The sequence below is a fragment of the Phyllostomus hastatus genome, unplaced genomic scaffold (genome assembly GCF_019186645.2).
Source record: "Phyllostomus hastatus isolate PE091 unplaced genomic scaffold, TTU_PhHast_1.1 phas_contig_34, whole genome shotgun sequence".
Classification (NCBI taxonomy): Eukaryota; Metazoa; Chordata; class Mammalia; order Chiroptera; family Phyllostomidae; genus Phyllostomus; species Phyllostomus hastatus.
The window spans coordinates 59,985,126-60,109,545 of NW_025333857.1; the positions used below are offsets into that span (position 1 = coordinate 59,985,126).

At 45.3% G+C, this 124,420-nt stretch overlaps 5 protein-coding genes, 1 long non-coding RNA gene and 3 pseudogenes across 7 annotated transcripts; 4 read left to right on the top strand and 5 right to left on the bottom strand.

The window, feature by feature from the left end:
* Window positions 1-24,406: 24,406 nt before the first annotated feature.
* Window positions 24,407-28,395, bottom strand: LOC123819970 (lipocalin Can f 6.0101-like). Its single transcript, XM_045840602.1, has 7 exons — window positions 28,300-28,395; window positions 27,808-27,944; window positions 26,960-27,033; window positions 26,166-26,276; window positions 25,752-25,853; window positions 25,526-25,571; window positions 24,407-24,569 (listed from the first exon to the last, which is right to left on the bottom strand). The coding sequence occupies exons 1-6, from the start codon at window positions 28,393-28,395 to the stop codon at window positions 25,552-25,554; spliced, it is 540 nt and encodes a 179-aa protein (XP_045696558.1). The 3' UTR covers window positions 24,407-24,569; window positions 25,526-25,551.
* A 1,074-nt stretch (window positions 28,396-29,469) lies between these two features.
* Window positions 29,470-30,765, top strand: LOC123819623 (annotated as a pseudogene).
* A 10,953-nt stretch (window positions 30,766-41,718) lies between these two features.
* LOC123819624 (major allergen Equ c 1-like) lies at window positions 41,719-44,575 on the bottom strand. Its single transcript, XM_045840011.1, has 6 exons — window positions 44,480-44,575; window positions 43,988-44,124; window positions 43,126-43,199; window positions 42,327-42,437; window positions 41,913-42,014; window positions 41,719-41,738 (listed from the first exon to the last, which is right to left on the bottom strand). The coding sequence occupies exons 1-6, from the start codon at window positions 44,573-44,575 to the stop codon at window positions 41,719-41,721; spliced, it is 540 nt and encodes a 179-aa protein (XP_045695967.1).
* Window positions 44,576-45,040: 465 nt separating this feature from the next.
* LOC123819625 lies at window positions 45,041-47,019 on the top strand (annotated as a pseudogene).
* A 16,564-nt stretch (window positions 47,020-63,583) lies between these two features.
* Window positions 63,584-67,125, top strand: LOC123819972. Its single transcript, XR_006785872.1, has 3 exons — window positions 63,584-63,695; window positions 64,018-64,180; window positions 66,687-67,125. It is a non-coding gene; the product is annotated as an uncharacterized LOC123819972 (long non-coding RNA).
* Window positions 65,503-69,357, bottom strand: LOC123819971 (major allergen Equ c 1-like). Its single transcript, XM_045840603.1, has 7 exons — window positions 69,262-69,357; window positions 68,773-68,909; window positions 67,958-68,031; window positions 67,166-67,276; window positions 66,737-66,838; window positions 66,515-66,560; window positions 65,503-65,565 (listed from the first exon to the last, which is right to left on the bottom strand). Exons 1-6 carry the CDS (start codon window positions 69,355-69,357, stop codon window positions 66,541-66,543), a joined length of 540 nt encoding a protein of 179 aa, XP_045696559.1. The 3' UTR covers window positions 65,503-65,565; window positions 66,515-66,540.
* A 1,517-nt stretch (window positions 69,358-70,874) lies between these two features.
* LOC123819626 lies at window positions 70,875-71,729 on the top strand (annotated as a pseudogene).
* Window positions 71,730-81,497: 9,768 nt separating this feature from the next.
* Window positions 81,498-85,539, bottom strand: LOC123820216 (lipocalin Can f 6.0101-like). Its single transcript, XM_045840951.1, has 7 exons — window positions 85,444-85,539; window positions 84,952-85,088; window positions 84,116-84,189; window positions 83,321-83,431; window positions 82,892-82,993; window positions 82,667-82,712; window positions 81,498-81,717 (listed from the first exon to the last, which is right to left on the bottom strand). Exons 1-7 carry the CDS (start codon window positions 85,537-85,539, stop codon window positions 81,708-81,710), a joined length of 576 nt encoding a protein of 191 aa, XP_045696907.1. The 3' UTR covers window positions 81,498-81,707.
* An 11,318-nt stretch (window positions 85,540-96,857) lies between these two features.
* On the bottom strand, window positions 96,858-107,961 carry LOC123819943 (salivary lipocalin-like). 2 transcript variants are annotated; one of them, XM_045840546.1, is made up of 8 exons: window positions 107,612-107,961; window positions 100,885-100,980; window positions 100,394-100,530; window positions 99,557-99,627; window positions 98,719-98,829; window positions 98,272-98,373; window positions 98,065-98,110; window positions 96,858-97,112 (listed from the first exon to the last, which is right to left on the bottom strand). In XM_045840546.1, the coding sequence occupies exons 2-8, from the start codon at window positions 100,978-100,980 to the stop codon at window positions 97,103-97,105; spliced, it is 573 nt and encodes a 190-aa protein (XP_045696502.1). In that variant the 5' UTR covers window positions 107,612-107,961; the 3' UTR covers window positions 96,858-97,102. The 2 variants fall into 2 exon arrangements, with proteins under 2 accessions (XP_045696502.1, XP_045696504.1); XM_045840548.1 differs by lacking the exon at window positions 107,612-107,961 and adding an exon at window positions 104,450-104,596.
* Between the last annotated feature and the right edge of the window lie 16,459 nt (window positions 107,962-124,420).

Here is a 124,420-nt window from a genome sequence, read left to right on the forward strand (position 1 = left end):
GACCTGAGATGGAACCCACAGCCTTCTGGTGTATGGGACGATGCTGTAATCAACTGAGCCACCCAGCCAGGGCCAAGCCCTGATTTACTGAAAGCTTTGCAGCCACTGAGGCTGGATGTAGAGCTTGGAACTATAGCCTGTATTTCCATATTTCCTGTCTCATCACCTTCTGGCAGCCCCTAATATAATACATATCCAAGGAAACGTTTTTGGCAAAGGAGCCCTAGGGATTATGTTAATCTCAGCTCACCAGCCCTCCTCCTTTCTCCTTGGCCCGGTGTAGTGCACACACGTCTGTGCTTCTCATTCTCTCCTCAGAAGCTAAGTCTACCGCCAGGAGCTGATGGACAATGGACACTTGTTCCCCAGTTTAGGAAGTGGGGTCTCCGAGCTACCCTCCTCACCCGACACAAGATCAGCTGCCTCAAGTGAAAGTCTCCACAGTATTTTAAAAACTTAAGAAGTGAAAGTAGACTTCCGGCCAAGATGGAGGCATAGGTGGACACACTATGCCTCCTCTCACAACCAAGATTAAGGACAAGAAAAATTTAGAAACAAAAAAAACAACCAGAACAGACAGAAAATTGAACTGTACGAAAGTCCCAACATCCATTCATCCAGACATGTAAGAGGGGTGTAGTCGGTGGCCAGCTAGCAGACCCCAGTGACAGACTCTGGGTGCAGGGAGGCAACGAGCAGACACACTGAGGTGCGCAAGGCAGCTGGCTGTCCACAGTCACACAGTCGCATGCAGATAAACCAGGTGAAAACGAGCAGCGAGACAGACTGTGCAACCCAGGGCTGGGAAATAAAACCTAAAAGCACTGATTGAAAACACCTGTTGAGGTTGAGGTGCTAGGAGAGACTCCCACCCTCACAGGAAATTTCGTTGGAGAGACCCACAGTGTCGTAAAATGTACACAAGCCCACCCTCTCGGGAACCAGCACCAGAAGGGCCCAATTTGCTTGGGGGAAGTGGCAGAGGGGATTGAAATCCAACAAAGAGCAGAGCAAGCACCATTGTTCCCTCTCTGACCCTGCCCCCACATACAGCATCACAACCCAGTGACTGGGTTGACCCACCTTGGCAAACATCTAAGGCTCTGCCCTCACAGGGTAACAGGCGCAACCAGATCCGCCCTCGCCCCCCAAAAATATGGCTCAAATGGAAGAACAAATGAAAGCCTTAGAGCCAATACCTTTAAGTGACTAAGAGATAGCCAACCTATCAGATGCACAGTTCAAAGCACTGGTGATCAGAATGCTCACAGAATTGGTTGATTTTGATCGCAAATTCAATGAAAAAATGAAGGCTTCACTAAATGAAATGAAGAAAAATGGACAGGGAACCAACAGTGATGGAAAGAAAACTGGGTCTCAAATCAATGGAGTGGACCAGAAGGAAGAAAAAAACATTCAATCAGAAAAGAATGAAGAAAATAAGAATTCAAAAAAATGAGGAGAGGCTTAGGAACCTCCAGGACGTGTTGAAACATTCCAACATCCGAATTATAGGGGTACCAGAAGGAGAAGAGGAAGAGCAACAAGTGGAAAATTTATTTAAACAAATAATAAAGGGGAATTTCCCCAATCTGGCAAAGCAAATAGATTTCCAGGAAGTCCAGGAAGCTCAGAAAGTCCCAAAGAAGTTGGACCCAAGGAGGAACACACAAAGGCACATCATAATTACATTAACCAAGATTAAAACGAGGGAGAGAATTCTAGAAGCAGCCAAGAGATAAGGGGACAGTCACCTACAAAGGAGTTCCTGTCAGACTGTCAGCTGATTTCTCAAAAGGGACCTTGCAGGCAAGAAGGGGCTGGAAAGAAGTATTCCAAGTCATGAAAGGCAAGGACCTACATCCAAGATTGCTCTATCCAGCAAAGCTTTCATTTAGAATGGAAGGGCAGATAAGGTGCTTCTCAGATAAGGTCAAGTTAAAGGAGTTCATCATCACCAAGCCCTTATTATATGAAATGTTAAAGGGACTTATATAAGAAAAAGAAGATAAAAAACATGTATAGTAAAATGACAGCAAACTCACAATTATTAACAACCATATCTAAAACAAAAACAAAAACAAACTAAGCAAACAACTAGAACAGGAACAGAACCACAGAAATGGAGATCACATGGAGGGATAGCAACAGGGGAGTGGGCGGAGGAGAGAGGGCGAAAAGGCACAGAGAATAAATAGCATAGATGGTAGGTAGAAAATAGACAGGTGGAGGGCAAGAATAGCATGGGAAATGTAGAAGCTAAAGAACTTATGACACATGGACATGAACTAAAGGGAGAGAATGTGGGTGGGAGGGGGTGGGTAGGGTGGAGGGGAATGAAGGGGGGGAAATGGGACAACTGTAATAGCATAATCAATAAAATATATTTTTTAAGAAAAGGAAGTGAAAGTAAAAGTTCTGTTCCTTGGGGAAAAAAGAAGAAGAAGTTCAAGTTCCCGAGTATTTGAGCATTGTCTCAAAAAACCACACTGTAATTGAGGGGAGAAAGGAGGGGAAAAAAGGGTAATATTTCTGCTATCACCCTGACTCAGTACTTACCTATCTGCATGGTCATTTCATCAGTCAAATTGTGCTTTATGAATCAGAAAAAGTAGATCTTGGAGAGATGTGGCCGGTACAGGCCAGGAAACACTTCTGTAATGAGTTAAATCAAGTTAGGCACATAATCACCTTCTGATTCCAGGGAATGAATGTGTTAGCAACACACAACCCCTGTGGGAAAGGCCTCACCTAGCCCAGCGGGAGGGCGTAAACAGTCAAGGCTATTTCCCACATATAAATATTACCAAATATGTAGCACCAGACAGGGTTGGAGACAAATAACATCAGCTTCCTCTTCCAGAAATCAAGTTACTGTTTTGAAGATTTAGGCTGAGTCATGATATTATCTGGGCTAGAGTTTACTCCATGTCACTTGCCTTTCCTGAGGAAGGAGAAGAGAGCCATCTCCCCTTCCAGCCGGCTTTGGGACATCTGTTCCATGGATTTTGACTCCAATCTGGCTCTCTCTGCCTCCTAGCATTTTCCAGATGTTTTTTGTTGGTTCCAGTTCACAGATGGCATCTCTTTTATCTGCCTCTGGCTCAACAGAGTTATTCTTATTTATATTCCTTCTGCATTCATTAATATTGAGAGAGAAAGAAGAGGTAATGCATATATCCTCTCACCATCGTAAGATAAAAACCATATTTTGTCCAGGCTCTTGTTGACTAGTGATACTGTGTGGCTCATTTGAATAAACCTGTATGTATGATTATAATACCTCACTCCTGAATCCAGAAATTAAATGTAAAATATGAAATTAGTATGGTCTATTGCACAGATATTTAGTGCATGTAAAATTGTGTTCTTTTGGCTAATCACTTAAAAAATATGGTACAGCCAATTGGTAGTTACAAAATAGTCATGGGGGTGTGAAGTACAGCATAGGGAATAAGTCAATAATATTGTAGTAATTGTCTATGGTGCCAGGTGGGGACTAGAATTACCAGGGGGACACTTTGTAAATTATATAATTGTCTAATGACTATGCTGAATACCTGGAACAAATATAAAATAATATTGAATGTCAACTGTAATTGAAAAATAAAATAAAATAACTTTTAAAAACATGATACAAAATATAGTCTATTGATTGTGGGGCAACAATTCTTCTCATGATTTTCTGTAAACATTGTTAGATGGCCACATAAAAATATACAGAATAGCCAATATCTTTCATGCCAATTTTTTTCTAATAATAAACAAATGTTAATGCCATTTCTAAGCTAGAAGTGTTGTAAATAAGATAATATTATTTTCTAGGACAGCCAGTCAAGATGGAGGCATAGGTAGATACATTTTGTCTCCTTGCAAAAGCACAGAAAGTATTACAACCAGATCTCAAAAACAAATAACACCTAGAACCATCAGAAAATGGAGCTGTATGGAAGCCTGACAATAACGGATTTAGAGATGCCACATCACTGGGCAGGTAGGAGAGGTGGAGTTGCAGAGATGGGCAGAGAGGAGGTATGGCACAGAGAGGCAGCAGTGGAACGGATGGTCCCACATTCACATGTGGTGGATAAAAGTCTGGAGGGATATCTTGGGAGTGAGCAGTCCCAGCCCCAGGCCAGATGGCACAGCCCAGGGTTCCAGCAATGGGAAGATGAATCCATTACCTCTGGCTGTAAAAACCAGTGAGGGTTCGGGCGGTGGAAGAAACTGCCGAGTTTTTGCCACTTAAAGTGCCCCCAGGGACTTAAAATGTCCTCAAACCCACCCACTCTGGGTTTCATTACCAGGGCAGCAGCTGGAAGGGTGTCAGTTGCACATGGGAAGTAGGTGAAGGGATTGGAAGTAGGACAAGTGCCAGGCAAACCTCCAGAAGAAGGCAGCAGCATTGTCCCCTCTGTGAGCCCTCCCTGCCCACAGGCCACAGTGGTGAAGTGGGTTGCCCAGCAATTACCTAATCAATTACCTAAGGCTCTGCCCAACACAATTTACAGGTCCCTCTTCTACACAGGCCACTCTACTAAGACAGGGAGTAAAAGCAGCTGTACCCAATACATAGAAACAAACACAAAGAGGCTGCCAAATTGAGGAGACAAAGAAATATGGCCCAAATGAATGAATAGAACAAAACCCCAGAAAAAGAACTAAATGGAGATAGCCAACCTATCAGATGCAAAGTTCAAAACATTGATGATCAGGATGCTCAGAGAACTCACTGAGTGTGGCAAAAACATAAAGGAAGAAATGAAGGTTGCACTAAGTGATGTAAAGAAAAATTCACAGGGAAGCAACAGTGAAGGGAAGGAAGCCAGAATTCAGACCAATGATTTGGAACATATGGAAGAAATAAATAGTCAACCAGAACAGAATGAAGAAATGAGAACTCAAAAAATGAGGAGAGGCTTAGAAACCTCTGGGACATCTCCAAACATGCCTACATCTGGATCATAGGGATGCCAGAAGGAGAAGAAGAGCAAGAAATTGAAAACTTATTAGAAAAAATAGTGAAAGAAAACTTCCCTAATTTGGTGAAGGAAATAGCCATGCAAGTCCAGGAAGCACAGAGTCCCAAACAAATTGGACCCAAAGAGCACCACGCCAAGACACATCATAATTAAAATGCCAAAGGTAAAAGATAAAGAGAGAATCTTAAAAGCAGCAAGAGAAAAGCAGAGAGTTACCTACAAAGGAGTGCCCATTAGACTACCAGCTGATTTCTCAAAAGAAACTTTTCAGGCAAGAAGGGACTGGCAAGAAGTATTCCAAGTGATGAAAGGCAAGGACCTACAACCTAGATTATTCTATCCATAAAAGCTATAATTTAGAATTGAAAGGCAGATAAAGTTCTTCCCAGACAAGTTAAATCTAAAGGAGTTCATCATCACCAAGCCACTATTATATAAAATGTTCAAGAGAATTATTTAAGAAAAAGAAGAAGATCAAAACTATGAACATTAAAAAGGCAACAAGTTCACAACTATCAACAACTGAATCTAAAAAAAACAAGCCAAGCAAACAACTAGAACAGAAACAGAATCATAGATATGGAGATCATTTGGAGGGTTATCAGTTGGGGAGAAGGAGTGGGGAGAAATTGGGGAAGGGTACAGGGAATAAGAAGCATAAATGGTAGATACAAAATAAACAGGGGGAGGTTAAGAACAGTGTCGCCAATGTGAAGCCAAAGAACTTATATGCACAACCATGGACATGAACTAAGGTGTGGGGGGACCGCTGGAAGGAATGGGGGTACCAGGTGGTGGGTGGCAAAGGGGGAAAAACTGGGACAACTGTAATAGCACTATCAATAAAATATATATTTTTAAGAGGAATATTATTTTCTGAGTATCAAATTGTAAAAATAAATGTAAAAATACAGATATGTTCTGAAAAATATAATCCAACAGGGAGACATAACCACTAGTTAACATTCCAGCACTTTGTCCTGAAATTTAAACCTTTATTTTCATTTACTACAGCAAGGGCATTTTTCCATATCATGAAACCACTATTTGAAATTCTTGATTAAATATGGGATAAAATCTAAAATGCTCGAGAGTTCACGGAGCTGACATTATAAACTCATTTCATTTAAACTTATATATATGTATATACATATATATAAAATATTTGTAAATATTTATATATATATACAAGTATCTTAGTTCTTGTTTGATAATATGCTGACACCTAATGAAGTTATAACAGACATGTGTATCAGTCACAATGGGCTTGGTTGCACTGTGGTGAGAAGTCATCCTTACATCTCAGTGGCTTAAAACGACCAAGGTTTACTTCCCTCTCGGGCACACATCTCTCATGGGTTGGGAGAGAGGCTCTGCTCACTGGAACCTCTCAGGGCCCCACAATGACAGGACCATCACCAACTCAAACACTGCTGGTCACCTCTTCAAGAGAGCTCGGAAGACTGTCATACTGACAAACGCGTGGCCTAGAAAGTGACATCCACCACTTCTGCTCAAAACGTATTGGCCAATTGGACTTCATCCAAATCAGAAACTTTTGTGCTGCAAAGGACACCATAAAGAAGAAAAGACAACCCACAGAATGAAAGAAAATATTTGCAAATTGTGTATCTAATAAGGGACTTGTATGAACAATATATAAAGAACACTTATAATTCAATAATAAAACATTAGATGACCCAATTTAAAAATGGGCAAAGGGTATGAGTAGACATTTGTCCATAGAGCATGTACAAATGGCCAATCAGCGCATGAAAACCACAATAAGATACCGCTTCACACCCATTAGGATGGCTAGAGTAAAAAAAAAGACAGGGCCTGGCTGGAGTGGCTCAGTGGATTGAGCAGCAGCCTGAGAACCAAAGGGTCACTGGTTTGATTCCCAGTCAGGGCACATGCCTGGGTTGCAGGCTGGGTCCTTAGTGGGGAGTGAGCAAGAGGCAACCACACACTGATATTCTTCTCTCTTTCTCCCTCCCCTCCCTCTCTCTAAAAAGACATAAAATCTTTTTTTCTGAATTTTAATTTTTTTTAAAGATTTAAATTTATTTATTTTTAGAGAGGGAAGGGAGGGAGAAAGAGAGAGAGAGAAACATCAATGTGTGGTTGCTGGGGGCCGTGGCCTGCAACCCAGGCATGTGCCCTGACTGGGAATCAAACCTGCGATGCTTTGGTTTGCAGCCCGTGCTCAATCCACTGAGCTACGCCAGCCAGGGGAAAAATAAATAAAATCTTAAAAAAAAAGAGACAGTAACATTGACGTGTACACAGCTGGTGGAATATAAAATGGTGCAGCCACTTCAGTAAATCTCTGGCAATTCCTCAAATGTTTGAACTCAGAGTTGCCATAGGATCCAGCAATTCTACTGCTGGGTATGTGCCCCTAAAACTGAAAATATATGCAAAAGCTCGAACATTAATTTTCACAGTAGTGTTATTCATAATGCCCCAAATTGGAAACAACCCAAAAGCCCATCCCCTGGCAAATGGGTGAACCAGATGTGCTGTATCCATACAAGGGAATACTGTTCCACCACAAACATCAGTGAGGAGCCGATACATGCTACAACATGGATGGACCTTGGAAACATGCCGTGTGAAAGAAAGAAGTCAGGCACAAAAACACCCTGTATCCTGTGATTCCATTTCTACAGAATGTCCAGATTAGCAAATCCATAGGGACAGAAAATAGGTTTGTTGCCAGGGATGCAGGGAGGGGCAATGGGGAAAGCCTGCTGGTGGGTTCTTAGCAGCCCCAGAAGAAAGAGCTGGGACCACTTTTGCTTTGATATAAGGAGGGAATTTCTAACAGTCAGAGCTTTCCAAACTGACCTCAGTACAAGCCACTAGCTTCTCTCCTCTGCTCTCCTGCAATCATCTCCCAGTTTCCCCCCCACATCTCTAAGGCCCCTTCCCTACATTAGCCACACTGCAGCCAAAGTGATTCTTCTAAAGCACAGATACGGTCATGCCATTTCTCAGCTTAAAACCCTTCAATGACTTCCAGTTGTTCTTGGAATGAAGTTCAAGATCAGTATTACAGCCTTCAGGCTTGCCAGGCCCGGCCCTCCCTGCCTCGCCAGCCTCGTCTTGCTTGACACAGCCCCTTGCTCACACGGATCCAGCCACACTGGTCTTCATCATTCACCCACTCAACTGCCCCATGGGTCCCAGCACACGCTTTTGTTTCTGCTTATGACATTCCATTTCCATCTTACCCAATCAACACCAACTCTGCCTTCGGATGTTTACTCGACCGTCCCTCTCTCAAGTAAGCTGTCCTTGAACTTCCTGTCTTGGTCTACTAGATGTTCTCATAGCATTATGTACCTCTCACCTGCAGTTCTTTCCACTGTTATAACTTAATGGTATTTGTATAAATGTTTAATCAATGCCTGAAAGGTCCATGAGTGTGCAGATTGTTAGGTTTTTTTTTCTTTCTTTTTATCCCCACCTGAATTCTCAGCATGGAGCGCAGTGTCTGATATACAGCAAGTGCTCGATAAATGCTTCTCAAATGAATGCATGAACAGCTGACTGAGCTCTTGAAGTAGTAATTATACTCCTTCCAACAGGAAATGTTTTAAGTTGAGGATATGCAAACCCAACGCTTCTTTTAGAATCTCAGTCTATAATCTCAGGACCCTTATGATAAAGGTTTGATTAGCTAAGAAAGTAGCAGTGAGTTTGCTGAATTGTGGTAGTCAATCTCTGAGCCACTGCCACAACACATAGTTGAAAACTGCCGGAGCGCCACCTAGTGAGCAGAGGAAATGCTCCTTTTCCCCGTTCAGCATTGTTCATTCGTTCTACCAATCTCACTGTTCAACTCCAGGGGGCACCATTCACATAGGCTATAACTCAGTGGTGCCTGGTACAGCTGTGCAACGCAGCACCTCTGGCCACCAAGTGTGATTATTGGGAAGGATATTAGACGGAGGGAAAGAAGCTAGAATTGCAAGGGGAGCACAAGGAAAAGAATCCATGGAAAGGAATTGGCTGAAGAACTGGGATGCAGAGGGCAGTGATGAGTCGAGGTCTCACAGGAACAGGGAGGGGCTGGCCTCTCTGCAGTCTGGGGAAGGTCACGGGAAAAAGGCAAGATGGGTCAGATGAGGATGAGATACTATGTGAGAAGAAGGCATCCACTCTGACTGCTCTCCAGTCTCCGACGGCCCAGAAGCTGCCCCTAGGAATCTAAGCAAAGGAGGGGAGGGAAAAGAAAAACCACTTCCCTTAAGTCTGCAGTGGCCTTAACCCTAGAGGAAGGGAGAAGACCTGTCTTCTTGATAATGAACATCAACATGTTGATTAATAAATTAAAATGGACCTTGTCATTTCAGAACGAAGACTATTTTGTGACTTAAAGCAACCCCGACATATACAGGTGGGTCTGATAAAGTGATCCGCTGCTACAGACAGAAGGGGAGAGATTTAGTTCTGGTGCCCATCCCCTTGCACACGCTTGATCTCATTTTCCCTGGTTAGCAGCCCTGCTTGTTCCTCCCTGTTTTTTGAGATCCTGGACCACGGGGCTCCCCCCGATCAACCACGAGAGTCCCCCAAGCCTTATCTGTTTTCAACGTGAACAATGTCCCACGAGAACCCACTTTACTTGGGAGGAGTACTTACCTAAAGTAGAAAATACACATTTATTAACATTTAAGTCCCCCCTCCAATACAAGACCATATAAAAATTTCTCTGCATTTCAATTGGTTGAGATGTTGTTTACATAACTAAAATGGCATATAATTTAGCATCTCACAATGTGTCGTGTTATACACCATGAATTCCATTACATACAAGTGCTTATTTTCTAATAAAATATTTAAAAAGAATAATTTCTCTATTCACACTTTAATAGGCTAATTAGTATAAAAGGTTTTTTAAATTAGAAAACATGACCTGAATATCAACAGCAAAGCTTCTCAAGTTCAGCATTTCTATGCAAGCATTCCTCATCTTTCTTACTTGGTCATATTTGACCCAAACCTTTAAGGATTCTGCCGCTTAGTAAATAAAGGGCAGAGACATAGTAATTACTGCATAACACTATGGTATAATGATAGTGCTCTCAGAGCAATGATTTTATAATCTGCACTACCTATCCTAGACTGTCCCTGCCAGCGCATGTCTACGTGATAAGCAGGAGAGAAAAGGCAGCTGTCTCTCTTTGAGAAAAACCACTGAATGACTCATCTTTCTCTCACCAACAGGGGCAGTTTGGGGGAATCTCAGCACAGACAGGCATTCCAAATCAACGATGCTAAATAATTTCTTGTTTTTTTAATGATATATTTTATTTATTATGCTATTACAGTTGTCCCATTTTTACCCCTTTATTCCCCCCCTGCCCTGCACAGCCCATCCCACCCACATCCCACACCCCACCACCCCTGCTTTAGTTCATGTCCATGGGTCATACATATAAGTTCTTTGGCTTCTACATCTCCTATACTGTTCTTAACATCCCCTTGTCTATTTTCTACCTACCATTTATGCTACTTATTCTCTGTACCTTTTCCCCCTCTCTTCTCTTCCCACTCCCCTGCTGATAACTCTCCATGCAATCTCTATTTCTGTGGTTCTGTTCCTGTTCTAGTTGTTTGTTTAGTTTGTTTTTGTTTTAGGTGTGGCTGTTAATAACTGTGAGTTTGTTGTCATTTTACTGTTCATGTTTTTTATCTTCTTTTTCTTAGATAAGTCCCGTTAACATTTCATATAATAAAGGCTTGGTGATGATGAACTCCTTTAACTTGAATTAATCTGAGAAGCACTTTATCTGCCCTTCCATTCTAAATGAAAGCTTAGCTGGATAGAGCAATCTTGGATGTAGGTCCTTGCTTTTCATGACTTGGAATACTTCTTTCCAGCCCCTTCTTGCCTGGAAGGTCTCTTTTGAGAAATCAGCTGACAGTCTTATGGGAGCTCCTTTGTAGGTGATTGTCCTCTTATCTCTTGCTGCTTCTAGAATTCTCTCCTTCATTTTAATCTTGGGTAATGTAATTATGATGTGCCTTGGTGTGTTCCTCCTTGGGTCCAACTTCTTTGGGGCTTTCTGAGCTTCCTGGACTTCCTGGAAGTCTCTTTCCTTTGCCAGATTGAGAAAGTTCTCCTTAATTATTTGTTCAAATAAGTTTTTGATTTGTTGCTCTTCCTCTTCTCCTTCTGGTAACCCTATGGTTCGGATGTTGGAACGTTTCAAGATGTCCTGGAGGTTCCTAAGCCTCTCCTCAATTTTTTGAATTCTTGTTTCTTCATTCTTTTCTGGTTAGATGTTCCTTTTTTCCTTCTGGTCCACACCATTGATCTGAGTGCCAGTTTCCTTCCCATCACCATTGGTTCCCTATGCATTTCCCTTTACTTCTCTTATCTTAGCTTTCATTTTTTCATCTAATTTATGACCAAATTCAACTAATTCTGTGAGCCTCCTGATCACCAGTGCTTTGAACTGCACATCTGAAGGTTGGCTATCTCTTCATCACTTAGTTGTATTTCTTCTAGAGCTTTGATCTGTTTTTCCATTTGGGCCATTTTTTTTTGTCTTGGCACATCTGAGCCATGAAAGGTTAAGTGCCTAAGGCAGGTTCTGCTGAAAGGACTGATGTGCCTGAACTGACTTGGAACATGCAGGTAAAAATGCTGGAGTAACTCATCCCAGTATAAAAAGTCTACCTGCAGCCACACAACTATGTTTTTTTAGAAGAAAGTATGTTCTCAGTGGAAGGGATGGATCACAGCTCTTTTCTTTCCAAGTTTTCCTCCTGTTGCATTCCTCTAATTTCTTGTTTTGTAAAATAACAGAGTTGGCCTAGGTTGGCTGCAGTCCTTTGTGTGAAACGTATTTGCATATTGTGGTTGATTTAAATTACAAGCTGTACTGCTACTTTTTAAAAACAAAAGCAAGTTTTTGCTACATGTTACGCCAAAAGGTGGTTTGATGCTCGAGTGTTGGGGTCCACCCTGCCTGGTTTCAGGAAGCTGTAACCCCCTGTGGCTAAGGCTGAGTGAGAGACCTCTGAAACCAGGAGACCTAAGGAAACAAAACTTATTTCCCTGGCATGAGTGCTGCCTGCTGTATGTCTGGCTCCCATCGCTTGGTCGGTTAGTCAATAATGGGTAACAATTCTCCAAAGAGGATGAATCTAAGACAGACACGATCACGTGAGAAGGCCTTCAGGGAAGAGACTCAGGGGGCTGTGGAAGTGAAGAGGTGATCGACATCACCCCTACCCCCTCGGCTTTGACAAAGCCTGAGTCCTTGTTCTTAGATGTGAGAAATCCAAGTCTCCCAGCTGCCTTTGTCTCCTCCGCCTCACTCAGGCCTGCGGAAACAGCAGGGGCGGTGCAGTCCAGACCAGAGTTGACAGACCCCCGGAGTAATAAGACCTGGGGCATAGAATATGCAAGATCCTGTGAGACCTGCTTGCTGAGGATGCTCTTGAATATGAAGGCACAGGCAGGAAATGAAACTAGCCTTGTAGCTCTTAAGGTGATAAAACCCCAAACTCGGCGTGAGCCCTTTCAGCTCTTTGAAAGATACCTACTTGTTTGATCTTCCCTGCCAGACTATAATCCAAAAACTGTATCCGTACCCCTACCCAATACTGCCTAATAAAAAGCCTACTTAGGCGGTGGCTTGGCATGCTCTCCACTAGAGAGGGTGGCCATGCCATTCCTATTCCTCCACAGAACTCGGTAGTCCGTGTGTATTTATCTTGTATCATGAGCAGGTGCAGCATTAGTGGTCACTGCGGGCCCATGGCTACAACACTGGAGTCATGACCCTTTCTAATGTTGCTTATAAGTGAAGTGAAGTAAATCCCCATGTTTAAACACCCGATTGGAAGACAATGATTAAGTTGTAGAATCATATAATAAATTGTTACTGCAGAGTTACCTAAAGAAGACAGAAAATCCAAGTATGTCCCTGTGTTCCTGAGGCCCTGAGTTTCCTGCAACCTGGAGATTAGGGCTAAGATTTCATGAATGTGTCGCAGGTGATGCCACGCACTGGGAAGGAGACGCGATCTCAGGCGGTCCCGCTAGGGTGGTGCTTAGTTTAGTCGGCTGGTTAATATGGTGACCACAAGGTGTCGCTATTGTATGTTTTTCATTCTGCAATTATAAAGTGATCCGTGCAGCTGCTTGAAAAATATTTTCACTGACAAATAGCCTGGTTTAGGGCTCTGAGAACCCCCATATTTTAATGGGTTTTGGGCTGTCTTTGTCACCTTGATGTAATTCATCTGTAAGTGAATCAAACATGTAGAAATTAAAAGGCACAGCATTGCGTTAGACACCTGACTTGCGGGTGGTGACGTGACGTTGGTCTGGTTAATCCCTTGCAGCCGCCGCTCCCGTTGGGCTTCCTCGGCAACCTTTTATTTCTTAAGATCATGGTAGTTTGTTACAAACCAAAGCTGGTCAAATGTCCGTGCGTGTGACTTTCTTAATAGAATGTGGCATGTCATGATGGAAAACACCATAAATCAGGCAATGGTTTTAGTGAGAGGGAAGTGATTAAAATAGCAGGAAATTAAAATAAAAAAAAAAACGACTGAAAAGGCTTAATAGCCCTGTTACCTCCAGTGACTTAAAGGAGATGGGAAAAGAAAACCCTCAAATCCTTTCTACCAGTTCCCAGAGCCTTATGAAGTGTTTCAACTTGAAGTAAAAAAAAAAAAAAACTTGTTCACTGATGTTTGTCATGGGTGGTGCAGGGGAAAGGCCCCCGGAGACCACCAGCAGCTGGTGAGACTGTTTCCCTACAGCGTCACAGCAGAGCCGGTTGTTATACTTGGAATTGCTGCCAGTGTGACGGGTAAGGACCACTGCCTCTCAGTATCATTTTAATTTGCGTTTCTCTCCTGCGTGAGGTAGAGCACCTCTTCATATTTAAGGGCCATTTGCATTTATTCTTCTGTGATCTGTTTATATATTTCCTTTCCCTATCATGTCATTGATTTCCTTCTCAAATTTTCAGAGCCCTTTATAATATTAGTGACACTAACACTCCGTGGTATGTAACTAAGATTTTTTTCTCAGTTGGTCACTGACCCCTTGATTTTTTTTATACTGTATCTTTTGCCATGCAAAAGTTTTCTGGCTTTTGTGTAGTCAATTTAATCAATACTTTTTATAAGTATATTTCAATCATAATTAGGAAAGTTCCCCTCACTGCCAGAATGTAAAAGAATTCACTTGGATTTCCCTCCGGTTCTTCTCTGTTTTCCTTTACAGATAGCTCTCTGAGCTGTTCACAGTTTATCCTAGCATTACCTGTTTTCTGTGCGTATAATTTCTTATGAAAACCCTACTTATCTTTAAAAGTCTGTCTGCTCCACACCGCCTGGATATGCTTCCTTGCTTTATGTGAAATTTCCATGTGCATTTGGTTATGTCTCTGGATTTTCTGTTTTTCATATTCCCGTTTTGGGACGGGTCTACCCGGACTCCAAGGCAACAAGTGATATTCAGGAGCACAGCTGTCCTGCTGCAGGGGCACCTCAGCGCCGCCGCGGCGGCTGGGCTGCTGGAAACTAAGCAGGCGGGCCTTGCTTAGATGCAGAGCCACTCGCCCCCTTGTCATGCCCAGGCCCCTCCCTTCCCCTCTGCCTGCACACCAACCACTTTAAGGAAAAAGCCGAGTATGCTAGGGAACCTCAGGCAGGGGCAAGACAAAGGGTCTGTCAGATATAGGCACCCAAGTCACCACCTTACTTGGCCTTGTGCAGAAAAGGGTGCCTGGGTGGAGCTCAAGGTTGTAGTGAGAGAGAGAGAAACTGACGTGATGTTGTAGATGACGTCCTTTGGGCTGACTTCATACACTGCTTTTGTTGCGTCTACACCTGACAGGATAGCGGGAATATGCTTGCATTTCCCCTCCCAGAAAGGACTAGCTCCATCAGGGAAGAGCTGCGTACAGAGAAAAGTCAGTGAGACAAGCCCCACTGCCCTCTGCCACCGGTAGGTGGGTCAGGAGTCAGCGTGACAGCCTCCCCCTCCGATGTCCAAAGTTTTCACTGTATAGATGTCTTGTTGGTGGCCACGTCTGAAGCCTCGGTCTCCATCGCCCTAACTACGGTGTCCACACACCTTTGCCAGCCGGCGTGGCCGATGAACCTGAAAACACTCGGGGGCCAGATGCCAGATGGAGTCTCTTAGGTCTACATGGGCGGACTCAGGACAGTCAATCTCTCTGGCAGTCAAGGAAAACACTGTCTTTGCCCCACCCCCTGCCCCCCAACAGGAGCCTCAACACCTTGGGCCCTGGAGACAGGAGGAGTCTCTGGCGGATATTCGCCAATTGGAGCTTCTGGGGAAGGGAGACAAACTGCCTGGGGGCGCCTGCAGGGTTTTGGACCTGTGGCCCCTCTCACGTGATTCCAGGCAGACTCCTGCTGGAAAGCATCTCTTAGCTTGCTGAGCTCCTCTTGAAGCGGAGTGCTTGACCCATGAAGGGCTGTGACTTTATTTTCAAAGTCCTATTATGGACTTCAAGACTAACATGATATATTCAAGAACACTGCTGTCCTGGCCCCAGGGGCATTTTGGCTTTAGTGGGAAAAGTAGCTGTACTTCTTCCACGAAAACTTTTTCCCTCCCACCCACATCCCTACCCCACTCCCCAAAAAACCCTGGAGCAAAGCCACTGGCCCTGTGGTGCCCTCCATCGGGCCTTCCTGCGCCTGGCACGACGAGGGGTTGGGTAAGAAGACGCCGGGCAGCGTCTATTGGGCTGGTTGTAACAGCCTCAGAGTCAGCCCTGCTGGAAGCAGACGTGGGTGCCCCACTCAGTGGGCAGAGCTCAGACTCGAGGGCTGTTGCCAATGGCCTAACTGCTTGATCTTCCACTTGGAAGAGCATAGACTGCCAGGTCAAAGGTGGCACTGAAGCCATTGAAACGAACTGAGCTTGCTGATTGGACTGTCTGAACCATTCAGTTAGATGCCTGTGGCACCGGCTGGTTCCGAGACCGGCCGGAATCAAGCTGCTGACTGAATTGAATGTCTCTGATGTTCAGCTACAGGTTCAGGCCACATTTGTGACGCCTGCCAAAAGTCAACCCTTCCATTTCATGGTGAGGGCGGCCACCTCACGAGGGTGCTTCCCCTCCCCCTCCCTAGCAGATCCACTCTGTCACCTCTCAGACCCCTGTCCGAGGCTGTCAGGGCTGCCTCCCCGCTGATACTTCTTCAGGTGCCTGATTGGCTTATGTTGATGACACCAAAAGAGGGGACTCCCACCTATATTCTTCAGTTTCATAAAAATGCCCTATCTCCCACCTGTTTTTTCTGGATGAAAGGTCTGGGTGTGAGTAGGAATGATTGGATAAAAGGTCAAGTTCTCCTGAAACGGGACATGAGGTTTTGTGGAGGTGAAGAAAGAGCAACGAAGCAGCACCAGGGCGTTGGGGGAGAGGGACGTTAGCAACCTCTCCGTCCTCCAGAACCGTCCTGGAGCCTTCCAACAGAAGGAAAACCCAGAGCACGTTTCTCCCAAATGTCTGCAAAAAGTTTACCCGGCTGTCGACTCAGCCGTCCTCTGCCAGAAGGCTCTGACCAGAAGACTGTGAGGCACAGGGCTGTGGCCCACCTGGTGCCGGGGACTGCGTGGGCTGGCTGGCCTCAGGCAGACCCTCCAAGTAGACAGAGCTGGGCACTTGAAGGCTTACCAGCAGCCGGGAGGCTGTGTCGGAACCACCAGCAACCTGTGCTTTCTGACCGATGTTGACCCCACTTTGGGGGCCCCCAGAATTGTAAGCTTTTTTTCCAGGACATTCTCCTTTGGGACTGTAGTGCTTACGGTTTAGCTTTCTCCCAAAACACAGTGGCTCGCACCTTAAGAGGTGGTCATAAGAGACCTAGAAGTGCTTAAGGAAACACCACCTTGGTCTTGGGTGGTTATGGATGAAGGAATCACCCTCGACTTCCCTCTTGTGGGTCAAGGTAGGGCCGTGCCATTGCTATTGTATCTTTCTCCACCCAGATTAAAGCTTCAAGTTAGTACAGAAACTTAGGAGAAATCCCCTTGGCTTTCTAAGGTAGATACTTATGATTTGTAGGATTTGTTCAGCAGGAGCTCTAGGGGGCGTAGCCAAGGTCAATATTGCAAGTTGGTCCAACTCTGCTTCTTAGAGTACACACTGCGTAGATCTGGTCTCAACTCCTGTTGGCGGTGATGGTCAGAGTGGCCGACTGAAGGGCGCATTCATAGCGGAAGATTTCTAGAAGCCAAGACCAAATAGACATGACGGAGTGGGCATTGTCTGGTGGGGGACCCTGTTCCGTACCATTCCTGCCTGCCTTGTGGCACGTTATGTCCTGGACTGTGTCTCCACAGATGTGTGCTTGGCAGACAACCTGGGAGCACAGAGAGGATGCCCCCGTCTGGAGAAGAGAGCGTGTCTGATTCTTGACCAGGACGGCAGAGGTGCTGGCTCAGCTCTGCCACTCAGACGTCCCACGGGCCTATGAGCCTGCACCTGTCTACGTCTGATCTCCCAATCTTCGTTTCTAAGCCTGTAACTCCTACAGTGTTCCTTTCGACTAATGTCAACTCCACGTTTCCTCTTGCTTGGGTCAGAAACCCAAGATGTCATTCTTTCCCCTCTTCTCATGCTACATACTCCATGCATCATGAAAGCATGTGGGCTGTCTAGAAACTCACCACTTCTCGCTGCCTCTCCCCCTCCTGTCCTGGTACCAGGCTGGACCATCTGGGCTTGCTGCAGAGGGGTGCTGAAGTGCCTTTCTGACCCATCCTCGCAGAGATTCCCTTTGCCCGCCTCCCTCCCTCCTGAGCCGGCACCTCTCCTGAGTGCAGCCCTGGGGATCTGAGCTCTTCTTGCCTTTCCTTCCCCTGCAGGGGCTCACGTCCAACTTTCTCTGGTTCGCTGACTCAGCCCTTGTGGAGTCCCCTGCCAGCTGCCCAGTGTGTGCCCTTCCTCTCCTGCTGTTGCTTCCTCTTTCATTCTTTTCGTCTTTGACGGATTCTGCGGACACCTCCCTCTTTTTATCCCCCAAACCTTTCCATTCATTTGAGTGGTGTTTCGGGAGGGGGCACAGTAATCATATGCCTAATACACCATGTTTCCTTGGAGGCCTAGCAGTGATTTCTTAAATAGAATCAGCCTTACAGACCACGTACTTCACTGTGCTATTTCCTTAACACATTCTCCAGATACCTTAAAGATAGATATACTCATAAGCTATGCCTTTAAGAACTAAGGACATTGCTAGAACCTTAAGCCTAAAACTAATGTGAAATAGTTCTGGAGAGTGGTCTGAGGATGTTGGAGTATTTTGAAGATGGAGGTAATGTTTCTAATGCAATGAATGTGTAAGAATCACCTGGGTACAGAACCCTACCAGTCAGTTTGTGCTTTGTTCTGTTGACCCATGTCCTGCCCAAGAACAGTGTGTGCTCTGTGCCTTTATTCTCCAAATTTTAACTTGTATTATGTTCTGGTGTTTGATATGACTTCCTACTGTACGTGGTACACTGGAGTCACACACACACGCAACTAGGATCTTTCCTTCCCTTCGAAAGTTCACTGTAATGTAGTTCTGTGTGTGAATGGGAAATGTATCTTTTTTTAAAGGTTTTAAAAGAGATTTTTATTTATTTATTTATTTTTAGAGAGGGAAGGGTGAGGGGGAGAGAGAGAGAGAAAGAGAGACATCAATGTTGCCGGGGGTCATGGCCTGCAACTCAGGCATGTACCCTGACTGGGAATCCAACCTACGACACTTTGGTTCGCAGTCCGCACTCAATCCACTGAGCTATGCCTGCCAGGGGAAATGTATCCTTTTAATACAGTTCCTTGTATCTCATCTTAGATTCTCCAAGTTGTACGAGGCAAGCGCAATAAAGGGAGAGACCGATTTTGGCTGAGAACAGGGCGATAACACTAGGATTCACGACGGCTGAACTGCTCATTTAACAAGAAGCGGGGAAATGCGGTCAGATCGGTCCTCCGAAGGTGCAGAGGAAGCTCCGTGGAAGGGGAGCTGGCTCGTTGCTCCTCTTTCCAAACGGTCCGTTGGCCGCTCAGCACGGAATAGCAAGCGCTGCTGGGCGTCTTTACCGTGACTGAATAAAAGGTAAAGAGATTAAAGAGAAATAAAAACAAAACAAGGGGGCAATGTTATTATACAGAGAGGAAGTTAAAGAAGGTTGATATTGTTAAAGCATTGAGAGGACAGCCGGGAACTTAATTACTTGAAGCTTGAACAGGAAAATAAGGAAACAGGAAATAAGAGTAGGAAAACTTGACCTGCATTTAGTCTAAGCCATTCTCTGGAACTCCTCTGAACCCCTCGGCCAAAGTGCAGTCCTCCTTCCACCACCCCAAGTACAGAGCACTGTTTGGGGTGACTCCAGGCAGCCTCTCTCTGCACTCCAGTTCTGGAGACTCCACGTTACAGATAAGTGGTGAGACCAACGCATCCCATCCTTACAAGGATGTGTTTCAACTTTGGCTGCACTTTTGAACCTGAGAGCTTTAAAAAATCCTGGAGCCCACGACTTGGGCACATTCCACTCCCATGTCGCTGGTCAAACAAGTCCCCAGGCTTTCCTGTGCAGATCAGGGAAGCCCACTGATGAAGCCAATGCCCGTGGTGAGCCTGCGTCAGAGGGGCTAAGCACCGTTTCAGGTGTTGACTGATGAGGGAACAAAATCAACTCCTTGGCTTCATTGCACTTCCCTTCTGGGAAGTGGGTCCGGGCTGTGAACAAATAAACGTGACAGGCCAAAGAAGGTGGGGAAAGAGCACTGCCTAATGCTTGGGGTTCAGTGGAGTCCTCTGTGTGAGGCTGACAGGGGAACTCAAGAGTTAAAGGTTTTAGCGGACTTAAGGCTTAAGTGATTAATGCTTAAGTGATTCCTGCAGGTGGAAAGCTGTTGTTCCAGGAACTGGAATGCAGGACCTATGTGACTTCAGGAGGACCACGAGCAATTCCACCTCCCGGCCCCAGGGGGTCCACCAGCGCAGGAGGCGGTATCTGAGTTGCTGACCAATAGATGAAGAAGCACTAGGAAAATGGCAGCCACACTGCAACTCTTACCTGACTCACCTTTTCTCCAAGCCCGTTACCTGCCCTTTCTTCTCCTTATAACGAGGTTGGCCTGAGATGAGATGTTAAGACAGATTTTGAGGGTACAGAGCCTGCCGTCTTCTCAGGTTGCTGGCCTCTGAATAAAGCACCCATAAAGATGCAATCCTTGTCTCTAGTTATTGGTTCTCGTAGTAAAGGTGGCACAAACTCCGGCATTTCTGGTTTCAAGGTGACACAGGGACTGGAATGTCATGAGGGTTCAGGACATGCACATACCTGGGTCTGAGTATTTCACACAGAGTCCAGAGACAGCAGTGTCACGGGGGTCGGAGGAACACTGTGTGCATACCAACGCAGGTGTAACAGACCCGTGGGAAACCGAGAGCGGCTGTGGGGAGCCGGGCAGTCGGGCTGTCGCTGTCAGTGCTGCTGACCAGGTCTTCTCCCGGGGCAGCGCTCTCCTCAGCTGGCTGGCATACCCAGCCTCTGTCTTTCTTTGCCAAGGGGTCAGCCAGCAACTGTCTATTTTTCTAGGAGCCAATCAGAGCCTTCGTAAAGGGTTTTCGAGCAGCAGAACAGTGTTTCTGGAAAGCTCAGGAAAGTTGATGGGCCTGCTTCCAGGGGCGGACAGTTTCAACACAACTGTGTCCTGGGACCAGAGGCTGAACTGGCAGAGTGTCCAAAGCTGGGAAGGGAGATATGGAGTCTCCCTTGTCAATCTTGAAATGCCAGATGACCTCGGGGTGTCCTGGGTTGATATTTACACTGGAAGTTTATTTGACATTTACCTATGTTTCCTCCGTTCAGCTTGAAGTCATTCCAGGGGAGCTGTAAGCAGACAATTTAAAAACATCTCCTTAATCCCACAGTTAGAAAATTTAATGCCCATTTTATGGAAGGTGCTCTGAGGGGCTCAGTGAGAGAATCGCATGTATGTGGGAGACAGTGCAGCACAAATCACCAGAGCAAAAAGCAGTCAGGGCAAGGGCCATGGTACAGGAAAGGGGCCAGCAAACACTATCTCTAAAGAAATGGTTGGGAAATATTTTATGTCTTGCAGGACAAGAGGCAAAATCAAAGTTACTACATAGGTATTAACAAAATAATAGAGAAAATACATGTCCACATTTTTTGATGAAATTCAAAATTGAATATTCATTACAATATTTTGGAAATATGGATCTATTAGTAAGAGGGATGGTATCTTCTTTTTGAAACTTGCTTTACTGGAGATGAAAATACCGTTCTTGATATTGCACCAACAGCAAATGCCTTGGCTTACAGGCAATACAAAAATAGGCAGTGGACTAGATTTGGCTGATGATCCACAGTTCTATACCAACTGGTGTAGAAAACATGGTTTCAATATCTAAGAACCCTTGGAGGTTCTGGCTCAAATTACAAGGAGAGGAGAAAAAAAAAGAGAGGAGCATAAATATTGCAAGAGATACTTTGACACTGTTTACAATAATATGACTATATACCTATAAAACCAACAGAATCCACAAAGTACTGGAACTCATTTCATTACAATGATCAAAATTCATTGAGGTTGCTAGACATATCAACTTACAAAAATCACTAGCATTTCTCTATACCAGAAAAAAATAATGATAACAATTCCTGGTTAAAAAAAACAAATGGCCTTTTCATGAGGATGGTGCCCAAAGCGAGGAAGGAAGGCCCTGACACTCACGAATCGAAAGCAAAGGCTGTAAAGGCAAAGAAAGCAGTGCTGAAAGTCATCCACGACACGCAAAAAAAAAACAAAAACAAAAAAAAAAACCAGGCCAGTGCGTCAAACACCTTTTGATGGCCAAAGACACTGTGGCTCCAGTGGTGGCCTCAGTATTCACCCCATGGAAATGCAGGCTTGACCACTCTGGCATTATCGTGTTCCCTTGTCCACCGAGGGAGCCATGAAGAAGACAGAAGACAATGGCACACTTGTGTTCATTGTGGGTGTCAAGGTCAACAAGCACCAGGCCAAACAGGCTGTGAGGAAGCTCTATAAGACTGACATGGCCAAGGCCGACACCCTGCTCAGGCCTGATGGAGAGAAGAAGGCATGTGTTCACCTGCCTTCCCCGTGTGATCATTTGGAAGTTGCCAATAAAATTGGGGTCCTCTAAACTGAGTCCGGCTGGCTAATTCTAAACTTAAATATTCTACACTGTGAAACAAACAAACTGGTGAAAGTACATAGGAATTAACAGCCAAGAATATCCAAGAAAACTACCAAGGAGAAAATTTTAAAACTCTCAGAAAGGACACAGAAGGTGACCTGAGTACCCTGACAGACACGGGGCTCATTGGTTTTGGTCCAGCGACCGAGGGTCAGATGTCTGACCTCCAGAACTACAGGACAATAAACTGGCTGTTTTGGCCTCTAAGTTCCTGGTGACTGGTTCCAGCTCAAACAGGAAACTAATGCAGGACCCGTGTCTCCCGTCCAGCTGGAGGCCGAGACCAGAGCTTCCTCACTGTATTTCTGATGCACAGGCAGAGTGAGCTCTCGGACGCATGAGCATGTGTGACTTAATAAGTAATCCCATTGACACTACTCTGCCTTTGGGATTTATCCTGTGTGCTCTTTGCAACAGGTTTGCTCCTCTTTCCTTAACCAACTCAGTATATTTCCAGTCCTAAGATGTGTTCATGGACATGAAGGTGATAGTAGGGTGATACAGAACTAGAAAAAAAAAAGACGTATCATTTAAATGTCATGGTGGAAAAGGCCCAATGGGACTTGACTGTGATCTTGGCCCTCTAGTCCCTGAGCAAAGTGCACCAAGAAGCAGTAGCGTCACTCCCACTGAAGGCTGATTTTGCCATAGCTTTCATTGGATTCCTGGTTTTATTTGATATCCTAGAAAATGAAAATACAGGTTTGAAAATAAGTGTCTTTCTCCATGTTTGTCCTTAGATGAAATAATCACACATCAGGGTTGACAGGAACAAGACAGTGGAATACAAGGTGCCAGCTCTCGTGTCTCCATGGAAACACCTATTTTAACAGCCACTGTGGGTGACAATACCTTACCATTTATGGGAGTCCAGGATACAACTGAGAGGCCCCGCCAACCAGGTGAGGCAAAAACAATCCAAGGCACTGATGCACAGAAGAAGGTAAGAAGGACAGACTCCTCTCACCAGAGTCACCCCTCCCAAGGCAGCACAGCACAGCACTGGTACCTCTGGGAGCCTGTTAGAAAGCAGAGACTCAGGCGCCACCAAGACCTGCTAACTCAGAGCTGGCATTTCATCACGGTCCCAGGTGATTTGTGTGCATGTTCTGAGAAGCACTGCATGATCACACACACAGGAATCCATAGATGATGTTTCTGGTTGTTCTCTGTGTTATTTACCATTTATATGAATGGTGTCATGCTGCATGTATCTGTTCTTCAACAAGCACTTTCTGAGATCACACCATGCTAACATGGACCTACTGCATTCTTGTTAACTTGTTGAGGAAAATTTGCATTTATGTTACTGATAATGAAATCTGTAATAAAATCAACCATCACTGGTGTGGACATAGCACAATCTACTACAAATGGCCCTCGGGCTGGGGACGTGGGGGTCATGCTTCCCAATGGAAATCAATCATCTTTTATGGCTGTAGGACTAAGTGTTACATACCCAGGAGAAAACAATGTTTTCCAAGTCCTGTGTCTTTGATATAACTGAGAACACTCAAGGTAGCCTGGCCTGGCAAGAACACTGTTTTATGAACAGGGCATCAGTACAGAATGGGAAGGGTCCTTCACCCTAATTTGAATTGAAGTTTATATTTTTAATACACCTAGGGACACTAGCATCTCACATAAGACGAGCATAACAGATACCAGTGGTGGTGAGGGAGTTTTCCGGCCTCTACTCCCTCCCAACGTGGGGGTGTAGAGAAGCCACATGAGGAGGCCGGGCCCTGACACCTGACTCTCGTGGCCACCCTTGGAGTATCTATCTGCCAGTGACGCCCTGGAAAGGAGAATTCCAGGATGGGGTAAGCTCTCGGGCAGCTCCTAGTTTGCTTTATCGGGTCACTAAGAAACAGGACAATCAAAGAGCAGACAGCACTCACAGAGATGCAGAATGACTGCAGAGGTGGGAGAATCCTGAAACCCAGGGAGATTCTCAGAGGCCAGAGGAGCATTATGGGAACAGGGCCAAGGAGCCCCTCGTGGGCCTCCTGCCAGCTCTCAGTCTCTCATGTACACACAGACAGTCACACAACTAACTGCAAGATACGTGATTTATTGACCAGGTAGAAGAAAGTGTTATTCATGGTAGAGTTCTCCCAGGTATGGCAGAGGGAGTTGGAAATATAGAGAAAACATTTGGTTCTTGGTGAGTTGATGAGTCTTTTCTAGACACGTTGAGAAGATGCTGAAGATTCAGAGATAATGCCTTCCTGGAGTACAGTCCTGGAAATCAGGTCACAGAACTTGTCACAGGATGACATGGGGACCGTGGAAGGAAGCACTCACTGGGCACTAAATAAGCACATGAGAAACAGCACCCAGAAACTCATTAGCACTTCCTGGGTTGAACTGAGGACAGACAGAGTTTCCACTGCAGAGAAAAGTGGTGAAGATGTAGCCAACAGCCTGCTGTCTAACCCAGGCTACTTGCAGAACAGGGGGAAGGGGGACATTGGGACAATGATTTTTCTTTTTCGGTGACTGTTCCCATCTTACCCTTCCCTAAACTGAGTCTGTGAAAAACAGAGAGGACTCAGTGGAGGACCCCAGGCTGGTTTCTGCCATCCTCAGCATTAAAGGTGTTGCACAAGTTTTGATAAGTCAAGAAAGAATGGCAACAACCATAGTTACCATTATTAAGTGCTGCCTTTATGCAAGCCATACTTGCTAAGACTTTCCCAAATGTTACCTGAATAAAGCCCCACAATACAGCTGAGGGAGGAAACACGGGAGGAAATTGAGGACCTATTTTCCAGGGGTAGGACAAGGGGAAGGTCAGACAGCTCACTTCCAGGTCAGAAGGTCAGGATGTGCAGAGATCAAAGGAAGATGATATTCCCAGAAATGGGAGGGTGAGACCAAGGGTGAGTGAAACCTTGGAAGATGGACAAATCCCAGAGGTGTATTGAATTTGGCACCGGCACCCTGGTACTCTTGCCCTGTTTCACATTTGAAGTGTTAATGATTTTAGGACATAATCAGCTCCTGAGGCCTGCTCAGCAGCAGGATATCCACACAGTGACCCTGTGAGGGGCACATCGTTGTTTGTTCCTTTCAATACTGAGGCCATTTGCTCTAAAGCTCATGAAGGGGTGGCTCCTGAACCAGAACTCCCAACTCCAAATTTCAAGCTCACCCCACAAGCTTCCTCACCAAATGTGTGTGTTGCAACCTTTGGGCATCAAGCCTTGTCGGTTTTGGAGGGCAGGGACCCCTGGACTACCCCAGCACCACCAGACAGCACCCACCTGGAGGCCTGGGCTCTGTGGCTCCATCAGTCCTGGGAACAGGGGTCTGCAGAGGCAGAACAGAGCACAGTCAACCAGCAGCCCCTTATTTCCCAGAGAGAAACTGAATGAGTTTCTAGGGTAGGACAGAGGGGCCCCTTTGGAGGTGTTACCTTCTCTTGCTGTTCTCCAATCACTAGTATAGGGAGTTAGCTAGCAAGAGGAAACCAGAGAGAGCTAAACTTACCAGCATTGGTCAAGTCCTGCACGTTTTCCTCTGGAATTCCATGGTATTTGCAAAGTTCCTCAAACCTTTTCTTGATTTGAGGATTCACATCTGGGTTGCGGCCTGTGGGAAGAGGGACAGTAATGCCTGCGACTTTGTGTTGGTCATGGAGGCCCTTGGGACAGGGGGACAGATGATGGGGATGGATGGCACTGACTGGTGTTTAGGCAGAAGTGAGGCAGGGGATGTTGCCTGTCTTGAGTTTGACTTTTTTAGGATGGTGAGAGATTTCATCACCTTTCCTTCACCACATAGCCAGGGGGTACCCATGGTCAGCACCTTTCTTTGGTAGTGAGAAATGGCCCAGCAGAAGATCTGGGGAAACTTTTATCTGCAGCCCACTCCAAGGTGAATATCAGCATGAAAATACTCTACCGTAGAGCTCCATTCCTTGGGTTATTTTCTCATTATGGTAATTCAAGAAATAAAAAATAACATAGTCATTGTAGTCTGCTTCAACTATGTGAAACTCGTTGTATCCCTCATCTGTGGAGGAAACAGAACACAGGTCAGAACTTCTTAGGTCCATGGTAAGCAAGTGAAACTCTTTACCTATTTTCCTTCGTAAACAAATTCCAGTGCAAATCCTGGAAGAGGTAAAGGTGATATCTAAGCATTCCACTTGCCCCATGGGTGTCATCTGGTGACTTCCAAAGGTGGAAATGGAAACCTGTGGTACCTGGATTCCTAGTGGTAGGAAATTCTGCCACAGCTGCAACTGACCTTCTATTATCTGCCCTGAAGGTCACCAACCTCCCTCGGCCATGTCTGCTGATTGTGTGACTCTGTCCTGTCTAGGAGCCTGGCTGTTATTACATACTGGCATCCTAGCTGCGCAAGGTTTTGTGGCAAAGGTCACCAGAAGCCATCACAGTGGGCGTGGAATCAAAAGCTTTCCAGCAATTTAAATTTTTCTGGGCCAGTTTTCTTTTGTTGTTGGTGGCACACATGACCACACTACCATCTTATTCTCATGGCCTATGTGCCAGGACATGGCTTTTACAAACAAGGTTGCCCAAATATTAGAGAACTTGGCTATTACATGGCTCATGTGTAGAACCTAAAGAGCATGAGTCAGAACGGGATCTCAATGCTAAAGACATTGGCATTTAGTAAACTTCTTGCAGCTGGAAGTAGAATTTACAAAGACATTGTAAATGTATACTTACAGAAAACACTATATATACCTTCCTCTTCTGTTTCTTCAGAAACGAAAGTCAGTTCAGCACATTCTCCGTTGCTCCTGTGAAACAGAATGAGCTGAGTGGTGCCCGTGAGATACTGAGGGGCTGGCTCCCTCCCACTCCACCTGTAACCTGAGTGTCCCATTTTGTGAAGTATTGAAAAACCTTTGGTAAAACTTTGAAAGAGCTTTTATTTTCCTTGTTTCACTTTATTTGCTCCTTTAAGAATGAGTCAACTACTGACATCACTGTTCCTCCACTTCCCACTCTCACTACTGCTGCGGCTACCTGTCTAGATACTTGGCCGAGGGCTCAGCTGTGCCAGTGTCTCAGATGAATGCTGTACAAGCATTGCCTCACTCAGCCCTCACAGATAAAAGGAAAAAACCCACAGGAAAGAGTTATGATCATCTTCTTTATCCAAGGGATAATTGGGGTGGAAAGAATGAAAATTTCTAGGTCCTACAACTAGTAAGAGATGGTTTCATGAGCCAGGCTCTCCATCCTCACCCTACCCTCTTACCTAAACTACTCTGTCCCACTCATTAGGACTCAGATCTCTACTGCCCCTACCTTCTCTACTGTCATTTAAACCTATTCCGGTCAGCAGTTCTTACCTCTGAATCTAGAGAATCTTCAGGTTGATCAGGTCGAGGATCAGTATGTGATAAGGGACTCTGATTTGGACACAGGCCCACAATATAAGTGATCACAAGAATGTGCGTGTTTGTGTCTTTGTGTGTGTGTGTGTGTGTGTGTGTGTGTGTGTGTGTGTGTATAAAGCTCCAAGACCATATTTAGTTTCTTTCCCCAACGAAAAATGCCATACTTACTTTTTATGATATTTCAGTAACAGAGAAGAGTTATCCAAGGCCTGGATGGATTCCACAAACATTCTCATGCTACCGAGTTCTTCTATATCTTCCTTCACGTCCGAGGCCAAGAGAATGGTATGCCACTCCCCAGAAATCTGCAAAAAATCAGTAAAATGTTTCGGAGAGACAAGAAGAGACAGGACCCTGCATGAACCCTGTCTCCTTGAGCTCTGGCCCCTGGGCCAGGCTTCACAGTGGTGATGTGAAGATGGCATTAGAACTCAGGTCCATGGACACCCCACATAGGGCTCTTTCCACTGTCCCTGCAGTGAGAATGGAGGTCCCCAAGGGTTGTAATCTTTCCACATGCTACAACTGCTCTTGGTCCAAGGTCAGAAACCACCCCCTTTGTCTACCATCAAAACCTCTCACCCTCTGGGAGGGTCACTTGGCTTCACAATCCCCCAAAATGCCCCAAAGTCTAAACTCCCTAGGCTTCCCCGACTCTACCTTTGACATGTCAAAGTTGCTTGTCACGACATCATGCTTCTCTTCATGGTGGGCACAGACCAGGGTCAGCCCCACAGACAGCAGCAGCAGCTTCATCTTGGGAGGAACAACACTGACTCAGTGAGGGTCACTGTGAGTGAGTCTTTTTGTGACGGTGGTTCTGCGATCCGGCGCCTCTGCCTTTATATTCCTTCTGAGCCCAGTTTTCTGTCAGCAGGGCCCCACCAACCACTCCCACTCCCTGATGCTCTGTATTCAGTGATTGGAGGCCAAGACTGTTCCTGGGCATCTCATCACTTCCAGATCTACTTAGTGATCTGATTACACAAAACACACATTCAAAAGAAAAAAAGAGATAGTGGATGCCATAAAAAGAGGCCATTTGGAACCACATTTAACCGTGAAGTCAGAAAGCCAATTATGTGTGGCGAGAATGGAGTATTACTGGGAAATGGGGTGTGTGGACTACCCAGGTTCCACCACTCACGTGCTGGGAGGCAGTGGGTGAGTCACTCCATCATAATCAGCCTCAGAAACAAACAAACTGTGTGTACCAAGATGACAGTACCTGTCAAGAGTCATTCTAATAGTGCCAATAAGAATAGGGCTGGGGAAAATAATGTATGGAAAGGACAGTATTGAGCACATTTTAACTCTTTTTCCTGGTTGTCTGATTCAACCACAATGAAGGAACAAACGTTTAGTCACTACATGCACTTCCCCATATGCCGTTGGTCTCTGGGAGAAGTGGAGAGATGGAAGACGTCGTCCATACACACACTTTGTTCCACAAGCTGATGCAGGAACCCAGCTGGGATGGGGACCAAGTCTGGACCACTGTGGGTCAGGAAAGGGGGTGCTGCCTGGGAGGGGGCGTCACATGGCAAGTGCTTACAAACACAGGCTTTGGATTCACACGGACCTGGGCTTCCTTCCTATCACTGTCCCTTGTATGCCATGAGGACAAATGAACCTCTCAGAGCCTTAGTGTCCCCTTATGGGGTCAATCCTGCCTGTCTATAGATGGCTGTAGGGACTCAATGGGACAGTGTGTGTAGAAACCTCAGACTAATGTCTGGCACTGCTGGGCTGGTGGGGTCAGAGAACTATTCCTGGAAGGGTGGGTCTTGGGGACAGGCAGGGGTCTTGAACTATAGGCAGGGTGTGCAGATGTGGAGAGCAGGTGAGGAGGAGTTCCAGGTGAGAAGAGTGTTGTGACTGAGGCTCCTATGCCCACAGCTGAGGCTTCTGAAAAGCTATGGGTCACTTCTTCCTTGTGCTAATGGTCCATTTCTGTGCCCTCAAATCAGAAAGAGGCCTGTGTCACAGGAAGAGCTGGACACAGGGCGGTGAACCCAGAAATTGTGGCGTCCCATCTGTGACCTGCTTTCAAAAGTCCCCAACCTCTTGTGTGATCCTGCCTAGTTCTCACTCAATGGATGCCCAGTCACTGGTATTTTGAGGTTTGTATAACCTGAGACACCATGAACAGGCTGGAAATGATCCTGCCTCTGAGCCAATGGAACTGTGCTTGACAAATAGTGGCAAAGGCTGTGCACTGCATTGGGTCTTGTTGACTGTCTCCAAGAACAGATGACAGCCTATTAGCAACCAGGTATGCAAGATGAACTGGGCTATGATGCTGGGGAGAGAGGGCCATGTGATGCTGTTGCCCACACCGTCTCTGTCCTATCACATCCCTCCTGGTGACTCTTTGCCCATATCAGAACACCATATTGCAACTTTCTGCTTCAAGGAGCTCCCACTGTGTGCTCAACAAAAAAATGAGTAATAGGCCAGTAGCGCCAGGACAATGAGACCCGGAAAGACAAGTACGACTCCCTATTCAAACTGGTGCTCATCGGGGATGGGGGTGTAGGGAAGAGCAACCTGCTGGACCCCTTCACCCAAAACGTGTTTGACCTCGACAACAAAAGCACTATTGGCATGGAATTTGCCACCTGTGGCATCCAGGTAAATGGCAAGACCACCAAGGCCCAGATAGTGGGACACAGCTGGCCAGAAGCGCAACTGCACCATCACCTCTACATACTACCAGGATGCAGTGGGTGAACTGCTGGTACACGGCATCGCCAAGCACCTGACATATGAGAATGTGGAGTACTGGCTAAAGGTGCTGGGGTACCATGCTGACAGCAACATCGTCATCATGCTAGTGGACAACAAGAGTGACCTGTGCCATCTGTGGGCCGTGTCCACCGACAAGATCCATTCTTTAATAGAGAACAACATGTCCTTCATCCAGACCTCAGCCTTGGAGTCCACCACTGTAGAGGAAGCTTTCAGGAATGTTCTCACAATGATCTACCACATCGTGTCACACAAGCAGATTGCAGACCACGCGGCCCACAGCCAGTGCCCTGGAAACAACGTGGTGGGCATCAGTGTGACGCCTCTACTGATGGACAGAAACCTAACCTGCTACAGTCCTGCCAGAACCTGTGAATGCCCTGGGCCTTGTCCAAGGGTGCGGGCACATCCTCACCCTTCACCCGCCCCTCACCCTGATGTTTCCCCTGATCTGACCCTCTCTGTCCTTCTGACTGACTGCCACCATCCCACTGAGCTCTGCAGACTCACCTCGGGCTTAGGAACAAGAGGAGTCAAGCAGCACCTCCTGTCCTTTTCCCCCCCTGTAGAAAGACTTGAAGCCCAGCTGCTGCATCTGTTTTTGGGAGGTCCCAGTCTGCCTCAGGGAAGGCCTGGCAGGGTGGCAGGATGGACAGGACCAGCCAGAGGCAAGATGATGTGTTCACTGAGCAGGCTTCTTCAGCTTCCCACTGCAGACTCTAAGGAGTGATGTCCTCCCTCCCTCTCTGGCCACTTGTCCTAGGTGGCCCTGGCCCCCACCTACATCCTCACTGTGGGCTGAAGACTGAAAAGCAAGTGAACAGGGAGGGAGGCTCAGGCAGACAGAAACAGACTCTTGGCACCTCACTCCACACACACAGGGAGGAGTAGCATATGCCTTTGACCTCGGCTTTTCCACAGCATACTTGAATTCAGCTCTGCTCCTGCCTATAGATTTATGCTGGTAGAAGACCCCACTTTCCTTTCTGCACATAGAACATTCCCCACCCATTGCCATGCCCTTCCCACTGCCTTGTCTCCTTGTGCGGTCAAGAATCTGTTTGCAAGTGATCCAATGTCTCAGTATTTTGTGTACATGAAAAAAGAGAGAAGAGAACAGGAGAGATGAAGGCATGTACCACAGAATGTTCTCCCACCCAGTATTCATTCTTAATGCACAAATATTTATTGAAAAATTGTATTTCTCAATGTAAGGTTTTTTGCAGTTGCTTGGGAAAAAACTTATGTTTACATTCAACAAAAGCAATGCAACATTTTCAAACATCTTTGTGGAAAATTTGAGTTACATTCCAAACACAACAGCAGGACTTCAGATTCATCCCTGAGATTCTAAGAAAACCATGACAGGCTTGTGGAACACAAAGCAACCAGGCTGGTGATGGGTGATGAAGAAGCAACGCGTGAAGCTTTCTGTGGAAATCATGACAGTGTACTGTGTTCATGAAGGCACTTAACGTGTTCTCTTTGGTTTCTAGGAAACTGGCGGGAAGTTTGGGATTTCTATAACACACTGTAATTGTTCGTACTTAAACTACGAAGCGTTGGGGAGGAAATGGAGGCTCTGGAAGTCTCCCTCACTGCTGATTGAAATGTAAAATGGCACCGTCACTCCAGAAAAGTTGCTCACCTCCTTACAAGAGTTAAACGTAGACCTACTATGTGACCCAATCATTCTACTCCTGAGTATAACCCAAGAGAAATGTAAATGTATACCCATGCAGAGAATTGTATGTGAGTATACAAAGGCACTTGATTTGCAATAGCTGAAAACCAGGGCCAAGAAAATGTGCATCAACAGAAATGGGTAAATAATTGGTGGTATGCCCATCCACAGGAACAGGATCCAACAAGAAGAAAGGAACAGGCTATTGATAAACACAACATGAAAGCATCTCAGAATAATTATGCTGAGTGCAAATAGCCAGACCAACAAGGAAGTACATGCTGATTACTGCATTTCTATAATGTGCGGAAAATGCAATCTCTAGGCACAGAAAGTGGATTGGTGGTTGCCTGCAGCTTTGGGTGGCACAATGGGGAGAAGGCAGAGATCACAAAGGCACAGAGGAAACTACAGAGAATGGTGGGAAAACTCACTGTCCAGACTAAGGTGATGGTTTCATGGGTATCTCCCTGTACAAACTTATCCAATTTTATACCTTACTTTTCTTAAAGACTTATTTATTTATTTATTTGGGAAAGGGGAAGGGACAGGGAATTGAACCAGAAACCTTTAGACCCATGGACTAACCCCCAACCCACTGAGCAACAGTTGTCAGGGTGAGTTGTATACTTTAAATATGTGTAGTTGAATGTTGATTGTACCTCAGTAAAGCTACTATTAACGATAGGAAATAACTTTGCAATTAGCATTTGCACATGGAACCTCTGATTTTTATGAACGAGATTTTTCATTTCTGACATTAGTCAGGGAAATGCCTCTCTTTGGGAGACATAGCTAATGACTTCCCAGCCCTGCACTGACAAGGGCCCCACAGAGAAGGTTGGGATAGGCCCCTGGTCTATTACAAGTGGTGCTACTTCCTTAGTTTCTAAAGGCAGTGAAGTCAATTGGGTCTAAGTGAGGACTCAAAAGCATCCATATACATCGAGCTTGATCCTAGATGACCACGAGATCGTGGTTCAGATTCTAGACTTACCCAGATGGTCCCTGAATTGTGATACCCAAAATCTTGTGGTTCCCAGACACGTTTTGGGGACTACCTCTAACAAACCACCACTCGCTGCAGGTCCTGCAACATAGGGCCCCTCTGGGCCCTAATGCTAACCTTTGCAATTCTGGAGAATGTCCAGAGACACGTGCGTGCTAAAAGCATTTCCATGGGGATGCCCATGGGAGCTTCATACTTCCCCGTTTACCCTTTGCCACCTTCGGCTCCCTATTCTTTCATACTCTGTGCCTACCTCACCTCTTTTGCCAGCAGAGAGTTTGGGGAAGCCAGCACAAGTCCCAGGCTTTCTGAAAGAGGCATCCCAATGTGGCCCATGGTCTCTTAGTGCCACCTCAGTCTCAGCCTCAGGACACCTGTCTCCTTCTTACAGCACCTCGAAGAAGGCAGTTGCCATGTGCATGCTTGGCCATCAAGAGACTACAGGCCTCCCACAGATGTCCTCAGAGCGTGAATTCAGTCTCCAGGTAATGCCAACCCCAGATACCCATCCGAATACATTGGAGAGAAACCTGAGCCCAGGGCATTGGAAAGGTCACTTGTGAGGGGACCTAAGCCATTCCCTGGAGTCTCTCTGAGTACCTGGGCCAATCTGTGATCATCCACGTGCAACCACCCACATCCACAGCACTGTTTGGGGCAGCTACAGACACCCATTGCAGTGGCTCCAGTTTCTTCATTCTCCTTTAGAGAGAAGTAGAGAAAACAATCCATCCCATCCTTACATGGATGTGTTTCAACTTTGCCTGCATGTTTGAACCACCTGAGAGCTTTAAAAACTCCTGGTGCACATGACATGGGCACCTTCCATTCCCATGTCACTGGTCAAACATGTCCCAGGCTTTCCTGTACAGGTCAGGGAAACCCTATGACCTGCACAGGATGTTTGATGAAGCCAATGCCCATGGTGAGCCTGCGTCAGTGGAGCTAAGCACCGTTTCACAGGTGTTTGCCTTTGGTGCAATAAAATCAACTCCTTGGCTTCATTGTACTTACCTTCAGGGTAGTGGGTCTAGGTTGTAAAGAAATAAATGTGAGAGGCCAAAGAAGGTGGGGAAAGGTCACTGCCTAACATCCGGGCTTCAGAGGAGTCCTATGTGTGAGGTGACACACAGGGTCTGAATGTCATGAGATTGTGGGACATGCAGATACTTGGGTCTGAGTATCTCACACAGAGTCCAGAAATGGCAGTGTTCACAGGGGTCGGAGGAACAATGTGTGTATTACAAGGCAGGTGTAACAGACAGATGGGAAACTAAAGGCAGCTGTGGAGAGCTGGGGAGCTGGGCCGTCACTGTCAGTGCTGCTGACCAGGTCTTCTCCTGGGGCAGCGCTCTCCTCAGCACACTGGCATGCCCATCCTCTGTCTTTCTTTCCCAAGGGGTCAGCCAGCAACTGAATATTCTTCAAGGAGCCCATCAGAATCATCATAAAGGTTTTGTGAACAACAGAACAATGTTTCAGAAGAGCTAACAATCTTTCAAGAACAATTTGGTATCTTCTGGTGGGCAGAGACCTATTTAACTCAGCACAAGATTTTACAGACACATGGCAGGTGCATAAAACTTGTACACTCTGACTTCTGCCCAAGATGGAGGTATAGGTGCATACACTTTGCCTCATCACAGAACAAAAAAGAATGACAACAACAAATTTAAAAAGAAAATACAGCCAGAACTGCCAGAAAATCAAACTGAATGGAAGTCCTACAATCAAAGAGTTATAGAACAAGCATTCATCCAGAGTGGTAGGAGGGACAGACACAGGTAGCCAGGCAGAGAGGACTTGTGACATGGTGGCTGCTCTCAGACCAGTAGGAGTAGAGGCTGGTGGAGCAGGCAATCCCACATTTGTGTGCACTAAACTGGCAGGAAAACTGGGGAGGAAGACAGACACCGAAACCCAGAGTTCCAGCACAGGGAAATAAAGCTTCAAAGCATCTCACTGAAAAGCCTGTGGGGGTTGTCGTTGGGAGAGACACTCCCAGCCTGACAGGAGAGTTTATTGGAGAGACCCACAAGGTCCTAGACCATAAACAAACCCAGCCACCCGGGAATCAGCACCACGAGAACCCAGTGTGCTTGTGGGTAGACAGAGAAATGACTGAAAGCTGGCTGATAGCTAAGCATTCCCCATTGTTCCCTCTTGGGCCCCTCCCACACATACAGCACCACAGCACAGTGCCCTGTTTTTCCATGCCCTAGACAGAACCTCAGGCTCCCTGCCTTATTATGTAAGAGGTGCACTGAGACAAAAATATATGGGCCAAATGAAAGGACAGATCAAAGCTCCAGAAAATGTACAACTAAGTGATAAAGAGATAGCCAACCTATCTGATGCACAATTCAAACCACTTGCTAATCAGGATGCTCACAGAAATGGTTGAGTGTGATTGCAAAATAGAGAGAAAAAAAAGGCTATGAAAAGTGAAATAGAGGGGACCAAGTGTGAAGAGAAGGAAACCGAGACTCAAATCAATGGTTTGGACCAGAAGGAAAAAATAAACATTCAACCAGAACAGAATGAAGAAACAAGAATTCAAGAAAACGAGGAGAGGCTTAGGAACATTCAGTACAAGTTAAACATTCCAACACCCAAATCATAGTGGTGCCAGAAGGAGAAGAGGCACAGCAAGAAATTGAAAACTTACTTGAAAAAATAATGAAGGAGAACTTCTGCAATGTGGCAAAGGAAATAGACTTCCAGGAAGTCCAGGAAGTCAAGGAGTCCCAAAAACTTGGAAGCAAGGTTGCACACACAAAGGCACATCATGGTTACATTAGCCAAGGTTAAAGAGAAGAGGAGAGTCTTCAAAGCAGCAAGAAAAAGGAGACAGTTACCTACAAAGGAGTTCCCATAAGACTATTAGGTGATTTCTCAAAAGAAACCTTCCAGGCAAGAAGGGGCTGAAAGAAGTATTCAACAGTCATGAAAGGTGAGGTCCTACATCTAAGATGACTCTGTCCAGCAAAGGACATCATGTACAATGGAAGGACAGATAAAGTGCTTCCCAGATAAGCTGAAGTTAAAGGATTTCATCATCACCAAGTCTTTATTATATGACATGTTAAAGGGACTTTTCTAAGTAAAAGAAGAAGATCAAAAGTACGAACAGCAAAATGACAACAAACACAACTATCAACAATCAAATTGAAAAAAAAAAACTAAGCAAACAACTGGATCAGGAACAGAATCACAGAAATGTAGATCACATGGAGAGTTATCAGCAGGTAAAGGGAGAGAGGAATGGGGAAAAGGTACAGAGAATAAATAGCATAAATGGTGTGTAGAAAACAGACAGGGGAGGTTAAGAATAATATAGGAAATGGAGAAGTCTAAGAACTTACATGTAGGACCCATGGACATGAACTAAGGAGGGTCAGGAATGCGAGTAGCAGGGCATGTGCAGGGTGGAGGGGAAGGTATGGAATGACGTGAGACAAAAATAATAGCCTAATCAATAAGATGTATATATTTTTAAAAAGCCCTACAGCTGGTATCTTCTTGATGGGTCTGAATCCAGGAGCAGATGGTTTCAACTCAAGTGCGTCCTGGAACTAGAGGCTCAGCTGGCAGAGAGTCTGAAGCTGGGAAGGGAGATGTGGAGTCTCCCTTGTCAATCTTGAAATGCCAGATGACCTCAAGGTGTCCTGGGTTGACATTTACACTGGAAGATAATTTGACATTTATCTAGGCTTCCTCCATTCACTTGAAGTCATTCAAGGGGAGCAGTAACAGGGCAACTTAAAAACATTCCCTGAGCCCTGACCAGTGTGGCTCACTTGCTTGGGTGTTGTCCTGCCAAGCAAAAGGTCACTGGTTTGATTCCAGGTCAGGGCACAGGCCTGGGTTGCAGGTTCCTTTCCCAGTCAGGATGAACCAGAGAGAACCGTTCCATGTTTCTCTCTCACATCGATGTGTCTCTCCCTCACATTCTTCCTCCCTTCTGCCTTCTCAAAACATACATAAATAAATTCTTTTAAAATAATATCTCCTGAATCTCACAATTAGATACTTTCATGTTCACTTCATGGAAGGCCCCCTGTGGGACTCAATCTGACAAACTCGTGTATTTGGGGGACAGTGCTGCACAAGTCACCAGAGCAAAGAGTGGTCAGAGGAAAGGTGACGGTACAGAGAAGGGGCCAGTAAAGTTCTTCTCTGTTGGGCTGGGTGGGAAATACCAGCATTTTATGTCTTGCAGGACAAGAGGCAAAGTTAGGGTGTTATGTAGGTACTGACACAATAATAGAAAAAGAATATTTCCACATTTTTGGATAAAATTCAAATAGAACATTGACTACAATTTTTTTTGAAATACAGATATATTACTAAGAGGAACAGATTCCTTTTTTGAATAAAATTCTTGAAAATTTATTCTACTGGGGTGAAAAATAGCGTTTCTCATATTATATTGATTGCAAATATCTCAGATCACATGCAATACAAAATAGTCAGTGGGATGAGCCTTAGTTCTGTACTAATTTCAGGTACCGAAAGTATGGTTTCAATATTTAAGCATCCCTGGAGGTTCTGGCTAAAGTTACAAGAAGAAGAGAAAAAAAGACAGAGAGAAGCCTAAGCATTGGAGCAGGTACTTTCCCACTCTTTGCAATACTATGATTGTATACCTATAAAACCAAGACTCCACAAAGTATTGGACCAAATTTAATTATAATTATTGAGAAATTCTTCAATTTTGCTAAAGTATTCAAATTATAAAAATCAATAGCATTTCTCTATACCAGCAAAAACTCATGATAATAACTAATCATTAAATAAAAAAACAGCCTTTTCATGAAGATGGTGCCCACACGGAAAAAGGAAGCTCCTGCCCCCTCCAACACCAAAGCCAAAGCCAAAGCCAAAGCCAAAGCCACAGCCAAAGACAAAGCAAAGGCTTTGGAGGCAAAGAAAGCAGAGTTGAAAGGCGTAAAAAGCAACACAACAAAGATCCGTGTGCCAACGACATTTCCACAGTCAAACACTGTGCCTCAGGAGGCAGCCTTCATGTCTGGACAAGGAAACCCAAGCTTGACCACTCTGCCATTGTCCTGTCCCCCTGTCCACTGAGGGAGCCATGAACAAGACACACTTGTGTTCACTGTGGGTGTCAAGGCCAACAAGCACCAGGCCAAACAGACTGTGAGGAAGCTCTACGACATTGACCTGGCCATGGCTAACACCCTGCTCAGGCCTGATGGAGAAAAGAAGGCATGTGTTCACCTGCCTTCCCTATGTGATCATTTGGAAGTTGCCAATAAAATTGGGGTCCTCTGAACTGAGTCCAGCTGACTAATTCTAAACTTAAATATTCTACACTGTGAAACAAACTGGTGACAGTACACAGCAATTAACAACCAAGAATACACTAGAAAACTACCAAGGAGAAAATTTTAAAACTCTGAGAAAGGACATAGATGATGTGAGTACCCTGACAGACACTGGACTCATTGGTTTTGGTCCTGGGACCCAGGGTCAAATGTCTGACCTCCAGAACTGCAGGACAATAAAATGGCTGTTTTGGTCTCTGAGTTCCTGGTGACTTGTTCCAGCTCAATCAGGAAACTAATGCAGGGCCCATGTCTCCCGTCCAGCTGGAGGCTAAGACCAGAGCTTCCACACTGCATTTCGGATGCTCAGGCAGAGTGAGCACTTGGACGCAACGAGCATGTGTGACCTAGAGAGTAATCCCATTCCCACTGTCCTGCCTTTGGGAGTTCTCCTGTGTGCTCTTTGCAACAGGGTTGTTTCTCTTTCCTTAACCAATTCAGTGTACTTCCAACCCTAAGAACGCATTGATGGACAGCGGTATGATAGGTTGACACAGAACTAAAAAAAAAAAAGAAGGATCATTTAAATGTCATGGTGGAAAAGACCCAATGGGACTTGACCTTGACCTTGACCCTCCAATCCCTGAGCAAAGTGCATCAAGATGCAGTAGCGTCACTCCCATTGAAAGCTGATTTTGCCATAGCTTTCATTCAATTCCTGGTTGTATTCGAAATCCTAGGAAATCAAAATACAGGTTTGAAAGTCAGTGTCTTTCTCCATGTGTGCCTTTACATGAAATAATAACCAATCTGGGTGACAAGAACAAGACAGTGAAATAGGAGGTGCCAGCCCTCATGTCTGCATGGAAACACCTATTTCAAAAACCACTTGTGGGTGACAATACCTTACCATTTACGGGACTCTGGGATATAGCTGAGGTCCCACAACCCATGGTCCTCCGTAATTCAATAAATCCAAGACATTGATGCAAGGAAGAAGGTGAGAAGGACAGATTCCCTTCACCAGAGTCACCCCTCCCAAGGCAGCACAGCACTGGCACCTCTGGGAGCCTGTTAGAAAGCAGAGACTGAGGCACCACCAAGACCTGCTAACTCAGAGCTGGCAGTTCATCACGGTCCCAGGTGATTTGTGTGCATGTTCTGAGAAGCACTGCATGATCGCACACACGGGAATCCATAAATGATGTTTCTGGTTGTTCTCTGTGTTATTTACCGTTTATGTGAATGGTGTCATGCTGCATGTATCTGTTCTTCAACAAGCACTTTCTGAGATCACACCATGCTAATATGGATCTACTACATTATTGTTAACTTGTTGAGGAAAATTCCCATTTATGTTGCTGCTCATGAAATCTATTAGGAAATGGACTATCAGTGGCATAGACATAGTGAAATCATGTACAAATGGCCCTTGGGCTGTCGGGGGAAGTAGTCCTTCCCAAGGAATATCAATCACCATTTATGGCTGTAAGACTAAGTGTTATATACCCAGGAGAAAACAATGTTTTTCAAGTCCTGAGCCTCAATGACAGTGAGAAAACTCAAGGTAGCCTAGCCTGACAAGAGCACTGTTTTATGAACAGGGCATCAGTACAGAATGGGAAGGGTTCTTCACCCTAATTTGAATTGAAGTTTATATTCTTAATACACCTAGGGACACTAGCATCTCACATAAGACATGCACAGCAGATACCAGTGGTGGTGAGGGAGGTTTTCCGGCCTCTACTCCCTCCCAATGGGGGGGTGTAGAGAAGGCAAGTGAGGAGGCCGGGCCCTGACACCTGACTCTCCTGGCACCCTAAGAGCATCTATTTGCCAGTGCCACCCTGAGAAGGAGAATTCCAGGATGGGGCAAAAAATGGGCAGCTCCTAGTTTGCTTTATCAGATCACTAAGAAACAGGCCAATCAAAGGGCAGACAGAGCTCACAGGGATGCAGAATGACTGCAGAGGTGAGAGAATCCTGAAACCCAGGGAAATTCTGAGGGGCCAGAGGAGCATTATGGGCACAGGGCCATGGAGCCCCTCGTGGGCCTGCTGCCAGCTCTCAGTCTCTCACCTACACACAGACAATCACACAACTAACTGCAAGATACGTGATTTATTGACCAGGTAGAAGAAAGTGTTGTTCATGGTAGAGTTCTCCCAGGTATGGCATAGGAGCTTAGAAATTTGGAGAAAACCTTTGGTTCTTGGTGAGTTGATGAGTCTTTTCTAGACATGTTGAGAAGATGCTGAAGATTCAGAGATAATGCCTTCCTGGAGGACAGTGCTGGAAATCAGGTCACAGAACTTCTCACAGGCTGACATGGGGACCATGGAAGGAAGCACTCACTGGGCACTAAATAAGCACATGAGAGAGAGCACCCAGAAACTCATTAGCACTTCCAGGATTGAACTGAGGACAGACAGAGTTTCCAATACAGAGAAAAGTGGTGAAGATGTAGCTGACAGCCTGCTGTCTAACCCAGGCTACTTGCCAGAACAGGGGGAAGGGGGGCATTGGGCAATGATTTTCCTTTTTCGGTGACTGTTCCCATCTTACCCTTCCCTAAACTGAGTCTGTGAAAAACAGAGAGGACTCAGTGGAGGACCCCAGGCTGGTTTCTGCCATCCTCAGCATTAAAGGTGTTGCACAAGTTTTGATAAGTCAAGAAAGAATGGCAACAACCATAGTTACCATTATTAAATGCTGACTTTATGCAAGCCATACTTGCTAAGGCTTTCCCAAATGTTACCTGAATAAAGCCCCACAATACAGCCGAGGGTGGAAAAATGGGAGGAAATGAAGGGCCTATTTTCCAGGGGTAGGACAAGGGGAAGGTCAGAGAGCTCACTTCCAGGGCAGAAGGTCAGGATGTGCAGAGATCAAAGGAAGATGGTATTCCCAGAAATGGGAGGGTGAGACCAAGGGTGAGTGAAACCTTGGAAGATGGACAAATCCCAGAGGTGTATTGAAGTTTGGCACCCACACCCTGGTACTCTTGCCCTGTTTCACATTTGAAGTGTTAATGATTTTAGGACATTATCAGCTCCTGAGGCCTGCTCAGCAGCAGGAAATCCACACAGTGACCCTGTGAGGGGCACATCGTTGTTTGTTCCTTTCAATACTGAGGCCATTTGCTCTAAAGGTCATGAGGGGTGGCTCCTGAACCAGAACTCCCAACTCCAAATTTCAAGCTCATCCCACAAGCTTCCTCACCAAATGTGTGTATTTGCAACCTTTGGACATCAAGTCCTGTTGGTTTTGGGGGGCAGGGACCCCTGGACTACCCCAGCCCCATCATTCAGCACCCACCTGGAGGCCTGGGTTCTGTGGTTCCATCAGTCCTGGGAACAGTGGTCTGCAGAAGCAGAACAGAGCATAGTCAACCAGCAGCCCCTTATTTCCCAGAGAGAAACCGAATGAGTTTCTAGGGCAGGACAGAGGGGCCCCTTTGGAGGTGTTAACTTCTCTTGCTTTTCTCCAATCAGGAACACCGGGAGTTAGGAAGAGGAAAGCAGAGAGATAAATTTACCTGCATTAGTCACATCCAGCACATTTTCCTTTGGAATTCCATGGTTTTCACAAAGTTCCTCAAACCTTTTCTTGATTTGAGGACTCACATCTGGGTTGCGGGCTGTGGGAAGAGTGACAGTAATGGCTGTGACTTTGTGTTGGTCATGGAGGCCCTTGGGACAGGGGGACAGATGATGGGGATGGATGGCACTGACTGGTGTTTAGGCAGAAATGAGGGGGAGGCTGTTGCTTGTCTTGATTTTGACTTTTTTAGGATGGTGAGAGATTTCATCACCTTTCCATCACCACGTAGCTGGGGGGGACCCATGGTCAGCACCTTTCTTTGGGGGTGAGTAATGGCCCAGCAGAAGATCCGGGGAAACTTTTATCTGCAGCCCACTCCAAGGTGAATATCAGCATGAAAATACTCTACCGTGGAGCTCTATCCCTTGGATTATTTCCTCATTATGGTAATTCAAGTAATAAAGAATAAAATAGTCATTGTAATCTGCTTCAACTATGTGAAACTCGTTGTATCCATCATCTGTGAAGGAAACAGAACACAGATCAGAACTTCTTAGGCCCATGGGAACCAAGTGAAACTCTTTACCTATTTTCCTTCACAAAACAAATTCCAGTGCAAATCCTGGAAGAGGTAAAGGTGATATCTAAGCATTCTACTTGCCCCCTTGGGCATGATCTGGTTAACTTCCAAGGGTGGAAATGGAAACCCGTGGTACCTGGATTCCTAGTGGTAGGAAATTCTGCCACAGCTGCAACTGACCTTCTATTATTTGCCCTGAAGGTCACCAACCTCCCTGGGCCATGTCTGCTGACTGTGTGTCTCTGTCCTGTCTAGGAGCCCCACTGGTATTACATACTGGCACCTTGTCTGGGCAAGGTTCTGTGGCATAGGCCACCAGAAGACCTCACGGTGGACGTGGAATGAGAAGTTCTTCAAACAATTTAATTTTCTGTGGTCCAGTTTTCTTTTGTTGCAGGTGGCACACATGACCACACTGCCATCTTATTCTCGTGGTCTATGTGCCAGGACATGGCTTTTACAACCAAGGTTGCCCAAATATTAGAGAACTTGGCTATTGCGTGGCTCATGTGTAGAACCTAAGGAGCATGAGTCAGAAAGGGATCTCAATCCTAAAGACACTGGCATTTAGTAAACTTCTTGCAGCTGTAAGTAGAATTTACAAAGACCTTTTAAAATGTATACTTACAGCTAGCACTACATACACCTTCTTCTTCTGTTTCATCACAACCGAAAGTCAGTTCAACACACTCTCCATTGATCCTGTGAAACAGAATGAGCTGAGTGGTGTCCGTGAGATACTGAGGGGCTGGCTCCCTTCCACTGCACCTGTACCCTGAGTGTCCCATTTTGTGAAGCATTGAAAAACCTTTGGTAAAACTTTGAAAGAGCTTTTATTTTCCTCTTTCACTTTATTTGCTGCTTTAAGAATGAGCCAACTACTGACATCACTGTTCCTCCACTTCCCACTCTCACTACTGCTGCGGCTACCTGTCTAGGTACTTGGCCGAGGGCTCAGCTGTGCCAGTGTCTCAGATAAATGCTGTACAAGCATTGCCTCACTCAGCTGTCACACACACACACACACACACACACACACACACACACACACACACCAACAAAGAATTATGATCATGTTTTCACCCAATGGATAATTGAGGAAGAAAGAGTGAAAATTTCTAGGTCGCACAACTAGTAAGAGATAGTTTCACGACAGAGCCAGGCTCTCCATCCCCATCCTATACCCTCTTACCTAAACTACTCTGTCACACTCCTTAGGACTCAGATCCCCACTGCCCCTACCTCTTGTACTGTCATTTAAACCCCTTCCGGTCAGCAGTTCTTACCTCTGAATCTAGAGAATCTTCAGGTTGATCAGGTCGAGGATCAGTATGTGATAAGGGACTCTGATTTTGGACACAGGCCCACAATACAAGTGTTCACAGGAATGTGCGTGTTTGAGTGTGTGTGTGTGTGTGTGTGTGTGTGTGTGTGTGTGAAACTCCAAGCCATATTCAGTTTCTTTCCCCAAGTAAAAATTCTATACTTACATTTTATGATATTTCAGTAACAGAGAAGAGTTATCCAAGGCCTGGATGGATTCCAGAAACATTCTAAAGCTACCTTGTTCTTCTACCTTTTCCTTCACGTCTGAGGCCAAGAGAATGGTATACCACTCCCCAGAAAGCTGCAAATAATCAGTAAAATGACTGGGAGAGAAAAGAACAGATGGGACCGTGCATGAAACCTGTCTCCTTGAACTCTATGCACTGGGCAAAGCCTCAGAGTGGTGATGTGAAGGTGGCATTAGAACTCAGGTCGATGGGCACCCCATGCACAACTCTTTCCACTGTCGCTGCAGTGAGAATGGAGGTCCTCAAGGGTTGTTATCTTTCCACATGCTACATCCGCTCTTGGTCCAAGGTCAGAAACCACCCCCTTTGTCTACCATCAAAACCTCTCATCCTCTGGGAGGGTCACCTGGCTTCACAATCCCCCTAAATGCCCCAAAGTCTAAACTCCCTAGGCTTCCCCAACTCTACCTTTGACATGTCGAAGTTGCTTGTCACGACGTCATGGTTCTCTTCATGGTGGGCATAGACCAGGGTCAGCCCCAGACACAGCAGCAGCAGCTTCATCTTGGGAGGAACAACACTGACTCAGTGAGGGTCACTGTGAGTGAGTCTTTTCGTGACGGTGGTTCTGCAATCCGGCGCCTCTGCCTTTATATTCCTTCTGAGCCCAGTTTTCTGTCCCCAGGGCCCCACCAACCCCTCCCACTCCCTGATGCTCTGTATTCAGTGATTGGAGGCCAAGACTGTTCCTGGGCATCTCATCTCTTCCAGATCTACTTAGTGATCTGATTACACAAAACACACACTCAAAACAAAAAAAAAGAGACAGAGGATGCCATAAAAGGATGCCATTTGGAACCAGATTTAACCGTGAAATCTGAAAGCCAATTATGTGTGGCGAGAATGGAGTATCATTGAGAAATGGGGTGTTTGGACAACCCAGCGTCTACCACTCATGTGCTGGGAGGCAGTGGGTGAGTCACTCCATCATAATCAGCCTCAGAAACAAAGAAACTATGTGTACCAAAGATGACAGTACGTGTCAAGAGTCATTCTAATAGTGCCAATAAGAATAGGGCTGGGGAAAATAATGTATGGAAAGGACAGTGTCTGCTATTGAGCACATTTTAACTTCTTTTCCTGGTTGTCTGTGTTCAACCACAATGAAGGAACGAATGTTTAGTCACTACATGCACCTTGCCATATGCCGTAGGTCTCTGGGAGAAGTGGAGAGATGGAAGACGTCATCCATACACACACTTTGTTCCACAAGCTGATGTGGAACCCAGCTGGGTGGGACCAAGTCTGGACCACTGTGGGTCAAGAAAGGGGGTGCTCCCTGGTAGGGGGCATCACGTAGAAAGTGCTTACAAACACAGGCTTTGAATTCACACACCCCTGAGCTTCATTCCTATCTCTGTCCCTTGTATGCCATGAGGACAAATTGAACCTCTCAGAGCCTTAGTGTCCCCTTATGGGGACAATCCTACCTGTCTATAGATGGCTGTAGGGACTCAATGGGACAATGTGTGTAGAAACCTCAGACTAATGTCTGGCACTGCTGGGATGGTGGGGTCAGAGAACTATTCCAGGAAAGATGGGTCTTGAGGACAGGCGGGTGTCTTGAGCTATAGGCAGGGTGTGCAGATGTGGAGAGCATGTGGGGGGGAGGGGCTTCCTGGTGAAAATAGTGTTGTCATTGTGGCTCCTCTGCCCACAGCTGAGGCTTCTTAAAAGCAATGTGTCACTAATCCCTTGTGCTAATGGTCCCTGTCTGCACCCCCCAAACCATAAAGAGCCCTGTGTCACAGGAGGAGGTGGACACAGGGCAGTGAACCTAGAAATTGTGGCATCCCATCTGTGGCCTCCTTTCAAAAGCCCCCCAGCCCCTTGTGTGATCCTGCCTAGTTCTCACTCAACAGATACCTGGTCACTGGTATTTTGTGGTAAGTATAGCCTGAGACACCATGGATTGGTTGGAGGTTGTCCTGCCTCTGAGATAGAGGAACTGAGCTTGACAAATGGTGGCAAAGGTTGTGCGCTGCATTGTGTTTTATTGATTGTCTCCAAGAACAGATGGCAGCCTATGAGCAACCAGGTCTCCAAGATGAACTGGGGTATGAGTCTGAGGAGAGAGGGCCATGTTCTGTTGTTGCCCACACCATCTCTGTCCCATCCCACCCCTTCTGGTGACTCTTTGCCCAAATCAGAGCACCATATTGCAACTTTTTGCTTCCAGGAGCTCCCACTGAGTGCTCAACGAAAACATGAGAAATGGGCCAGTAGCGCCAGGACAATGAGACCCGGAAAGACGAGTACGACTCCCTATTCAAAGTGGTGCTCATTGGGGACACGGGTGTAGGGAAGAGCAACCTGCTGGACCACTTCACCCACAATGAGTTCGACCTAGAGAGCACAAGAACTATTGGCATGGTGTTTGCCACCTGAGGCATCCAGGTGAATGGCAAGACCACCAAGGCCCTGATGTGGGACACAGCTGGCCAGAAGCGCAACTGCACCATCACCTCTACATACTACCGGGATGCAGTGGGTGAACTGCTGGTACACGGCATCGCCAAGCACCTGACATATGAGAATGTGGAGTACTGGCTGAAGGAGCTGGGGTACCATGCTGACAGCAACATTGTCAGCTGGTGGACAACAAGAGTGACCTGTGCCATCTGTGCGCCGTGTCCACTGACAAGATCCATTCTTTAACAGAGAACAACTTGTCCTTCATCCAGACCTCAGCCTTGGAGTCCACCACTGTAGAGGAAGATTTCAGGAATGTGCTCACAGAGATCTACCACATCGTATCACAGAAGCAGATTGCAGACCACGTGGCCCACAGCCAGTGCCCTGGAAACAACGTGGTGGGCATCAGCGTGCCATCCTGTACTGATGGACAGAAACCTAACCAGCTGCAGTGCTGCCAGAACCTGTCAGTTCCCTGGGCCTTGTCCAAGTGTGCAGGCACATCCTCACCCTTCAACCACCCCTCACCCTGATGTTTCCCCTGATCTGACCCTCTCTGTCTTTCTGACTGACTGCCACCATCCCACTAAGCTCTGCAGACTCACCTGGGGCTTAGGAACAAGAGGAGTCGAGCAGCACCTCCTGTCCTCCACCTCTCCCCCCAGAAAGTTTTGAAGCCCAGCTGCTGCATCTGTTTTTGGGAGGCCCCAGTCTGCCTCAGGGAAGGCCTGGCAGGGTGGCAGGATGGACAGGACCAGCCAGAGGCAAGATGATGTGTGCACTGAGCAGGCTTCTTCAGCTTCCCACAGCAGACTCCAAGGAGTGATTCCCTCCCTCCCTCTCTGGCCACTTGTCCTAGGTGGCCCTGGGCCTAACCTACATTCTCACTGTGGGCTGAAGACTGATAAGCAAGTGAACAGGGAGGGAGGATCAGGCAGACAGACACAGACTCTTGGCATCTCACTCCACACACACAGGCAGCACCAGCATTTGTCTTTGTCTTTGACCTCAGCTTTTCCACAGCATGCTTGAATTCAGTTCAGCTCCTGCCTATAGATTTATGCTGGGAGAAGACTCCCCTTTCCTTTCTGCACATAGAACATTCCCCACCCATTGCCATGCCCTTCCCACTGCGTTGTCTCCTTGTGCGGTCAGGAATCTGTTTGCAAGTAAAGCAATGTCTCAGTGTTTTGTGTACATGAAAAAAGAGAAGAGAACAGAAGAGATGAAGGCATGTACCACAGAATGTTCTCCCATCCAGTATTCATTCTCGATGCCCAAATATTTACTGAAGACTTGTATCTCTCTATTCACGCAGAAACTTTTTTACTGACGTGTCCCCTAGAGCAAGAGACATAAAGGGAAGAATAAATAAATGGGACCTCATCAAAATTAAAAGCTTCTGCACAGCTAAAGAAAACAGTATCAAACTAAAAAGATAACCAACTGTATGGAAAAACATATTTGCCAATGATACCTCAGACAAGGGTCTAATCTCCAAAATATATAAAGAACTTACATGACTACACTCTAAGAAGACAAGGAATCCAATTAAAAAATGGGCAAAGGACTTGAACAGACACTTCTCCAAGGAGGACATACAAAAAATCCAAAGACACATGAAATGATGTTCAATATCGCTACCTATTAGAGAGATGCAAATTAAAACCACAGTGAGATACCACTTCACACCAGTCAGAATGGCCATCATAAACAAAGCAACAAACAACAAGTGTTGGAGAGGTTGTGGAGAAAAGGGGTCCCTAGTGCACTGTTGGTGGGACTGCAGACTGGTACAACCACTGTGGAAAACAGTCTGGAACTTTCTCAGAAAACTAAAAATGGAACTGCCTTTTGACCCAGCAATTCCACTACTGGGACTTTATCCTAGGAACACTAAAACACCAATCCAAAAGAACCTATGCACCCCAATGTTCATAGCAGCACAATTTACAATAGCTAAGTGCTGGAAGCAACCTAGGTGCCCATCAGTAAATGAATGGATCAAAAATCTATGGTACATTTACGCAATGGAATTCTATGCAGCAGAAAGAAAGAAGGAGCTCCTACCCTTTGCAACAGCATGGATGGAGCTGGAAAGCATTATGCTAAGCGAAACAAGCCAGGCAGTGAAAGACAAATACCATATGATCTCACCTTTTACAGGAACCTAAACAACAAAACAAAGAAATAAGCAAAATATAACCAAAGACACTGAAATAGAGGACAGGCTGACAGTGATCACAGGGGAGAGGGGAGGGAATTTCAGGGGAGAATGAAAAGGGTTTACAAGAACAAATTTAAAGGACACATGGACAAAAACTAGGGGGAGGGCGGTAATGGGAGGGAAGAGGGGAGGGTTGGGTGGGTGGCCTGGACTGGGAGTAAAAGGGAGAAAACTGTACTTGAACAATGATTAAAATAAAAATTAAGAAAAGAAAAGTTGTATCTCTCAATATAAGGTTTTTGGCAGTTGTTTCGGAAAACACTTATGTTTACATTCAACAAAAGTAATGCAACATTTTCAAACATCTGTGTGGAAAATTTGAGTTACATTCCAAACACAACAGCGGGACTTCAAATCATCAGTCAAAGAGTTTGTGTCTCCAACATTCTAAGAAAACCATCACAGGCTTCTGGAACACAAAGCAACCAGGTTGGTGATGGGTGACAAAGAAGCAATGTGTGAAGCTTTCTGTGGAAATCATGACAGTTTACTGTTTTCCCACAGGCACTTAACGTGTTCTCTTTGGATTCTAGGAAACTGTCGGGAAGTTTGGGATTTCTAGAACGCATTATAATTTTTTGTACTTAAACTACGAAGCGTTGGAAAGGAAATGGAGGCTCTGGAAGTCTCCCTCACTGCTGATGGAAATGTAAAATGGTACCGTCACTCCAGAAAAGTTGCTCAGCTTCTTCCAAGAGTTAAACGTAGACCTACATGACCCAGCCATTCCACTCCTACCTATAACCCAAGAGAAATGTAAACATATACCCATGCAGGGACTTGTACGTGATGTTCAAAGGCACTTTATTTGCAATAGCTGAAAACTAGGACCAAGAAAATGTCCATCAACAGAAATGGGTAAATAATTGGTGGTATGCCCATCCATGGGAACAGGATCCAACAATAAGGAAAGAACAGGCTATTGATAAACACAACATGAAAGCATCTCAGAATAATCATGCTGAGTGCAAATAGCCAGACCAACAAGGAAGTACATGCTGATAACTGCATTTCTATAATGTCTGGAAAATGCAAACTCTAGACACAGAAAGTGGATTGGTGGTTGTGTGCAGCTTTGGGTGGCACAGTGGGAGGGAGGCAGAGATCACAAAGGCACAGAGGAAACTACAGAGAATGATGGGTAAACTCACTATCCTGACAGTGGTGATGGTTTCATGGGTATCTCCCTGTACAAACTTATCACATTTTATACCTTACTTTTAAAAAATATTTATTTATTTATTTATTTATTTATTTATTTATTTATTTATTTATTTATTTATCTTTACAGATAGGGGAAGGGACTAGGAGTTGAACCAACAAGCTCTTTGTCCTTGGAGAAACACCCACTCCACTGAGCCACACTGGTCAGGGTGAGTGGTATACGTAAAATATGTGCAATTGAATGTCGATTGTACCTCAGCAAAGCTACTGTTAACAATAGGAAATAACTTTGCTTTTAGCATTTTCACATGGAACCTCTGATTTTTATGAATGTGGTTTTTTATTTCTGACGTTAATCAGGGAAATGCCTCTCTTTGGGAGACAGAGCTAATGATTTCCCAGCTCTGCACTGACACAGGCCCCACAGAGGAGGTTGGGATAGCCCCTGGTCTATTACGGGTAGTGCTGCTTCATAAGTTCCTAAAGGCAGTGAAGTCAACTGGGTCTAAGTGAGAATTCCAAAAGGATCCACGCACATCAGTTGGATCCCAGTTGACCACCACACCCTGGTTCAGATTCTAGACTTACCCAGATGGTCCCTGAGTTGTGATACCCCAAATCATGTGGTTCCCAAACACGTTTGGGGGGCTACGTCTAACAAACCATCACTGGCTGTATATCCTGCCAACACAGGAGCCCTCCATGCCCTAACGCTAACCTTTGCAACTCCAGCGAATGTCCAGAGACTCCACAGGCTAAAAGCATCCCCTTGGGGAGGCCCATGGGAGCCTCATACTCCTGTGTTTCCCCACAGTCTCCTTGGGCTAACTTTTTCTTCATGTTCTGCACAGCCTCGCTTTTCTCACAAGCAGAGAGTATGGGCAAGCCAGCACAAGTCCCTGGCTTTCTGAAAGAGGCCTCCAGTGTGGCCCATGGTCTCTTAGTGCCAACTCAGTCTCGGCCTCAGGACACCAGTCTCCTTCTTACAGCACCAGGAAGAATGCAGTTGCCACGTGCATGTTCGGTCATCAAGAGACCACAGGTGTCCCAAAGATGTCCTCGGAGGGTGAATTCAGGCTCCAGGTAATGCCCAGGGCAGGTGCCCTCCCAAATACTTTGGAAATAAACCTGAGCCCAGGGCATGGGAGGGGTCACCTGGGAGCAGCCCTACGCCATTCCCTGGAGTCCCTCTGAGTACCTGGGCCAATCTGTGATCATCCACCTGCAACCACCCACATCCGCAGCGCTGTTTGGGGCAGCTACAGACACCCCATCGCCCTGGCTCCAGTTCCTTGATTCTCCTTTAGAGAGAAGTAGTGAAACCAACCCATCCCATCCTTACAAGGATGTGTCTGAACTTTGCCTGCACTTTTGAACCACCTGAGAGCTTTAAAAAATCCTGGTGCATGTGACATGGGCTCCTGCTGCTCCCATGTCACTGGTCAAACAAGTTCCAAGGCTTTCCTGATCAGGTCAGTGAATTCCACTGATGAATCAATGCCCACGGTGAGCCTGTGTCAGGGGGGCCAAGCACCATTTCATCTGTTGGCTACTGAGGGAACAAAATCAACTCCTTAAATTGCACTTATATTCTGGAAAGTAGGTTCAGGCTGTGAACAAATAAACGTGAGAGGCCAAAGAAGGTGGGGAAAGAGCACTGCCTAATGCTTGGGGTTCAGAGAAGTCCTCTGTGTGAGGTGAAAGACAGGGACCAGAATGTCTGAGGGGATGGGACATGCAGGTATTTGGGGGCTGAGTATTTCACACAGAGTCCAGAGAAGGCAGCGCTCATGGGTGTCTGAAGAACACTGTGCATAATGACGCAGGTTTAACAGACCCGTGGGAAACTGAAGGCAGCTGTGGGGAGCCAGGCAGCCTGACCGCCACTGTTAGTGCTGCTGACCAGGTCTTCTCACCAGGTAGGGTGCTCCTCAATGGCTGGCATGACATCCTCTGTCTTTCTTTACCAAGGAGTCAGCCAGCAACTGTGTATTCTTTGAGGAGCCAATCAGAGCCTTCATAAAGGATTTGTGAGCTGCAGAACAATTTTTCAGAAGAGCTAACTTTCAAGAACAATAGCTGGTATCTTCTGGTTTGCACAGACCCATTTAACACAGCACAACATTTTAGAGGCACATGGCTGGTCCCTAAAACATGGACACTCTGACTTCCAGCCAAGATGGAGGCATAGGTGGATACATTGTGCCTCCTACACAACCAAAAGAAGGAAACAACAAATTTAAAACCAAAAACCCACCAGAAGTGGCAGAAAATTGAACTGTATGGAAGTCCAACAACCAAGGACTTAAAGAAGAAACATTCATCCAGACATTAGGAGGAGCAGAGACAGGCCGCCAGGTGGATAGGACTCAAGGCAAAGCAGCGGCTGGCAGACCAGGCGAGGTGTCTGCTGGTGCAGTGAGTGGTCCACATCTGGGTGCAGATAAACTGGGAAGAATATCTGAGGAGTGAGACAGACCATGCAACCCAGGATTCCAGCTCAGGGAAATAAAGCCTCAAGGCCTCTGACTGAGAAAACCTTTGGGGGTTTCAGCGGCAGTGGGAGAAACTCCCAGCCTCACAGGGAAGTTCATTGGAGAGACCCACAGGGCCCTAAAATGTACACAGCCCCACCAACCCAGGAATCACCCCTAGAAGGACTCGATTTGCATCTGGGTAGTTTCCACAGACCCTGGCCCGAAGTGTCCATGGCGTTATGCATGAGATGAGACATTCACACAGACTACCGAGTCCTGTGGAGGAGAAGGGACGGCACCGCTACTCCCAAGGGGAGAGCGCCTCAGGGCGCCCGGGCCACTCTGTCAAGAGGAGAGCGTGCCGACCCTTGCCATGACAATATTTTATTGGCTTTCTAATAGCATACATCAAAGAAGGTTTTCATTCATTATGCTTAGGTTTACTTTAGGTAATTACTTTTTACTGATAGCAACTGGAAGGGATGTTACTGATTACTTCTTACAGATTAACAAAGAAAAAATGTTGCAAATGCAAGGGAATGATAAGAGTAACAGGTCTGGTTACACTTCAGTGCTTGGGAGAATTAGCACAGACTTCAGGACGTTACTTTAAAGATAGGCAGCAAGGGTTTGCTGCCTGAACTCAGGGTGAGAGTTCTAGCAAGAGCAAGTCACAAAGCAGCCTAGCTATAATGCAGGCCTGATTTCCCATGGGAGAACTTCTTCACGGACGTGGTCCTGCATGCCCACTGGCTCCCCACTGCTTTTCCACATGGGTGCTGAGCTACATTTATGTGTCTGGAGAAGTGGTCCTCTACATCTCCCCCCTTGTTTTTAGTTAGGACTGTATAGATCCCACAAAGCTTGCTACTCGCTGGTCTCTTATACAACCCTGGGAAAATAATTTGCAAATGCATGGAAATATACAAAGCATTGTTAGAATCAGTAAACAACCAGCGGCTCCAAAGACCCACATTCTCAGATTAAGTCCATCAAACCAATTTGGGGGGGCGGTTCAGCCAGCCAAAATGATCATGGAGGGTCTGAAAACCCTCCTGCTTGGTCAAACTTTGAATGTCCTGCAGCTGCTGTTGTAGCTCTAGCTTCAATTTATCAATTTTTCCCTTCAAGTTTGTAGAAAAAGTCCCTCTTAGGTGATGTTCAATATCGTTCCAAGAGTGCTAGCGGGAATTCCACTTCAGGGGGATGACACATAGCTTGGAGAAGTCTGGATCGGGAGAGTTCAATGGGGTAGAGGTGGGTCTCAGCCGGGGAAGCCTTTTCTGTGATATGGCTTCACCCTCTTCACTGGCAGCTCCAAAGGTCATTGTGGAGAGTAAACACAAGCATACCCTCTTCCCCAAGTTCATAGTTCAACTGGGCCTTTTCATCTTCCTTCCCCTAAAGGGTCTTTGTGCAAGACCAAGGGGTGGGGGACTGCAGGCCTGTTTTGCACAAAGTGTCTATGGGTGACTTTAAGTTATTATCACAATTCAGTAAATTGTACATATATATTGTCAACATGGTTAAATTCTTGGGGGATACCTGTTTTATGCCGAATTTCCCATTTTTCTAAGAAAGCTTGAGTGGCTTGTGCACTATATCCCAGGCCATTATTAGTCTTGATTTCTTGGGCATGGCCTAAATAGCTGAAGGCCTCGAGCCAATGAGCTCTAACATTCTTTGCGGATTTCCCAGTGAAGGGAGGTGCCTGTGGAGCACCTGAGGAAGTGTCTGCTTGGAAAGACAGGCCCCCTGCTGTTTCTGCAAGCTGCAGTGAGTTTGAGCAGTGACTTAATTACCCTATTGTTCTCAGGACCAGGTAGTTGCTAGGTCTAGGATTGACATCCATTTGCCAAATCATTCGAGGTTGCTACCCTCTTGGATTAATGCTGAGAGAAGGGTGATTTACATTCCCCAGAGTGAAGAGGTCTCTGCCCCAGATATTAAGTGAGGTGGAAAGGAGTAAGGCTGAATTTGTCCAACTTGCCCAAATAGACCAAAACGTTTAAGAGCCTACATACTTTTGTGGGGCTGAGAAATGTCCCCTATCTTAGGTATAGAAATGCAAATAAAATAGAAATCTCTTTCTTGAAATTAAGCATGCCAGAAGCTTCCCAAAGCGCGGGTGCTGTTGTCTCTTACCTTAGAGATGACTTGGGTAGAACTCCCCTTCATGACATGCTGTCTGTGCCACTTCTAAGTCTGCTGCTAGGCGCAAGGCAAGGCTCTGTGTGGAGCTGAGGCCCCAGGGATGGATCCAGTGGGTCAGGACCACACCTGGCCCTGGGCTTGGGGAAAGGTTGTTCCCGTTTGCACAGGGATGAGGGGCAGCGAGGCTGACCAACTCCACCTTCAGCTGCTGCTGGTCCTTGGCAGAATGACCAGGCCCCACCAGGGTGTGAGCTCACGCACTCTGGCACCCTGGCCGGACTCACCTGGTGTGGCTGGTACGACTGTGATGCTCGCTGTACTTGGGGTGATGCACAGGAAGGGTCGGTACAGCAGGCGTCTAGAATCTCCATCGTCACCATCCCATAGGCCCCTTGTCTTTTTGTCTTACCTTTCCTGGTTATGAGGACCTCTTTGTCCTGCTTTTTCCCATATTTCCAAGTCTAAAGATCCCTTATCTGGGAGACATCCAACAGCCTTAAAAAGCTGCTGAATTACTTTCCAACATTGCTCTTTTTCCTTAGAGAGCTTGTTCCCCATGGTGGAGGATTTGTAGAAACCTTTAAAGAAAATGTTTTAACAAATAAAAAAACCTTTTCTGAAATTCCTAAGGACGCAACTACAAGCGTGATGATTATAAAACCAGTTTCAGTTTCACTTTCACTCTGCCTGTACCTTTAAATCCTGCATCTTGTGAGTGAAAAGAATGTAGTGGTCAAAAATGTGCTGTTGGTGGAAGACAGTCAGGGAGGGGGAATTGGAAATTCTAGGTACCCTAACCCCTCTGATGGTTCTCAGGTCCTCCCCCAAGAGTTTAAGACAGTGAGGGGGGACTCAAAGGCTAGGTGATCAACTTTTATATTGTTGCGGAAAAGTCACTCACACACGGGGAAGATGATGAAGCACAAACTTTATTACGCGCGAGGGCTCAAGGGGGGTTCATTCCCAAATGCTGAGCTGAAAAAGCTGGGTTAGGAGTCCTTTTTATATACCAGTTACACAGGCAGAAAGCGGGGGGGGGGGGGACCCGCTGCTGAAAGCAAGCATTCAGAAGCAGGAGCAGGGTCAGTGGCCTTGAGATAACCAGCCATTGCCTTGGTGATGGCTCCTTACCTAATTGCAAGTGTTACAGAGTGCAGGTTTCTTTTCATGCCACATTTCCCCTTTTGATGCTATAAAGTGTTTTTATCCCTTTTAGCATCACTAATACCTGGCTATGAGGCTGAGGTCCTTGGGAGGGTTACAACTGCTGATCCTAGTGTTGGTACCACTGGAGGGCTAGCACTGTGGTGGCTGCCCTACGAGTCACTGTAACCCTAGGTGTTGGACTAAGACAGCCATGGTCCAGCTGTCTAAGTTCTGCCGGTAAGTAGGTGGCTGGATTGACTTGTTTCATGGTCTTAACATGCACCCTCGGGTTTCCTTGGAGGATGCCCTGGTATTGAGTCAGTCTGGGGTTCGACAGCCACTTATGCCCCTTGCAAGAGGGTTATGGCAGCAGTGACAGCCCTCAGACAAGGTGGCCAGCCGATGGCGTCATGGTCCAACAGGCTGGGTCAGGACCCAAGGGCTACCTTGTCTCTCTTGTGGGTATACAGATTAAAAGGCCGTCCCGGCTTTGACAGTCCAAGGGCAGGAACATTACTGAGGCATCCCTTGATATTTTGGAAGGCTTTCTCTTAATGTCAGGACCCTTCAAAACCTGGTAGTAGGGCCGAGTTCCACAGCAGCAGAGTGCAGGCTGGCTTTTCCTCAGGAGAACAAGCATTTTTCTCAGAAATCAGACAAGGTTCTGGAGGGTGTTGGCAACTCTGCCATTTCCTGTCCTCGCCCCTGATCACACCGTGAGCACTTCCGGTAGGCCTGACTGCTGAGCTCTGCACCTGGTGACATTCCCAGAGGCCCAAGGGAGTTTGCAGGCTACTGGGGCAGGTGAATCCAACGGAGCACCGTGAAGGGCCATGACAGAGGACTGCGCAGATGGCTGTAGGGACACTTCTGATACACAGGGCGTGCCCTCTGCAACTCAACGTGAAGAGCAGGAGTGTGTTCGGGTTGTGCTTCTGGTATTCTTTCCTTAATTCAGCCAGGTGCTTCAGCAGCGTGTGCATTTCCTCCCGGCACCGTTCCTGGGATGGGCTGCCAGGAGGAGGTTGTCCGTGTACTGCAGAATCGTCAGGTCCGTCCCCGCTTAGCGAGGAGTCTCCTGCTAGGGCTTCCCCAAATAGGGTTGGGGAGTTCTTAAACCCCTGGGGCAGTCTAGTCCAGGTCAACTGAGTCTTGACCGCTGTGTGAGGATCTTTTCATCCAAAGGCAAAAATGGGTTGGCTGGAAGGTGCCACAGGTATGCAGGAGAAGGCATCCTTCAGATCAAGGCAGGTAAACCACATTGCTGTTGGGGGAAGCTGGCTTAGGAGGGTGTACCGGTTCGGGACCACTGGGTGGCAGCTGTCGGCTGCTTCGTCGACAGACCACAGATCCTGGACAGGCTGGTACCCGCTCCCGTCTGGCTGCTATCATGGGCCTGGGCAGGTGCGGCCCCATGTTATGGAGCCAATCTTTTTCAAGCTCCCACTCAGGGGACCTGCCTCCCAGTCACATCCTGGGCAGGGGAGTCTTTCTTTATTTCCCTGACCCAGAGCATGGCCGCAGCCATTTAGCATATCCAAGTGACCAGCCGAAGGCGATAGGTATGTTAAATGACTATGCCATGGGTCAACTGTAAAGCTGTTGCTGTACAAAACAGCCCTGCATATTTTGCTCTGTGTGTCCCTCCCCAACTTACACCTGTGGGGGAAGGGGTGAAGACATCTTAAAATTTCCTGGACACTTTGAGTTATGGACCCCATCCCAAATGCCCATTTGGGGTCCCCCCTCTTGGCTGCACCTTGAACAATTTTTCATTTTAGATATATACCCACTTTAAATTCTTTTAAAGGACAATGGACGAAGGTCTCATCTTCTTGTAACTGCTTCCGGCTGGAAATGGACGTTGTTCTACCTACCCGTGGGTCTGGGGTGCCCTGAAAGGGGGTGCAGCACGGAGGGAGTCCTTCCTGTAAGGGGAAGGACCTTACAGAATCCTGGTCAGTTGGCTGTTACCAGGAAGTTGCAGGCTCGGTGTCCAAAGGCTGGCATTACTGGACCGTTGGCATCCTGGTTATATTCTGGATGTGACAGATTTGGAAAGAGTTGGAAGGCACAATTAAACCATAACCATTAAATGACAAAGGCAGGGGCTCGGGTATGGCTTATCTGGAGGAAGGTGTACAAGGCATGCTACACTTATCCAAAGCTTTTGTGGTCCATTATACTTTATTCAGGCTGAAGAGAATATATTATGATTTCCCTCCTTTCAGATATCTGAGCCTTTCCTGTTCAAGCCATTAAGACAGACAAGGGAATATCAGTTTTAAAGTGAAGCCCACTTAGTTCAGCCAAACCATTGAGCTCCAGGGGGCGATGATGAAAAATGGGCTCCTTAAGTGAGGCCTAGATTGCAACCAATCACTCAGGTAATGAAGTCATAGGCATACGTCCTATGAAAAGAGAAGAACACACAGGTTAATTTACACAATAGTCCCCAAACCAGTCTCTGTGACTGTGAGACTGTCTTTTGGGAAGGCATTCAGTTGCGAGGTCTTTCCTGCAATGACATTCAGCAATGGCAATTTGACAGGTCCTTTATACCTGTAAATTGTACATTTTTGATGATATTACAAAACCAGTTTTAACCTTCAAATGAAAACAAACTTTTAAGACAGCTGCGTTAGTCTGATTTTTAATACTGAGCACAGTGATTTTCCTTGAACCATAATTTTTCTCCTTAAGATCACCCTCACTGTTATTAAAGGGACTACTTTGAGTTCTGTTTTTTATTTTGACTGTTCGTTTGCATAAACACACCAAGAGCAGCCTGGATTACTTATGATCTTTAATTCTGCTTTGCTAGAACTCACACAGGGAACCTTCAGATTGACTTCAGTCCACTCCTCAGGGCACAGAAGCAGAGCCACACATCCGCCATCTGGCTTTGCCTGTACCAGTTGTTTCACTCAGATCCTTGAGGTTTTCATTGTGCCCACAGGTTCCTTTTTGGCCATCTTTCATGAAAGCAAACTTCGTTCCTTCCCTGGAAAGACTGCCATGAACTGCACAACCAGCCAAAGTACCAGGCTTTTTCCGTGGGCTTACGCTAGCTTCACAAGTCAATCCCAGTTCCTCAGAGCTTTCTGGTGATGACCAGAACCCATACATGCCTCCTTCAGGCGTGACATTTCAGTCAGTCTTGGTTAACAGAACCACTATTAACTACTGGTCTTATTGGTCTTATGCAAAGAAACCTTATGTTTTCACTTACTCCTTCAGAATGCCAAATTCTGGAGGGATCAGGTAAGGAGAAAAATACAAAGCCTGAGGGAAAATCTTTTTTCTTCTGATATCTACTGGGCTTCTTAAAACCTTTACTTCCACAGACTTTCTTCATTTATATATATATATATATATATATATATATATATATATATATATATATATATATATAAATTATTTACTTTTCTACAGAATGTGAAGTTTTAACCTTCCCTGGAATCTTTAATTTCCTTTTCAGAGCAGATACAGAGAAAAATCCAAAACACAGAGTTTCCAGAACAGTACACAGGCAGGAGCATTCTCTTGCACAGAGACATGCTCCTTCAGGCCCGGCCTTTTGGCAGAGACATGCTGCTTTGCCTCTGGCTGAAGCACTCATCAGCCCCAAATGACCCTTCCTGGGTCCCGAGTGGCAAAGGCATCCTCCCCAACCAGTTACAGGCAACCTTAAACAGATTTTAAGTACAGGGGGTTTTTGATCAGAAACAACACTGCTCTTTTCCCACAAAACCAGAAAACAAATAGTTGAGGTTGCCTTTACTCCAGGTTTACAACTTTATATTCTTTATACTTAATTTTACTCATTCAGATTTAACCATTATTCTTTTAATCCTGGTTCCTTTCCCACTCTGGGAAGGACAGCCGAAAGTCCCTGGCACTGCAGGTACCTTCCACTAAAATTCCCTAGATTTGCAGGGACATTCTGCAGTTTTTTGAAGCTCAGACCCTGCAAACACCCTACAGGTCCGATGTTTACCCTTAAACCTTAGTACATGTCCTTCAGAGCCATTCTTATCAGAGCCAGTTACACAGAGAACCAGACTGATGCAGTCTGGAGAGAGCCCTTAGCCTGGCACCTTGCCCAGTTCCAAGATGGAGGGGCTCTCATGTGACCCATTATCCAAGATGACGACAACCACGCACGCTCCACCCTTGGGGGGGGCACTCACGTGGCTCGTCCTCCATTTTACCCAAAATGGCGGCGCACCCACATACATGCAATATAGTACTGTGGCAGAACTCCCCCGCCCCAACCCATGATGAATTCTCCCAACTGACGCAGACAAACAAAGGAAAAGGGGATCTTTCTTTCACATTTACACACAGTCACACAGTTCTCCCCCGAGTAGGAGTTCAATGGCCTGGGTCTTGGCCCAGACTCCTGTATTTTCCAGGAGGGGGGTGATCAGCCCCCACCCCCCACCCCCCCCGTTCTCGGGTGCTGTCCTCGGGGCACTCTCCGATTCCTGATTGGTGCCTCCGACAGTTCGCAGTTCGTCTCTCCCCTCCGCCCGGGTGTTAGAGCGGTCGGGGACGCGGCATGGGGAGTCTCTGCCCCGGGAAGCCTGGAATCACCAGGGCACGTGCTCCTCCCTTGCGGCAGGGCTCCCCCACCGAGCCCCCCGGTCGTCTTCACAGGAGGCAAAATACCTGCTCGTGTGAGGGTTTCCCGGTCCGGGAACCAAAATGTTGTGGAAAAGTCACTCACACACGGGGAAGATGATGAAGCACAAACTTTATTACTCGCAAGGTCTCAAGGGGGGTTAATTTCCAAATGCTGAGCTGAAAAAGCTGGGTTAGGAGTCCTTTTTATATACCAGTTACACAGGAAGAAAGGGAGGGGGAACCAGCTGCTGAAAGCAAGCATTTAGAAGCAGGAGCAAGGTCAGTGGCCTTGAGATAACCAGTCTTTGCCTTGGTGACAGCTCCTTGCCTAATTGCGAGTGTTACAGAGTGCAGGTTTCTTTTCCTGCCACAATATCTCGCTTCCCTGGATGAACCAAGTGTTAGATTAAGTTGTTTTGGAGGTCCCTATAAGGCCCTGCATGTCTCGGGAATTGATCCCACACACCCAAGCAAGGTTCCAGCTCACGTGGGAACACTCGATTTCTCAAGCCGAGGGGAGGAAATGCCTCTTGTCTTTGGTGCTTGGCGAATGCCAAAAGGTCTTATACAAAGCCTGGGACTAACACTAAATTCTTCTGGAGAGTGATCTTCGGAGGCGAGTCGAAACCAAAACACTCATTCACTATCCGCTTTTCCTTATGCAGGCAGACCGAGAGAAAAGGCAAATCTAAAGGACTGCAAGAGGCGGCTGGTAAGAAACAATTTCCTGATATGCTTGTAGATAGCTCTGTAATTAGTTCCTATTTTTAAAGCTAACCAAAGGGAAAGTCTTTGCTCTTTCTCCCAAGCCTAGACCTAGTTGGGGGTTGTGCCTCAGGGATGGGCTTGTGAGTGTTTTTACAGTGTGCCTCTCCTTGCGTGGACTTTTGCTTGCGGGTGGTGGGAAACCTAGTGTTCTAATCCAGTCCATGTACCAGCTGCTCCTGTCATGGATGAATTCCAGCAGGGAGCACCCTTGTGGCTTTTAACTGCTCGACCCATGTCTGAGAGGTTGTGGAAAATGCTTGGGAGAGAGAGCAAGGCTCCTGTCCACTAAAGAATGCACAGTTGCAAAGCAGTTGAAAGAGAAGGTGACCTAGGAAGAAAACACTATTCCTCTGAAATCCAATGCACGCTACGACCTAACCGAAAAGCACTTGATGTTGTCAGCCTGTACCTGGGCCTCTTTCCAGGAGCACAGTTTCAACTGAAGTGTGTCCTGGGACCAGAGACTTAGCTGGCAGGGTGTCCAAAGCTGGGAAGGGAGATGTGGAGTCTCCTGTGTCAATCTTAAAATACCAGATGACCTCAGGGTGTCCTGGGTTGACATTTACACTGGAAGATAATTTGACATTTATCTAGGCTTCCACCAATCAACTTCAAGTCATTCAAGGGGAACAGTAACAGGGCAAGTTAAAAATATTCCCTGAGCCCTGACCAGTGTGGCTCACTTGCTTGGGTGTTGTCCTGCAAAACAAAAGGTCCACTGGTTTGACTCCAGGTCAGGGCACAGGCCTGAGTTGCAGGTTCCTTTCCCAGTCAGGATGAATCGGAAGGAACCAATCCATGTTTCTCTCTCACATCGATGTGTCTCTCCCTCAACTTCTCCCTCCTTTCTTCTTCCTCAAAACATAAATGAATAAAATCTTTGAAAATAATATCTCCTGAATCTCACAATTAGATCCTTTCATGTTCACTTTATGGAAGGCACCCTGGGGGGCTCAATTAGACAAACTCATGTATTTGGGGGACAGTGCAGCACAACTCACCACAGCAAAGAGTGGTCAGAGGAAAGGCCATGGTACAGAGAAGGGGCCAGTAAAGTTCTTCTCTGTAGGGCTGGGTGGGAAATACCAGCATTTTCCATCTTGCAGGACAGGCAGCAAAATTAGAGTATTATGTAGGTACTGACACAATAATAGAGAAAGAACATTTCCACATTTTTGGATAAAATTCAAACAGAACATTGACTACAAAATATTGGAAATACAGATGTATTACTAAGAGGAATGGATTCCTTTTTTGAATAAAATTGTTGTAAATTTACTCCGCTTGGGTGTAAAATAGTGTTCCTCATGTTGTATTGATTGCAAATGTCTCAGCTCACAGGCAATCCAAAAATAGTCAGTGGAATGGTCCTTAGTTCTGTACCAATTTCAGATACCAAAACTATGGTTTCAATATTTCAGCATCCCTGGAGGTTCTGGCTAAAGTTACAAGGAGAAGAGAAAAAAAGACAGAAGGAAGCCTAAGCATTAGAGCAGGTCCTTTCCCACTCTTTTCATTAATATCATCGTATATGTATAAAACCAAGAGTCCACAAAGTATTGGAACAAATTTAATTACAATTATTGAAAAATTTATCAACGTTGCTAAAGTATTGAAATTACAAAAATCAGTACCATTTCTGTATACCAACAAAGACTCATGATAATAACTAATTGTTAACTAAACAATCAGCCTTTTCATACAGATGGTGCTCACAAGGAAAAGGAAGCTCCTGCCCCCTCCAACACCAAAGCCAAAGCCAAAGCCAAATCCAAAACAAAGGTTTTGGAGGCAAAGAAAGCAGAGTTGAAAGGCGTAAAAAGCCACACACAACAAAGATCTGTGTGCCAATGACATTTCGACTGTCAAACACTGTGCCTCAGGAGGCAGCCTTAATGTCTGGCCCAGGAAACCCAAGCTTGACCACTCTGCCATCATCCTGTCCCCCTGTCCACTGAGGGAGCCATGAAGAAGACAGAAGACAACGGCACACTTGTGTTCACTGTGGGTGTCAAGGCCAACAAGGACCAGGCCAAACTGCCTGTGAGGAAGCTCTATGACAGTGACCTGGCCACGGCCAACACCCTGCTCAGGCCTGATGGAGAGAAGAAGGCATGTGTTCACCTGCCTTCCCCATGTGATCATTTGGAAGTTGCCAATGAAATTGGGGTTCCTCTGAACTGAGTCCAGCTGACTAATTCTAAACTTAAATATTCTACACTGTAAAACAAACAAACTGGTTAAAGTACATAGGAATTAACAACCAAGAATAAACAAGAAAACCACCAAGGAGAAAATTTTAAAACTCTGAGAAAACACAGATGTGAGTACACTGACAGACATGGGGCTCATTGGTTTTGGTCCAGGGACCAAGGGTCAGATGTCTGACCTCTAGAACTACAGGAAAATAAACTGGCTGTTTTGGCCTCTAAGTTCCTGGTGACTTGTTCCAGCTCAATCAGGAAACTAATGCAGGACCCGTGTCTCCTGTCCAGCTGGAGGCTGAGACCAGAGCTTCCTCACTGTATTTCTGATGCACAGGCAGAGTGAACTCTAGGATTCAACTGAGCATGTGTGACCCATTGAGTAATCTCATTGAGACTGTCCTGCCTTTGGGAGTTCTTCTGTGTGTTCTTTGCAACAGGTTTGTTTCTCTTTCCTTAACCAACTCAGTGTATTTTCAATCTTAGGAATGTGATGATGGACAGGAAGGTGATAGGGTGATACAGAACTAAAAAAAGGAAAAGACTTAGCTTTTAAATGTCATGGTAGAAAAGGCCCAATGGGACCTGACTGTGATGTTGGCCCTCCAGTCCCTGAGCAAAGTGCACCAAGAAGCAGCAGCGTTGCTCCCATTGAAGGCTGATTTTCCCATAACTTTCATTCAATTGCTGGTTTTATTCGATATCCTAGAAAATGAAAATACAGGTTTGAAATTCAATGTCCTTCTCCATGTTTGTCTTCAGGGGAAATAATCACCGATCTGGGTTGACAGGAACAAGACAGTGGCATAGGAGGTGCCAGCCCTCATGTCTACATGGAAACACCTATTTTAACAACCATTTGTGGGTGACAATACCTTACAGTTTATGGGAGTCCAGGATACAACTGAGAGGCCCCGCCAATCAGGTAAGGCAAGACAATCCAAGGCATTGATGCACAGAAGAAGGTGAGAAGGACAGTTTCCCTTCACCAGAGTCACCCCTCCCAAGGCAGCACAGCTCTGGCATCTCTGGGAGCCTGTTAGAAAGCAGAGTCTCAGGCGCCACCAAGACCTGCTAACTAGAGCTCACAGTTCATCAAGGTCCCAGGTGATTTGTGTGCACGTTATGAGAAGCACTGCATGATCACACACACAGGAATCCATAAATGATGTTTCTAGTTGTTGTCTGTGTTATTTACCATTTATGTGAATGGTGTCATGCTGCATGTATCTGTTCTTCAACAAGCAGTTTCTGAGATCACATCATGCTAATGTGGATCTAGTACATTCCCTTTAACTTGTGGACAGAAATTGGCATTCATGTTGCTGATAATGAAACCTGTCAGGAATTCAACCATCAGTGTCTTCGACATAGTGAAATCTGGTACAAATGACCCTTGGGCTAGGAGGGGGTGAATGTTCTTCCCAAGGGAAATCAATCACCATTTATTGCTTTACCACTAAATGTTACATACCCAGGAGAGAACAATGTTTTTCAAGTCCTGTGTCTTTGATATCAGTGAGAACACTCAAGGTAGCCTAGACTGGCAAGGGTACTGTTACATGAAGAAGGCACCTGTAGAGAATGGGAAGGGACCTTCACCCCAATTTCAATTAAACTTTGTATTCTTAATATACCTAGGGACACTAGAATTCCATGGAAGATGAGCACAGCAGATGCCAGCAGTGGTGAGGAAGGTTTTCCAACCCCACGCCCTCCGTGCCTGGGGGTGTGGAGAAGCCAAATGAGGAGGCTGGGTCCTGACACCTGGCACACAGGGTCACCCTCAGAGCATCTATCTGTCAGTGCCACCCTAAGAAGGAGAATTCCAGGATGGGGCAAACTGTGGGCAGCTCCTACTTTGCTTTATTGGGCCAATCGAAGAGCAGACAGCGCTCATAGGGATGCAGAATGACTGCAGAGGTGGGAGAATCCTGAAATCCAGGGAGATTCTCAGAGGCCAGAGGAGCATTATGGGAACAGGGCCAAGGAGCCCCTGGTGGGCCTGCTGTCAGCTCTCAGTCTCTCACCTACACACAGACAGTCACACAACTAACTCCACGATACGTGATTTATTGACCAGGTAGAAGAAAGTGTTATTCATGGTAGAGTTCTTCCAGGTATGGCATAGAGTCACAAATTTACAGAAAACCATCGATTCTTGGTGAGTTGATGAGTCTTTTCTAGACATGTTGAGAAGATGCTGAAGATTCAGAGATAATGCCTTCCTGGAGGACAGTGCTAGAAATCAGGTCACAGAACTTCTCACAGGATGATATGGGGACCATGGAAGGAAGCACTCACTGGCCACTAAATAAGCACATGAGAGAGAGCACCCAGAAACTCCTTAGCACTTCCTGGGTTGAACTGAGGACAGACAGAGTTTCCACTACAGAGAAAAGTGCTGAAGATGCAGCCGACAGCTTGCTGTCTAACCCAGGCTACTTGCCAGAACAGGGGAAAGGGGTTCATTGGACAATGATTTTTCTTTTTCGGTGACTGTTCCCATCTTACCCTTCACTAAACTGAGTCTGTGAAAAACAGAGAGGACTCAGTGGAGGACCCAGGCTGCTTTCTGCCATCCTCAACATTAAAGGGTTGCACAAGTTTTGATAAGTCAAGAAAGAATAGCAACAACCATAGTTACCATTATTAAATGCTGCCTTTATGCAAGACATACTTGCTAAGACTTTCCCAAATGTTGCCTGAATAAAGCCCCACAATACAGCTGAGGGAGGAAACACCGGAGGAAATTGAGGGCCTATTTTCCAGGGGTAGGACAAGGGGAAGGTCAGACAACTCACTTTCAGGTCAGAAGGTCAGGATGTGCAGAGATCAAAGGAACATGGTATTCCCGGAAATGGGAGGGTGAGACCAAGGGTGAGGCCTTGGAAGATGGACAAATCCCAGAGGTGTATTGAATTTGGCACCGGCACCCTGGTACTCTTCCCTGTTTCACATTTGAAGTGTTAATGATTTTAGGACATTATCAGCTCCTGAGGCCTGCTCAGCAGCAGGAAATCCACACAGTGACCCTGTGAGGGGCACATCGTTGTTTGTTCCTTTCAATCCTGAGGTCATTTGCTCTAAAGCTCATGAAGGGGTGGCTCCTGAACCAAAACTCCCAACTCCAAATTTCAAGCTCACCCCAGAAGCTTCCTCACCAAATGTGTGTGTTGCAACCTTTGGGCATCAAGCCTTGTCGGTTTTGAAGGGCAGGGACCCCTGGACTACCCCAGCACCACCAGACAGCACCCACCTGGAGGCCTGGGCTCTGTGGTTCCATCAGTCCTGGGAACAGGGGTCTGCAGAGGCAGAACAGAGCACAGTCAACCAGCAGCCCCTTATTTCCCAGAGAGAAACCAAATAATTGTCTAGGGTATGACAGAATGGCCCCATTGGAGTTGTTACCTTCTCTTGCTTTTCTCCAGTCAGTAACACGAGAACATATGAAGAAGGAACCAGAGAGAGCTAAACTTACCAGCATTGGTCAAGTCCCGCACATTTTCCTTCAGGATTCCATGGTCTTCGCAAAGTTTCTCAAACCTTTTCTTCAGTTCTAGACTCACATATGGTTTTCGTCCTATGGGAAGAGTGACAGTAATGGCTGTGACTTTGAGTTGGACCCTGATGGAGGCCCTTGGGAAAGGGGACAGATGATGGGGATGGATGGCACTGACTGGTGCTTAGGCAGAAGGGAGGGAGGGGCTGTCTCCTGTCTTGACTGTGACTATTTAGAATATCCTTCTGCATGATGAGAGATTTCATCACCTTCCCATCACTGCCTCGCCTGGGGGTTACCCACGGTCAGTACCTCTCTGCAGGAGAGGAGAAATGGCCCAGCAGAAGATTGGGGGAACTTTTATGTGTAGCCCACTCCAAGGTGAATATCAGCATGAAAATACTCTACCATTGAGCACCACCAGTTGGGATATTTTCTCATTATTGTAATTCAAGAAATACATTATATAATAGTCATCGTAGTCTGCTTCAGCTATTTGTAACCTATTGTATCCATCATCTGTGGAGGAAAGAGACCACAGGTCAGAAATTCTTAGGCTCATGGGAAGCAAGGGAAACTCTTACCTATATTCTTTCATGAAACAATTCAAGTGCAAATCCTGAAAGAGGTAAAGGTGATATCTAAGCATTCCACTTGTCCCCTGGGCATCATCTGGTGACTTCCAAGGGTGGAAATGGAAACCCATGGTACCTGGGTTCCACCTGGTAGGAAATTCTGCCACAGTTGCTACTGCCCTACTATTACTTCCCCTGAGGCTCGAGCACCTCCCTCAGCCATGTCTGCTGACTGTGTGTCTCTGTCCTGTCTAGGAGCCCCGCTGGTATTACATACTGGCACCCTGTCTAGGCAAGGTGCTGTGGCAATGGCCACCAGAAGCCCTCACAGTGGACGTGGAATCAGAAGCTCTCCAACAATTTAATTTTTGTGGTCCAGTTTTCTTTTGTTGCAGGTGGCACACATGACCACACTGCCATCTTATTCTCATGGTCTATGTGCCAGGCCCTGAGTTTTACAAACAAGAATCCCCAAATATTGGAGAACTTGGCTATTACGTGGCTCACGTGTAGAACCTAAAGAGCATGAGGCAGAACGTGATCTCGATGCTAAAGGCATTGGTACTTAGTAAACTTCTTACAGCTGGAAGTAGAATTTACAGAGACTTTTTAAATGTATACTTACAGAAGACACTATATACACCTTCCTCTTCTGTTTCATCACAAATGAAAGTCAGTTCAGCACACTCTCCATTGATCCTGTGAAACAGAATGAGCTGAGTGGTGCCCGTGAGATACTGAGGGGCTGGCTCCTTCCCTCTCCACCTGTACCCTGAGTGTCCCATTTTGTGAAGCATTGAAAACCCTTTGGTAAAACTTTGAAAGAGCTTTTATTTTCCTGTTTCACTTTATTTGCTACTTTAAGAATGAGTCAACTACTGACATCACTGTTCCTCCACTTCCCACTCTCACTCTCACTGCTGCGGCTACCTGTCTAGATAGTTGGCTGAGGGCCCCGCTGTGCCAGCATCACAGATAAATGCTGTACAAGCATTGCCTCACTCAGTTCTCACACAAAAATGGAAAAAACCCATATTAGAGAATTACGATCATCTTTTTACCCAAGGGATAATTGGGGTGGAAAGAGAAAAAATTTCTAGGTCTCACTATAGAAAAATTTCTAGTAAGAGTTTCACCAGAGACACATCCTACCCTCTTACCTAATCTACACTGTCGCACTGCTTATGACTCAGATCCCCTCTGCCCTCACCTCCTCTACTGCCATTTAAACCCATTCCTGTCAGCAGTTCTTACTTCTGAATCTAGAGAATCTTCAGGTTGATCAAGTGGAGGATCAGTGCCTGATAAGAGTTGCTGTTTTGAACACAGGCCCACAATGTAAGTGTGCAAAAGAATGTCCATGAGTGTGTGTGTGTGTGTGTGTGTGAAGCTCCAAAACCATACTCAGCTTCTTTCCCCAAGTAGAAATGTCCTACTTACTTCTTATGATATTTCAGTAACAGAGAAGAGTTATCCAAGGCCTGGGTGTATTCCATAAACATTCTCATGCTACCTTGTTCTTCTATCTTTTCCTTCATGTCTGAGGCCAAGAGAATGGTATACCACTCGCCAGAAAGCTGCAAATAATCAGTAAAATCATTGGGAGAGAAAGAAGAGACAGGACCCTGCATGAACCCTGTCTCCTTGAGCTCTGGCCCCTGGGCCAGGCCTCACAGTGGTGATGTGAAGGTGGCATTAGAACTCAGGTCCATGGACACCTCACGTAGGCCTCTTTCCACTGTCCCTGCAGTGAGAACGGAGGTCCCCAAGGTTTGTCATCTTTCCACATGCTATAACTGCTCTTGGTCCAAGGTCAGAACCACCCCCCTTGTCTTCCATCAAAACCTCTCACCCTCTGGGAGGGTCACCTGGCTTCACAATCCCCCAAAACCCCCAAGGTCTAAACTCCCTAGGCTTCCCCAACTCTACCTTTGACATGTCGAAATTGCTTGTCACGACGTCATGGTTCTCTTCATGGTGGGCACAGACCACTGTCAGCCCCAGACACAGCAGCAGCAGCTTCATCTTGGGAGGGACAACACTGACTCAGTGAAGGTCACTGAGAGTGAGTCTTTTCATGATGGTGGCTCTGTGATCCAGTGCCTCTGCTTTTATATTCCTTCTGAGCCCAGTTTTCTGTCCCCAGGGCCCCACCAACCCCTCCCACTCCCCCAATGATCTGCATTCATTGATGGCAGTCCAAGACTGCTCCTGGGCATCTCATCTCTTCCAGATCTACTCGGTGACCTGAAATTACTCAAAACACACACTCAAAACAAAAAAGAAGATAGTGGATGCCATGAAAGGCTGCCATTTGGAACCAGATTTAACCATGAAATCAGAAAGCCGATTATGTGTGGCAAGAATAGAGTATTACTAGGAAATGGGGTGTGTGGACAACCCACCTTCCACCACTCACGTGCTGGGGGCAGTGGGTGAGTCACTCCATTGTAACAAGCATCAGAAACAAACAAACTGTGTGTACCAAAGATGACAGCACCTGTCAGAATCATTCTAATAGTGCCAATTTGAAGAGGGCTGGGGAAAATAAGGTATGGAAAGTACAGTGTCTGGTACTGAGCACATTTTAACTCCTTTTGCTTGTTGTCTGAGTTCAACCACAATAAAGGAATGAATGTTCAGTCACTACATGCACTTCCCCATATGCCGTTGGCCTCTGGGAGAAGTGGAGAGATGGAAGACGTTGTCCATACACACACTTTGTTCCACAAGCGGATGCAGGAACCCAGCTGGGTGGGGCCAAGTCTGGACCACTGTGGGTCAGGAAAGGGGGTGCTGCCTGGGAGGGGGCGTCACATGGCAAGTGCTTACAAACACAGGCTTTGGATTCACACGGACCTGGGCTTCCTTCCTATCACTGTCCCTTGTATGCCATGAGGACAAATTGAACCTCTCAGAGCCTTGGTGTCCCCTTATGGGGTCAATCCTGCCTGTCTACAGATGGCTGTAGGGACTCAATGGGACAGTGTGTGTAGAAAACTCAGACTAATGTTTGGCACTGCTGGGCTGGTGGGGTCAGAGAACTATTCCTGGAAGGGTGGATCTTGGGGACAGGCAGGGGTCTTGAACTCCAGGCAGGGTGTGCAGATGTGGAGAGCATGTGGGGAGGAGTTCCTGGTGAAAAGAATCTTGTGATGAGGCTCCAGTGCCCATAGCTGAGGCTTCTTAAAAGCTATGGGTCACTAATGCCTTGTGCCAATGGTCCATTTCTGCACCCCCCAAACCAGAAAGAGGCCTGTGTCACAGGAGGAGCTGGACACAAGGCAGTGAACCTAGAAATTGTGGCATCCCATCTGTGGCCTGCTTTCAAAAGTCCTCCTAGCCCCTTGTGTGATCCTGCCTAGTTCTCGCTCAACAGATATCTGGTCATTGGTATGTTGAGGTCTGTATAACCTGAGACATCATGGATGGGCTAGAGTTTGTCCTGCCCTGAGACAGAGGAACTGAGCTTGACAAATGGTGGCAAAGGTTGTGCGCTGCATTGTGTTTTATTGATTGTCTCCAAGAACAGATGGCAGCCTATGGGCAACCAGGTCTGCAAGATGAACTGGGTTGTGATGCTGAGGGAAAGGCCATGTGCTGCTGTTGCCCACACCGTGTCTGTCCCATCCCACCCCTCCTGGTAACTCTTTGCCCATGTCAGAGCACCATATTGCAACTTTCTGCTTCAAGGAGCTCCCACTGTGTGCTCAACAAAAAAATGAGAAATGAGCCAGTAGCGCCAGGACAATGGGACGCGGAAAGACAAGTATGACTCCCTATTCAAAGTGGTGCTCATCAGGGACGTGGGTGTAGGGAAGACCAACTTGCTGGACCACTTCACCCACAATGAGTTCGACCTAGAGAGCAAAAGAACTATTGGCATGGAGTTTGCCACCTGCAGCATCCAGGTGAATGGCAAGACCATCAAGACCCATAAGTGGGATTCAGCTGGCCAGAAGCACAGCTGCACCATCACCACTGCATACTACTGGGGTGCAGAGGGTACGCTGCTGGTTCACAGCATCGCCAAGCACCTGACATGAGAATGTGGAGTACTGGCTGAAGGAGCTGGGGTACCAAGCCGATAGCAACATTGTCAGCTGGTGGACAACAAGAGTGACCTGTGCCATCTGTGTGCCGTGTCCACTGACAAGATCCATTCTTTAACAGAGAACAACTTGTCCTTCATCCAGACCTCAGCCTTGGAGTCCACCACTGTAGAGGAAGATTTCAGGAATTTTCTCACATAGATCTACCACATTGTGTCACAGAAGCAGATTCCAGACCACGCGGCCCACAGCTGGTGCCCTGGAAACAACGTGGTGGGCATCAGTGCGCCACCCTGTACTGATGGACAGAAACCTAACCAGCTACAGTCCTGCCAGAACCTGTGAGTGCCCCAGGCATGTCCAAGTGTGCAGGCACATCCTCACCCTTCAACCACCCCTCACCCTGATGTTTCCCCTGATCTGACCCTCTCTGTCTTTCTGGCTGACTGCCAACATCCCACTGAACTCTGCAGACTCACTTGGGGCTTAGGAACAAGAGGAGTTGAGCAGCACCTTCTGTCCCCCACCTCTCCACCCAGAAAGACTTGAAGCCCAGCTGCTGCATCTGTTTTTGGGGGGTCCCAGTCTGCCTCAGGGAAGGCCTGGCCAGGTGGTAGGATGGACAGGACCAGTCAGAGGCAAGATGATGTGTTCACTGAGCAGGCTTCTTCAGCTTCCCACAGCAGACTCCAAGGAGTGATTCTCTCCCTCGATCTCTGGCCACTTGTCCTAGGTGGCCCTGGCCCCCACCTACATCTTCACTGTGGGCTGAAGACTGAAAAGCAAGTGAACAGGGAGGGAGGCTCAGGCAGACAGAAACAGACTCTTGGCACCTCACTCCACACACACAGGGAGGAGCAGCATATGCCTTTGACCTCGGCTTTTCCACAGCATACTTGAATTCAGCTCAGCTCCTGCCTATATATTTATGGTGGGAGAATACCCCACTTTCCTTTCTGCACATAGAACATTCCCCACCCATTGCTATGCCCTTCCCACTGCCTTGTCTCCTTGTGTGGTCAGGAATCTGTTTGCAAGTGACCCAATGTCTCACTGTTTTGTGTACACGGAAAAAGAGAGAAGGGAACAGGAGAGATGAAGGCATGTACCACAGAATGTTCTCCCACCCAGTATTCATTCTTGATGCCCGAATATTTATTGAAGAGTTGTATTTCTCAATATAAGGTTTTTGGCAGTTGCTTAGGAAAAAACTTATGTTTACATTCAACAAAAGTAATGCAACATTTTGAAACATCTTTGTGGAAAACTTGAGTTACATTCCACACACAACAGCAGGACTTCAGAATCATCAGCCAAAGACTTTGTGTCTCCGACATTCTAAGAAAACCATCACAGGCTTGTGGAACACACAGCAACCAGGGTGGTGATGGGTGACAAAGAAGCAATGTGTGAAGCTTTCTGTGGAAATCATGACAGTGTACTGTTTTCACACAGGCACTTAACGTGTTCTCTTTGGATTCTAGGAAACTGTCGGGAAGTTTGGGATTTCTATAACACATTATAATTTTTCCCACTTAAACTACAAAGCGTTGGGGAGGAAATGGAGGCTCTGGAAGTCTCTCTCACTGCTGATGGAAATGTAAAATGGCACCGTCACTCCAGAAAAGTTGCTCACCTCCTTACAAGAGTTAAACATAGACCTACTATGTGACCCAGCCATTCTACTCCTGAGTATAACCCAAGAGAAATGTAAGTGTATACCCATGCAGAGAATTGTATGTGAGTGTACAAAGGCACTTGATTTGCAATAGCTGAAAACTAGGACCAAGAAAATGTCCATCAACAGAAATGGGTAAATAATTGGTGGTATGCCCATCCACAGGAACAGGATCCAACAAGAAGAAAGGAACAGGCTATTGATAAACACAACATGAAAGCATCTCAGAATAATTATGCTGAGTGCAAATAGCCAGACCAACAAGGAAGTACATGCTGATAACAGCATTTCTATAATGTGTGGAAAATGCAAACTCTAGACACAGAAAGTGGATTGGTGGTTGCCTGGGGCATTGGGTGGCACAATGGGGAGGAGGTAAAGATCACAAAGGCACAGAGAATGATGGGAAAACTCACTTTCCAGACTGAGGTGATGGTTTCATGGGTACCTCCCTGTACAAAATTATCTAATTTTATACCTTACTTTTCTTAAACATTTATTTATTTATTTATTTATTTATTTATTTGGGAGAGAGGAAGGGACTGGGAAATGAACCAGCAATCTTTAGACCCATGGACCAACCCCCAACCCACTGAGCAATAATGGTAAGGGTGAGTCTTATACTTTAAGTATGTGCAGTTGAAAGTCGATTGTACCTCAGCAAAGCTACTGTTAACAATAGGAAATAACTTTGCTCTTAGCATTTGCATGTGGAACCTCTAATTTTTATGAACGTGATTTTTCATTTCTGACATTAGTCAGGGAAATGCCTCTCTTTGGGAGACAGAGCTAATGATTTCCCAGCCCTGCACTGACACAGGCCCCACAGAGGAGGTTGGGATAGGCCCTGGGCCATTATAGGAGGTGCTGCTTCCTAAGTTTCTAAAGGAAATGACGTCGACTGGATCTAAGTGAGGACTCCAAAAGCATCCACACACATCCAGCTGGATCCTAGATGACCACGAGACCCTGGTTCAGATTCTAGACTTACCCAAATGGTCCCTGAGTTGTGATACCCAAAATCTTGTGGTTCACAGACACATTTTGGGGACTACCTCTAACAAACCACCACTAGCTGCAGGTCCTACAACACAGGGCCCCTCCAGGCCCTAATGCTAACCTTTGCAATTTCAGGGAATGTCCGGAGACACCTGCGTGCTAAAAGCATTTCCTTGGGGAAGCCCATGGGAGTCTCATACTTCCCCGTTTACCCTTTGCTGCCTTGGGCTCCCTTTTCTTTCATGCTTTGTGCGGATCTCACCTCTTTCCCCAGCAGACAGTGTGGGGAAGCCAGCACAAGTCCCAGGCTTTCTGAAAGAGGCCTCCCAATGTGGCCCATGGTCTCTTAGTGCCAACTCAGTCTGGGAACCAGGACACCTGGCTCCTTCTAACAGCACCCGGAAGAAGGCAGCTGCCATGCGCTTGCCTGGCCATCAAGAGACCACAGTCCTCCCACAGATGTCCTCAGAGCATGAATTCAGTCTCCAGGTAATGCCAACCCCAGTTACCCGTCCAAATACATTGCAGATAAACCTGAGCCCAGGGCATTGGAGAGGTCACTTGCGAGGGGACCTAAGCCATTCCCTGGAGTCTCTCTGAGTACCTGGGACAATCTGTGATCATCCCCCTGCAACCACCCACATCCACAGCACTGTTTGGGGCAGCTACAGACACCCCGTCATGATGCCTCCAGTTCCTTGATTCTCCTTTAGAGAGAAGTAGAGAAAGCAACCCATCCCATCCTTACATGGATGTGTTTCAACTTTGGCTGCACTTTTGAACCACCTGAGAGAGTTAAAAAATCCTGGTGCACATGAGATGGGCACCTTCCACTCCCTTGTCACTAGTCAAACAAGTACCCAGGTGTTTTTGTGCAGGTCAGGGAAGCCCAATGATGCAGCCAATGCCTGTGATGAGCCTGCGTCAGTGGGGCTAAGCACCGTTTCACAGGTGTTTGCCTTTGATGCAATAAAATCAACTCCTTGGCTTCATTGTACTTACCTTCAGGGTAGTGGGTCTAGGTTGTAAAGAAATTAATGTGAGAGGCCAGAGAAGGTGGGGAAAGATCACTGCCTAACATCTGGGCTTCAGAGGAGTCCTATGTGTGAGGTGACACACAGAGTCCGAATGTCATGAGGTTGTGGGACATGCAGATACTTGGGTCTGAGAATCTCACACAGAGTCCAGAAATGGCAGTGTTCACAGGGGTCTGAGGAACACTGGGTGTATTACAAGGCAGGTGTAACAGACAGGTGGGAAACCAAAGGCAGCTGTGGGGAGCTGGGGAGCTGGGCCGTCACTGTCAGTGCTGCTGACCAGGTCTTCTCCTGGGGCAGTGCTCTCCTCAGCACACTAGCATGCCCACCTCTGTCTTTCTTTACCAAGGGGTCATCCAGCAACTGTCTAGTCTTCAAGGAGCCCATCAGAATCATCATAAAGATTTTGTGAACAGCAGAACAATGTTTCAGAAGAGCTAACACTCTTTCAAGAACAATGCTGCTGTCTTCTTTTGGGCAGAGACCTATTTAACTCTGCACAAGATTTTACAGACACATGACAGGTGCATAAAACTTGTACACTCTGACTTCTGCCCAAGATGGAGGTATAGGTGCATACACTTTGCCTCGTCATACAATAAAAAAGAATGACAACAACAAATTTAAAAAGAAAAAACAACCAAAACTGCCAGAAAATCAAACTGTATGGAAGTCCTACAATCAAAGAGTTATAGAACAAGCATTCATCCAAGGTGGTAGGAGGGACAGACACAGGTAGCCAGGCAGAGAGAACTCGTGACATGTTGGCTGCTCTCAGACCAGTAGGACTAGAGGCTGGTGCAGCAGGCGCTCCCACATTTGTGTGCACATAAACTGAGAGGAACAACTGAGGAGGGAGACAGACCACAAAACCCAGAGTCCCAGCACAGGGGAATAAAGCTTCAAAGCATCTGACTGAAAAGCCTGTGGGGGTTGTGGCAGGGAGAGACACTCCCAGCCTGACAGGAGAGTTCATTGGAGAGACCCACAGGGTCCTAGACCATAAACAAACCCAGCCACCCGGGAATCAGCACCAGGAGAACCCAGTATGCTTGTGGGTAGACAGGGAAATGACTGAAAGCTGGCTGATAGCCAAGCAGTCCCCATTGTTCCCTCTTGGGCCCCTCCCACACATACAACACCACAGTACAGTGCCCTGGTTTGCCCTGCCCTAGAGAGAACCTCAGGCTCCCTCCCTTATTATGTAAGAGGTGCACTGAGACAAAAATATATGGGCCAAAGGAAAGGACAGATCAAAGCTCCAGAAAATGTACAACTAAGTGATAAAGAGATAGCCAACCTATCTGATGCACAATTCAAACCACTTGCTAATCAGGATGCTCACAGAAATGGTTGAGTGTGATTGCAAAATAGAGGAAAAAAAAGGCTATGAAAAGTGAAATAGAGGGGACCAAGTGTGAAGAGAAGGAAACCGAGACTCAAATCAATGGTTTGGACCAGAAGGAAAAAATAAACATTCAACCAGAACAGAATGAAGAAACAAGAATTCAAAAAAGCGAGGAGAGGCTTAGGAACATCCAGTACAACTTTAAACGTTCCAACACCCAAATCATAGGGGTGCCAGAAGGAGAAGACGCGCAGCAAGAAATTGAAAACTTGCTTGAAAATATATTGAAGGAGAACTTCTCCAATCTGGCAAAGGAAATAGACTTCCAGGAAGTCCAGGAAGTCAAGGAGTCCCAAAAACTTGGACGCAAGGTTGCACACACAAAGGCACATCATGGTTACATTAGCCAAGGTTAAAGGGAAGAAGAGAATCTTCAGAGCAGCAAGAAAAAGGAGACAGTACCCTACAAAGAACTTCCCATAAGACTATTAACTGATTCCTCAAAAGAAACCTTCCAGGCAAGAAGGGGCTGAAAGAAGTATTCAACAGTCATGAAAGGTGAGGTCCTACATCTAAGATGACTCTGTCCAGCAAAGGTATCATGTACAATGGAAGGACAGATAAAGTGCTTCCCAGATACGTGAAGTTAAAGGAGTTCATCATCACCAAGTCTTTATTATATGAAATGTTACAGGGACTTTTCTAAGTAAAAGAAGAAGATCAAAAGTATAAATAGTAAAATGATAACAAACTCACAACTATCAACAACCAAACCGAAAAAAAAAAACTAAGCATAAATTTAAATCAGGAACAGAATCACAGAAATGGAGATCACATGGAGTGTTATCAGCAGGTAAAGGGAGAGAGGAATGGGGAAAACGTACAGAGAATAAGTAGCATAAATGGTGGTTGGAAAACAGACAGGAGGAGGTTAAGAATAGTATAGGAAATGGAGAAGTCTAAGAACTTACATGTAGGACCCTTGGACATGAACTAAGAAGGGTCAGGAATGCGAGTAGCAGGATGTGTGCAGGGTGGAGGGGAAGATATGGGGGGAAGTGGGATAAAAATAATAGCCTAATCAATAAAATGTATATATTTTTAAAAAGCTCAACAGCTGGTATCTTCTTGATGGGTCTGCTTCCAGGAGCAGATGGTTTCAACTCAAGTGTGTCCTGGGACCAGTGGCTCAGCTGGCAGAGTGTCTGAAGTTGGGAAGGGAGATGTGGAGCCTCCTTTGTTGCTCTTGAAATGCCAGATGACCTCAGCGTGTCCCGGGTTGACATTTACACTGGAAGTTTATTTGACATCTATGTTTCCTCCATTCACTTAGCGCCATTCAAGGGGAGCAGTAAGAGGGTAACTTAAAAACATTTCCTGAGCCGTGACCAGTGTGGCTCACTTGCTTGGGTGTTGTCCTGTGGAGCAAAAGTTCACTGGTTTGATTCCAGATCAGGGCACAGGCCTGGGTGGCAGGTTCCTTTCCCAGTCAGGATGCATATTAGAGTCAACCAATCCAGGTTTCTCCCTCATATCGATGTTTCTCTCCCTCAACTTCTCCCTCCCTTCTGCTTTCTCAAAACATACGTAAATAGAATCTTTTAAAATAATATCTCCTGAATCTCACAATTAGATACTTTCATGTTCACTTTATGGAAGACCCAAGGAGGGGCTCAATCTAACAAACGTGTGTATTTGGGGGACAGTGCTGCACGGGTCACCAGAGCAAAGAGTGGTCAGGAGAAAGGCCATGGTGCACAGAAAGGACCAGTAAAGTCCTTCTCTATCGGGCTGGGTGGGAAATGCCAGTATTTTATGTCTTGCAGGACAGGCAGCAAAATTAGGGTATTATGTAGGTACTGACAGAATAATAGAGAAGGAACATTTGCACATTTTTGGATAAAATTCAAAGAGAACACTGACTGCAATTATTTTTCTGAAATACAGACATATTACTAAGAAGAATGGATTGTTTATTTGTAAATAAAATTCGTGAAAATTTACTCCCCTTGGGTGGAAAACAGTGTTCCTCATATCGTGTTGATTGCAAATGTCTCAGCTCACAGGCAATACGAAAATAGTCAGTGGAATGGGCCTTAGTTCTGTACCAATTTCAGGTACCAAAAGTATGGTTTTCAATATTTAAGCATCCCTGGAGATTCTGGCTAAATTTATAAGGAGAAGAGAAAAAAAGACAGAGAGAGGCCTAATATTGGAGCAGGTACTTTCCCACTCTTTGCAATACTATGATTGTATACCTATAAAACCCAGACTCCACAAAGTATTGGGACTAATTTGATTAAAATTACTGAGAAATTCTTCAACGTTGCTAAAGTATTGAAATGACAAAATTCAGTACCATTTCTATATACCAGCAAAGACTCATGATAATAACTAATCGTTAACTAAACAATCAGCCTTTTCATACAGATAGTGCTCACAAGGAAAAGGAAGCTCCTGCCCCCTCCAACGCCAAAGCCAAAGCCAAAGCCAAATGCAAAACAAAGGTTTTGGAGGCAAAGAAAGCAGAGTTGAAAGGCGTAAAAAGCACACACAACAAAGATCTGTGTGCCAACGACATTTCCACAGTCAGACACTGTGCCTCAGGAGGCAGCCTTAATGTCTGTCCCAGGAAACCCAAGCTTGACCACTCTGCCATCATCCTGTCCCCCTGTCCACCGAGGGAGCCATCCATGAAGAATACAGAAGACAGTGGCACACTTGTGCTCACTGTGGGTGTCAAGGCCAACAAGCACCAGGCCAAACAGGCTGTGAGGAAGCTCTATAAGACTGACAAGGCTAAAGCCAACACCCTGCTCAGGCCTGATGGGGAGAAGAAGGCATGTGTTCACTTGCCTTCCCCATGTGATCATTTGGAAGTTACCAACAAAATTGGGGTCCTCTGAACTGAGTCCGGCTGGCTAATTCTAAACTTAAATATTCTACACTGTGAAACAAACAAACTGGTGAAAGAAAATAGGATTTAACAACTGGAATATCCAAGAAAACTACCAAGGAGAAAATTTTAAAACTCTGAGAAAAGACACAGAAGGTGATGTGAGTACACTGACAGACACGGGGCTCATTGGTTTTGGTCCAGGGACCAAGGGTCAGATGTCTGACCTCCAGAACTGCAGGACAATAAACTGGCTGTTTTGGCCTCTTAGTTCCTGGTGACTGGTTCCAGCTCAAACAGGAAACTAATGCAGGACCCATGTCTCCCATCCAGCTGGAGGCCAAGACCAGAGCTTCCTCACTGTATTTCTGATGCACAGGCAGAGTGAGCTCTCAGACAGAACTGAGCATGTGTGACCCAGTGAGTAATCCCATTCACACTACTCTGCCTTTGGGAGTTCTCCTGCGTGCTCTTTGCAACAGGTTTGTTTCTCTTTCCTTAACCAACTCAGTGTGTTTACAACCTTAAGAATGTGTTGATGGACAGGAAGGTGATGGTAGAGTGATACAGAACGAAAAAAAAAAAAAGAAAGAAAGACTTAACATTTAAATGTCATGATAGAAGGCCCAATGACACTTAACTGTGATCTTGGCCCTCCAGTCCCTGATCAAAGTGAATCAAGAAGCAGTAGCATTGCTCCCATTGAAAGCTCATTTTGCCATAACTTTCATTCAAATCCTGGTTTTATTCGTAATATTAGAAAATGAAAATACAGGTTTGAAATTCAATGTCCTTCTCCATGTTTGTCTTAGGATGAAATAATCACTGATCTGAGTTGACAGGAACAAGACAGTGGCATAGGAGGTACCAGCCCTCATGGCTCCATGGAAACACCTATTTCAACAACCACGTGTGGGTGACAATACCTTACAGTTTATGGGAGTCCAGGTTACAACTGAGAGGCCCTGCCAATCAGGTGAGGCAAAACAATCCAAGGCATTCATGCACAGAAGAAGGTAAGAAGGACGGACTCCTCTCACCAAGGTCACCCCTCCCAAGGCAACAAAGCACTGGCATCTCTGGCAGCCTGTTAGAAAGCAAGATCTCAGGTGCCACCAAGACCTGCTAACTCAGAGCTGGCAGTTCCTCAAGGTCCCAGGTTATTTGTGTGCACGTTCTGAGACACACTGCATGATCGCACACACAGGAATCCATAAATGATGCTTCTAGTTGTTGTCTGTGTTATTTACCATTTATGTGAATGGTGTCATGCTGCATGTATCTTTTCTTCAACAAGCAGTTCCTGAGATCACACCATGCTAATATGGATCTACTACATTCTTCTTAGCTTGTTGACGATAATTCTCATTTATGTTGCTGCTCATGAAATCTGTTAGGAAATGGACTATCAGTGTCATGGACATAGTGAAATCATGTACAAATGGCCCTTGGGCTGTCGGGGGGAGTCGTCCTTCCCAAGGAATATCATCACCATTTATGGCTGTAAGACTAAGTGTTACATACCCAGGAGAAAACAATGTTTTTCAAGTCCTGAGCCTCGATGTCAGTGAGAACACTCAAGGTAGCCTAGCCTGGCAAGGGCACTGTTTTATGAACAGGGCATCAGTACAGAATGGGAAGGGTCCTCCACCCTAATATGAATTGAAATTTATATTCTTAATACACCTAGGGACACTAGCATCTCATATAAGATGTGCCCAGCAGATACCAGTGGTGGTGGGGATGTTTTCTAACCTCCACTCCCTCCCAATGTGGGGGTGTAAGAACCACATGAGGAGGCTGGTCCCTGACACCTGACTCTCCTGTTCACCCTCGGAGCATCTATCTGTCACTGACGCCCTGAGAAGGAGAATTCCAGGATGGGGTAAGCTCTGGGGCAACTCCTAGTTTGCTTTACCGGGTCACTAAGAAACAGGCCAATCAAGGGGCAGGCTGCGCTCACAGGGATGCAGAATGACTGCAGAGGTGAGAGAATCCTGAAACCCAGGGAAATTCTGAGGGGCCAGAGGAGCATTATGGGCACAGGGCCAAGGAGCCCCTCGTGGGCCTGCTGTCAGCTCTCAGTCTCTCACATACACACAGACAATCACACAACTAACTGCAAGATACGTGATTTATTGACCAGATAGAAGAAAGTGTTGTTCATGGTAGAGTTCTCCCAGGTATGGCATAAGAGGTTGGAAATTTGGAGAAAACCTTTGGTTCTTGGTGAGTTGATGAGTCCTTTCTAGACACGTTGAGAAGATGCTGAAGATTCAGAGATAATGCCTTCCTGGAGGACAGTGCTGGAAATCAGGTCACAGAACTTCTCACAGGATGATATGGGGACCATGGAAGGAAGCACTCACTGGCCACTAAATAAGCACATGAGAGAGAGCACCCAGAAACTCATTAGCACTTCCTGGATTGAACTGAGGACAGACAGAGTTTCCAATACAGAGAAAAGTGGTGAAGATGTAGCTGACAGCCTGCTGTATAACCCAGGCTACTTGCCAGAACAGGGAGAAGGGGACATTGGGACAATGATTTTTCTTTTTCGGTGACTGTTCCCATTTTACCCTTCCCTAAACTGAGTCTATGAAAAACAGAGAGAAATCAGTGGAGGACCCAGGCTGCTTTCTGCCATCCTCAACATTAAAGGTGTTGCTCAAGTTTTGATAAGTCAAGAAAGAATGGCAACAACCACAGTTACCATTATTAAATGCTGCCTTTATGCAAGCCATACTTGCTAAGACTTTCCCAAATGTTACCTGAATAAAGCCCCACAATACAGCTGAGGGAGGAAACACCGGAGGAAATTGAGGGCCTATTTTCCAGGGGTAGGACAAGGGGAAGGTCAGACAGCTCACTTCCAGGTCAGCAGGTCAGGATGTGCAGAGATCAAAGGAACATGGTATTCCCGGAAATGGGAGGGTGAGACCAAGGGTGAGGCTTGGAAGATGGACAAATCCCAGAGGTGTATTGAATTTAGCACATGCACCCTGGTATGGTTGCCCTGTTTCACATTTGAAGTGTTAATGATTTTAGGAGATTATCATTTCCTGAGGCCTGCTCAGCTGCAGGATATCCACACAGTGACCCTGTGAGGGGCACATCGTTGTTTCTTCCTTTCAATCCTGAGACCATTTGCTCTAAAGTTCATGAAGGCGTGGCTCCTGAACCAGAACTCCCAAGTCAAAATTCAAGCTCACCCCGCAAGCTTCCTCACCAAACATGTGTATTGTAACCTTTGAGCATCAAGCCCTGCTGGTTTTGGAGGACAGGGACCCCTGGGCTGCCCCAGCCCCCTCAGACAGCACCCACCTGGAGGCCTGGGCTCCGGGATTCCCTCGGGCATGGGAACAGGGGTCTGCAGAGGCAGAACAGAGCACAGTCAACCAGCAGCCCCTTATTTCCCAGAGAGAAACGGAATGAGTTTCTAGGGTAGGACAGAGGGGCCCCATTGGAGGTGTTCTTACCTTCTCTTGCTTTTCTCCAATCAGTAGCATAGGGAGTTAGCAAGAGGAAACCAGAGAGAGCTAAACTTACAGACATTGGTCAAGTCCAGAATGTTTTCCTTCGGGATTCCACGGTCTTTGCAAAGTTCCTCAAACCTTTTCTTGATTTGTGGACTCACATCTGGTTTTCGGGCTATGAGAAGAGTGACAGTAACGGCTGTGACGTTGTGTTGGACCCCCATGGAGGCCCTTGGGACAGGGGAACAGATGATGGGGAAGAATGGCACTGACTGGTGCTTAGGTACAAGGGAGGGAGGGGCTATTGCCTGTCTTGAGTTTGCTATTTTACGATGTCCTTCTGCCAGTGAGAGATTTCATCACCTACCCAGCACCACCTAGTCTGGTGGTTATCCACAGTCTATACCTCTCTGCGGGGAAGAACAGGGGGCCCAGGAGAAGATTGGGGAAATATTTTATCTGCAGCCCTCTCTAAGGGAGAATCAGCACGAGGATACTCTACCTAGGAGCACCATCACTTGGGTTTTTTTCTGTTTATTGGAATTCATGGCATACAAGATAAGATAGTCATTGTAGTCTGCTTCAACTATGTGAAACTCGTTGTATCCATCAACTGTGGAGGAAACAGAACACAGGTCAGAACTTCTTAGGGTCCATGGAAAGCAGGTAAAACTCTTTACCTATTTTCTTTCATAAAACAAATTCAAGTGCAAATCCTGGAAGAGGTAAAGGTGATATGTAAGCATTCTACTTGCCCCTTGGGCGTCATCTGGTGACTTCCAAGGGTGGAAATGGAAACCTGTGGTACCTGGATTCCTAGTGGTAGGAGAACAGCCACAGCTGCAACTGACCTTCTATTATTTGCCCTGAAGGTCACCAACCTCCCTGGGCCATGTCTGCTGACTCTGTGTCTCTGTCCTGTCTAAGAGCCCCGCTGGTATTACATACTGGCACCCTGTCTGAGCAAGGTTTTGTGGCAATGGCCACTAAAAGTCCTCACGGTGGACGTGGAATTAGAAGCTCTGCAACAATTTAAATTTTTGTGGTCCAGTTTTCTTTTGTTGCAGGTGGCACACATCACCACACTGCCATCTTATTCTCATGGTCTATGTGCCAGGCCCTGAGTTTTACAAACAAGGTTCCCCAAATATTGGAGAACTTGGCTATTACGTGGCTCACGTGTAAAACCTAAAGAGCATGAGGCAGAACGGGATCTCGATGCTAAAGACATTGGCATTTAGTAAACTTCTAGCATCTAGAAGTAGAATTTACAGAGATTTTTAAAATGTATACTTACAGATAGCACTATATACACCTTCCTCTTCTGTTTCATCACAAATGAAAGTCAGTTCAGCACACTCTCCATTGATCCTGTGAAACAGAATGAGCTGAGTGGTGCCCGTGAGATACTGAGGGGCTGGCTCCCTTCCACTGCACCTGTACCCTGAGTGTCCCATTTTGTGAAGCATTGAAAAACCTTTGGTAAAACTTTGAAAGAGGCTTTATTTTCCTGTTTCACTTTATTTGCTACTTTAAGATGAGTCAACTACTGATATCCCTGTTCCTCCACTTCTCACTCTCACTACTGCTACGTCTACCTGTCTAGATACTTGGCCGAGGGCTCAGCTGTGCCAGCGTCTCAGATGAAGGCTGTACAAGCATTGCCTCACTTAGCCCTCAAACACAAAAGGAAAGAAAAACCTATAGGAAAGAGTTATGATCATCTTTTTTTACCCAAGCGATAATTGGGGTGGAAAGAGTGAAAATTTCTAGGTCCCACAACTAGTAAGAAATAGTTTCACGACAGAGCCAGGCTCTCCATCCCCATCCTACCCTCTTGCCTAAATTACTCTGTCGCACTGCTTAGGACTCAGATCCCCACTGCCCCTACCTCCTCTACTGTCATTTAAACCTATTCCTGTCCGCAGTTCTTACCTCTGAATCCAGAGAATCTTCACGTTGATCAAATGGAGGATCAGTGCGTGATGAGGGCTTCTTTTTCAAACACAGGCCCACAATGTAAATGCTCACAGGAATGTGAATAATTGTGTGTTTGTGTTGTGTTGTGTGTGTGTATGTAAAGCTTCAAGACCATATTCAGTTTCTTCCCCCAAGTAAAAATACCATACGTACTTTTTATGACATCTAATTAACAGAGAAGAGTTATCCAAGGCCTGGATAGATTCCACAAACATTCTCAAGCTGCCTTGTTCTTCAATCTTTTCCTTCACGTCTGAGGCCAAGAGAGTGCTATGCCACTCCCCTGAAATCTGCAATAAATCAGTAAAATGTTTGGGAAAGAAAAGAAGAGACGGGACACTGCATGAACCCTGTCTCCTTGAACTCTGGCCCGTGGGCCAGGCCTCACAGTGGTGATGTGAAGGTGGCATTAGAACTCAGGTCCATGGACACCCCACGTAGGGCTCTTTCCACTGTCCCTGCAGTGAGAACGGAGGTCCCTAAGGGTTGTCATCTTTCCACATGCTACAACTGCTCTTGGTCCAAGGTCAGAAAACACCCACTTTGTCTACCATCAAAACCTCTCACCCTCTGGGAGGGTCACCTGGCTTCACAATCCCCCAAAATACCCCAAGGTCTAAACTCCCTAGGCTTCCCCAACTCTACCTTTGACATGTCAAAGTTGCTTGTCACAACGTCATGGTTCTCTTCATGGTGGGCACAGACCAGGGTCAGCCCCAGACACAGCAGCAGCAGCTTCATCTTGGGAGGGACAACACTGACTCAGTGAGGGTCACTGTGAGTGAGTCTTTTCGTGACGGTGGTTCTGGGATCCGGCGCCTCTGCCTTTATATTCCTTCTGAGCCCAGTTTTCTTTCTGCGGGGCCCCACCAACCCCTCCCACTCCCCCAATGATCTGCATTCATTGATGGCAGTCCAAGACTGCTCCTGGGCATCTCATCCCTTCCAGACCTACTTAGTGTCCTGAAATTACTCAAAACACACATTCAAAACAAAAAAAAAGATAGGGGAAGACATGAAAGGCTGCCACTTGGAACCAGATTTAACCATGAAATCAGAAAGCCAATTATGTGTGGCGAAAATGGACACCACTGGGAAATGGGGTGTGTGGACTACCCAGCTTCCACCTCTCACATGCTGAGAGGCAGTAGGTGAGTCACTCCATTGTAACGAGCATCAGAAACAAACAAACTGTGTGTACCAAAGATGACAGTACCCATCACGAAGCATTCTAATAGTGCCAATAAGAATAATGCTAGGTATAATAATATATGGAAAGTACAGTGTCTGGTATTGAGCACATTTTAACTCCTTTTCCTGGTTGTCTGATTCAACCACAATGAAGGAACGACTGTTTAGTCACTACATGCACCTCGCCATATGCCGTTGGTCTCTGGCAGAAGTGGAGAGATGGGAGAAGTCATCCATACACACACTTCTTTTCACAAGCTGTTGCAGGAACCCAGCTGGATGGGACCAAGTCTGGACCACTGTGGGTCAGGAAAGGGGGTGCTGCCTGGGAGGGGGCGTCACATGGCAAGTGCTTACAAACACAGGCTTTGGATTCACACGGACCTGGGCTTCCTTCCTATCACTGTCCCTTGTATGCCATGAGGACAATTTGAACCTCTCAGAGCCTTGGTGTCCCCTTATGGGGTCAATCCTACCTGTCTATAGATGGCTGTAGGGACTCAATGGGACAGTGTGTGTAGAAACCTCAGACTAATGTCTGGCATTGCTGGGCTGGTGGGGTCAGAGAACTATTCCTGGAAGGGTGGGTCTTGGGGACAGGCAGGGGTCTTGAACTCCAGGCAGGGTGTTCAGATGTGGAGAGCAGGTGGGGAGGGGCTTCCTGGTGAGAAGAATGTTGTGACTGAGGCTCCTGTGCCCACAGCTGAGGCTTCTCAAAAGCAATGGGTCACTAATGCCTTGTGCTAATGGTCCCTGTGTGCACCTCCCAAACCAGAAAGAGGCCTGTGTCACAGGAAGAGCTGGACACAAGGCAGTGAACCTAGAAATTGTGGCATCCCATCTGTGGCCTGCTTTGAAGGTCCTCCTTGCCCCATGTGTGTGTGATCCTGCCTAGTTCAAGGGATACCTAGTCCCTGGTATTTTGAAGTCTGTACAACCTTAGACACCATGAACAGGCTGGAAGCGATCCTGCCTTTGAGCCAATGGAACTGAGCTTAACAAATAGTGGCAAAGTCTGTGCACTGCATTGCGTCTTGTTGATTGTCTCCAAGAACAGACGACAGCCTCTTAGCAACCAGGTCTGCAAGATGAACTGGGCTATGATGCTGAGGAGAGAGGGCCACATGCTGCTGTTGCCCACACCATCTCTGTCCCATTCCCCTCCCTGGCACCCTCACTGTGACTCTGTATCCCCGTCACACCACCCTATTGCAACTTTCTGCTTCTGGGCACTCCTACTATGTGTCCCAAGAGAAAATGAGAAATGGGCCAGTAATGCCAGGACAATTGGATCCCAGTCCATCCCTGGGCAGGGTGGGGAGGGTGGTAGGATGGACAGGGTCAGCCAGAGGCCAAGGATGTGTGCACTGAGCAGGCTTCTTCAGCGTCCCACAGCAGACTCCAAAGTGTGATTACCTCCCTCCCTCTCTGGCCACTTGTCCTAGCTGGCCCTAGTCCCCACTTGGAACCCCACTCTGGGCTGAAGCCTGAAGAGCATGTGACCAGGGTGGGGGGAGGGGAGGCTGAAGCAGGCAGAAACAGACTCCCAGCACCCCTCTCCCCACACACACCCAGCACTGGCACAGGCTTTTGTCCTTGACTTCTCTCCTGCATGGGTGAGTGCAGCTGAGCTTCCGCCTGTAGATTTGTGCTGGGAGAAGACCCCTCCCACCCACCCAATCCTTTCTGCATGCAGCGCACTCCCCATCCCTCCTTATGCCCTTCCCTGCATTGTCTCCCTGTCCAGTCAGGACCCTCTGTGTAGGTGAAGCAATATCTCAGGGTTTTGTATACACACACAGAGTGAGAGACAGAGCACCCACAAGAAAGGAAGGCACATGTCACAGCATGTTCTCCCACCCAGTTTTCATTCTTAATGCCCAATATTCACCAAATATTTGTATCACTCAATGTAAGGTTTTTGGTAGTGGTTTGGGAAAAAACTTATGTTTGAATTCAACAAAAGTAATGCAGCATTTTCAAACATCTGTGTGGAAAATTTGAGTTATATTCCAAACACAACAGCAGGACTTCAGAATCATCAGCCAAAGACTTTGTGTCTCCGACATTGTAAGGAAACCATCACAGGCTTGTGGAACACAAAGCAACCAAGGTGGTGATGGGTGACAAAGAAGCAATGTGTGAAGCTTTCTGTGGAAATCATGACAGTGTACTGTTTTCACACAGGCACTTAACGTGTTCTCTTTGGATTTTAGGAAACTGTCGGGAAGTTTGGGATTTCTATAACACATCATAATTTTTCACACTTACACTACCAAGTGTTGGGGCAGAAATGGAGACTGGAAGTCTCCCTCACTGCCGATGGAAATGTAAAATGGCACCGTCACTCCAGAAAAGTTGCTCACCTCCTTACAGGGTGAAACATAGACCTACTATGTGACCCAGCTATTCCACTCCTACCTGTAATCCAAGAGAAATGTAAATGTATACCCATGCAGAGACTTGTAAGTGATGTTCAAAGGCACTCTATTTGCAATAGCCAAAAACTAGGACCAAGAAAATGTTCATCAACAGAAATGGGTAAATAATTGGTGGTATGCCCATCCATGGGAACAGGATCCAACAAGAAGAAAGGAACAGGCTATTGATAAACACAACATGAAGCATCTCAGAATAATCATGCTGAGTGCAAATAGCCAGACCAACAATGAAGTACTTACTGATAACTGCATTCCTATAATGTTTGAAAAATGCAAACTCTAGACACAGAAAGTGGATTGGTGGTTGCCTGCAGCTTTGGGTGGCACAATGGGGAGGAGGGAGAGATCACAAAGGCACAGAGGAAACTACAAAGAATGATGGGTAAACTCACTATCCTGACCATGGTGATGGTTTCATGGTTATCACCCTGTACAAACTTATCAAATTTTATACCTTACTTTTCTTAAAGCTTTATTTATTTGTTTGTTTGTTTGTTTGTTTGTTTATTATTAAGGAGAGGGGAAGGGACTTGGAATTGAACCAGAAACCTTTAGACCCATGGACCAACCCCCAACCCACTGAGCCACACTGGTCAGGGTGAGAGGTATACTTTAAATCTGTGTAGTTGAATGTCAATTGTACCTCAGCAAAGCTACTGTTAACAATAGGAAATAACTTTGCTCTTAGCATTTGCATGTGGAACCTCTAATTTTTATGAACGTGATTTTTCATTTCTGACATTAGTCAGGGAAATGCCTCTCTTTGGGAGACAGAGCTAATGATTTCCCAGCCCCACACTGACACAGGCCCCACAGAGGAGGTTGGGATAGGCCCCTGGTCTATTATGGGTGGGGCTGCTTCCTACGTTTCTAAAGGCAATGACATCAACTGGGTCTAAGTGAGGACTCCAAAAGCATCCACACACATCCAGCTGGATCCTAGATGACCACGAGACTCTGGTTCAGATTCTAGACTTACCCAGATGGTCCCTGAGTTGTGATACCCAAAATCTTGTGGTTCCCAGACACGTTTGGAGCATTACCTCTAACAAACCACCCACTAGCTGCAGGTCCTGCCAAAACAGGGCCCCTCCAGGCCCTAACTCTAAACTTTGCAACTCCAGCAAACGTCCGTAGACACCTGCATGTTAAAAGCATCCCCTTGGGGAAACCCATGGTAGCCTCATACTTCCCCATTTCCCATTGCTACCTTGGGTTCCCTTTTCTTTCATGCTTTGTGCCTACCTCACCTCTTTTGCCACCACAGAGTTTGGGGAAGCCAGTACAAGTCCCTGGCTTTCTGAAAGAGGCCTCCCAAGGTGGCCCATGGTTTCTTAGTGCCAACTCAGTCTCAGCCTCAGGACACCTGGCTCCTTCTTACAGCACCTGGAAGAAGGCACTTGCCATGCACATGCTCAGCCACCAAGAAACCACAGTCCTCCCACAGATGTCCTCAGAGCATGAATTCAGTCTCCAGGTAATGCCCACCCCAGGTACCCATCCAACTACATTGGAGATAAACCTGAGCCCAGGGCATTGGAGAGGTCACTTGTGAGGGGACTCCATTCCCTGGAGTCTCTCTGAGTACCTGGGCCAATCTGTGATCATCCACCTCCAACCACCCACATCCACAGTACTGTTTGGGGCAGCTACAGACACCCCGTCGCCATGCCTCCAGTTCCTTGATTCTCCTTCAGAGAGAAGTAGAGAAAGCAATCCATCCCATCCTTACATGGATGTGTTTCAACTTTGCCTGCACTTTTGAACCACCTGAGAGCTTTAAAAAAATCTTCATGCACATGACATGGGCACCTTCCATTCCCATGTCACTGGTCAAACATGTCCCAGGCTTTCCTGTGCAGGTCAGGGAAACCCTATGACCTGCACAGGATGTTTGATGAAGCCAATGCCCGTGGTGAGCCTGCGTCAGTGGGGCTAAGCACCGTTTCACAGGTGTTTGCCTTTGATGCAATAAAATCAACTCCTTGGCTTCATTGTACTTACCTTCAGGGTAGTGGGTCTAGGTTGTAAAGAAATTAATGTGAGAGGCCAAAGAAGGTGGGGAAAGATCACTGCCTAATGTCTGGGCTTCAGAGGAGTCCTATGTGTGAGGTGACACACAGAGTCCAAATGTCATGAGGGTGTAGGACATGCAGATACTTGGGTCTGAGTATTTCACACAGAGTCCAGAAATGGCAGTGTTCACGGGGGTCGGAGGAACACTGTGAGTATTACAAGGCAGGTGTAACAGACAGGTGGGAAACCAAAGGCAGCTGTGGGGAGCTGGGGAGCTGGGCCGTCACTGTCAGTGCTGCTGACCAGGTCTTCTCCTGGGGCAGCGCTCTCCTCAGCACACTGGCATGCCCTTCCTCTGTCTTTCTTTCCCAAGGGGTCAGCCAGCAACTGTCTAGTCTTCAAGGAGCCCATCAGAATCATCATAAAGATTTTGTGAACAGCATAACAATGTTTCAGAAGAGCTAACAATCTTTCAAGAACAATGCTGCTGTCTTCTTTTGGGCAGAGACCTATTTAACTCAGAACAAGATTGTACAGACACATGACAGGTGCATAAAACTTGTACACTCTGACTTCTGCCCAAGATGGAGGTAAAGGTGCATACACTTTGCCTCGTCATACAATAAAAAAGAATGACAACAACAAATTTAAAAAGAAAAAACAACCAAAACTGCCAGAAAATCAAACTGTATGGAAGTCCTACAATCAAAGAGTTATAGAACAAACATTCATCCAGAGTGCTAGGAGGGTCAGATACAGGTAGCCAGGCAGAGAGGACTCATGTGACATGGTGGCTGCTCTCAGACCAGTAGGACTAGAGGCTGGTGCAGCAGGCGCTCCCACATTTGTGTGCACATAAACTGGGAGGAACAACTGGGGAGGGAGGCAGATCTCGAAACCCAGAGTTCCAGCACAGGGAAATAAAGCTTCAAAGCATCTGACTGAAAAGCCTGTGGGGGTTGTGGCAGGGAGAGACACTCCCAGCCTGACAGGAGAGTTTATTGGAGAGACCCACAGGGTCCTAGACCATAAACAAACCCAGCCACCTGGGAATCAGCACCAGGAGAACCCAGTATGCTTGTGGGTAGACAGGGAAATGACTGAAAGCTGGCTGATAGCCAAGCAGTCCCCATTGTTCCCTCTTGGGCCCCTCCCACACATACAACACCACAGTACAGTGCCCTGGTTTGCCCTGCCCTAGAGAGAACCTCAGGCTCCTTCCCTTATTACATAAGAGGTGCACTGAGACAAAAATATATGGGCCAAATGAAAGGACAGATCAAAGCTCCAGAAAATGTACAACTAAGTGATAAAGAGATAGCCAACCTATCTGATGCACAATTCAAACCACTTGCTAATCAGGATGCTCACAGAAATGGTTGAGTGTGATTGCAAAATAGAGGAAAAAAAGGCTATGAAAAGTGAAATAGAGGGGACCAAGTGTGAAGAGAAGGAAACCGAGACTCAAATCAATGGTTTGGACCAGAAGGAAAAAATAAACATTCAACCAGAACAGAATGAAGAAACAAGAATTCAAAAAAGCGAGGAGAGGCTTAGGAACATTCAGTACAAGTTAAACATTCCAACACCCAAATCATAGGGGTGCCAGAAGGAGAAGACGCGCAGCAAGAAATTGAAAACTTGCTTGAAAATATATTGAAGGAGAACTTCTCCAATCTGGCAAAGGAAATAGACTTCCAGGAAGTCCAGGAAGTCAAGGAGTCCCAAAAACTTGGACGCAAGGTTGCACACACAAAGGCACATCATGGTTACATTAGCCAAGGTTAAAGAGAAGAGGAGAATCTTCAAAGCAGCAAGAAAAAGGAGACAGTTACCTACAAAGGAGTTCCCATAAGACTATTAGGTGATTTCTCAAAAGAAACCTTCCAGGCAAGAAGGGGCTGAAAGAAGTATTCAACAGTCATGAAAGGTGAGGTCCTACATCTAAGATGACTCTGTCCAGCAAAGCTATCATGTACAATGGATGGACAGATAAAGTGCTTCCCAGATACGTGAAGTTAAAGGAGTTCATCATCACCAAGTCTTTATTATATGAAATGTTAAAGGGACTTTTCTAAGTAAAAGAAGAAGATCAAAAGTATAAATAGTAAAATGACAACAAACACAACTATCAACAATCAAATTGAAAAAAAACTAAGCAAACAACTGGATCAGGAACAGAATCACAGAAATGGAGATCACATGGAGTGTTATCAGCAGGTAAAGGGAGAGAGGAATGGGGAAAAGGTACAGAGAATAAATAGCATAAATGGTGGGTAGAAAACAGACAGGGGAGGTTAAGAATAATATAGGAAATGGAGAAGTCTAAGAACTTACATGTAGGACCCATGGACATGAACTAAGGAGGGTGAGGAATGCGAGTAGCAGGGCATGTGCAGGGTGGAGGGGAAGGTATGGAATGACGTGAGACAAAAATAATAGCCTAATCAATAAGATGTATATATTTTTAAAAAGCCCTACAGCTGGTATCTTCTTGATGGGTCTGCTTCCAGGAGCAGATGGTTTCAACTCAAGTGCGTCCTGGAACTAGAGGCTCAGCTGGCAGAGAGTCTGAAGCTGGGAAGGGAGATGTGGAGTCTCCCTTGTCAATCTTGAAATGCCAGATGACCTCAAGGTGTCCTGGGTTGACATTTACACTGGAAGTTTATTTGACATTTATCTAGGCTTCCTCCATTCACTTGAAGTCATTCAAGGGGAGCAGTAACAGGGCAACTTAAAAACATTCCCTGAGCCCTGACCAGTATGGCTCACTTGCTTGGGTGTTGTCCTGCCAAGCAAAAGGTCACTGGTTTGATTCCAGGTCAGGGCACAGGCCTGGATTGCAGGTTCCTTTCCCAGTCAGGATGAACCAGAGAGAACCATTCCATGTTTCTCTCTCACATCGATGTGTCTCTCCCTCACATTCTTCCTCCCTTCTGCCTTCTCAAAACATACATAAATAAATTCTTTTAAAATAATATCTCCTGAATCTCATAATTAGATACTTTCATGTTCACTTCATGGAAGGCCCCCTGTGGGACTCAATCTGACAAACTCGTGTATTTGGGGGACAGTGCTGCCAAGTCACCAGAGCAAAGAGTGGTCAGAGGAAAGGTGACGGTACAGAGAAGGGGCCAGTAAAGTTCTTCTCTGTTGGGCTGGGTGGGAAATACCAGCATTTTACATCTTGCAGGACAAGAGGCAAAATTAGGGTATTATGTAGGTACTGACACAACAACAGAGAAAGAATATTTCCACATTTTTCGATAAAATTCAAATAGAACATTGACTACAATTTTTCTTTTTGGAAATACAGATGTATTCCTAAGAAAAATGGATTCCTTTTTTTTAATAAAAGTCTTGAAAATTTACTCCACTGGGGTGAAAAATAGTGTTCCTCATATTGTGTTGATTGCAAATGTCTCAGCTCACAGGCAATATGAAAATAGTCAGTGGGATGGGCCTTAGTTCTGTACCAATTTCAGGTACAGAAAGTATGGTTTCAATATTTAAGCATCCCTGGAGGTTCTGGCTGAAGTTACCAGGAGAAGACAAAAAAAGACAGAGAGAAGCCTAAGTATTGGAGCAGGTACTTTCCCACTCTTTGCAATACTATGATTGTATACCTATAAAACCAAGGGTCCGCAAAGTATTGGGACTAATTTGATTATAATTATTGAGAAATTCTTCAATGTTGCTAAAGTATTCATATTATAAAAATCAATCACATTTCTCTATACCAGCAAAGACTCATGATAATAACTAATCATTAACTAAACAAACAGCCTTTTCATACAGATGGTGCCCACACGGAAAAAGGAAGCTCCTGCCCCCTCCAACGCCAAAGCCAAAGCCAAAGACAAAGCCAAAGCCAAAGCCAAAGCCAACACCAAAGCAAAGGCTTTGGAGGCAAAGAAAGCAGAGTTGAAAGGCATAAAAAGCCACACACAACAAAGATCTGCATGCCAATGACCTTGTCACAGTCAAACACTGTGCCTTAGGAGGCAGCCTTAATGTCTGGCCCAGGAAACCCAAGCTTGACCACTCTGCCATCATCCTGTCCCCCTTCCACCAAGGGAGCCATCCATGAAGAAGACAGAAGACAATGGCACACTTGTGCTCACTGTGGGTGTCAAGGCCAACAAGCACCAGGCCAAACAGGCTGTGAGGAAGCTCTACAACACTGACATGGCCAAGGCCCACGCCCTCCTCAGGCCTGATGGAGAGAAGAAGGCATGTGTTCACCTGCCTTCCCCATGTGATCATTTGGAAGTTGCCAACAAAATTGGGGTCTCTAAACCGAGGCCAGCTGACTAATTCTAAACTTAAATATTCTACACTGTAAAACAAATTAACTGGTGAAACAAATAGGAGTTAACAACCAAGAATACACTAGAAAGCTACCAAGGAGAAAATTTTAAAACTCTGAGAAAGAACGCAGAAGGTGATGTGAGTACACTGACAGACAGGGGGCTCATTGGTTTTGGTCCAGGGACCGAGGGTCAGATGTCTGACCTCTAGAACTGCAAGACAATAAACTGGCTGTTTTGGCCTCTAAGTTCCTGGTGACTGGTTCCAGCTCAATCAGGAAACTAATGCAGGACCCATGTCTCCCGTCCAGCTGGAGCCCGAGACCAGAGCTTCCTCACTGTATTTCTGATGCACAGGCAGAGTGAGCTCTCAGACAGAACTGAGCATGTGTGACCTAGTGAGTAATCCCATTCACACTGTCCTGACTTTGGGATTTCTCCTGTGGTGCTCTTTGCAACAGGTTTGTTTCCTCTTTCCTTAACCAACTCAGTGTATCTCCAACCCTAAGAATGCATTGATGGACAGCGGTGTGATAGGTTGATACAGAACTAAAAAAAAAAAAAAGAAAAGTTGTGTCATTTAAGTGTCATAGTAGAAAAGACCCAATGGGAGTGACTGTGACCTTGACCCTCCAATGCCTGAGCAAGGGATCAAGATGCAGTCGCGTCACTCCCATTGAAAGCTGATTTTGCCATAGCTTTCATTCAATTCCTGGTTTTATTCGATATCCTAGAAAATCAAAATACAGGTTTGAAAGTCAGTACCTTTCTCCATGTGTGCCTTTACATGAAATAATAACCAATCTGGGTGACAAGAACAAGACAGTGGAATAGGAGGTGCCAGCCCTCATGTCTCCATGGAAACACCTATTTCAAAAACCACTTGTGGGTGAGAATGCCTTACAGTTTATGGGACTCTGGGATATAGCTGAGGTCCCACCACCCATGGTCCTCCGTAATTCAATAAATCCAAGACATTGATGCAAGGAAGAAGGTGAGAAGGACAGATTCCCTTCACCAGAGTCACCCCTCCCAAGGCAGCACAGCACTGGCACCTCTGGGAGCCTGTTAGAAAGCAGAGACTGAGGCACCACCAAGACCTGCTAACTCAGAGCTGGCAGTTCCTCACAGTCCCAGGTGATTTGTGTGCATGTTCTGAGAAGCACTGCATGATCGCACACACGGGAATCCATAAATGATGTTTCTGGTTGTCCTCTGTGTTATTTACCGTTTATGTGAATGGTGTCATGCTGCATGTATCTGTTCTTCAACAAGCACTTTCTGAGATCACACCATGCTAATATGGATCTACTACATTATTGTTAACTTGTTGAGGAAAATTCCCATTTATGTTGCTACTCATGAAATCTGTTAGGAAATGGACTATCAGTGGCATAGACATAGTGAAATCATGTACAAATGGCCCTTGGGCTGTCGGGGGGAGTCGTCCTTCCCAAGGAATATCAATCACCATTTATGGCTGTAAGACTAAGTGTTACATACCCAAGAGAAAACAATGTTTTTCAAGTCCTGAGCCTCGATGTCAGTGAGAACACTCAAGGTAGCCTAGCCTGACAAGGGCACTGTTTTATGAACAGGGCATCAGTACAGAATGGGAAGGGTCCTTCACCCTAATTTGAAATGATGTTTATATTCTTAATATACCTAGGGACACTAGCATCTCACATAAGACATGCACAGCAGATACCAGTGGTGGTGAGGGATGTTTTCTGACCTCTACTCCCTCCCAACGTGGGGATGTAGAGAAGCCACATGAGGAGGCTGGTCCCTGACACCTGACTCTCCTGTTCACCCTCGGAGCATCTATCTCCCAGTGCCACCCTGAGAGGAGAATTCCAGGATGGGGTAAGCTCTCGGGCAGTTCCTAGTTTGCTTTATCGGGTCACTAAGAAACAGGCCAATCAAAGGGCAGGCAGCGCTCACAGGGATGCAGAATGACTGCAGAGGTGAGAGAATCCTGAAACCCAGGGAAATTCTGAGGGGCCAGAGGAGCATTATGGGCACAGGGCCAAGGAGCCCCTCGTGGGCCTGCTGTCAGCTCTCAGTCTCTCATGTACACACAGACAGTCACACAACTAACTGCATGATATGTGATTTATTGACCAGGTAGAAGAAAGTGTTGTTCATGGTAGAGTTCTCCCAGGTATGGCATAGGGAGTTGGAAATTTGGAGAAAACCTTTGGTTCTTGGTGAGTTGATGAGTCCTTTCTAGACACATTGAGAAGATGCTGAAGATTCAGAGATAATGCCTTCCTGGAGGACAGTGCTGGAAATCAGGTCACAGAACTTCTCACAGGATGATATGGGGACCATGGAAGGAAGCACTCACTGGCCACTAAATAAGCACATGAGAGAGAGCACCCAGAAACTCATTAGCACTTCCTGGATTGAACTGAGGACAGACAGAGTTTCCACTACAGAGAAAAGTGGTGAAGATGCAACTAACAGCCTGCTATCTAACCCAGCCTACTTGCCAGAACAGGGGAAAGGAGGGTATTGGGCAATGATTTTCCTTTTTCGGTGACTGTTCCCATTTTACCATTCCCTAAACTGAGTCTGTGAAAAACACAGAGGACTCAGTGGAGGACCCAGGCTGGTTTCTACCATCCTCAGCATTAAAAGTGTTGCTCAAGTTTTGATAAGTCAAGAAAGAATGGCAACAACCACAGTTACCATTATTAAATGCTGCCTTTATGCAAGCCATACTTGCTAAGACTTTCCCAAATGTTACCTGAATAAAGCCCCACAATATAGCTGAGGGAAGAAACACAGGAGGAAATTGAGGACCTATTTTCCAGGGGTAGGACAAGGGGAAGGTCAGACAGCTCACTTCCAGGTCAGAAGGTCAGGATGTGCGGAGGTCAAAGGAACATGGTATTCCCAGAAATGGGAGGGTGAGACCAAGGGCGAGGCCTTGAAAGTTGGACAAATCCCAGAGGTGTGTTTGAGTTTGACACCCGCACCCTGGTACTCTTGCCCTGTTTCACATTTGAAGTGTTAATGATTTTAGGAGATTATCAGCTCCTGAGGCCTGCTCAGTAGCAGGAAATCCACACAGTGACCCTGTGAGGGGCACATCGTTGTCTGTTCCTTTCAATCCTGAGGCCATTTGCTCTAAAGCTCATGAAGGGGTGGCTCCTGAACCAAAACTCCCAACTCCAAATTCAAGCTCACTCCACAAGCTTCGTCACCAAATGTGTGTATTTGCAACTTTTGAGCATCAAGCCCTGCTGGTTTTGGAGGGCAGGGACCCCTGGGCTGCCCCAGCCCCCTCAGACAGCACCCACCTGGAGGCCTGGGCTCCGTGGCTCCCTCGAGCGTGGAGACAGCGATCTGCAGAGGCAGAACAGAGCACAGTCAACCAGCAGCCCCTTATTTCCCAGAGAGAAACCAAATGAGTTTCTAGGACAGAGGGGCCCCATTGGAGGTGTTACCTTCTCTTGCTTTTCTCCAGTCAGTAACACGGGGACTTAGGAAGTAGGAGCTAAACTTACCAGCGTTGGTCAGATCCACTACATTTTCCTTTGGTATTCCATACTTTTGGCAAAGTTCCTCAAACCTTTTCTTGATTTGTGGACTCACATCTGGGTTTCTGGCTGTGGGAAGAGTGACAGTAACGGCTGTGACTTTGCATTGGTCATGGAGATCCTTGGGACAGGGGGACAGATGATGGGAATGGATGGCACTGACTGGTGCTTAGGCAGAAGGGAGGGAGGGGCTGTCTCCTGTCTTGGCTTTGACATCTTAGGGTGTCCTTCTACACTGTGAGAGATTTCATCACCTTCCCATCACCTCCGAGCTTGGGGGTTACCCATGGTCAGCACCTCTCTTTGGCGGAGGACAAGTGGCCCAGGAGAAGATGGGAGGACTACTCGTTTTCAGGTTTGCTTTTCTCCCTGTCTCTCCATCCCAAGGTGAGTGTCAGAATAAATATACCCTACCATACAGCATCATCACGTTGGCTGTTTCCTGAGTGGTGAAGTTAATGATATGAAAAATGAGATAGTCACTGTAATCTGCTTCAATTAGGGTCATTGTAGCAAATCCAGCATCTGTAAAGGTAAGAGAACACAGGTCAGAACTTTTTAGGTCCATGGGAAGCAAGGGAAACTCTTCTTATAACCTTTTACAGAACAAACTCAAGTGTATATCCTGGAGAAGACAAAGAGTGATATCTAAGGCCTTCTCTTTGCATATTTCTGGGCGTCATGTGGTGACTTCTTAGGGTAGAACTGAGTAGTGGTAGAAATTCCACCACTGTTCAGTGGCCAGTAGTGGTAGAAAAATTCATCCACAGTGGTAGCTTCCCCTCTGCCATCCTCCCTGAGGCTCACTTACCTCCCTCAGCCTTCTCTGCCTACTATGTGTCTCTGTCCTGCCTGGAAGCCCACCGGCATCTCACCCCCAGCACTCTACCCAAGCAATGCGCTGTGTCAGTGAACACCAGGAATCATCGGAGAGTGGGCAGAGAATGAGCCACTCTCCTGACAATTTACGGTTATTGTTTTTTGTTTTGGTTTGGTGGTTTTGCCCGTTTTATTTTGTTGCCAGTGGTAAATGTGACCTAATTTCCATCCTATCCTATGGTCTTATGTGGCAGGTACTGGTTTTGCACACAAGCTTCTCCCTAACAAAGGGTACTAGCTATCAGATGGCCTGCATTATATTACCTGTGTAAGCGTTGGTCAGGAATTGATCAAGATCCCAAGGAAACTGGAGTTTCATAAATTTCTTGCAGTTGGAAGGAGAATTTACAAAGACTTTTTGTGGTATACTCACAGATAGTATTGCATACACCATTCTGGATTGGTTCACAAATCAAAGTAGTTTCAACACACTCTCCGTTAAACCTGTAAAACAGAATAAGCCGATGCCCACCAGGTACTGATGGAGCTGGCTCCCTCACACTCCCGTGAGTGTCTGACTCTAAAGAACTGTTGAACATTTTTGGTAAAGATTTGGAACAGGTTTTATTGATCTTATTTCACTTTATTTGATACTTTAAGGAAGAGTCTACTACCAATTATCACTGTTACTCCCCCACTGCTTTGCACTGTTACTATTACTACAGCTGCCTGTCTAGATAATGGGCTCAGAGGTGCCAGCGTCTCAGATAAATAACTACAAACATTGCTTCACTCAGTCCTCAAAAAGAAAAAAAAACATAAGATAGAATTATTATCATCCTCTTTTACCCAAGGGAAAATTGCAGTGGAAAAAGAGAAAATTTCAGGTCACACAATGAATAAAAAAATAGTTTTAAGAGAGAGCCAGGCTCTTGATCCCCAATCCTATGCTCTTAACCTAAACTATATTGTCACACTACTTATGATTCTGATCCCCTCTGCCCCTCACGTCCTCTACTCCCATTTAAACCTATTGCTGTCACCAGTTCTCACCTCTGAATCTAGAGATGTGGCAATGTCCTCAAGTCTCAGATCAGTGCCTGATAAGGGACTCTGATTTGGACACAGGCCCACAAAGTATGTGTTTATCTGCATGTGTATGTTCTGTGTGTGTGTGTGTGTGTGTGTGTGTGTGTGTGTGTGTTTAGTCATTCAAGACTGTGCTTGGGTTTCTGTTTTCCCTTTTCCAAGTGAATAAGACCACACTTACCTTATATACAATTTCATCTCCATAGGAGAGTTGTCTGAGGCTTGGATGGATTCCACAAAACCCCTCATAACACTATTTTCTTCAATGGTTTCTTTGATGTCTGAGGCCAAGAGAATGGTATACCACTCCCCAGAAATCTGCAAATAATCAGTAAAATGTTTGGGAGAGAAAAGAAGAGACAGGACCCTGCATGAATCCTGTCTCCTTGAACTCTATCCTCTGGGCCAGGCCTCACAGTGGTGATGTGAAGGTGGCATTAGAACTCAGGTCGATGGGCACCCCACGTAGGGCTCTTTCTACTGCCCCTGCAGTGAGAACAGAGGTCCCCAAGGGTTGTCATCTTTCCGCATGCTACATCCGCTCTTGGTCCAAGGTCAGAAACCACCCCCTTTGCCTAACATCGAAAATCCTCACTCTCTGGAAGAGCCACCTCACTTCAGAGTCCCCCAACCCACCCCCAAACTCAAAACTCCCCGCTTCCCCAACTCTACCTTTGACATGTCAAAGTTGCTTGTCACAATGTCATGGTTCTCTCCATGGTGGGCACAGACCAGGGTCAGCCCCAGACACAGCAGCAGCAGCTTCATCTTGGGAGGGACAACAGCAACTCAGAGACGATCACTGGAAGTGAGTCTTTCCCTGATGGCGGCTCTGTGCCCCATGTCTCTGCCTTTATATTCCTTCTGGGCCCAGTTTTCTGTCCGCCGGACCTCACCAACCCCTCCCACTGCACGGACGGTCTGCATTCATTGATGGGAGGCCAAGACTGTTCCTGGGCATCTCATGTCTTCCAGATCTACTTAGTGACCTGATATTACTTAAAACACACCTTCAAAAAAATAGTAGTGGATACTTGGCTGTAAAATGTAAAAATTTCACCCCTTGTGAGAGCATGAATGGACATGGAGAATATCATGCTAGGTGAAACAAGCCAGTCAGAGAAAGACAAATATCATAGGATTTCACTTATATGTGGAATCTAATGAACAAACTGAACTAACAAGCACAATCGAGACAGACCCATAGAGACAGAGCACGCTGATAGCTCAGGGCCGAGGAGGAGGGTTAAGCAGTGGAAGGATCAAGCAAAAAAGACTCATGAATGTGGACAAAGTGTGGTGATTATGACAGGAATGGGAGGTATAAGAGGGATAACTGTAATGGAAAAAATACAATAAAAATTAATTCCAGAAAAAAGTAAAAAAGGAGAAAAATAGATGATGCCCTGAAAGGCTGCCATTTGGAACCAGATTTAACCGTGAAATCTGAAAGCCAATTATGTGTGGTGAGAATGGACACCACTGGGAAATGGGGTGTGTGGACTACCCAGCTTCCACCACTCACATGCTGGAGGGCAGTGGGTGAGTCACTCCATCCTAACCAGTGTCAGAAGCAAACAAACTGTGTGTACCAAAGATGACAGTACCTGTCAAGAATCATTCTAATAGTGCCAATTAGAAGAGGGCTGGGGAAAATAATGTATAGAAAGTACAGTGTCTGGTATTGAGCACATTTTAACTCGTTTTCCTGGTTGTCTGATTCAACCACAATGAAGGAACGACTGTTTAGCCACTACATGCACCTCGCCATATGCCGTTGGTCTCTGGCAGAAGTGGAGAGATGGAAGACGTTGTCCATACACACACTTTGTTCCACAAGCTGATGCAGGAACCCAGCTGGGTGGGACCAAGTCTGGACCACTGTGGGTCAGGAAAGGGGGTGCTGCCTGGGAGGGGGCATCACATGGCAAGTGCTTACAAACACAGGCTTTGGATTCACACGGACCTGGGCTTCCTTCCTATCACTGTCCCTTGTATGCCATGAGGACAAATGAACCTCTCAGAGCCTTAGTGTCCCCTTATGGGGTCAATCCTACCTGTCTATAGATGGCTGTAGGGACTCAATGGGACAGTGTGTATAGAAACCTCAGACTAATGTCTGGCACTGCTGGGCTGGTGGGGTCAGAGAACTATTCCTGGAAGGGTGGGTCTTGGGGACAGGCAGGGGTCTTGAACTATAGGCAGAGTGTGCAGATGTAGAGAGCAGGTGGGGAGGAGTTCCAGGTGAGAAGCGTGTTGTGACTGAGGCTCCTATGCCCACAGCTGAGGCTTCTCAAAAGCAATGGGTCACTAATGCCTTGTGCTAATGGTCCCTTTCTGCACCCCCCAAACCAGAAAGAGGCCTGTGTCACAGGAGGAGCTGGACACAGGGCGGTGAACCTAGAAATTGTGGCATCCCATCTGTGACCTGCTTTCAAAAGTCCCCAGCCCCTTGTGTGATCCTGCCTAGTTCATGCTCAGTAGATACCTGGTCACTGGACCATGGAGGAACTGAGCTTAACAAATAGTGGCAAAGGCTGTGCACTGCACTGTGTCTTGTTGATTGTCTCCAAGTACAGATGGCAGCCTATGAGCCACCAGGTCTGCAAGATGAACTGGGTTGTGATGCTGAGGAGAGAGGGCCATGTGCTGCTGTTGCCCACACTATCTCTGTCCCATCCCACCCCCACCCCGCCCCCCGCTGACTCTTTGCCCATATCAGAGCACCATATTGCTACTCTCTGCTTCTGTTGGCAAAACCTTTCTTTTCACCTTGGTACCTACCATAGCACCTGATACATATTTTCACTTTTGGGAAGATTGTACCTTAAATCCTATGTTAAAAGCTTAGGTATTCTTGTTGTTAGAAGGAACCTTATAAAAAATCTGTTTGTAAATGGGAATATTGCTTTTGGGAGTGACCTCCTAATTTGTATCATTGGATCACAGGATAGAGAGAGACCGTTGGACTGAAGTCTATGATCAGAAGCCTATGGTATAGAATTCAGGGGTGTCAAACTCATTTTCACCAGGGGCCACATCAGCTTTATGGTTGCCTTCAAAGGGCCGAATGTAATTTTAGGACTGTATACATGTAACTACTCCTTAACAGTTAAGCAAGAGCTCGGCACTGCCGCCAGGTAGAAACAAGGTGCTGGGCCTCATAAAACAAGGTGGAGGGCTGGACTCAGCCCAAGGGCCTTGTGTTTGCCACCTGTGGTATAGATGATCTTATCTACTAAGGTCTGAGTTGACTATTCCTCACCCTGATTATTCACTTCTATTTCAAATCTCCCAAGCTTTCAGTGCTCAGTGCAAGCATTGCCAGTAACCTGTAAATGCTGAGATGGTAAGGTCAAGGCTGCAAAAATACCCAGGGGGTATGAGCCATCCAGCCAAGGGCTTGGTGAAAGGAAACCCAGATGGAACCACAGCTGAAGTAACAGTAGATCAGTCAGAAGTGATGCTTTGCTCTACAATAGGATTCCTACAATGGAAATTAAACAACTCCTACAATAGGATTGAATACTACTCCTGCACAGCATTTAAATATTTGGTAGAAGCTGTGGATTAACAGTCTGAAAATACTCTCATAACTTATAGATGACTAATAAATATCACAATGAAATGAATTACCAACTTTTATATTGGGGAGGATGGGAAAAGGTAGAGATGGGGAAAGATGAAAAATATAAAAATAAAATAAGTAATCCCTGATGTTTGCATCTCCCAGATGATAGTGTAAGTACACGGAATAAGGATTCGATTTACAAAAGGTCTCTTGGTCACCCATCAATAGGGAATATATTTATTGTCTAAAGCAAGGTACACAAGATACATTTAACTGTAGAGTCACTTTGTGTGTGGTGCAGCAAGTTGCTTTAAGAGATGATGCTACTACAGGATTTTTGAAAAATAATGATTCAGCTTAATTCAACTACCCTTACCAAATGCCTCCTCTACACCAGGCCTGTAGCAGGCATGTTGAGGGCTAAAGAGATAAATAAGATAGAGGCTGTGCCCTCTAGAAACTCCTGGTTGGTGTGAGGAAGATTTGAAAACAATCTAATGTTAAAGTTGAAAGTTTTAAAAATTATATAGGAAAACAGAGGAGGCAATAGTAATGAAGAAAAGGAGAAAAAAATAAAACATGATTTCATTCCATTAAAGACTGACCACCTAATTCCAGGTGTGAAGCCAGAAGAATTTTTTTCTGTCCAGATGAGTGAGGCCTTACCTAAGGAACACAAGCGTAGTGGACTCTGGTCCTCTGCTGGTCCAGTGGGGTGGGAGAGGGGGGCGGGCATGTCTCGAAAGTGGAGGTTTTATGGAGAAATGAGTGAGAGCTGGGGTGTTCTGGCAGCCTACAGGCCTCCAGGAAACAGACTCCTTCCCTTCTGCCAGGGGGCAAGGAGCAGTTCTGAGGAGCCAGCCTCGGTCAGCGCCACAGCAGGAGGCGGACCGAGGACACATCCTGTCCTCTGTCACTGCCCAGGAGAGCTGACCTCCGGATCTCCTCTTTTATGGGACCCAGTGAATATCGTCCTGACTGCTGTTAAGAGTAGCCAATCACACCAGGATGTGCTGCCCGGACCCAAAATGTCTACCAATCTTGTAAGAACAGAGAGCTAATGTGAAATCATATTTCCACATTTCAGTCGTGGTAGGTGAACCCAAACTGCATCAGCTACTTCTACAATTAAAGCCCATAGACTTCAGCAGACTTAGAAATCATCTGGTAACCAAAGAAAACAGGTCTTATTCAAAGCCATCTTTGTTCAGAGGTGAGGCTGTGCCCTAACCCACTCACCAAGGCAAACAGTCACTCTTACGCAACGAGGGTGCATTTGCAACAGTACAAATGTCATCTGACCGGGGGCCAGTTAGTTAAACCAATATTGGGATTTCAGAAACAGAGTAAGAACTCAGTAAGTATTAGCTAAGGGCTTTGCAAATATTATTTCATATAATCCTCATACTAGCTCTGTACAATAGGTACTATTGTCCTGTTTTATGGAGGCATGAACTAAGGCTCAGAGAGGTTGAGTAAACATACCAAGATCACTCAGCTTGTAAGTGGGGAAACCCATATTTGACTGTCTGATCCAAGAGCCCCAACTCTTATCGACTTCACCACATAGGTCAGGGCTTGATGCTTCTGACCTGAAGGACGATGGAACGGGAATAAGTTAATGTTTTAGAGCCTCAGCAGTGTCTGCCTGGCAGTTACCGGTAAAGAAGCTGCATGCTGATGTGTCAGAAGCATGGCCCCATGGGTGTAGCTGCAAGAGTCCGACCAAGCGAAGGACAAATAGCAACTCTCTCTCGGTGGGTGAATACGCAGTGGGTAAATGTATGGATGGATAATTAGGTGAGTATTGCTTTTCTAATAAGGAATTAGGAAATGGTTCCAAAACAAAAAGCAAAAAACTATTCCCTTCCATTCAGGGATTCAAGTTAAGTACCTGGTCACCACCAAGCACATTAAGACTTCCTCACCTGGCACCACATACAGAGCATTATGTAGGGGGTCTGCGGGAAGGGTGACGGTCTGCCAGGTGTTCGAGACACAACAGGTAGTCCTAAGTCACGACTCAGAGTGTGGGTGAGGGGCTTGTGGAGTCCATGTATGACCAGGTAACAGTCTGTTTATAACCAGGGGGCTTGATTGAAACTAGCTGGCTGACTGGATATGGACTTTGGGACCTCGCCTTCCATCACAACTTTGATTCATTAAACATATAGCTCTAACTGAGAAAGCCCATGGTAACACTCAAGCCACGTTATGTAATACCAAGGCATAGTCAGTGCCAAGAAGAATAGCAAGAAATAAAAGCCTGTTTGATTCATGTGCCAGAGTGGAAGTATGGTTTGGTCTCCCACTGTCCAGCATGGTTCTACATCCTGCTGGTACTGGCTCAAATCCAGTTCTAACACATCCCCTCCCTTCACCAATGAAAGGTTACTTGAAGCTAACATCTCCTCCATGTCAGCTGAGTCTGGGAAAGCAGAGGCTGAGACAGATTTAGGAGTGTAAAGGGTTTATGGAGGAGTAACCCTTATGAAAGGAAAAAGGAGGAAGCGGGATTAGAGAAGAGGAGAGGCCAGACCAACATGCAGACCTGACAAAGTCTCCATGGGCTCTCCGGGGAGCTCTGGAGCTTTTTAGAAGAGTCCTGTGTTGGGCAGAAATGAATAGGACCTTGTTGCACAGTCCTGCTCAGTCGTGGACTCAGCACACGCCAAAAAGACCAGTATCTCACTCAGCTCAAGAGTTGAGGCAAATCTGAACAAGTTCACAGTGGAGGCTGTCAGCTAACCACGCTCCTCACTGCTGGCCCGTGAGCCCCTCCTTGAGGAGAGAATGTGAGTAATGCATCTCTACGTTGGGCGCACCATCCTCATATCCAGAAACAGGGAGGCTCTTCCAATGAAGAGTGCTCTTCCTACATGGAGTAGGGGGGCAGGGGCGGAAGCAGAGCCCCTTTCCTTCTTTTCTAGTTTGAAATTTCTGCCACGACACAAGAGTTCCCCAGAGGTAAGAAAACCAAGAACTGCAGTGATTGTTGCTTCCAGATCCACTCATTAAATTAAGCAAGAATTTGTGTGCGTGTGGCCCCTGGTTACCCCGTGAGCCGAATGGGGCTCTCAGCAGCACATCTTTAGCCCGATGCTGCTGACACCCCCAGGAAGAACAGCAAAGGGAGGGGAAAGGCAGTTTGGACAGTGGGGAGAGTAATGATATGTCTTGGCTCTTGGACCCTCGGGGGAAAGGGCCAAGGAGCCCCAAAGATGAAAATCATCCATGCTACAATTTTGCCATAGGCTAGACCTCATTCGAAAAAGAAGAAAACCTGTTTCAGACCACCAGTGTGAGCATTTGATGCAATTACTTATGGGAAGGGCTTGGCACAGTGCCTGGCACATAGTATGGTCAATTAATGGAAGCCAGTCATATTCTCTTATTTTGATCAACTTAGTCATCAACAAACAGTCATCGTTGGCTTACTATGTCCAAGCACTGAGTACACTGCTGATCAGAATAGCTCCAATCCCTGCCCTTTCCGAGCTTCTACGGTAGTCTGTTTATTTTTTTTAACCTTCACATCCCATATCCTATAAGTTCAGGAACAGGACATGAAGAAAAAGACCAAATTAGGTGCCTCTCTCGTAATCATAGCCCCGACAAAAAAAAAATCCCTAATGTCTTTCTTCTTTTCCTCACGCTGCAGTCCCTCCCTTTCCTTCTCTGCCTGCTGAGACCTCCCCTCTGACTGCTGAGACCTCCCCTTCCTCCAGGGCCCAGCTCCAGAATCCGTCTCTCTGCCCCACCGGACACCCACCTGTCTCACCCCTTGCACACCCCCAGAGCTTCGCTCTCGCAGCCGTGAACACTTACCGGTTCTTGCTGTTGTCGAAGTGTAATTCTCTGAGTTAAAATTCTTCGGGCTCATGCAACTCTTTCATGATTGTGTAACTCATGTATGACCATAGAGTGAGCACATGTCAAAGATTTAATTAACTCATTGAAAGACCCGGAAAAATGACAGCTGTTCCAAAGGAGGATATGAGAAACTCATATATATATATATATATATATATATATATACACACACACACCAGCACAGTTAAAGAACCAGTGCTGAAATAAAATTGCTAAGTTAGACCCAGAGTGGTCAATGTCTTCCAGGGCAATAAATCCACAAGCTTTAGGGTCAGCTCCCGATGGGACGGAAATCATTTACATATTTACCAGACCAAAATAAATTGCATCTTTTCAGTTTTTTATTAACTAATCTCAAGCTTCACAGAGTCTGGCCTTTAAATAACAGTAAATAGTCAGTTAAACAGTTACATTTCCTAGGAGAACCAGATGGTCCTGAAAGGGCTAATTATTAATAGAGCTGTGGTATGACTTCAGTAGGGCATGTCCTTACCTTTTTTCAGTTTTTGGATAATTTTTAAAAACCACAGTTTCTATGGTTGCACATATGTTGGAAAGGGAATAGTGAAAAGATAATTGGCCTTGGAGTCAGAAAAACCTGGGTTCAAACCCGGTCCACGTTTAACCTCTGTGAGGTTGCTTCCTCAAAGAGTTGTTTAAGATAACGTGAAAAGGTTTAGAAAGTGCTAGAATGCCATAGGTTCCCAGTATTGCTTCCTTCACTTTCTTCCTGTGTTCTTTAGAGGATAGAGACCATGTTTTCGATTTCTCGTGTTCTCCTCCAACCCTGGCCCCTGCCCAGACCAGTTCCAGTAGAATGTGTGAGCTCTATGTAGTAGGCTTTCAATGAATCTTCTCTGTTTTCCGTATGTCTTGCCTGTGACTTAGGCAGGTTCCTTCCCTTCTCTGAGCCTCCATTTACCCATTGATAAAGAAGGAGAAGACTCAGTGGTTCTACAGGATGAATAGCACTGCTCCCCGGGTAGCACTGGGAATGAGGCAGCAGGTATGGCATCATTTGTGTAGTTGTTGCTTGCAGGAACTAGAGGGTACTGCTGACGGTTGGTGGCCAGGATCCAGGGATGATGGCCTTTCTGCAGTGCCTAGGTCAGCCCCCCGACAAGGGGGAGCTGCTTCATTACACACATCAAAACAGTGCACCGCTTTGGGAAGCAGTGAATGATCTCTGCGAGGCTTCTCGAATTTCACCTTCTGAAAACAAATCAAAATTCACCTTCTGAAAACAAATCCATGCTTTTCTAGTGTTTTTTTTTTCCTCTCCAAACAATCAAAGATACACAGCTACACCACAAAGCCCTATGTTGCTTAACTGAAAGTATATTTTGTTTCCCAACATTTTAGCAATTCCCCAGATTACACTTTGTCTGAAATGCAGCCTCATTTTGTAGACCCATTCTTGGCTAAAAATAGTTCTTGCTTTATGCGGTTGTTAGCCACACCGAGCTGATCTACTTTCTGGGGAAAGTGATTGCTCCAAGGCACCACCACTGGGTGGAACCAGCTAGTCTTTGCTGAGTGCCAAGGTCCAGCGTAAAGAATAGCAGGCAAGCCCTGACAGCGTGGCTCAGTAGGTTGGGCGTTGCCCCACAGATCAAAAGGCTGCAGGTTCAATTCCTGCTCTAGGCACATTCCTGGGTTGTGGGTTGGGGCATGTACTCTCGTACTGATCAATGTTTCTCTCCCTCTCTGTCTCCTTCCCTCCCCCTCTTTCTAAAAGTGAATAAATAAAGTCTTAAAAAAAAAGAATCACAGGGAAGTTGAAGACAAGGCCCTGCCAGAAGGAGGGAAAAAACAAGCCTATTTGAAAGTAACTAAAGAGAAAGCTGGAGGCCTGCTAGTTGCATTCTGAGTGAGTCCCTTCCAAAAACCTCTTCTTTTCATCCCTGTGCCGGTGGCCTTGGAGCATCAGACAATTAATTGTCTTGCGGTCTCCCCGCACTGGACACTCCAAAGGGCGCACAGCTGGGTTCCAGGCCCCTCTCTTTTCTGTTTCCTCCCAGGCCTCCCGTGCAGCAGGCACATTTAAATAGATACACTTTTAAAATCAAATCTAGTTTTCCTATCAATTTGCCCTTTTGCCTGGCATCCTGAAAAGAAGCAAGTCCTTTGAGCCAAGGAACTATATATTTTTTCTTCTGGAAGAGCTAAATCTGCTTAAGTCTCCTGAGATTCTGGGGGGTGGGTAGGTCACTGGAGAGGAATGGGGGGTGGGGAGGGGGAGAGAATGGGGACAACTGTAACTGAACAGAACAAAAAAAAGAATTTTTTTAAACCAAACTATCAAATAAGGAGAATGAGGTAACCACAAGGTGGCAGAAGAGAAGAGATTTTTATTTTCCTCCAGAAGAAGTAATGAGGAAAAGAGTTTAGCCGTACTCACTTAGAAAGTTGTTTTGTGCTGTATTGATAAGAATCATGTTAACACAATTCAATAGTTGAAATCTAGTCATCAGTTTAAATGCCTATATTTTTTAAGATTTTATTTATTTTTTAACAATCCAATTTTTTTTAAAGAGTGTATTTATTTCTTTTTAGAGAGGGTGAGGCAGGAGACAGCATAGGAAGAACTCTGAGACTGCAATACTGTTACTGGCCAGCCTCTAGCACCCTGGTTGCCAGGAAACGCCTTTTACTAATTAGGTAGAATAAAAAGTAAACCGAGGCAGGCAGGAGGAAGGAGACAAGTCTCACATGCTGACTCAGCAGTCCTGAGCCTGGTCTGATAATACTGCCAGATGTTCCAACATCACAAGAAACACTGTGTTAGCAAAAAAGAAGGGAAGCCTTGAAATTCTATGTAGCGTTCCCACTCTCTGGGAAAGAAAGCCTTGAAACTGTGCTTTTATCCCAAGGCCTGACTGCAGGAGAGGGTACACAGTGCCCAAAGAGCGAACCCATAAAACAACTTTGGTTAACTGCCTACCTCTGGTCACTATCTGTTTTACAAGGGAGTCCCTGATGCTTACAGAAAGAGCCCATAAATAACTTTGGCAAGTGCCCCAATCTTAATTAGCTGCCTCCTGTCACATATCTGCTTTACAACAAGATGAACAAATGGAGTCTGAAGCAACATAAGGATTTGCACTAACAGACCCCCACACATACCTAAGTTCAGGTAGTCACATTCCCCCAGGAAAACTGGCACCACATTTATCCGTTAATCAATATAGAACTTTTTTTCTTCTATCCTGCCAACTATAAAAGTCGTCAGAACAAAAGGTGCGCTCTCTCTCTCTCTCTCTCTCTCTCTCTCTCTCTCTCTCTCTCTCTCTCTCTCTCTCTCTCTCTCTCTCTCTCTGGCTCAGGGCACTCTTGACGTTCTTGTCTCCCAGGCTACTGGGCTTCTGGTCACTGGACTCAGGCTGCCCCGGGGCTTGCCACCCTGGTCTTCAGCTACTCTTACTTTTGCCATCCTGCTTTGCCTTGAAACTTTGCCGTTCACCCTTTACTCTACCCAGTCCCGTTCTCTTCCATGGGAATGAGTCGCTAATAAACTGATTATACACTAATAGATTTGCTTATCTGTAATTCTTCACATGCGTCAGCAAGAAGAACCAGGTCTCTCCCGTCAACAAGGGGAAGGGAAGGAGAAAGAGAGGGACAGAAACATCAATGTGTGGTTGCCTGTCGTGTGCCCCCTACTGGGGACCTGGCCTGCAACCCAGGCATGTGACCTGACTGGAAATTGAACCAGAGACCCTTTGGTTCACAGGCCAGCCCTCAATCCACTGAACCACACCAGCCAGGGCCTAAATGCCTATTTTGAAGGAAACAAATTTTCAACTTTGATTAACTCGATGTGAAGTGGAACAATTTTGTTAGTTGTTAGTTTTCGTAGCTTTCTCCAATTTAGAAATTAAAGCAAACAGCCAGGATTGTAGTCAGGGAATACTACCCCAAAACACATTAGATATTAAGCTAAATCATTTAAAATTTCCATTTTATAGGTCAAAAAAGAGTTGAAGATAGGCAGTTTCATATGGTTCAACCAAACCATATGAAAGTAGAGATGCTACTGCTGGCATTAATGATTTCCTTCTCCTAACATGTAATTTGAGAGCACATTTTATTATTATTATTATTATATTAATGTGAGAAACTGAAAAATGCCAAAAGAAATGCTTAAAACTGGACTGTTAAGTGTGCCTATGTGAACTTGGCAATTACTAGTATTTCTTAGTTTCTGCCCTACTTAAATAGGTTTTATTTAGAATACAAAAGAAACTGAAATAGTTTGTGTATATATGGAACAGATTTTTTAAATTTTATGTTTTAAAAATGTAAGTTTCTTCAAATACACTATTTACAAATTTACTACCACACATTTTGTTGTTTTTAATTTTTTCTCAAAGAAACTATGCATATACATTTCTATATTTATGTCTATCTACATAAGTATATACCTCTCACAGAAGAAGAAGTATATATCAATGAGGATATGGGAAAATAGGAAGCCTCATGTGTGCTGGTGCGCTCTAGAAAGGAGTCCAGCATTTCCAGAGAAAGTTGAACACAGAGTGAACCCACGACTGAGTGGTCTCGCTCCCGGGCATGTACCCAAGAGAACTGAAAACATGTCCACACAAAACTTTATAGCACCTCAAATGTTTATGGTGGCACTATTCACGATAACCAAAAAAACAGGAACCACCCAAACACCCGCAAGTTAATCGCTGGATAAGTAAATGTGGTGCATCCATACGATGGCGTTCCATTCAGCCACAAAGAGAGATGAAGTGCTGATAGGTGCTACGGCACAGGTGAACTTGAGAGCATTATGCTAAGTGAAGGCCAGCCACAAAAGGCCACATATTCTGTGGTTTCACTGACGTGAAAAAGCCAGGATAAGTAAATGCACAGAAAGAGAATGTACATGCGTAGGTGCCAGGGGCTAGAGGGAGAAGGTCAGTGGGTAGTTCATGCTAATGTGTTAGGGGGTTTCTTTTTGAAGGGATAAAAATGTTCTGATATTAGACAGTGATGATGGTGCACACCTCTGAACATACTAAAAACCACTGAATTGTATACTTTAAAAGAATAAATTACAGCCCCAGCCAGGTAGCTCAGTTGGTTAGAACATTCTCCTGATATACCAAGGATGGCAGTTAGATCCCTGGTCAGGGCATATAAAAGAATCAAGCAATGAATGCATAAATAGGTGGCACAACAAATCAATGCCCCAAAGAGTAAATTATATGTCTGTAAATTATATCTCAGTAAAGATTTTTTTTAAATTGCATTGAGATGTTTTTCTAATCCTCACCTGAGGTTATTTGGTGGGGGGAGGAGAGGGACAGAAACATCAATAGGCTGCCTCCTGTACTTGCCATGACCAGAGATCGAACCTGCGAGCTAGGTATGTGCCCCGCCTGAGGATCGAACCCACAACCTTTTGGTGTACAGAATAGCACTCCAACCAACTGAGCCACCCTGCCAGGGCTCCACTGCAATTTTTAATTAAATTTACAAATCAAAGATAAATTTGAAACAAATTTTATACTTATTTTTCCAATCATAACTCTTTATCTATTAGTATATGTTCTTTAGAAAAGGTTTATCCTATAATCATCTCTTGGAATTTTTTTTTTAAATTTCTGGTAATTTTAGGGTTTTTTGTCAATATCATGACTCACTTTTTTTCCATTTCATTTTCTTTTTCTTCTGTTTAAGAAAGCTTTTTAACAAGGCAAAGTGGGGGAGATGGGAGACATGTGTAATAATGTCAACAAAAAAATTAAGTAAATAAATAAAGGTTCGTATTTGTGCATTGTTGACATATATATGTATATAATCTCCAACTTAGGTTTACTTGTTAGATTTTCTATTTACCAAATATATCATGTTAAATTACGTCAGGTTTTGCTCTTCTTTTCAAATATTACCTGCTCATTTTTCTTCTTATTGAATTATCTGGGAACTTCCAAACAATGTTGGCTAGTCGTGGTGACATCAAACATCATTCGTCTCACTCCTGTCACTGGTCAGGATGCTTTTATTATTTGCTGTATTTACTGCAGGCTTATGGCAAATACCTGGTACCCATTTAAGGAACTCTTGTTCTATTCCTAACTTTAAAAAAGGCCTGTAGCATTTTACCAAACACTTTTAGAGCATCTGTTGAAATATTCTTTCTTCATTAATGTGCATTTGCACTTTTGAACTAGTCTGGAACTCCTATGATAAATCTCAGTATTAGTGTTACTAAATGCTAGATTTGACTTGTTAATGACTGAATTAGAGATTTGAACTTGCCTTTTATCTGTATTTATATTTTTTCTTGCTCCTAGATGTTGTGTTTCCTCCTTTTTTATTGACATTTTCCGTTTACTATCAAATGTACTTTTTGTACCTATATCATTAATGTGTGCTTTTTATTTTTAGTAATACATTCCCTTTATTTTCTTTAGATATATATCATTATTCTGTTTCCTATCTTAACAGAATAATTAATGTATATTCTAGCTTTATTATTTTCTAATAATTGCATTTTCTGTTTGGATTTATCCTTTAACCCAAAAATTACCTTAAAATTATTTTTTAATTTCTGAATAATTTTGTGGTACTATTTTTAGTTGTTTACTTCTATTGTTATCTCATTGTGGTAAAAATAAATAAATAAAAATAAACATGGAGGGTTTGAATATTTCCCTCAGGGATAATTAATTATTTAAGGGTTTTTTAAATCCTCATCCGAGGATGTTTTCATTGACTTTAGAGGGAGAGAAAAGGAGAGAGAGAAACATCAGCATGAGAGAGAAACATAAATTGGCTGCCTCTCATATGTGCCCCAAACCTGAAACCTATGTTCCCTGACTGGGAATCAAACCTGCAATCTTTCAGTGTATGGGATGATGCTCCAACCAACTGAACCATCCAGCCAGGGCAATATTTTTTTTATATGCATATACATAGTCCATTTAAAAAGATATTCCAAGAATTCTGGGAAATAATGCAAATTATACCTGTGTATTTATGGCTATTAATTAAATCTGTCCATTTTGAAAATTCAAACACTCTGTAAAAGTTTTTTTAATTATAAAACTATGCTTTATTATAAAGAGAATTTAAATATAACCACAATACTAAAATTGTAATTGGCATTTACAGCCTTAGTCAGAGTAAAAGTTTCCTTAGCATGAAAAAATATACCATACCATGTGAATCATCCTACAAAGTTATTATGAAACTATTTTTAAAACATTGAAAAATAACATGGGAATTACTAAAAGGATAAAAGATTATGTATATAGTCAATAATTTTCATCATCCCACTAAAACTTTTGTGTACCTGAAATGGATTTTATGATAAGCACATATATATACCTCTAATAAATTATCTGTGAAAATAATTTTCTAAATATGTGTTTTAAAAAAAAATTCAGCCCTGACTGGTGTGGCTCAGTGGGCTGAGCATTGTCTTGCAAGCTGAAAAGTCATCAGATCGGTTCTTGGTCAGGGCACAGACCTGGGTCGTAGGCTGGGTCCCCAGTTGGGAGTATGCAAAGAGGCAACAAATCAATGTTTCTCTAGCACATCAGTGTGTCTCTCCCTCTCTTTCTCCTTCCCTTACCCTGTCTCTAAAAATAAATAAATAAATAAAATCTCTTTTTAAGAACCTTCAGTTTTGGAGATGAATAATTCCACTATAAATTTTTCTTTCAAAGGTAACCCATTTTTTCAGATTAATTGCAAGAAGTGTTTCTTCTCAGTACAAATATTATAATATTGAGTGTTTCTAAACTTTAAACAGAATGAGTATTTCTTGCATAACAATCCTAGGGTTCCTTACTTCTGTGAGTGCACAGGTGTTAAGTGCACAAACCTATGGCTACAGGTTTCCCTGATTTATTACTCCGATAGGGTTTCATTTCTGAAATGAGTTCCCTGATGTTGGATTAAAGATGCACTATGACAAATAAATGAATGAACCTATCACCACATTAATTACATTCACAACTTTTCTCCCCAGTACGTGTTCACTTATGTATAGTAAGGGCCGATCTTAAACTGAAAGATTTCCCACATTCATCATACTGATAGGGTTTCTCACCAGAATGAATTTTAGATGTTCAGTAAGGTGTGAACTTCGGCTGAAGGTTTTTCCACATTCCTTACAGACATAAGGTTTCTCTCCGTGTGAGTTCTCTGGTGTTGTGTAAGATGTGCACTCCGGTTGAAGGCCTTTCCACAGTCGTTACACTCATAGGGTTTCTCTCCAGTATGACCTCTCTGGTGTTGAATGAAGGCTGGGGTACGGCTGAAGGCTTTTCCACGTTCGTTACATTCATAGGGCTTTTTTCCTGTGTGAGTTCTTTGATGTCAAATCAGTGATGTACTGTGGCGAAATACTTTCTGACATTCCTTACACTGGTAGGATTTCTCCCCAGAATGAATTCCCTGATGCTCAATAAGATGGGTGCTCCGGCTGAAGGTTTTTCCACATTCGATACATGCATACAGTTTCTTTCCAGTATGAATTCCATGATGTTGAGTGAGGGCTGAAATATGGCTAAAAGCTTTCCCACACTCATGGCAGAGATAGGGCTTTTCTCCCGTATGAATTCTCTCATGATTTCTAAGGGAGGACCTGTGGCTGAAGGCTTTTTCACGTTCGTTACACTCGTAAGGTTTCTCCCCAGTATGAATTCTGTGATGTTGAGTAAGGGCTGAAATGTGGCTAAAAGCTTTCCCACATTCATGACATTCATAAGGGTTCTCTCCAGTATGCATCCTTTGATGCTGGATAAGGTTACTGTTCCCGCTGAAGGCTTTATCACATAGTTCACATTCATGTCTCTCTCTCTCTCACACATAAATTTTCTCAGATTCCATGACTACTGAACTATGGCCTCACCTTTAAATTGTTCCTAGAATAAGTAAGATTTTAGATATAAATGCATCCTTACTTATATCTAATAAATTATTTTTCATTTATAAATTGCCTTTTAAAAAATCAGTTGAAGCAGACTTATGCTTTAGGCTCCTACCATTTGTATCACCATTATGAAATCTTTATCTTTTAGAAACTCGCAGTTGTTTAAAAAAGTTTGAGCTCAGATTAAATATTTCCCCCAAATTATATTCATGATCTTTCTCTTGAATTGAGTTTCCTTGTAATTTAGTTTTACTCGTGTTTCTCAAACTGGTTATCAAATTCCAGTTCTTCTAATGTGAAATTTTAGAAATCATCATTTGAAAATTTGCTAAATTTTTCTAGTGTCACACCATGGCACTACTTGTTGTTCAGAAGCGTTCTGTTTTGGAGTTGATTCTGTGACTTTGGATATAGGGTCCCAAACTAAGTGGAAGACCATATCTCTTTCCTCTGTAATACAAAAGGGGAAAACAAAACTTGCTCATCAATTATGGAAAAAATATAATAAACAGCGATATGTATAAAACAAAAAGTTATACAGGGTAAGTCCTGATTTATATGTACGTTTAAAGAGGGATTGCTGCAGATAGGCACAGAAAAAGAAACAGCAGCTACTGAGACAAAATGCACAATTTACTCAAAGGTGAAGATACAACAAAGTACATGATGGGACAAAAAGTTAGTGACACTAACTCAAATGTAAGTATTTGTAAAGTGAAAGTAAAAAATAAAAAGGGAAAAGAGAAATGAAATTGAACAATAAAACACTCTGACAACTAAATAGCCATTCAATGCCATGTAGTGGGAGATCAAAAAAAATTGAAGTTTTCTGCTATAGTAATAATATAAATATGTGATGTTTTAGGTGAAGATGCTTGTTAATTTAATCTAAAGTGGATAATGCAAGAATAAGATTATCGGATTCAGCAGGATAGTATAACATAAATGATGAGGGCCCAGATTGGGAATTTACTAGTAAGAATTTAGTACAGGAGTAAATCTAAAACATAAAAAGGAACAAAGAAACAAAATATACTGACATTGATTATGGGCAATTCTTATAAAATGAGATTCATGAAGATAGAGTGCTTTCTAATCGAACAGACTGGAACTAATAGTGGTACTAATGGTAGAAATATTGAAGAAGGGCCAAGAGGCTACTTAGGGAGAGCTGATTTCATTTTTCACTATATTGAGTTTAAAGAGATTTAAAATGAAGTGGGACATTCAGTGGAGAGAGACTGTAGGCTGCGGAAACTTTGGGGACAGAATGGAAATGAGATATATGAACTAGACAAATATATCAGGAAATTAATGACATGCAAAGACTATTTGAGGATATCACAATAAACTAATTGTGTTTAAAAAATAAATGAGTAGAATATAAATCTTAAAAGTACATGCATTTGTGTTAGGGAGAAAGTAAAACTCAGGAAGAAGCACTTGGAAAGAGATTAGAACAGAAAAGAATCTAGTGATGTCACACAGAGACAAAATACCCAATAGAGCAGGAAGTTTGAATACAGAAAGAACTAAAGAACAGGTTGCTGTCACAAAAGAATTCATGAGTCTTTTCAAAATACTTCTAGTAAAAAAAAAAGAGAGAAAATAAGAATATAACATCAAAGACTGAAACAGAACAGGAATTAGGCCAGTAAGCTACAGGTATGAAAAGTTTGGTGCTGAGAGGAAAGAATAAAACTGAAAGAATTAAAAAATTAAATTATTGTGCAATATGCTCTCTTTAAAGCAAGGAAAACTTTTGAATGTCTGAAATTAGAACAGGAAGTGATTGAATCATGAAAAAAATCCTTAAATCAAGGTCCTAAAACAAGTGGAGAAGAATGGAATCCTGGGTACAGGCGGAGACACTAACTGACAATGGAAGAAGGCCATTGCCTCCCCTGAGGCCACAGAAAGGTGGGAAGATCCATGAAGACCTGTAGAAGTGAGGTTGATGTCATTCTCATGAAGTGAACTCAGTTTTCTACACAGAAAAGGGGGCTCTAACCAACACTTCCAAGGCCACCTCCTAGTACCGATGTTGTTAGCAACACCACCACAACATGCAGAGGGACCATTCTTTACAAGGATTTCTAGCTACTTGGTTGTTACTTTGTATCCGACTTTCTGGACCAAGTATTTTGTGACATTTCTTCATTTTTTTTCTGTTATCTATTTTTTAGTAGTACTCATTTATTACTTTCCCCTATTTATTGAATTTATTGGGGTGATCCTGGTTAATAAAATTATACAGGTTTCAGGTACACAATTCTGTAACACATCATCTGTAGACTGTATTGTGTTTTTACCAGGTTCTGTGATTTATTAATATGGTTCTTCCTACTTGTAAGATAACATCCGATTTAAAAGCTGACATCCTAATCTTTGTGAAGGATATGGACTTGAGTGTTTATAATAGATTGCAGAATTGTGTCCTAAGTCATCTGTAGCAATTCTGAGACATAAAAATGTTGATACTTTTAAGGTAATGCAATTATCTACTTATAATGTTTTAAAGAAAAGAGCTATTGCCTGTTTAGTGAAAGAAAGGAAAGGGAAGGAAAGGGATGGGAAGGGGAGGAGAGGGGAGAGGTGGGGAGGGGAGGGGAAGGAAAGGAAAGGAATCTGTGCACATACAAAATTTAAAAGCTCTGTCCTTAAACTCAAAGCCCAGTCCCAGATAAACAATTGTAAATCCCATAACCCCACACACTGTAGCATTTGAGGAAAAAGTCACTGCAATCTGGCAATTTGTACTAATTATAAAGCTATACTTGTGCAATGAGAAAAATCTCCTGCAGTTCTTACCACATCTCTGTATGTTGCCTGAAAAATGGTCTGATTCTTTTCATTCCTACAAGGTAAAGTCCACTGGTACGACCTTTAGTGCTATTTCCTAAAACATCAAATAAATACCTACTCACTAAAGGATCATTCATGCAAACATTTTTGAAAGAAACAGAAAAGCTCTCAAGTGAAAATGACGGAAATGGAGAAACTTTGAACTCAAGGTTCTAAGCTCAACAGTGGCCAGAAGTACATTATTTGGTGCCTACTGCTGAGAATATTCAGAAGCAATACTAAAGTTTCCCTACAAATACTGAAAATAAGAAGTATCTAGCTATCTACCTATTGATATCTATAAATAGACATAGATATAGAGCTATAAAACATAAACTCAAGAAATAGAAACTCTAAAGATATCATAAGTGGGTAATGCATAAATGAGCATAGTTATAACCCTATTCCCTGATGGTAGCAATACACATAAAGAAAAGTGGATCGATCAAAAAATAAAGCGATGGTGCCCTGGTCAGTGTGGCTCAGTTGTTTGGAGCGTCATCCTGTAAACCAAAAGGCTGAGGGTACGATTCCCAGTCAGGGCACACGCCTAGGTTTCAAGTTCTGTCCCAGTCAGGGCGCATACGAGAAGCAACCAATCAATGTTTCTCTCTCACATGGATGTTTCTCTCCCTCCCTTCCCCTCTCTCTAAGGTCAATAAGCATGTCCTTGGGTGAGGATAAAATTTTAAAAAGTGATGGTATCAGGACATAGAAAAAAGGAGTTAGAGATACAAACATTGGTAAATCTTTCCTATTTCATACATAATCTCGGAGGAAAGAGACTGGCACCAAGGACTGGCTAGACCTGCTTATCTCGGTAAGCAGGGAGAGAGCTATGTGGAGCCAGAACTCCTAATAGCATTATCTAAGAGCATTACACATTTACATCGTACCATTAACTCCCTCTGGTGTAATTTATTCTTGCCAAGCAAAATTAGGATTAAAATTTGGTTTCCCATTTGGCTTTTTTCCCAAAGTACTCAAAGATCATAAAGGACTAAATCTCTTAATGCCATGTATAATGCACACCTACGCTTTTGTGCACATTATACATGGGATTATTATGTCCATGGCATGTAATCATTATACCCATGTATAATGTGCATCCTTATTTTTCCCTCAAAAATGTGGGCAAAAAAGTGTGCCTTATACATGGCAAAATATGGGTAACTCAGGATCAGTCAGATGGAAGAGACGCATACATAGGGCAAGGTATGGGGAAAGGGCACGGAGCTTCCACGCCCTCTCCAGGCCTGCCACTCTTCCCAAATCTCCGTGTTTTCACCCACCTAGAAGCTCTCCAAACTCCCTCCTTTTGGATTTTTGTAGAGGCTTCATTACGTGGTCAAGAAATAATTCAATCACTGGCCATTGATGATTGAACAGGACCTCCAGCCCCCCTACCCTCCCTGGAGGTCAGGGGGGTGGGACTGAAAGTCAGAGTTCCAGCCCTCTCATCACAGGGTTAGTGCTTACAACCAGTCTCCACCCTGAGGTGCAGTCCCAAGGTCACCTCATTAACAAAACAAAAGGCTCCTTGCTTGTTTTCTTCAACCAGAAAATTCCAAGGGTGTTAGGAGCTCTGCGTCATAAAAGAGAATAAAGGCCAAATATACAGAGTGGGGCAAAAGTAGCTATACAGTTGTTCATGTGGAAAATAATGCAATAATTAATAAGTAAGAACCCAGGTATAAACTGTTTCGTATAGTCACACTGTAAACCTACTTTTGCCCCACCCTGTGTATTTCTTATTGCCAACCACAGCACCACAATAGGGACAACTGGCTGTGGGCTGCATGGGAACCCTCAGCACCATCTTCGCAATTTTTCTGTAAATCTAGAACTGTTCTAATAAAAAGTTTATCAATAAAAACAAGAAGATACCTCATTATATGTCAGTTAATCTCCTATTTACCTCAACTATTGTCCTACAACTTATGTTTTCCTTTGAGCACCTTTAGCCTTGTTTTATGTTTTACTTCCTGCTGACACAATTTATACGGTTCTTTTCATACATATTTTTCATAAAGAAAGATTAGAGCATAAGCAGTCTATGAGACTTGCTCAAAAAGTCTAACATCTGCATAACTGGAGTCTCAAAACAGAGGGAGTGGACAGTCAGGATGCAATATTTGAAGGAAATAGGGTAGAAAATTTCTCCAACTGATTACAGACATTCAAGAAGCCCCAAACCGTAAGAAAGCTAAATACCAAGAAATTCCCACCTAGGATATCGCAGTCAAACTTCGGAAAGTCAAAGGCAGAAAACAGTCGTAAAGCAGTCTAAGACCTGGGCAAAGTCACTGGAAACAGCAGCATTGCGACTTCTCAACAGTTGAAGAAAGTCAGAGGAAAATCCGTTTTTGGATGAGAAGACGTAATACTTTAAAGATGCCAGTTCTTTCCTGTTGTGAGTTAAATGTGCCCTTGTCAAAAAAATTTTTTAAAAGTTGAAGTCCTATCCTCAGTATTTCAGAATGTGACCTTACATAGAAACAGGGTCACTGCAGGTATAATTAGTTAAGATTATTAACTCATAACACTGGAGTGGCACCCTACTCCAATGTGACTGCTGTCCTTATAAGATGGTCATGTGGTGACCCAGAAACACACAGGGAGAATACCGTGTGACAATGAAGGCAAAGATTAAGGTTATGCAGCCTCTCTCTAACCAAGGAATGCCAAATACTGCCAGTGTGGCCATGCCGACTCCTGGGTTTCAGACCTCTGTCCTGTAGAACTGAGTGACAATAAATTACTGGTGTGGTAAGCCCCCCATTTTGTGGTTCTGCATTACAGCAGCCCTACGAAATTAATACACCCCCAATTAGATGTATTTGTGAACAAGAAAAAAGATGAGGATGAGAAGGGATCTCTCTACATTATATATCAAAGCATTATACATCTATGTTTATTAAAACGCAGCGGTACTGGCACAAGGACAGACAGAAAGAATTGTAAAACAATGAAGAGTCTAGAAATGGGTCCTTACTTTTATAGGGACTTAATAGATGATAAACATGGCACTTCAAACATTTGGGGAAGGATGGAAATTCAGTAAATGTGCTCGGGACAACTGCCTTAGAACAAATGTGGGTACATTTATACATATATTACTGGATAGTTGTATACATGTAACCTCTACATATAAATTAAGAGCAATTTAAGAGATTTTCAAGGGATATTTAACTACATGTGATTTTTCCATCTTCAGGTGGTAACTAGAAGTCAAACCCAGCTTAAGATACAAATCTTACACAGAGCTGAAGATGCAGGCTTGAAAAGCTTTGCTCACCACCAACAATGCAGCCAGGGGCCAATGGTCAGCTCCTCCTCCTTAACGCCATCTTACCTAACCAAGTAGAGACCTGGGAAGGCAGAGCTGCAAGAGGAATGGGGCCTGGAGAAATCAGGACTGTCTTTATGGGAACCCTGCCTGACTACCTGGATGTAACTTACACCCTCCCTAAAAATAAGGTCTTGGGGAGCCTAGGGTCAGTTTCCTTCCCTGCAGAACACAACAGGAAAGGCCACTGGCTTTGCCGTGTGGAACTCTGACCCCGTCTCAGTGGTCTCTGCAGTGTTCAGGGACACCGCTCCGATCCGGCAATCCAGACACAGGGTTAGCTCCGGGGCGCGGGCCCTCCCATGATGGGGACATCGAGGACACCAGTCTCCTCCACGTTCATCAATAGAGATCACAACTAACACTTGTAAAGCATTTTAAGTTTTTCAAGGTGCATTCACAAATGCTAAGTCAAAGAACACAGATCAACTGCTAATCACCCACAGAAAGTAGAGAACCAATTCCACAGTTCTTTACAGAAGAGGTTTCAGAAATTTATCCACAAAACCAAACAAAAAGCTACCTCTAGAGGTGTGTTTCAAAGCAAAAAGAACTGGGTACCAGGAGACCTAAATTCTAGCGCCACTGAGTTCCTAAGTTCAGTTTTTCTGCAATTTCCTACCAAAGTCTGGAGGGGCAGCCCCTCCTCTTTGAGTATCTATCTGCCCAACTGATCCCATCACAGCCAGAAGCCCAACAGCCTCAAGCTCTGTCCTTGTACTCTCCCGTCCCCCAGCCCAGGGGAGAGCGCCCAAACCCCTGACCCCTAAGTCTGGGATGGACAACCAGGACTCTGACTCCCTCTAACGCTGAGACAGCCCCAGGCCTGCATAAGCGGGTTGCGGGGTTCACGTTACCACTCTGCACTCCACTCCTACGTAAACCAAACCCCACCCCCTAGTCTCCGCCTTTCTTCCCCGCTCCTCTCCGCCTCCCTGCCACCTAGCCGGCCCGAGTGCTCTCTAAGGTTTCTCCAACTCAGCCCCATCTGCCGGGATGGGGTCAGTCCCGAGCGGAGCTACTTTCCAGCTCCCACTCTAGTGCAAAGGTCAGTGAAAGAACGAACTCAACAGCTCCTCAGAAAGTGGGTTGTACATCGTCTGGCGAGGTAGCCCTTCCGATTCCCAGTTAGGACACATGTCTGGGTTAAAGGCCAGGTCCCCAGTTGGGGGCGTCCGTGAGGCAACCGATGGATGTTCCTCTCCCTTTTCCCCTCCCTTCCCCTCTTTCTAAAAAATAAATTTTTTTTTTTTTAATAAAAACACTGTCAGGGTATCCAGATCCCGCAAACCAGGAGGTGAACCTGCGCATGTGACCTCCTGGAACTACACTTCCCAGCACGCTCTGGGAGGCAGGGAGCCCCTGAGCCTCGTCAGCTGCAGGCTCCCCAGCGCCTTTCCCTCCTGGTGAGAGCTGCAAATGTGCCTTACTCTTGTGGTTTAAGTGAAAAGGAGAACGGAAAAGAAAACAATCTCTTTTGCCGTAGGCAAATACTTATCCAAAGGGATGCAAATTCATCGTTAAAATTTTCCCGTTGCACAAAGGTGATGTTTATTCGTTTTATCAGTATATCAATAGATGATTTATAAGTAACGTTTTATAAATAACAGATAAGCAAGAGGACAGGAAAAAATCCAAACTAAATGGAATTCCATAACAAAGAGTAACTATGGAC

What these genes read in the sequence shown, in the direction of transcription:
- LOC123819943 (XM_045840546.1), bottom strand. Translation starts at nt 100,980, where the DNA reads ATGAAGCTGCTGCTGCTGTGTCTGGGGCTGACCCTGGTCTGTGCCCAC. An exon ending in TGGTGTATGCAATACTATCT is followed by an intron (nt 98,830 to 99,556) that starts GTGAGTATACCA and finishes TTACCTTTACAG; the next exon opens with ATGCTGGATTTGCTACAATG. An exon ending in AGTGGATCTGACCAACGCTG is followed by an intron (nt 98,111 to 98,271) that starts GTAAGTTTAGCT and finishes CTGCCTCTGCAG; the next exon opens with ATCGCTGTCTCCACGCTCGA.
- LOC123819624 (XM_045840011.1), bottom strand. Translation starts at nt 44,575, where the DNA reads ATGAAGCTGCTGCTGCTGTGTCTGGGGCTGACCCTGGTCTATGCCCAC. An exon ending in GCAACTTCGACATGTCAAAG is followed by an intron (nt 44,125 to 44,479) that starts GTAGAGTTGGGG and finishes GATTATTTGCAG; the next exon opens with CTTTCTGGGGAGTGGTATAC. An exon ending in GCTGGATGTGACTAATGCAG is followed by an intron (nt 41,739 to 41,912) that starts GTAAATTTATCT and finishes CTGCTTCTGCAG; the next exon opens with ACCACTGTTCCCAGGACTGA.
- LOC123819970 (XM_045840602.1), bottom strand. Translation starts at nt 28,395, where the DNA reads ATGAAGCTGCTGCTGCTGTCTGTGGGGCTGACCCTGGTCTGTGCCCAC. An exon ending in AGGTATATATAGTGTTTTCT is followed by an intron (nt 26,277 to 26,959) that starts GTAAGTATACAT and finishes TTTCCTCCACAG; the next exon opens with ATGAGGGATACAACGAGTTT. An exon ending in GCAGGACTTGACCAATGCTG is followed by an intron (nt 25,572 to 25,751) that starts GTAAGTTTAGCT and finishes CTGCCTCTGCAG; the next exon opens with ACCCCTGTTCCCAGGACTGA.
- LOC123819971 (XM_045840603.1), bottom strand. Translation starts at nt 69,357, where the DNA reads ATGAAGCTGCTGCTGCTGTGTCTGGGGCTGACAGTGGTCTGTGCCCAC. An exon ending in TTACTGAAATATCATAAGAA is followed by an intron (nt 68,032 to 68,772) that starts GTAAGTAGGACA and finishes TCTGTTTCACAG; the next exon opens with GATCAATGGAGAGTGTGCTG. An exon ending in AGGTGTATATAGTGTCTTCT is followed by an intron (nt 67,277 to 67,957) that starts GTAAGTATACAT and finishes TTTCCTCCACAG; the next exon opens with ATGATGGATACAATAGGTTA.
- LOC123820216 (XM_045840951.1), bottom strand. Translation starts at nt 85,539, where the DNA reads ATGAAGCTGCTGCTGCTGTGTCTGGGGCTGACCCTGGTCTGTGCCCAC. An exon ending in AGGTGTATATAGTGCTATCT is followed by an intron (nt 83,432 to 84,115) that starts GTAAGTATACAT and finishes TTTCCTCCACAG; the next exon opens with TTGATGGATACAACGAGTTT. An exon ending in CCAAGTGATGGTGCTCCTAG is followed by an intron (nt 82,994 to 83,320) that starts GTAGAGTATCCT and finishes CTCTTCTCATAG; the next exon opens with CCCGAAAACCAGATGTGAGT.